The following is a 144179-nucleotide window of genomic DNA, read 5'->3' as shown; positions in this document are numbered from 1 at the left end:
ACAACAACAACAAAGCCTACCTGCATAATGAAGCAAAAGCGTGGAGAGTCTGAACGCAAAACAGTCAGGTTGCTCCTCTTTGCTCTCATCTCTCATTGTGTTGTTGATTTTATTTTGATTATATATTTTGTGGTTTTATATTTTGATTTTATTCTGTGAACTGCCCTGAGACCTCGGAGTATAGGACAGTATATAAATGATGATGATGATGATGATGATGACGCCGATGATGTTGATGGTGCAGCGACAGCCAACATGACATCCTCCAGATATCATTGAACTACACCTGTAATCATCCCCGACCATTGACCATGCTGGCTGGAGCTGATGGGAGTTGAAGTCCAACTTCAGGAGAAAACAATGTTGGCTACCCCGACGTAAAGTGCCAAAGAAGTGAAGAGAATCACAGAATCATACAATTTTAGAGTTGGAAGGGACCCCAAGGCTCATCTACTCCAACCCCCTGCAATGCAGGAATCTCAACAAAAGCATCCATGACAAATGGCCATCCAACCTCTGCTTAAAAACTTCCAAGGAAGGAGAGTCCACCACCTCTCCTGGGAGTCTGTTCCACTGCTGAACTACTCTTACTGTCCAAAAGTTTTTCCTGGTGTTTATTCGGAAGCTCCTTTCTTGTAACTTGAAGCCATTGGTTTGAGTCCTACTCGTCATTGTAATTGTACTCAATATTGATCCAGAGCTGATTGCAGTGTATAGTTAGCAGTGTAACAACTTAAACATGTTGCTAGATTCGGGGGGGGGGATAGATCAGAGGCAATTAATATTTCATCCAGCAGAGCTTTACTGCTACTGAAGGCAAATAAGCATAATGGTCACAAACACAATACACTCAGGATTGCCACAGTCCATAAGAAATCCAGTTGCAGCAGACTTAACTTAAATGTACAATAACTTATAATAAGTCTAAACCTTAACACTAAGCATACTATGTACTGAACACCAAACCAGAAGGGAGAGAGACAGAAAGAAAAAGTGAAACCCAGGCTCCTTCTGGCCTACTTTTATAGTCAGCATGACCTTTGCAGAAAGATATAAGAGAACCAGTTTAAGCCAGCTGCACTCAGCTTTTTCTGGAGGAATAACCCAAATATTGTGAACCTTCTGCTTGTTTCATTCACACAGAGAAGCTTCCAGAAGCTTCCAGAACCCTCTTGAATTAATTAGAATAGTAAAGATCTCTACACATCAGATCATTACTTCCTGCACTAAGAAATGCAAACTGACACTACTCCCCAGAGCAGGAGAAAACAAGCTTGCTCTATCTTCCATGTCACAGCCCTTAAGATATTTGAAGACAGCTATCGTATCTCCTCTCAGTCTCCTCTTTTACAGGCTAAACATACCCAGCTCCTTCAACTGTTCCACATGCTTGGTTTCTGGACCATACCTTAAGGACCACCATCAGAGTTGTCCAAAGTGCCTGGGGCTGGCACAATATTGTCTGCATGGAAACATGGAGCAAACTGTGGCAGGTAGTTTCAGGAATGAGCCAGCTCCAAGCGAAGATTTACAGCCAACTGCAGAAAGCAGCCAGGAACAGAGAGGCTTAGATGTTAGTCAGGCAGGGGAGAGCTGGCAGCTGCAGACTTCAGCTCTTCCTGACCTTAATGAACTGGCTGATAAGGCAGTAGCTGAAAGCAGGCAGGAACACAGCCAAAGCTCTCAGGAAGCACAAATAGGCATGAATAGACTCAGCCGCTCAGCACAGGAAGAGGTGGGAGCTGATCCACTAAGTCCGAAGAGTCGGCGGATGGGAGGGCTGCTAGATAAGAAGCAAAACAAGAACATAAGGCTCGTAAGTTCAATATCTTCTGTCAACGCTGGAAGGAGTCTTCAGAAGGGTCATCTTGAGTAATGGTGCCGGAGGCTTTGTCAGAGCCGTCCGGAGCTATCTGTTTGTTTTTGCAATAAATCCTCCTTTTAATTACCTACGCTTACTGTGTTATCAAGCTGGAAACCTGGACTCCTGACAGGTAGTCATAGAAGAGTTGGAAAGGAGCATGAGGATCATCTAGTCCAACAACCTACAATACAGGAATCTTTTGGTCCAATGTGGGGCTCGAACCAATGACCCTGAGATTAAGAGTCTTATGCTCTGACAACTGAGTAGAGCTGATCAGCATCTAAAATACATCACAGAATAAGACTGCCCATGAAATTGATTTTTTTTTTTTTTTACACCTATGTTTCTTGCAGGCAAATCTTGGACAAGGTGGAGATTTTCTATGAGATGCTGACCGCCGCCTGATTAATTTTGAGATGTCTTTCTGAAATACAGCAACCTTCAAATGTCTGCGCAGTTTTTAAGCTGTCCTTAATTTAAGAGCTAGACTAAACCAATTATCGCGAACATCAAACAGTGTGCAGGAATCTATTCATTAAGCACTTTTCCTTCTTTTGTAAAGTGACTCCTGGCTTTATTAGCATAGAGTCTCGCTTTAATTGGGCACTAATGATGGTGCCTTTGCCCAGGAATATTCGCTGCTGCTATCTTGGGGGCAAGTAAACATCTAAATAGGGCTAGAATCTCAGGTTAATGGACTCATTATTAAAAGGATAAACAATTACAGTGTCAGGGACTCCCTTAAATCAGCCTTGGGAGCTTTACATTTCCAAATATATCAGAACAAAGCCAGTGCAATTAACATACGTTTACATATTATTATTATTTTTAAAATGAAATACCACTGCTTTGCTATGACTTTCTCACAATGACCTCTAAAATCCATGTTGCAAATTTCACAAAGATGCATTATTTATTTCCAACAACACTCAGCTTCATTTTTTTTACAGGAAACGTTGTCCTAAGAAACACCTCTAGTGAATACAATCCACTTTTAAGTGCTCAATGCCAACAGACCAGCGGCCTTCCATGAAGGTTGCTCAAACAAGCTTCTTAACATATTTAATTAAGACACAAGACATCTCTGGATGCCAATTTTCACAGTGACTTCCATAATCACTTAACAATGATTAAGAGTGCCGCTGCATTTTTATTTGAATACGAGAAGATTCTGGGTAGCGGAGAGAAAAAGACAAACATCTTTATTTCTCCATCTTGAGATCATAAACACCTTTATTTCTCAATCTTGAAGTCTATCCCGGGGACTTTCCCTGTTTTCCTTGGATGACTTGTTTCCATGTTTTCAAACTCAAGATTATTCTCCAGTCATTGCTATCCTCTTGATATGATATGGGGATGATCCCAAGCTCAGTGACAGAGTACTGTTACAAGCATTGGTTGCTTCCTCCTCTCTCTGCTGAGCAATAGTAATAATAACAATTTATTATTTATACCCTGCCCATCTGACTCGGGTGGCTTCCAACTGAATATTAAAAACACAATATAGCATCAAACATTAACAACTTCCCTAAACAGAAAGAGAAGTGGCTGAATTGCAACTAATCACCAAACTTAAAACTATGGAGAAACCTGGTTTGAACAAAGACATTGGATTCTTATCTCATTATACATAACAAAGCTATCTTTAGCCATCTCACCCCTTGCCTTTCCCTGCAAGACTAATTGCAGCCGTTAAGAGCTGTCAACAGGTTTTCCACACCTATCAGCTGATCACCCATTCCCACCACCCTTCTGAGTAATACCTCTCCCCATTCCCTCACTATATTTAAGGATCTGGTGACTTCTGTTTCAGTGTATCTGAAGAAGTGTGCATGCACACGAAAGCTCATACCAAGAACAAACTCAGTTGGTCTCTAAGGTGCTACTGGAAAGAATTTCCTATTTTGTTTCCTATTTTGTTTCCCTAAACAGGGCCGCCTTCAGATGTCTTCTAAAAGTAAGATAGTTGTTTCTTTCCTTGACATCTGCTGGGAGGGTGTTCCACAGGGCAGGTGCCACTACCAAGATGGCCCTTTACCTGGTTCCCTGTAACTTGGCTTCTCGCAACGACGGAACCACCAGAAGGCCCTCAGCACTGGACCTCAGTGTCCGGGCAGAAGGATAGGGGTGGAGACGCTCCTTCAGGTTTACTGGACCGAGGCCGTTTAGGGCTTTAAAGGTTAGCACCAACACTTTGAATTGTGCTCGGAAACTTACTGGGAGCCAATGTAGGTCTTTCAAGACCGGTGTTATAAGGTCTCGGCGGCCACTCCCAGTCACCAGTCTAGTTGCTGCATTCTGGATTAATTGCAGTTTCCGAGTCACCTTCAAAGATAGCCCCACGTGGAGTGCATTGCAGTAGTCCAAGCGAGAGATAACTAGAGCGTGCACCAATTTAGCAAGACAGTCTGTGGGCAGGTAGGGTCTCAGCCTGCATACCTAATGGAGCTGGTAGACAGCTGCCCTGGACACAGAATTAACCTGCGCCTCCATGGACAGTTGTGAGTCCAAAATGACTCCCAGGCTGCGCAACTGGTCCTTCGGGGCACAGTTACCTCATTCAGGACCAGGGAGTCCTCCACACCAGCCCTCCCCATGTTCCCCAAGAACAGGACTTCTGTCTTGTCAGTGGCAAAAGCCTGTAGGGCTCCAGGTCTGTGGTCCTTTAGAGAACTGAGACACAGCATTAAATGGGTCTTACGCCTGATCCAGCAGGACTCAGGTGCTGATTTGCTTGTTGATGCAGAACAACATTTCGCTCAAGAGAAAGGTTGAAAGTCTTCCTCCACTTTGCTTTGCTCTGGAGTTATGATTGAGAGAGACACACTGGTACTAGGAGAAAAGGGGCAACCACAACGAGACCTATGTGGCACAGTTTACCCCCCCAAATGTTTACACTAACTCCTCTGCGTTTCCAGTTATTAGAATTCAGCACTGTCTCCAAGGCCTTCATTTGATCTCCACTGCCTTTCTGAAACAGATATCCAGTTCTAGGACGGATGTTAGGAATCGCATCATATTTTCCACTGGGCTGACTTCTTGTGGGAACGTAAAGGTATAGGAAAGGTGTGTCTGGTGAAAGAAATTGGACTGAGATGAGCTTCAGCTCAATCGTCATACGGCATTAGTTTCGACCAAAGCAGGTAGAATTACGTCACTTTCAGAGACCTTTTGGATTACTGCAAATTTACCGTTCGCCTGTTTTCGCATGCTTAAAAAAATTCTCTTTATATATCCCAGCCTGTGATGCCCTGAAGCATTACACTTTAGCAAATGCAATCCCTGGAGGTATATCTGTTAACACAAAATAGATCCTTAATACTTTAGCACAGCAGGGCTTGTCTACCTGCACAAATCACTTAATAAATCCCGCTGAGCAAATTAATGGAGTGCAGCGTTCTATCCTACCGTGAACCCAACCCATGCAATGTAGGAAGAGCCCTGCTGGATCGTTTTAAAAGCCTATCTATCCCAACACCTCCTTTCCATTCGGTGGCCAACCAGATGCCTCTGTGAGGCCCACAAGCAGATTGTGAAGGCAGTAACCCTCCCCTGGTGTTGTTCCCCAACATTTGGTGTTCAGAGGCAGCATTCTCAAGGGAATATAGCCAACATGAACAATCATGGATAGACTTATGATCCACCATGGATTTGTCCGAACCCCTTCAAAAGATGTCCAAAATGGCAGCTGTCAACCCATCACGTGGTAGCTAATTCCATAGATGAACTAGTATGTGTGAAGAAATCTTTCCTTCTGTCCCTCCTGTAGATCAAATGTGTTTGAGAAAGGTAAAAGGTAAAGGTAAAGGACCCCTGGACTGTTAAGCCCAGTCAAAGGGGACTATGGAGTTGCGGCGCTCATCTCTGCTCTCAGGCCAAGGGAGCCGGCGTTTGTCTACAGACAGCTTTCCGGTTCATGTGGCCAGCATGACTAAAATGCTACTGGCACAACGGAACACCATGACAGAAACCAGAGCACATGGAAACACAATTTACCTCCCCTCCGCAGCAGTACTTACAGGTGAAACTCGAAAAATTAGAATATCGTGGAAAAGTCCATTTATGTAAGCAATTGTTTTCATTAGCTACTGGAGTTTAATATATGAAATAGACTCATGACATGTAAAGCGAGATATGTCAAGCCTTTGTTTGTTATAATTGCGATGATTATGGCATACAGCTGATGAAGTACAGACAGGATTGAATCTAATGCAGCAGTTTTATGAATGGAACAGATTCACACTTATTACGTAAGATTTTCCCTCCCCCGTCAGTCCATCCACCCTCTAAATCTGCTCCAGAGTGTTGAGGGAGCTTTCCAGAGAAGATTGGGGGGGGGGGGGTCCACAGGAGCAGCCTTGTAGACAACTTTGTTTGGTTTGGCTGCCACATTTCTAGGTGGGACATACCTCTTCCATACAGACTTTACTGTACGCTTGTGAAACATGAAGCACTTATAAATGCCATCGCCAACTCCTTGAAAGATTCCATCAACGGTGTCTCAGAATTTTTTTTACACATCACTGGGGAAGACAGACAAACTAATGCCAGTGTACTGGAAGAAGCAAAGATCACCAGTGTCGAAGCAATGATTCTTCAACATCAAGTTCGTTGGACTGGTCATGCTGTATGGATGCCTGATTATCGTCTTTCAAAGCAACTACTCTATTACAAACTTAAAAATGGAAAGTGTAATGCCAGTGGACAACCACAAAGGTTTACTTAAAGATGCTCTCTCAAGGCAATTTTAAAAAAATGTCATATAAACACCAAAAATTGGGAAACACTGGCCTGCGAGTGTTTTATGTACAGGTCAAGTTAGCAGGAATTAATTATGTGGCATATTTGCTGTTTGTTTCATTAGAAAAATGGGTGTTAAGGAGACATTGAACAAGGTGCAAAACAACCTGTTATGTTATGTTATGTTATGTTATGTTATGTTATGTTATGTTATGTTATGTTATGTTATGTTATGACTATGACATTAAAAGCTAGTGCGGATCCTGTTTTCTAAAAAAAAAAAAAAGCATTTATCACAACACCAATAAAAAAAATAGAAACAGGGTAAGAGCATACAGTATTACAATGCAACATTTCAATTTACGGAGAATGATGCTGAGAACAATATGCATAGCTTCTTTGTTGAAGTCGGTGAGATAGAGTCCTTAATGTCGTACAATATTTACTGGATAATAGACTTCCTTTAGTAATGCTTGATAAACAGGCAAGAAAGCATCCTGAAAGGGAGACTCACAATATAGCTTTTCAGCAAAAAAGCACCCAATTCTGCTCTGCTCATCATAACAACTGCAGAATAAACAAGCTTAACTCTTAACTGCAGTCAAACGAACAGGCTTCTTTATTTCTGGCTGGGTAGAGAACACAACTGAAAAGGAAAAGCAGAGCAAAGGAAAGGAAAGGATATCCCAAAATTCAGATCACAGATCACAGTTCTGCTGATGGTTCCATGTGCTTTCTGATGTCATAAGTGACTGCCTAAGATAAATGTATGTACTCAAAAATAGGTGTGGAGCCATCAGCAGGACAATGGACCATGGGTCTCGTTCAGTCCACCCTTCCTTCAGTATCTGATATCTCTAGGGCCCTCTAGAGTAGAGTTACAATACAATACAAGTTACAGGTGGGTAGCCGTGTTGGTCTGCCATAGTCGAGACAAAATAGGAAATTCTTTCCAGTAGCACCTTAGAGACCAACTGAGTTTGTTCTTGGTATGAGCTTTCGTGTGCATGCACATTTCTTCAGATACACGAAAGCTCATACCAAGAACAAACTCAGTTGGTCTCTAAGAATTTCCTATTTTGTCTCAAGTGTATCTGAAGAAGTGTGCATGCACACGAAAGCTCATACCAAGAACAAACTCAGTTGGTCTCTAAGGTGCTACTGGAAAGAATTTCCTATTTTGTCTCAATACAATACAAATACCTTCATTGGCATTACAAGTTAAAACATATCAAATCACTGGGATAAATTTAAAAGGGACAGGAGTGAGGCTGTCAAGGGTCACAAGGCACTCGATTGTTCTGCTTCACCTTGTCTATTCTCTAGAGGGATGATTCATCAAGAACCCTTTCGGGTAAAATGGAGATTAAAAAGAAAGCCGCTAAGGCAGTGACATCCTTCTCCCTATCCGCTAGGAGGAACCTCGTTTGGCTTTCTCTGGGAGCCGTGGGTCGCAGGTCCAACATCTTGCTCAGCATCTGTTTGCGGAGTCTGCTGTGCAAAGGGCAGTCCAAAAGAATATGGTCCAGTGAACCTGGTACTCCCTGGTTAGAGGTACACAGGTGGGCCTGATAAGGAATTTGTGAGTATCTACCTGTGGTCACTCCGGAGAGGAAAGCATTTAGTCTTGTGAGCATAAAAGCTCCTCGTTGGGAAGGAAGTAGGCTAGAGTTTGTTGGCGGGTGTGTTCTGCAATAAGTAATTGATGCACTTATAGTGTGTTGGTGGTAGATTTATAGGTTTTAAAAAAAGGTAAGGGAGCAGAGCATATTTCTGCATTGCAAGGTTTTGGAATAGATGATCCATGGGGTCCTTTTCAACTCTATGATTCTAACACCACTCAATGAAATACAACTCCCATTAAGGTAAAGGTAAAAGACCCCTGGACCGTTAAGTCCAGTCAAAGGTGACTATGGGGTTGCGGTGCTTATCTCGCTTTCAGGCTGAGGGAGCGTTTGTCCACAGACAGCTTTCCGGGCCATGCGGCCAGCATGACTAAACCGCTTCTGGCACAAGAGAACACCCTGGCGGAAATCAGAGCGCATGGAAACGCTGTTTACCTTCCCGTCGGCGCAATACCTATTTATCTGGCATGCTTTCAAACTGCAAGGTTGGCGGGAGCTGGGACAGAGCAAAGGGAGCTCACCACATCATGGGGATCGAACTGCCGGCCTTCTGATCGGCAAGCCCAAGAGGCTCAGTGGTTTAGACCACAGTGCTACCTGTGTCCCTGGTAGATTTATACAGGATTGTCAACACAGTATCCCACGTTACTGGTGGTTCTGCAATGCTTTCCTGAATATTAAAGCATTACTGCCATCTAGAGGTGAACTTGTTCACCACAGCAAAGCAACAGTGGAGCAAAGTCAACAAGAAACCCAGGGCATTTGCTGCATGAAAAGTTGCAGGATCTCTGCAGGAAGCTGTGGGAGGGACATGTGCCGAGTGGAAATGAAGCAGAACCTCTGCAGGCATGAACAGTATGGATAGCGGGGTTGTGGCGGCGCTGTGGGTTAAACCACAGAGTCTAGGGCTTGCTGATCAGAAGGTCGGCGGTTTGAATCCCTGCGATGGCGTGAGCTCCCGTTGCTTGGTCCCAGCTCCTGCTCACCTAGCAGTTCGAAAGCACGTCAAAGTGCAAGTAGATAAATAGGGACCACTCCAGCGGGAAGGTAAATGGCATTTCCGTGCACTGCTCTGGTTCGCCAGAAGCGTCTTTGTCATGCTGGCCACATGACCCGGAAGCTGTCTGCGGACAAACGCCGGCTCCCTTGGCCTATAGAGCGAGATGAGCGCAACAACCCCAGAGTCATCCGCGACTGGACCTGATGGTCAGGGGTCCCTTTACCTTCACCTTTTACCATACTGTTATTGTGAGCACAAATCCTCATAAATGCCTGATTTAAAGAACATGTGCCATCCAAGTAGATAGCTCAGTTGGTTAGGGCATGGTGTTGATAATGCCTTTGGTGAAGGCTGTTCTCCAACTGGAGCACTTGCCAGCCAGTGTTTCCCAATTGTTAGTGTTTATACTACATTTTTAAAGATTTGCCTTGAGAGTGTCTTTAAACCTCTTTGTTGACCACCAGCACTACGCTTTCCATTTTAAAATTCGGAATACAGTAGTTGTTTTGGAAGACGATAATCAGGCATCCGCACAACATGACCAGTCCAACGAAGTTGATGTTGAAGAATCATTGCTTCAACACTGGTGATCTTCGCTTCTTCCAGTACACTGGCATTAGTTCGCCTGTCTTCCCCAGTGATGTGTAAAAAAAATTTGGAGACACCGTTGATGGAATCTTTCACTCGAACTCAGGACAAAAGGGGAAAACTTGCTAAGAGGAAGGCACGCTTGGCAAACCCTCACAATGATTGACTCTTGCCCGGAAACCTATGTCCCCACTGTGGAAGGACATGTGGATCCAGAATTGGCCTCCACAGTCACTTACGGACTCACTGTTAAAACTGTGTTTATGGAATGACAATCTTACTCGGCTATGAGTGATAGAAGAAGAAGAAGAAGAAGAAGAAGAAGAAGAAGAAGAAGAAGAAGAAGAAGAAGAAGAAGAAGAAGAAGAAGAAGAAGAAGAAGAAGAAGAAGATAACACCAAGGTTGCAGGTCCGATACCCATATAGAAGACCTATGTAATCCTGCATTGCAAGGGGTTGGACTAGATGATCCTAAGGCTTCCTTCCAACTCTTTGATTCTATGGGGGTAGGCCCTCTTTCACAACATTTGTTCTGATGTCCTAGTAGTCCTATTTTGGTTTCAAATGCCTCCTTTGGCGTCCATTAGTTTGATTTCTCTGATGATTTTGGGAGGTTGGTCAACTTTGGACCGAGACAGCTGATCTCATTCAGAATCTGAATTCTGAAGCCAGTGTTTCCCAACCTTTTTTTGGCCATGCCCCACCTAAGCATCTCTAAAATCCTGATGCGCCCCCACCCGTTGAAATATAATTCTTATCATTCAAAAAGTGAACTCCTATTCATGTGGAGGAAGCCTAAAAGGCCGTTAACTGTTAATAACTCATTCTCGATTTGCCCCCCTTAAAAACCAAATTGCCCCTCTGTGGGGTGTGTGCCCCACATTGGGAACCACGCCCATAAGTGGTCTACATGAAGCTGAATCGCTTAAGCGGTGTCCATATAGACACCTCAGAGTCTTTTGATCCAAACAGGGTGCTTGCGTGGGTGATAGAAACACCGAGGCTCTAAGGCTAGAAGTTAAGGAACATATAATTCACCCTTACGAAGATGAGGATTCCCTAGATACAGCTGGGGATCATTTCCGAAAGGAGGTATTTTACAGCAAAACCAACACCGAGTTTTGTGGCACCTTAACGGATCACAAATGAACGATGGCACGAGTTGACAGCAAAAGCTATGTATGAATATGTGTCTGAGTGTGAGCTCCAAGATTTCATTTCTTTTAACGAGGAAGCACTTGAGATTTGAATTGTCTGCATAATATTTGCATACTGGAGGCAGCCATACTCTTTGAATAGGTAGCACCGTCGTTAATCCTGCACCAGGCACCAGGAGATTGACTCAAGGATGCTTCAAGTTCACAGCTCTTCCTACCTCTTTCGAAATTATTATTTTTTCCTCTTTTTTTAGTTTTCATATTAATTTTTCCATTTTGAGGCTTCCATATTGAGTTTTCAGTTTTTGAACGTTTCGATACTCAAACGGTGTTCCAAAACGGATTACGTTTGAAAACCGAGGTTCCACTGTAAAACATTAAACATTTTTTTATTTGCTTAAATAAACTTCCCCATACGAGATTGCCTTTAGACAGCTCGGGGGTTGGATAGCTCTATACCCTCTGACATTTCTCCAGTGAAAATAGGGACATCCTAAGGGAAAGTGGGACATTCCAGGATCAAATCAGAAACCGGGGTGGCTTCTGAAAATCAGGGACTGTCCCTGGGGAAAATGGACACTTAAAGGGTTCACACTGTATGTTTCCATAATGCCTGAAACTAGTGATAACCTCATATTTATTCACCATACTCGCAGGAGTTGATGCTCAGTGCATGGCTTGAAAGAACAGAAAACCAGAACTTTGCTGAAGTTAAGAAGGTCCAGATCTGGTAAGTGTCTGGATGGGAGACCCTCCTCATGTATGGAAGGAAAGTGGGATATAAATGCAAGAAAATTAATAAAGATGTCCTTAGAGGAACAGAAAGAAGCTAAGAGAGATTCATTGTTGTTGTTGTTGTTTAGTCATTTAGTTGTGTCCGCCTCTTCGTGACCCCATGGACCAGAGCACGCCAGGCACTCCTGTCTTCTACTGCCTCCCACAGTTTGGTCAAACTCATGTTAGTAGCTTTGAGAACACTGTCCAACCATCTCATCCTCTGTCGTCCCCTTCTCTTGTGCCCTCAATCTTTCCCAACATCAAGGTCTTTTCCAGGGAGTCTTCTCTTCTCATGAGATGGCCAAAGTATTGGAGCCTCAGCTTCAGGATCTGTCTTTCCAGTGAGCACTCAGAGCTGATTTCCTTCAGAATGGATAGGTTTGATCTTCTTTCAGTCCATGGGACTCTCAAAAGTCTCCTCCAGCACCATAATTCAAAAGCATCCATTCTTTGGCGATCAGCCTTCTTTATGGTCCAGCTCTCACTTCCATACATCACTACTGGGAAAACCATAGCTTTAACTATACGGACCTTTGTAGAGAGATTCTACTTATATATAAATTCTAGTAAATTTTCTGTTTCACAATTTAAAATATTCTTTTTACATCCTTAACATATCAATGACTTCCCTTCTTCTCTTTCCATGGTTCATTTTACATATCATAAATCCCTGCGTGTTTTACAAAAACTATATCATTCAGTATTCCGTGGTCACATCCATCAAAATTTGTTTACACGGTTGAATTTATGCTGCCTGCGTTTTCAGCTGTATACAATTATTTCCCATCTATTCAATAAACATTTTCCAATAAACGTATGTTCTTCTTGTTCTCTTATTCTGTATGTTAAGTCTGCGAGTTGTGCATATTCTGTCAACTTAAGTTGCCATTCTTCTTTGGTTTGGACCTCGCTCATTTTCCATTTTGGGGCTAACAAAACACGGGCTGCCATAGTGGCATACATAGGTAAAGGTAAAGGTACCCCTGACCGTTAGGTCCAGTCGCGGACGATTCTGGGGTTGCGGTGCTCATCTTGCTTTATTGGCTGAGGGAGCCAGCGTACAGCTTCCGGGTCATGTGGCCAGCATGACAAAGCCGCTTCTGGCAAACCACAGCAGCGCCCGGAAACGCCGTTTACCTTCCCACCGGAGCGGTACCTATTTATCTACTTGCACTTTGACATGCTTTCGAACTGCTAGGTGGGCAGGAGGTGGGACCCAGCAACGGAAGCTCACCCCGTTGCGGGGATTCGAACCGCCGACCTTCCGATCGGCAAGCCCTAGGCTCAGTGGTTTAGACCACAGCGCCACCCTAGTGGCATACATAAATAACGTGTTGTTGTTTTTACACCTGGGAATTTCAGTCTGAATTATCCCCAGCAGAAAGGACTCTGGTTTTGGGGGGGACGTACACTGAAAGAGATTCTATCCCAAACTGAGATTGCGCTTACTACAATCTAAACTCAGATATCCAACAAATTTCAGTCTCCACATACACAGCCCTCAGATGTCTCAAATAAGTGGACTGCTGTGGTCTTTCGATCTGATGCTGCCATCTAGTGGAAACTCTTCATGCAATTCGTGAAATGATTTTACTCCTATGGCTCGGTGATAAAGGGACAGATCCTGTACTACACTTTGTGTGTTGCGCTTGATTCAATTGAGGAATGCGGGAGGCAGACTCACTTCCTTAATGAAGCCTTAAGAAAGGTGTAAGGATGCTAGGAACTCCCCAAACACCAGAGAAATCTTAATACTTTATAATACCACCAAATAAATACCACCCCCCGAAAAACATTAATAAAGCCTCTAATAAATATTTTACAGCTGCGATCATTCCCAGTCACAAGGAACATTTTTATAGTTTAATTTAATTTAATGGTTTGTAAATTTACACATAAAAATTTAATTAAATCTTTTTGGTGGGGACTTGATTGGAGAAAGGGGGTGCTGTCTCGATAGACAACAACCCACTAATTCAGAGCAATAATTCTGGGGTGCTTCTCTCCCCCCCCCCCCGGTAGTAATGTACAGTTATTTGAAAGGCTGTAATGTGTTTTATTTTACGAAGAAGTTTATTTGAAAATCAAGTTAATGGGTATCGCCCGCTAGGAAGTTCCCCTCTGCAAGCCCCCACTGAAACCCACAGCTCCTATTTCCCCAGGAAGTGCATCTAGCAGCCCTTTTCAGTCAATGATATTCCCAGTCTTGAAAATTGGAGGTTGATTTCCAAAAAGCAGCTGGGACAGTCTCTCCCAATGCACTGTGGTTCTTCTACAACGGTTTGCGACATTCAGCATATGTCCAGAAGCAACATTTACATCTTTATTGACCTTTTCCAGCCCAGAATCGGAGGTGTGTGTCTTCTGGGACGCATTCCTCGATGGGTCACATGACCCGAGCCTTGCTTTTGCCCTGGAAAAAGCATGTTTTTTGCAGGGGGGCCAACAGCGCTAGAGATCACAGCACCCAAAATGCCCTCCAAGGTCCCACGCAAAAAGCGGGGTGTCCCTTTTTACCCCAAGGCACTTGGAAGTCATGTTCCTAGTGGCAAGGGCTTGAGATGGAAGAAGAGGGTCTGAAAGTTAGAGAGGGTCTTGTGTAGGGGTCAGCAACCCTTTTTCAGCCATGGGCCGGTCCACCGTCCCTCAGACCTTGTGGGCAGCCGGACTATATTTTTTTAAAAATATATGAACGAATTTCTATGCCCCACAGATAACCCAGAGGTGCATTTTAAATAAAAGCACACATTCTACTCATGTAAAAACGCGCTGATTCCCGGACCATCAGCGGGCCGGATTTAGAAGGCGATTGGGCCACATCCAGCCCCTGGGCCTTAGGTTACCTACCCCTGGTCTAGTGAATCATATAGCAGGCCTGACTGGTGGTAGCTTCATGCCCTATTTGGCCAGGTTTGGCTTATTCTTGCACTGCAAAGGAAAAATGGGTCACCTGACATCACAGTTGCATCAGGTGGGTGGAGGCCTATCTACCTATTTAGTCTAGTTCCCTTCTTGATGCTGAAAACCCAGAGCTGGACCGTTCCTAGTCACCCAGCCTCTCCCTGAAGATAATCAGAGAGAAAGCCCATCACCCCTTGGGGTAACTGGTTACACACCCACACCCACACTCACAGAGTGCTTTTTTCTAAAATAAAATAAAATAAAATAAAATAAGTTTAGGGGTACTCCCATTTTGACTCAAGAAAACCACCATTTTATAGTTCAAATGGGGGAAAATAAATACAGTAAATGGATGAAAGTACAAAGATTCACAAAATGCTTCCCCCTCCAGAAAAAAGCACTGTAGATTAGATAGGTAGGTAGGTAGGTAGGTAGGTAGATAGATAGATAGATAGATAGATAGATAGATAGATAGATAGATAGATAGATAGATAGATGATAGACAGACAGATGATAGATAGATAGATAGATAGATAGATAGATAGATAGATAGATAGATACCGGTAAGCTAAACAAGCTATAGTTTAGGGCCCCACTCTCTTGGGGGGCCCCCAAAAAAATAAAGGGGAAAAACTGGATGTACATTTTCAAAATATAAGATAAAAATAAATAAATAAAACCTACAGCAACAGTGTTTTGTGTTGCGTAGGTTCCTATGATGTAAGTAATGGGCCCCCAATCATTTTAAGTTAGAGCTTAATAATTATTTCACTGTTAATATACTTCTTAATTGTATTTCAGTTCAACAATTACTTTGATAAAATACATATTTTGTTATGTGCAAATGGCTTTAGATACCTATTAGGTCCATAAAATACCATGTAGCATATATTTAACACAAAAAAAACAGCGACGATTTGTTGTTGACAAAGGACATATAAAGGACCCCATTACCTTCAGCAGCCAAGGGCCTCATCAAACCTAAATCTGGCCCTGCTCATATATCTGAGTTTCTAACACTGCGGGAATCCCTTTGCTGGCCAGATGTTTTGAACGGCATCTCCCATCGGCCGAGCTTGCTGGGGCAAATGGGAGCTATAGCATCTGTAGGGTACCAGGCTGGCGAAGGCCATCATTAGCATGGCACCTACGCAACCTCGCCTTCCTCCCTTTGCCACGGCATTTCAAAAACTCCTCTGAAAGCTTCTCCTTCCTTTGGTCTGATCTCTGGGGCTTGGCTCCCTTCTCAGGCAATCAGATCTTCGCCAGAGAAGGGCCCATCTGGAGGATGCAGGTTCATTATGCAGACAGCTGCCAGAGCCGCACTCCCCGCTCTGTCATCAACTATCAAGAAGTCTATTTTATCTGCAAGATAAAAAGCCAGGAGTATTGTTTCATGTTCCCTCGGCCTTGGCCGCCTGGGCAGCTCCTTCCTTGTACAATTAAGAACACAGCTTTGGAAGGAGACCTTGAGGATGGTGAAGCACTCGAAGAAAGGGACCCTTAATCGCTATCGACATTATTAGCGCGGGTTACAGGAAAGGGGACACAACGTCACGGTTTGAAAGCTCTTCCACCCTGAAAGGCGCCAAATCTGTGGAGCGAAACAACAACCGCCCCGCAGTACAAAAGAGCATCTTCTGCAGCAAACAGCATACGGAAACCGGGAAGAATAAGGCACTAGAATGCAAAGAGAAGGGAGGTAGGGTTTTATTTCCTCAAGTTTCCGGCCATCAACAGAACTGAATGGAGATTTTTTTAGGGTGAACCCTCTGCCTACACAGACTTAGGCACTGTTGCTTCATACATTTAAATCACCTCAGGGTGCCATTTGCCCTGAGGCAGCTTGCTGCAGACCCTCCAAATGTCCCTGTTTTCCAGGGACAGTCCCAGATTTACAGAAGCCACTGGGTTTCTGATTTGATCCCAGAATTTCCTGCTTTTCATTAGAACATCCCTATTTTCATCAGAGAAAGGTTGGAGGGTATGGAATTATCTGACCCCCCCCCCCAAGCCAAAGAGATAAGTAACTAGAGAACCTTTAGAAGACATCTGAAGGCAGCCCTCTACAGGGAAGTTTTTAAATGTTTAATGTTTTATTGTGTTTTTATATATGTTGGAAGCCACCCAGAGTGGCTGGCGCAATCCAGTCAGACAGGCAGTGTATTATTATTATTATTATTATTATTATTATTATTATTATTATTATTAATGTCCCATTTTCATTGGAGAAATGTTGGAGGGTATGGCACTGGTGACTCAATTCACACATCTAGCATGACAAAAATAATTTGCCTCGTCTTAATCTGCAAACAATAGCATGGAACATATTGAAATGTAAGTCAGCAGTTTCACACTACATTTCCTTTCTTCAGGTATGGCCACTTTAAGGTCACTTACAGAGTATCCTGGGAAGTTGAAGAGTTTCCCCAATCATCTTTAAATATAGCCATTTCCAATGTCAGATTTGTGTCCATTTATTATTTCTCACGTGGGACGTGGGTGGCGCTGTGGGTTAAACCACAGAGCCTAGGGCTTGCTGATCAGAAGGTTGGCAGTTCGAATCCCCGCGATGGGGTGAGCTCCCGTTGCTCGGTCCCAGCTCCTGCCCACCTAGCAGTTCGAAAGCACGTCAAAGTGCAAATAGATAAATAGGTACCACTCCGGCGGGAAGGTAAACAACGTTTCCGTGCGCTGCTCTGGTTCGCCAGAAATGGCTTTGTCATGCTAGCCACATGACCCGGAAGCTGTACTCCAGCTCCCTCGGCCAGTAACGCGAGATGAGCGCCGCAACGCCAGAGTCGGACACGACTGGACCTAATGGTCAGGGGTCCTTTTACCTTTACCTATTATTTTTCACAGAAACGGGCTGTTTGCTGCCTGCGACATTCCTAAGGCAACATTCATGAATTCGTATCAATCCTTGTTTCTTTCCTAAAATGCTATGTGTTTCTTGGTTTGCTTGCTTGCTTGTTTTTCACAGTTGTCATTGCCAGTTGACAACTTGCTACCGCCATCTTTCATTTGCTCAATCAGTCATGCATTCATTATAGAGAGCCATCGGTGTACAGCGGACTTTAGATAACAACCTAAGCGAAATAAGAAATAAAAAAAATGACAGGTTCCTGTTCTCAGGAATGTGTTAGGGAAATGACAGGTAATTTCTCCAGAAAGACTCGGAGATGGTTGGATGAGATGACTCGTCCTCATTTGCCCTCCTCCAGCCAACAAATATTAAAAATCCAGTTTGGGGCTATAGGTTTCACGCCCTTTACCAAGAGCAACCCGAATCCATTGCTAAGGTATTGGGATAATTTAGAGAGAGCATCACTAAAAAGATGCAAAGCCCATAAAAATGCGAGATGGAAAACTTTTATTTTTGTTATTTTTGTTGATACATTACTTGGTATCTTCTGATCCTATCTTGGAAATTCCTGGAGAAAGTCATTCTTGACTGACTGGCAGAATACTCCAAGTAGTTTGTCACCAAAGAGGTCATATCATTTGCTTATTTGTCTGTGTCCTGAATTCCAGTTTGGACCCACAGTAAGCCGAGTAGTTTGAAACCCGCACCTAGGCTGGGCAAAGTGTACACAAGGGCAGATACCATACCCTCCAACATTTCTCCAATTAAAATAGGGAGGTCCCGTTCCAAAATTGATAATTTTACTATTTATACCCCACACATCATACTGGGTTGTCCCAGCCACTCTGTGCGGCTTCCAACATACATAAAAACATAATAAAATATTAAACATTTTTAAAAAAAATTCCCTATGCAGGATTACCTTTAGACAGCTTGGGTGTCAGATAACTCCATTCCCTCCAAAATTTCTCCAATGAAAATAGAGACATCCTAAGGAAAAGTGGGACATTCTGGAATCAAATCAGAAACCAGAATGTCTTCTCTAAATCAGGTGTCCCTGGAAAATAGGGACGCTTGGAAGATCTGCAGTGCTGCCTGTGCCCTAGTTTTTTTGTGAGGTGCCACATTTAAAATGTCTCCCCGTTGTTGTTTTTACACCGTTGCTTTTTTACACCATTGTACTTCAAAAACACAGATGAAACTCAGCTTGTTCATTCACTCCTGTCCTAGCCTCCCCCCTCACCCGCCGGAGGTGCACACACTATAAATGCCACAATACCTGCCAAGTCTATAGTCATTTCTACGGGCAATGCTAAATGGGCAGTTTTTGTTTTGGCACTGCATGCTGTTTGTTAAAATAAATCTAAAAAGACATGAAGATCACACAGACCTAGTCCCGCAAGTGCGCTTACACATATGCATAGCCAGGTGGCTAATGTTGCCTCCTGGCCAAAAACAAGACCTCAAGGATTTTCTCCTTAACTCCAGACAGGTGGCACTGCTCATTGTTGAGATCCATAGTGTCTGTTTACCAAAAATACTGACATGCATTTCGGATGAAATGATGGACTTTTTGGCATGCAAGGAAACCCGTCTTGGACTGAAGGCTGTCTCGTTTGCGTTTAAAAAAATGAAGGGGTGTGTAATAAGAATCTGGATGGAAGGTCCTGAAGACTAAAAAAAACAAAAAAACATGTTCCGTTCCTTAATTTTCCCCACAAGAAATTCTGGTTGGATCTACACACGTATAGAAAAACGCTGCGAAAATGCTTTTCTAAAAAAAGTTTTGAAAAACAGATTGGATTTGGCGTTGCTCACTCTCGCCATCTAGTTTCCCATGTGTACATTGCACTTTACAACGCATTTAAAAAGTTTTATTTACAGCTGTATAACTGAGTTCCCAGTATGCTTTCACCACAGTGATGTGTGTATTACCAAATGCTTGTTTACAAAGCTATTGTACTACCAATCTTACTGTATGCTTGTGAAACATGGACCACTTATAAATGCCATCTCCAACTCCTCTAAAGATTCCATCAATGGTGTCTCTGAAAATTTTTACACTTCACTTGGGAAGACTAATGCCAGTGTGCTGGAAGAAGCAAGGATCACCAGTGTAGAAGCAATGATTGCATGTCAAGGACCTGATCCCTCCCCTGGTGAAAACAAGACACAGGACACCATATGGAAGGTTTAAAATGTGCAAATGAAAGGCCACAACTTTATTGGTTACGGATGTAGAGCGGTATTGGCTTAGGCATTGGATCTAACCGAATATATCCAACTCCAGTACGTCGTGCTGGCAGTCCGGGAAGGGTTAACCACAGATGGGTGAGCCCCTGCTGCTGCACATCAGATAGGGACTCACCCTGCGATCACCGGTATGGGGCGTGCCTGGGGCCCTCACCTTCCACGGCTCCGGACAGTGGCCACGCCCCACCGAACTCCTTTACCGAAGTACCCTTCAGCCTCTTGGGGGGAGGTGATGGCCCAACCTCCCCCCCCCCCACCTTACAACCTTCCCTAAAATCCAATGCCTAACCGCCAAACCAAAAGTTGTGACGAATTGCTACGAGGTAGGCGAAAACCACCAGGCGGAGCCAATTTGCCAAGTGGGAAAACTCCTACCAGGCCCCTCAACGGTGACCAACCGCAGTCCATAGCAAGGTCAAAGAACCTGCCTAAACTAACAGGGGGGTGGGCAGGGGGGGAAAACGCAACCGAAGGGAGCAGGAAAGGTGAGAGACCGAGCCCTGGATGTGCCCTGCTTAAATGCAGCAGGCACGCCCAAGCCAACCATGCCAGTTGGCCGGTCGGCTGGACACCGCACCCAGGGCTCGACCAATTAGTGCCAGGGGATGACCCCATCCCCTGCGCACGTGCATGGCTCGTGTTGCCTGCAACTCCCCCTCCTTCCTATGGGCGGAAGGGGCATTCTTCAACATCAACTTTGTTGGACCAGTCATGTTGTGCGGATGTCTGATCATCGTCTTCCAAAGGAACTACTCTATTCCGAACTTAAAAATGGAAAGCGTATTGCTGGTGGTCAACAAAAGAGGTTTAAAGACTCTCTCAAGGCAAATCTTTAAAAAAATCACCGACAATTTCCAGTCAGGATTCAGGCCTCATCATGGGACTGAAACCTGAAGTGTGCATGCACATGAAAGCTCATACCAATAACAAACTTAGTTGGCCTCTAAGGTACTACTGGAAGGAATTCCCCCCCCCCCCCGACTACGGCAGACCAACACGGCTAACTACCTGTAACTAGAAGTAAGGGAGTCCAATAGACATTGGGGAACAAATATCACAATTAGAGAGAGACCTGTAGGAATGTAATGTAAAAGTGCTGTCTAAATATTGTTGGAATGCAAGACAAAGGATGAGCAAGTAAAATCTTCAATAGATATCAGTCATAATATAGACATGGAAGCATGGGAACGATTGTAGAATATGGATATAAAATTTACAGCAAGCTATGGTTTAAGAGAAAATTGTATGAAAATGTTATATAGATGGTATCTAACACCAAGTAAACAGGCAAAAATGTATAAATCTAAATCAAATAAGTGTTGGAAATGTAAAGAGAAAGAAGGTTCCCTTTATCATATGTGGTGGTCTTGCAGTAAGGTCAAGGCTTTCTGGGAAATATTATACAATGAAATGAAAAAGATGTTCAAAATAATGCTTGTAAAATTAAAATAAACCAAAAGCCTTTCACCTAGGAATTATAGGAACAAAACTACCTAAATTGTACAGAAAGAGGGGGAAGAAAGACAAGTTTTAAAATGTCAAAATGATTGTAAAATCAGTGAAATGTATATATCTGAAAAGTATAAAATAAAAAATAAAAAATAGGGTGCTTTCACCATCGTAAGTACAATGAGTAGCTCAGCTCAAATTTGGGAAGCAATCCTAGCTCCCTGATCCCAAGCCAGTCAGAGCCTCCTCTGTAAATGTAAAGGTAACGGACCCCTGGACATTTAAGTCCAGTCAAAGGCGACTCTTGGGTTGCAGTGCTCATCTCGCTTTTCAGGCTGAGGGAGCTGGCGTTTGTCCACAGACAGCTTTCCCGGTCATGTGGCCAGCATGACTAAACCATGCAACGGGATACCGCGACGGAAACCAGAGCGCACGGAAACACCGTTTACCTTCCCACCGCAGCGGTACCTATTTATCTACTTCCACTGGTGTGCTTTTGAAGTGGTAGGTTGGCAGGAGCTGGGACAGAGCAACGGGAGCTCACCCCGTCGCGGGGATTCGAACCACTGACCTTCTGATCGGCAAGCCCAAGAGGCTCAGCGGTTTAGACCACAGCGGCACCCCAGCCCCCAGCCCTGCCTTGCACAGTAGCTGGGGAGGCATTAACTGTACCAGCCTAGAGCTGGCGTGATCAGGCCCGATGCTGTCAAATGACAGCAATTGGGCCAGCTGAAGATCCAATGGATCTTGGGACCAGCACAATCCCACCCCTGGACAGAACCACTTCTCCTTCTCCCTGCCTCCAGTTGAGTGGCTATAAAGAAGAGTTTCACACCAGTTGAATGATATCTCACGCTGCTGAAGAGAGATGTCTGCCCAATTGGACCAGCAGCCCATCACAGAGGGGGCTTGGATTGCTCTCTTAACATGCTTTAATTACTACTTGGGCATCAGGAGGAGGAAAACAATTTATAAAAAAAACTATTATTCACGGTAGGCAGGCAGAACATATCAGATCTACTCACGACAGTTAAATGAACTGCATATTTTAAAGAAAACCAGTTTGAAAAGCTGATGGCAAAATTACATTGCCGGCACAACTGACAGAAATAATGACTTTTACTCTCCTATCCAGGTATTGTCAAATGTCTATGAACCATTTATAAGTAATATTTTCAACGTGTTGCTTTTTTTTTTAATGCACATTAATAGAAAAATTACATGAAAAAGCCATCATTGATAAGTGGGGAAATGATTTTAAACTTCCATGCCCCAGCCGTCGAGAGGCTGCTGAACCCTGGTACTCTGCTAAGCACAAAAGTGGAAAGAGATTAAATTTTAGTAAAAATTGATGGGAAAGCTGCCATTGTAAATGGAAAATCCAACTCTCTCCTGTAGGTTTTTTTTTTAAATAAAAAATTCATTGTCTTAGCATCCAGGTTGGTCTTTTCCAGTGCACAGAATGTGTACGTTTATTCTGTTAAAAGACCACTAAGCAGACTGTAAAAATGATCCACTGCCAAACTCCTTGTTTCATCATGTTAAAAAGTAGTAACGCTCTCTTATTTTCCCCCATTTTTTTTTTCTTTTTCATTTTTGAGCTTCCGCTGTTTTAGACCAAGGGATTAATCAAGCGACAGCATTAAATTAGCATAATGGTCTTTAAGGGGTTTTAGCACTTCGCATTGATGGATTACGTGTTCGTTTAGTGCAAATAGCCAGATGCCTAAGGAGAATTGTGACAGGTTTATTTTCTTGCAGGGGGGAAAACTTTCCCTTTTTAGCAGGAGCTCAGTTGTCCAGTGCAAAGCGCGTTGCTGTTTTTTTGTGTTTTTTTTTAAGGATCCCCAATGTAAGAGTTACCTTTTACTGTGGCAGAATGCCATTAAATGGATGTAAAACCTGGGAAGTTAAAAGGCTTAGATTTACTGAGGAAGCTTTACAGTAGGTGAATATTTTGCTTTTAGAAAGTAGAATTCATGGGAGATGGCGGTTCTGTAGTGCTAGCCTTCTTTTCAGTCCGCAACTAGAGCGCTTCTGAACATGTGGCGAAACCCGAAAGTATATACTTCCGGGTTTGCCGTGTTCGCAACCCGAAAAGCCGCAACGTGAAGCAAATGCAACAAGAGGTATGACCGTATTCACTCAGCGATGGTCCCAAAATTTCCATCTATATGACCTTTCAGATCAGGCACCCCCAAACTCAGCCCTCCAGATGTTTTGGGACTACAATTCCCATCATCACTGACCACAGGACCTGTTAGCTAGGGATGCTGGGAGTTGTAGTCCTGAAACATCTGGAGGGCTGAGTTTGGGGATGCCTGCTTCAGATGGTTCTTGGACTCCCAACTTCCCTCAATTCCAGCCTATCTGGCTAATGGAGTTGAAGTCCTCACCTAGAATTGCAATCCTATTTTCACCCTGACACTGTGCCCACCCTCAGCCACATGGCCTTTCAACTAATCCCCTCCATATTGATGTGCTCGCAGATGCGTAATTATCTGATATGTCAAGGTTTGGTACCACATTGGGAGCCTCAAAGAGTAGACCAGGCTCCCTCCTTTAGACCAACACCTTCCAATTAATGGAGAGCAGAGCTACTGTGCTCCTCCCTGCCTGTGTGCCCTCTTCAGGCACATGAAGATCTTAATTTCTTGAAAGAGGTGATTTTTATGAACCAAGACAAGGTGCATCTTACATGAAGCCTTCACGCTGCATTTACCCTGCCTTTCTCAGGGGGTTGGACTGGATGGCCCTTGTGGTCTCTTCCAACTCTATGATTCTATGATTCTCCAATGGAACTTACAAAGCTCGTGTCCACAGGACTTCCCAGTAAGCCTTAACCTTACTGCAAGACTACCACATATGATAAAAGGAACCTTCTTTCTCTTTACATTTCCAACACTTATTTGATTTGGATTTATACATTTTTGCCAGTTTACTCGGTGTTAAGAGAAAGCACCCTAACTTTCTAGCAGGTCTTCTATAAGCTTAAAGAAGTTCGAAGCACACATTCACACAGGCCAGAAGTCACTACACTGTACAACCTCTCTTTCCTGACAGGTCAAAGGGATCAACTCTCACCTTTGTGACCCATGTTTCTGTTCTTTAAGCCACATTCCATCATCTCCAGCACTTTCAACAAACTCTCAAATGTTGCAATTGTATTGGAACTCCTGCAAATGGCAACCCAAAAATTATACAAGGTACTTGCAGATCTGGAAGTTGCACAATGAAGTAACTATTGATTAAAAAAATTGCCCAGTAACTAAATTTGTTCTGAAGAAGTGTGCATGCGCACGAAAGATTATACCCAGAACAAACTTAGTTGGTCTCTAAGGTGCTACTGGACAAAAAAAATTATTTTGACGGCGTCATACCAACATGTCTACCTACCTGAATCTGGAACTATTGATGTTAAGATAAATTTCCAATGAAGACCTCTTTTGGTTATGTGACATGCCCTATGTATACTGCCGTTTATAGCATGACTAGTGAAAGATCAAATGTGCAAAAGCACAGGAGCTATTTTTTTGTCCAGCGGTGACATCAGTTTACGTAGTTTTGCAGTCCTCACATTCAAGCTACCGCAACTTCAATTTCCTTTGGTCTGGTCAGACATTACGTTAAGTGTCCCTGCAGAGTTCTCCTGGCAACTGTTCTTGTAACACAAACACAGAGAAGTTAAACTTTCGAGATCCCAGAAGTGCTCCTTAGCGATCACAAATATTGCTGCATCTGAGATCTGTGAGCGGTTAGGTGGCTCAAAATGCAGCTTGGTGCAAAACTGGATCCTTTGTATGGCATCTGCAGTGATCTCTGTTGTGAGAAAGGGGTTAGGCAATTCTGGCTCTCATGTAGACATTCTAAGGGGCCAAATGCATGACAAAAGTTATCACTTGAGAAAGGAAGTTTATTTCAAGCTTCTAAGGGGAATATTACAAACCATAGATAATAAAAAACATTAGAAACTATTCCAAAATTGGTTGTAGCTTTAAAATAAAAATCCAAGCAGGTTTTACAATGAAGAACGCTATTCAATGAAATTGTTTAAAAAGACTTTAAAAGTATTGGCTTTGCCATCTTTGCTAACCCATTTTAAAAAAAAGAAGCTGGGCATAAATATTTCGTGCATTCATATGCATTATTTGGTGTTGCATATTATATATCTTGGTACAGCATTTAAGTTATCACTGAAGAGTCCACCGCAGTGCACTTATAAATAGTGTAGTCATTATAAATCACATTGAAAACATACTTGCCATTTCCATTGTTACAAATTCAGTATTCCAGTGAACATAGAAATAAAGTAGCTACAACAATCAATAGTTTTACTTTATTTTTTAATATAAAAGTTATTACTCGAAACCCACCCTATCATTTTTCCTTCCCTAAATGTAATGCTTTAATTCTTCGAAATAAAAATAAAGTACTAATTCTATATACATCACATGTACCATACAAAAATGTATCCAAAGTTTCTATTGCTACCAAAGTGTTCTAAAATTAAAAGTTACATAAATCCCCTCATTGAAAGAAAGATTACAAGTTACAAAAAAGGTCAAATTACACACAACCCATCAAGTTATTTTGTACAACCATTTCCAAGACAGCTTTTTCTCCCAAAGCAAATTGTCTTATGTGCCTATATAAAAATGTATATCAATATACTTTCTCATTTATTTCTCTTTATAAAGCAAAGTAATACATTTTCTATAATAAATATAACACAGGGAGGCACATAAAATCCAGGGGAGATAGATGAGATATGGTTTGCAAGAAATAATGTACTCACAGGCTTTAAGCCGGTTGTATGTAAAACACAAATAATTTCTAAAGTGATATTTTGGGCAACAATGGAGTGTTTTTTTGGTGAGTTTTCAAGTGATGTACATAGCATAATTTTTTACTTCTGTTGTCTTTCTCACAAAGTACCCTCCAAAATAATGTAATTTCTTCTCTTAAAATACACATTTGCTGTTGTAAATTTACATCTTAACTATGTGGTACTTTGTGCAAAGATTAATTTATTTATGCAAAATCAAACATTCAGAGGTCTTGTTAAAAAGCTACAGATCACATACAAGTTTCATAAGCAGCACCATATCATAATATATGATTTAGCCAAATCTATCGGATGTTATTTACTTCAAGAAACACCTAGCACCTTAAACTGGAAGGTGGTGCTGAAGTTTTTTTTTTTAATAAAAAAAAATGCAGAGAGAAATGGAAATGACAATCTATCCCTTTCCCAGCCAAAATAAAAGAAATAAAAAGATACGTCTAAAATCAGAATAAGTTAAGAGTTGAATATACATATATGTACACTTTATGAACACTATGAACAAGATATTTTAGTGGAAAAATCCTCCAAACAGCAACACAATGATAAAAAAAAATCTTTAAATCAATATGGCAATGGTGATTCAGAGGATCTGCTGCAGAACTCTGCCACTGGATCAATGATTACGAAGTTGTATCTTCAATACATTCTTGTAGACGAAGAAGTTAATTTGTAGATCTCTATACAGGGTGGATTTTTGTGTGTGCGCCTTGGCTGCACCTATGTTAGTCAATATCACTGAAGTCACTGACTGGTTCTCCGTGGACTCTACTGAGATGGTTCATAGCACGATCAAAAGCGACCCTTACGGCTTTGCGAATACTTGAGTTCCGGCCTTCCATCATTTTTAACTTGTCTATTGTTTCATCAATCCCAAGCGGAATCATTTTGGATTTTGGAAGCCATTGCCTGGAAGAGGATGAGAAGTCAACATCTCAGATACTTATCACCATTTTGGAAAATTAAAAATACCCTGGTTCTCGTGCAATTTTTGTATTATTTTAAGTTGTCCTTTCCACTCAAAACAATGCTCACAGCAGTTTACAACAGACCATTAAAATCAACTTCTATTAAAAATTGCAAGGATAACTGTTGGAAATAGAAGAAACCTACACTTACAGATTAATTGGAATATTGAAAAGCTAAAAAGGCACGGTGGAACAAAAATGTTTGAGTCCAATGTTTAAAACCATACATTACCACCAGCCCCAAGTGGTCTTCAAACAGGGAAGTAAACCAAAATTTCATACAAATCTCATAATGGACAAATTCTCTAAGGTAGTGATTTTAAAACTGTGGTCCATGGGAAAGATGTGCAGCAGTCAAGAACATCTGTATTAGGCCTGCACTTTATTTTTCAGACAACCAAGGCCATTTCAATGAGGACCATATTATCAGGCTAACAATATTACTTTTTACAAACACGACACTGGTATGAGATGGCACTTTCATCATTTCTCATCCTAAGGTCTAAATGCACCATCAGGATGGATAATGAACAGGATCAGACAAAGATTACACCAGAGTCTGCAGAGGATAAATTCATATGCAACACTAAGCCAAGTTAGGGCTACATGTGAATGATAGAGGCAGCTTTGCTTCTCCTCCACTCCTGCCACATGGTTAATAATTTATACCCCGCCCATCTGGCTGGGTTTCCCCAGCCACTCTGGGCGGCTCCCAACAGAATATTAAAAACACGATAAAACATCAAACATTAAAAGCTTCCTCACTTCTCACAGGGAAGAAACTGCCAGAAGGCCCTTGGAGTTGGACTTCAGGTATACTGGGCTGAGTTCTGTTTGAGGCTTTAAAGGTCACCACCAACACTTTGAATTGTGCTCAGAAATGTACAGGGAGCCAATGTAGGTCTTTCAAGACCAGTGTTATACGGTCTTGGCGGCCACTCCCAGTCAATAGTCTAGCTGCCGCATTGTGGATTAATTGTAGTTTCAGGGTCATCTTGAAAGGTAGCCCCATGTAGAGAGCATTGCAGCAGTCCAAGCGTGAGATAACTAGAGCATGCACCACTCTGGCGAGACAGTCTGTGGGCAGGTAGGGTATCAGCCTGCGTACCAGATGTAGTTTTACATTTAAAGCCCAGATAACACTAAGTCAAACCATGGCTTTAACTCACAGCAGGACCAGAGGAGCAAAATGGTTGCAATTTTCACTCCATGCACTCAGTGCGTACTTGTTCAAACATGGCTTGTCTTTGTGGTATGTGCAAAGAAGTCCCTTGTTTACGACTGGACGTCACAATAAATCATAGTTCATCATGGCAGGAACATGCCTGCACAAATCTTGTGCTTGCACGCTCCCCCCTATTTTCCTCTGGTGCTGCTATTGAGAAGTTCTGAAGCTTTCAATTCAGTTTCTCATTCACTGTTGCTGATCATTACATCTGAACCTGAAAAAAAACATGGTTACTCTCAAGTATGGTTTACAGCAAGCCAACTTCAAACCATGAATCATGAAGGTGACTTGTTTCAAAGTTCAAGTTAAGCTTAGCTTTTGTGCTGGAAGAGGGTAAGGCTTCCGCCTTTAAGCCCAAGGCTAGCATAGCCTTATTCCTTTCAAAATAAACTATGGTTTGTCATGATGTCTAAACACAGTTACTATAGGAGGAATCAGGTTTTTCAGAAGCTGGAGCTTTTATGCGTCCTAAAATTATTTGGATCACGCAAGTAACATTTTTTTTCTCTTGCAAAATTCCATTTCTGAGCAAATAAGGAGCTGTGGAACCCATTTTTTTCACATTTTCAGTTGCCCTTACAGTTAAAATATACAGGACTTTTTCATTTGAGAAAGAAGTTACGTACCAGCTCCTTTTATTGTCAAAAAATAAAACCAAGAAAAGCTTCTCATCCGATTTGGTCTGCATTTGTTCTCCAATTTTCAACACATCAAGGGGTGGCACTGGTATTGTAACACCATTGTGATGACCAGCAACACGAGGCATTTTAGGGTCAATTATCTATAAAATGGAGGGGAAAGGATAATAATTTAGTAACTGTTCTTAAAGATTTTATTGTATATTAGACAGCTATTTACTAACGTAAATCTCAAACCAATGTACACAAAATTAAACTCAATTCACAGGAGCCATGCTCTTAATAATGTGGTAACTTCCCATACGGTTCCCACATGATCAAGCCCCAGGCTGCTACAGCAAGAATAACTAATTTGTGGTCCTCCAGAGGTTGCTGAATTCCAACTCCTGTCAATTCCAGCCAGCCTACTCAACAATCAGGGATGATGTGAGTTTGAATCCAGCTATCTCTTAAGGGCTACAGGCGAGCCAGCCCTGTGCTACAGTAACCTCTTTGAAATAACTGTGTGCAATATTTACCCATTAAGTTATGATTATTATGGTTATGTATTAAATTCATATACCACCCTTTAACCGAAGATCACAGGCCAGTTAATAGCATAACACTACAGAATGGAAACACAAAATAAATGTAACAACCACCACCACCAATAACTCCCTCTCATAAACACACCTGAAAGACCAGATTGTTTAATTAGTCAAAGACCTGGTTATAGAGGAACATTTTTGCCTGGCGCCTAAAGATATGTAGCGAAGGCACCAGGAGAACCTCTCTGGAAAGAGCATTCCACAGAGAGCCATGGCAGAAAAGGCCCATTTTCGTGTTGCCACCCTCCAGACCTCTTGTGGAGGAAGCACGTGAAGAAGGGCCTTGGATGATGATCCGAAGACCTGGTTTGGACCTTCAGGTAAAAGATAAAAAGGTAAAGGACCCCTGGACGGTTAAGCCCAGTCAAAGGCGACTATGGGGTTGCGGCACTCATCTCACTTTTCAGGTCGAGGGAGCCAGCATTTGTCCACAGAGAGCTTTCCAGGTCATGTAGCCAGCATGACTAAACCACTTCTGGCGCAACGGGACACCATGACAGAAGCCAGAGAGCACGGAAACACCCTTTACTTTTCCGCCACAGTGGTACCTATTTATCTACTTGCACTGATGTGCTTTCGAACTGCTAGGTTAGCAGGAGCTGGGACAGAACAACGGGAGCTCACCCCTTGGTGTGGATTTGAACCGCCAACTTTCCGATCAGAAAGCCTAAGAGGCTCAGTGGTTTGGACCACAGAGCAATACTGAGCCATTTAAGGCTTTGTAGGCCTAAACCAGCACTTTGAATTGGGCCTGGCAACTAATTGGCCAGTGTAGTCAGGCCAGGATCGGTGTGATATGTTCAAACTATCTTGCCCCATTGAGCAATGTGGCCGCCATTCTACACCAGCTGAAGTTTCCAAACCACCTTCAGAAGCAGACACATGTATAATGCATTGTAGTAATCTATACTGGAGATTGCCAAAGCATAGGCAGCAGAAGCTAAGCTATCCCTGTCCAGATAGGGGCACAGCTGGGCCACCAGTCAAAGCTGAGGGAAGGAACTTTGCACCACCGAGGCCACCTGAGCCTCAAGTGACAGCAGTGGATCCAGGAGTACCCCCAAGCTATGTACCCACTCCTTCAGAGGGTATGTGACCCCATCAAGAGCAGGCAACTTCCCATTCATCCAGTCTAGGGAACCATCCACTAACAGTGTCTTAGTCTTATCTGGATTGAGCTCCAGTTTGTTGGCTCTCATCCAGTCCCATTACTGAGGAAAGACACTGGTCCAGCACTTCCACTGCCTCACCTGCAGATGCAGAGGAGCAGTAGAGCTGTGTGTCATCAGCATATTGCTGACAACATAGTCCCAAATTGTGGATAACCCCACTCAGTGGTTTCATGTCGATGCTCAACAGCATGGGGGATAAAACTGAACCCACACTGACGACTCCACAGAGCTGGAGAGCACTCCCCTGTAGGGAAGCATCACTCTCTTGGAAACGGCTAAGGAGGACCAAGCAGTGCTGCCCACCCTAACTTGGATACAGTGATCGATGGTATCAAAAGCCGCTGAGCAGTCAAGGAGAAATAACTGGAACGCATTTCCCCATTCTCCTGATAGAGGTCATCATAAAGGGCGACCAAAACCATTTCTGTACCAAAACCAGGCATAAACGCTTATTGAAATGGATCTAAGATTTCCAGTATCAATTTATTCCAACTTGGTACAGAAAACCAGGTTTGCTTGTTGTTGTTTTTAAAAAAAATAAACGTATTGGAGAGTTGACATCTCCAAACATGGATATGAAGGGACATACATACATATGTGTGTATATGTGTGTCCCTTCATATCCATGTTTGGAGATGTCAACTCTCCAATGCTTTTTTTAAATAAACAAACAAAAAGCAAACCTGGTTTTCTGTTCCAAGTTGGAATAAATTGATATTAATGAGTATACTTCTAACATGAGCCAACATGACACTTACATGGAAACTGATTCTGAAAGCGTCAGAATATGACAACTACCACTTGCCATTTCATGAACTCAAAATGCATCCCATAATAAATTCTGCAACTGGAATAAAAAAGGTACGTTACTTCTAGTCACCTCTAATATAAATGACAAATAACTCACCAGTGCTGGATAGGAAGGATACCCACTGCATTTGGCCCACACAACTTTTAGAGGCTCAAGGACAGAATTGGAAGCATCCGTTGAAATCCACATGCTGCTGTGCCCAACTTCTAAAGGGGAAAAAGAGAGAGAGAGTAAATCAATAACGGCTAGAGTTGATGCAATGGTTGACACACTGAAAAGGTAAACTTTGAGTAGGGCATTAGCATGAAGCAGCTCCGATGTTGTTTGGGCAATTGTAACCAGCTGTTACATCTTTGCTCTTCTACTTGCTCAAGTCTTTGGTGTGGTGATAACCAGTCCATACCACATAGGTTTGGGAACAATACATTCCATGCAGAAAAGCGGCTATGTTGTCAACATCAATGTTGGAGGTGGCTCAATATAGTTACACATTGTTCATAGGCTGGTGGGGAGAACAGAGTAACATATTGACCGGTTTAACCAGTTAATATTATGCATGCAAGAGCCACAGATACGTTGAGATAAGATAATTTGTTGGCTGCGGCCTTTTAAGACTCTCGAGTGATCATTTCCACAAATTGATACTGGCAGTTCTGTGATTCTGATCTCCTGTTCTTTAGTGTAGACTTGAAGAAGAAAAATCAAATGGTAAGTCAACTAACTTTTAGTCACAGTAGAACCACTGAAATTAAGTTTAAGCCATGAACTTCAATAGGTCAACTCGGAGTAAAGGTTAGTTGAATAATAATGAAGCTTTTTACTATGAAACTCCTATACCCTGTTCACAAAAATCAGCATTCCTGCAAAGGACAGTAATTAGTTTTACATGGCATGGAAACAAGTAGGACTGAAATCACATCAGTTGTAAGGCCAGTCATGGTCCCACGTTAAGTCGGTTGAATCACATTCTGGAACTATAATAAGGAATCTGGAAATGGGGATGCAAGTTCTATGGCTTGATTAGGAACTTGACAGGGTAGAAAAGTCCATACTGAATTTGAGGTAGAAAAGCTATAAAATGGCTTGTTTTGAATGAGAAAAGTATTTGATGAACGACTAGCACTTTTAAACCATTTTTTTCTACCCATAGACATTGCTGGGGTTTCGTTTTATTTATATAAGGCATTTATTCCCCAACCCTTTTGCCAAAAAGACTCTTAAAGCAGCTTACAAAAAATTATAATTAGATGGTCCTTGCCCTCAGACTTGCAATTAAAAGGAGAGTGGAAGCGGGTGGGCTTTTTGGAAATATTTTTGTTTGTACTGCATCTTTTGCAAAACCTTTTTCTGCAATAGATCAAGGGGAATGCCTAAAAATAAAATAAAATAAATGCATTTTCTCGTCCAGTTTGCCTAAACTCGCACGAATGAGGAAATTTATGCACGTGCTCAGTATGAACTGGCGTTGCCCGGCAACAGCTTGAAAGGCAGCCCATTTTATGAGTCAGAGAAGTCTGCAAGTAAAGAAGGCTCTCCCACCACCCTGCCATTCTGTGCACACAGCAAACCCAACGTTCAAAAGAAGATCAACAGGAAGTGTGAGTGAAATTTGGTCAAATTATACCCCACCTCAGTTACATTCTATATGCCAGATTCCACACTGACACAACACATGGTTTTAATTTTTCAAAAGAATAGTTTATAAAGTGAACCAATGTAGGGCAAGGGTTAGTTTGATGGTTAAGGAATCCTCATCAGCCATGAAGGCTAAGGTACCACAGGGTTTTTGCAAGGATGAAATGGAAGTGGCAGAACTATGTACACTACCTCAAGCTCCTTGGAGGAAAGGAGGCATAGAAAATTATTTCAAGTTTATATGGTGGAACCTTGGCTCTCGAACGCCTTGGTACTCGAACATTTCGGCTCCTTAATGCCAAAAACCCAGAAGTAAGTGTTCCGGTTTTAAAATGTTTTTTCGGAAGCCGAACGTCCGATGCAGTTTTCAGCTATTGTTTCCGGGGCGCCTGCGCCAATCAGAAGCTGCACCTTGGCTTTCGAATGTTTCGGTAGTCGAACGTAATTCCAGAATGGATTATGTTCGAGAACCAAGGTACCACTGTAATATTAAATTACCAATACACAGTTCTCCTTTCCACCGTTATAACTAGAAATGGAGGCAGGTGTATGTTGTGTTTTAATCGTATCAAATGACTAGACTTCTCGACAACTCAGTTCCACGCAGGCTCTTCGGGAGCATCTCAGCTAAGTCTAACAGACTTGAGGCACTTACAGACTAAACTCCAGAAAAGCTGAAATATGGTTCAGGGTATAATGATGGTATAAGTTTATGCCCAGGATCTTGTTCCACACAGTGTTGTGAATTATACACAGAGTTTCTGAGCAGGTAATTTATTAAGAGGCCAAAGCACTCAAATATAGTACTATACCTATAAGCAGAAGTTTAAAACGGACAATGGCCATTTTGTGGCGGAAGGCAAACCCTGGTTGTGTGTGTCTGTGTGCGTGTCAACTCCTCCCCCCCCCCACTTAAACAGTCCCTTCCAACTCTTATCATTTGTGCCAGTTGTGTAGTTGTAACATGGAAGGGTAACTTCGGTTGCATGTTAGCTTCAGCTGCATAGACCCCACATGTCTATTCCAGTGAACAGACAAATCTGGGAGTTAGGCTGATCCCTCCACAACGGAAAGCCTTTGAGGAGAGAGGTTATTACTCCTCTATTGCTATCCATACCAGGTCGCTCAACCTTTGCTACTGTGTCCTTTCTTCTAGCAGATCAAGATAATCGGGCGACAGCAAAAACTGCAAAAAATTTAGCAGGGGCAATTAGAATAAGATCTATTATTTGATCACTGATGTAAACCTCCAGAATGTATTTTGTATAGTTAAGTTTTTACCTCTATCTTCAGTACACTGTATTTTATTTTATTGCTACGGCTAGTGGCTGATGCAAATAAAGGTTTCTTCTGATTCTGAACTGCAAGCCATTCTGCTCCAAGGTGGCGGCGAAGCTTGAACTAACCACAGCATGGATCCCGTACCATACTGCCTCAATAATGTGTCTTGTTCTCAGCTGCGATTTCCTGGCATTTTGGAGCAGAGTCAACATGGAAAGCCCTGAACACAACATGCAAACTAAGAGTTCTTTGTTAATTGAATTTATTTGTTTAGTGACACCAGTGTGTTAAGGCAATATATTAACAGGGAAAATATAGTGCTCGAAGGGCTTACAGTTTATGTTAGATGGACAAGAAGTAACGAGGGCATGAACAAGAGACAACAGCTGAGGGAAAGCAGATGAGGTGAAGCGAGGATGGTGCAGGAAAGGCAATGCTAACCAAGCCTTGAGGTGGAGATGTGCTAAAGGGAATGGTTAAACAGTCATAAGGGACCAACTGCTATAATCACAAAGAGCAGAGCACAAGACAAGGAAAGAGGAGTTTAAAGGTGTAATGGGTGTTCAAAGCAGATCAATTTTAACGATGAATTTAAAAAAGGGTGCATAGGAGGAAAATATGGGTGGGAGAAGGTTTGTGTTTGTTATGTTCAACCTCAAAATGTCTGAGGCAGAGGAAATCAGAGATCGATTAGAAGGAGACACATCGGGGGTAGGTTGGAAAACCTAATAGGTAAAGTCTCACATTCATCTGGCCACAGAATTAGATGTCCTGGGAAGGCATCACCCTTCATTACTAGAGAGCAGGCAGGAGGAAACGCCAGATATTTGTTTTTATAAATACATAGCGTAAATGTATCAGTTACCAGCCGCAATTCTTGCTGCTTTTGCGTAGTTTCCATTTTCAATGCATGATATCAACTCACTTCGGTCTTCTAACGTGTGTCTTCGTATAAGCGCTGGTTTGCCTTTCCCACATTTTGGCAGGCTGAAACTAGAAACGTTTGAAGTGTCAGAAAACATCATAACAACAACAACAACAACAACAAGAAGAAGAAGAACAACAACAACAACAACAACAGCTTGCAGAAACACATGCACAACAACAGCAGCAGCAGCAGCTTGCAGAAACACATGAATCGTTATACTTCTTTACAAGGTTTCATGAACATGGCAATTTATATACCAGAAGTCTCTCACCCCAGTAATTAATATTACAGTGGTACCTTGCAAGACGAATGCCTCGCTAGACGAAAAACTCGCTAGACGAAAGGCATTCGCTAACGAAAGGGTGACTCGCAAGACGAATTTTCCTATGGCTGCGACTCGCAAAACGAAAACATTTTGAGTCTTTTCGTAAAGCCGCACTTCCGACCGTGATTTGCAAGACAAAATGTCTGCTATACGACAGCACTCGCGGAAAGAATTAATTTCGTCTTACGAGGCACCACTGTACTGTTGGACTGCCCACTTCTGAAATCCAGTGAAGATTCTTAGTTGAGGAAGGGAAATGGGGATTTTTACCACTTCCCTCACTGTTCCAGAGGGTCCTGCAAACCTCCAGAGAATATTTTCAAGAGGCACAGGGAAAATGACAAATTGTAGTACCTCTGCTTATGGGAAGTCTAGATCCAAATAATTATATTTTGAACCTTTGGGCTAATAACACCACATTTTTTACCTTGAATTACACAACAGGCTGTTACTTGAGGATATACTAGACTCTGATGCACAACGGCGACGAGGTTCAACTTTTCTCCCTGGAGTATCATTTAACTCCGACTCTTTACTGCCATCTCCAAAACCATTCGAAAGACCTGGCAGGTTAACAAGAGAAAAATACACATAATTTGGAAGTGGATTGTATTTTCATACATGTTTCAATATATACTTATGTGCATGTTTTAGTACCTCTGTTAAAAGAGCTGTAACATGTGCAAGAGGAACGAGATTAAACGTTAAATAGTTAAGAGAAACATGCAGAATGTGTAGACATCAGTGAAGATAGACGAGGTAAAATGAAGGGACTGATACTTGTTGCAAGATATATCAAAGTGCCGCTCCTAAAGTAATGCATGCAGAATGAAGTCTACGCAAACATACAAAAGACAGGTCTACATTTTCATTAAATATCTAAAAATTAAAAGAATGTGAGTTAATACAGTACTTAAAAACATCTGAGTTGCAAGTGACAGCAAACTCATTCTATTCCTCAAATGGTCAGAAGAAAATGGAGAATGGCTCTCTCCAACCTCCCAGCATCGCGAGGACCAGTCTGGTATCAAAGAGGCGACTGCTTACTTTCAACAGAGCTCTAGAAAATGCTAACACTGTCTGCACATATTCAAAACAAAATAAAATAAAAAATAAAATAAAATAAATTCCTTCCAGTAGCACCTTAGAGACCAACTAAGTTTGTTCTTGGTATGAGCTTTCGTGTGCATGCACACTTCTTCAGATACACTGAAACAGAAGTCACCAGACCCTTATACATAGTGAGAGAGTGGGGAGGGGTATTACTCAGAAGGGTGGTGGGAATGGGTGATTGGCTGATAGGTGTGGTAAACCTGTTGATGACTGTTAATGACTGCAATTGGTGACTTCTGTTTCAGTGTATCTGAAGAAGTGTGCATGCACACGAAAGCTCATACCAAGAACAAACTTAGTTGGTCTCTAAGGTGCTACTGGAAGGAATTTTTTTATTTTTTTATTTTATTTTGTTTTGACTATGGCAGACCAGCATGGCTACGTACCTGTAACTGCACATATTCAGTTTAGGATTCAAAACCTATGCACAGAAGCCTAACACAGCACTAAACTAGTCTAAAACAGCTTATCTGCCAAGTTTAAAATTTGATCTTCTCTTGTTTTAGAAACAGGAATGGTAGTGTCTCATATAGGAACAATAAATAAAACTGAAAGATGCTTCAATTGACCATGAATGAAAATTGTACGCAAGATTCAACAGATGCATAAAATATGTTGAGGACACACAGGTAACTCGCAACTTACGTACATTTTTACACTGCTGAAGACTGACTGGTTGAAATCCCATTAATTAAGAGCATGGAAGGCAGAAAGCTTTTTGTGCAGGGTTTCCCTGGGGCAAAAACAGCTTTTAAGCTCTCTGCCTGGCTCTGGGAGCCTCTTGCGAGATCTCAGAAGACTCCTGTGAGCCCAATAAGCAAGTCTGAGAGCTTAAAAGCTCTCTGCCTTGCTTGGGGGGGGGGGGGATGAGATCTGCTTGGTACACTGGCTACAGAAGGTAAGATGGCTTGCATGGAGGCATGGTTCCGCCAGTACACAAACACCTGTGGTGAACACGCAACACTAAAATTATGTTTCCTTGGAGTGTTTTAAATAACATGTTTCCAATCTTTCATTTTTCAAAAAACGAAACCTGCTCGAAGAAATAACTTTTCCTAAAACTGGTACCGTGTGATGAACAAGTCAGACACTAGTCGATCCAACAAGAAATGAACCTGCAGCAAAACAATCTGAAGACAACCAACTGCAATACAGAATGTAGGCAAATTTGCATTACAATTTCCCTATACCCACATACACTCCTTCTTGTCGTTCAGTTAGTCACTCTGCATTTTTACACCAGAATATACGGTTACAGAGAAATCAAAATGAGAAGCAGTCAACAAAAGCTTGTGTCGTGTCAGCTTTGACGGTTTCACGAAGCTTCCTTGTTTCATAACTGTTTTATATACGCATTTTACAAGGTGGAGGTGCATAGGCAAAGATTACAGCATTACTGACATTGTGCACAAATCTTACTGAAAAACTACTGTTAAGAAGAGCAGTTATAGGGCTGAAGCCCCATGCAAGTAAGATCTTCATCCTCCTCCAAAACTGGACAACATGAATTGGGGGGGGGGCAGGAATGCTAAATATAAGCTATATGTAAATGCAATAATATTTTCAAGTAATATGTACACACAACAGGGCTTGTAAGGGCCAGCATCATTTCTAGGAGACCAGAGGATCAAATGCTTAGAATTGAAACCAGTGTAATATTGCGTGCTGATCTGTTTTGTGAGCCAAATAGCAAAATGCAAACTGGAAAGACAATTTAAAACTTTTGTACACACACTTCTATATGAGCAGTTCAAGCACAGAAGTTCAAATACCATATCCAACCAAAGTCCATTCCTTACATCCCCACACTATTTCACAACTAAAGTGCTAATAAATTGCAGAAATATGTGTAAAACATACAGGGCTGGTTCAAGCATGACACAAAAATGTAGTCTAGCATTACAAAAATGAGCTGCAGCACGTCTTGCAGCTGTAAGCTAAACTATAGTTGTTATTGTTGTTGTTATTATTATTATAAAAAGCTTCCAGACTTCTCTTAGCCACTCTAGAGAAAAGCAAGGGGGAAGCACTCCAAGGTTTATTTGTGTAATGCTAAACCACAATCCACCATTAAATCCAAACACAGCCATAGAAGTATACAAAAAAGTAAATGATAATTTAGCAAGAACAGGGTGGAATCTACACATATAAAAATGCTGTGAAAATGTTTTTTCTTTAAAAAAAACTTTTTGAAAAATATATTGAATTTGCCATAGCTCACCATTGTCATCTAGTGTCACATTTGTATATTTCACTTTACAACACACACAAAACGTGTTATTTGCAGCACTATAGCTGAGTCCCAGGTGTTGCCAGAAACATATATAGTTGCATAAAACATTTTGGGCTGGCCTAACACAAACAATTTACCAAAAATAGAGAGTAACGAGGAAGAAGCACTTGGTAGCTGGATACTATCAATATCTCAAGCAATTTTAGAGACTCTGTTGGAGCAATGGTAAAATAGCTGAATCTGTTTTCATTTTCTTCTGCATTTGGAATGCTCTGTCAGATCCACACTGAAGTTTTCTGGAACCATTAGTACTCCACGGGAAGTTAACAAACCTATACAATGATCATTCTGTGTTTCTAAGTTTTCATTGGTTGTCCAAGTAACATTTTCCTAAGAACACACCATTCTATGCTACAGCTATTTTGAGTACATTCAGAAGAAAAGCAATGTTAGTCTGTTTCACAAGGAAGAGTGTGGCATTCTAGATGTTAACTGCCTATGAAATTTCATTGTTCATAGTCCATTTCAGATCCTTTGCACTTCTGATGAACAAGCTCTTGCCTACACAAGCTCATGCTGCAAGAAGCTAGTTAAGGGACAACAGAACAATTTCTAAGTAGTAAAGAACTCTTTGACTACTATTGATGAAGATGTTCTATATAACAACATGTACTTAAGATTTTCATACTGTGGAAGGAAAACCTTCCTTGCAAAAAATATCATTTTTAAATAGGTGAAGAGAGAAAGAGAGAATATATGAATTACTACTTGAGTGTAAGTTGAAGCAGATAAGCAACTGTCACAGTAGAAGTTACAACTACAACTACTCCTTGCTGTAACACAACTAACCATTTCATGGAAACACAGGATACACAAAACACTTAAAAAATCTATTTCATTATTTTGAAACTGAAGTTATACCCAATCTGTAAATACGGAGTCAAACTTATTGTGTCAAGAGTGTTTAAAATTTATGTAAAAAAGAAGCAGACCCGTGTCTACCAGATAAGAATTCTTGACTGGTCTCTGAAAAAAGTCAATGCAGTAGAAAGCAATCAGCTATGAAGAAATAGAAGGAAAAGGGCAGGATTTTATTTTTTTTTAATGAGGAATACTAAGTTTGGAAAGTAAACATAAGATACTGCATTTAGGAATTCAAAATCCCTTTGGTTTAGGAAGTTACAAAACACTTGCCTAATTCCCTCTCTGTATAGCGCAGGATTATAGGGACATGGGTGGCGCTGTGGGTTTAACCACAGAGCCTAGGGCTTGCCGGTCTGAAGGCCGGCAGTTCGAATCCCCACAACGGGGTGAGCTCCCGTTGCTCGGTCCCTACTCCTGCCAACCTAGCAGTTTGAAAGCACGTCAAAGTGCAAGTAGATAAATAAGTACCACTCCGGCGGGGAGGTAAACAGTGTTTCCGTGTGCTGCTCTGGTTCGCCAGAAGCGGCTTAGTCATGCTGGCCACATGACACGGAAGCTGTACGCCGGCTCCCTCGGCCAGTAAAGTGAGATGAGCGCCGCAACCCCAGAGTCGTCCGCGACTAGACCTAATGGTCAGGGGTCCCTTTACCTATAACGCAGGATTGGGCTTGCTGATCTAGGCAGTAATTGAGGGTGTCGGCTGACAAGTATTTTCAATAATCAATGAATGACACCACTATATAGACCCTTTTTGCTACCCAGTGCTAGTGCAAAATCATGTTCAATTACTATAGAGCCCTGTATTTTCTGCAACAAAATAAAGATGGAGAGAAATGTAGTTATTATATTTGGTGAATGTATTATGGAGTCTCTATCCTGGTCAAGGGAAGATTAGATTGGCTTGCAGAGGAATGGCGATGGAAAGGAACATTCTTAACCAATCAACCCACAAGGAGCATGTTTGAGGTAAGACTTCTGGGGATTGGTAAAACTGCGACCAATTTATGTCACATAAGATTGCAACATACAACTTCATAACTTACGGAGATGGGGAAATATACTGAATGAAGAGCATAGGTTCATATATATCAAAGACTTCCTCCAACAGGGTTCAAGATATTGATTTTGTTTTAAGGATGGCTGGTGTCTCCAACATGATCCAAAATAATTACTTGAAATGTAATTGTCTTTCTGCGTTCCAAAATGATCATTACATTGAATTCCAGTCCGTGTTCAGGATAATAGAAAATAATTAGGATCCAAATAGATAAATACTCAGCATATTAGTTAATATGAGAACCTGGAAGACAGTGAAAAAGCCATTTAGTCTCACTGAAAGGGAAAAGAGCTTTAATTAAATAAGCCCTCCTCCCAGCAGTATCCAGAGTAAGATTAGCAAAAACTATGCAAACTATCAATGTCTTCTACTAGTCATATTTAATGTAATATCTGAAAGTGGAAGACTGAAATATTCTCCACTTTGAATCAACTGTTCATTACGGAAAGCAGTAGCAGCAGAGAGCTTAGGGGCATTTTTAATAAGAGATACCATGAAAAGGGGCTGCATTTTTGCATAAATTCATTCCAATGAAAGAATCTGACAGATTAATTTTCCACCTATTTCTATATTTGGAGCATCAGTACATCTAAAGATGCTTCAACAGTATAGTAAGACATTAGCAGACAAAGCCCAAGAAAGTATCTTGTACATGTGAATTTAGGTGGCGTATTGCGATTTGCGAGTTAGCAGAAGCATATGCTAAGGGTCACAAGATGCCACTGAACTGGTTTTCAGCACTCAGGATTTTTTTAAAAGAGAATCGTAGGCTTAGGGTGAAGTAACTACTAAATTGTTTATTCCAAATTTTGCTTTTACCGTGTAGTTAAGCAGTTCAAAGAAAACAATATACACTGCAGTTAATTGCTGGATCCTAAGAATTCTATGCAGCATTTTAGAAATGTTTCCAGCTACTGTCAATTGTTCCATAAATAAGAAAACAGACCAGAGGGCATCATCAAGTTCCACAATTTCAGAAGTAAACTGAGGTTATTCTTTCCAAAACACTCTCACAATATTTCCTTAATAATTACATAACACATACAATTAAAGAAAGGATCTTACTTTTCCACATTAGAGATATAGCTATAGAATTGTCCTGCTTACATTATCAGTAAAGTACTGGAAACATCATTTTCAATATTTCTAACAAAAACAGGGTAAGATATTCTAGGATAGTTGATAGTCTATTAGTTTTTTCCTGCCAATTTTATACTTAAGTTAAACTCGAGTTTTGATCAACAGTTATGAGAACACTTAGAAAGAGCTTTTTTCTGCTAACAGATATCAAAGACTGCATGAACACTAGGGATCTAGAAAGACAGCTTTATGGAAGTTTTCTTAATAAGGCCAGCAGCAAGTCATTTGCACCCGCAATACACATTAGAAGAGTCTTGTAAGATGATTATTTGAAATAGTGTTGACACTCTGAAACAGCTTTATTTGACAAAAAAAACATACTGCACTGTGCCATCCTTCTACTCAAAGCACAACAGTATTTACAAAAGGTCTATTATAAAGTGCAAAGAAGAAACACTTGCCAATTACCTAATACTGCCTGAATATTTTAAGGGTTTACGAAGCTGGTTTAAAAAGAAGTTCTACATAAGAGAGGTGGGACAGAAACATACACAAATAATAATAATAAAGCTTTATAGCATTTTCTTCTTCTTTCCCTCAATTCAGCTGATACTATCAGGGGGAAAATTACTTCTGGTTTAGGATTATAAACTCACCCTGCTTTCTAGATTTTGTAGCTATTTAAAATAGGTGATATAAAACATTTGCCAGGAAACATATATTAGTTATTTGCCTATCCATTTTTTTAAATAAAAAAAAATCAACAGAAAAAAATGGAATTCTTATAAAAGGGGGATACCAACACTTTTCTCCCCCTGCTGCCTCTCAACTTTAGGGGCACTTTTGCTCTTTCATGTGTAGTAGTGAGGCGGGTGGGGGGAAAACAGCACTATGTGTATTCACGTGTTCATTGTGAAACTGCAACGGCACAATTGAAACTTCTCAGGAAAGCGTGAGGAGGCTGGGCAGGGAAGAGGAAGGAAGAGAGAAACGCACGGTTCCAATGGTAGGAAGGAAAGGGCATGATTCCTCGGATGTTGTCTTCGCAACCCAAGTTCCAGGCAACTGAGTCCAGGGATCAACAAGGCTTCTCGGGAACAAGACACCAATCGCTACCCTCAAGTCTAATTTCTGTTGCAGTTTTTGAGCAGGTAAGAAATAGCAGAAGTTCCTACCAAGCAAATCGTGACACTTCCACTATTTCTTAGTGCCGGCCCCCTTACCTCCACACAAATGCCTACCCTCCCAGGTCTTCTGTGAATGCCAGACGATGCAGGAGAGGGGATTGGTAGCAATTACATATGATAGCCGGCAAGTAAGCCAAGGAATGTTTGTGAACCACTGGCTGACGGTCTTGTGCCCTTCGGGACTTTGCTATAACCTCAGTAAAAAAGAGAAAATGTGTTCAGTAGGAAGATTCTGGACAAATATGGAGAAAGTGGAGGGGGGGCCTCCGCTATGAATTCATAATGAGCTGCAAGAAACAAACTAGCAAGTGGCACACTCTTGTTTTTGAAGTTCCTTAGGCGTGTAGAGGCATAATGCAATACAATGAGAACAAACAGACACAGGTAAACTTTGTTCAGATGGCATTCTAGACACAAGGAAAAATGAGCTCCACTTGTAAAATATTGACTTTAAAGCTAAATCAAGCAGCTACTAGATCAGGCTTCCTCAACCTCGGCACTCCAGATGTTTTTGGCCTACAACTCCCATCATCCCTAGCTAGCAGGACCAGTGGTCAGGGATGGTGGGAATTGAAGGCTCAAAATATCTGGAGGGCTGAGGTTGAGGAAGCCTGTACTAGATGCTACTACTTGCTAAAACAAGTCAGGCTAAGAACATGCTTCCGGTGGATATTCAGGTAAATGGGGTATGTATGTATGTATGTGTATAAATGAATAAGTAAATAAACACACATGGAAACATACAGAGGCACCAACTACAAATGACATTTCTCTCTCTGCACCAAATGCTAGTCAACACAGTTTGATTTGATATTTCCAGAAACTGCAATGAGAAATGGTGGGGGTGGAAACTCAAATATAGACTTTGTGAGTAAAAACAGTGCATGTGATAGTTGGGGCAGCCCATAAAACAGTTAGTCCTGTGACACATTCCCCAATGAGATGCAAAGCACAACTGTATGCATCCAGAACTAGTTAGCTGCACCTAAGTTGCACCGAGTTCTATGGGATCTAAGTTCCATTTCCTTCAACTGGACCCAAGTAAGACTAACTTGCTCTGGATTTAAACCCATATTTTATACCTGCAGTATTCTCTGAACAATTAATACCTGAAAACGTATGCCAACCGCAGCCTCTTCAACTGAACTCCTGGCCACAGAAAAGAAAAAAAATATGGAAGCAGAACAGTAGAGAGGAAAGCAATCTTGTTAGCTAATTTAGAGAGATAATTAGCTGAAGTCAACAAGTTTACTGAATGGGTGACTTATCCCGAAAATCTGGTTTGCTACTACAGGTATTAGAAACACAGCGCTCAACAGAACAGCTCTTTACTGTGAATCAGGTCTGATGGCTTGAACCACTAAAATAAACACCATTCACCAAGCTACTTTGTGCTTTTGCTGTTTCATGCAAAAAGTAAAAGTGTAAATCACCACTATTTTCTACATTGCCAACAAAAAATGTCAGGCAATTATGCTTAAAACAACAAGCTGCTCAAATGCTTGAAACGTTGACATTAACAGCAGCATGTCACAATCAAGTGTGTTTGTGTATTTTGTATCGCCAAACTGATCCTTTTAAAATGATACACATTTTCAATGACACAGTGCAGATACAACATTCCCTCTGGTCTGACCATGGTTAAGAGATTGGCCGTGTGTTACAGACTCAAAAATCGTCCTTTCCTGCTCCCGCACAATCTTTGTCACAGGAAGAAAGGAGATGGACAGGAAAACCATGTGGTTTGCCACGCCAGGCTAGCACAGCAAACAGGTCCAGATTGTAACTTACCAACAGCAAGGCTGCCTTTTTCATTCAGTGAATCCTTTGCTGGTTCAGCCCCACTTCCTCCCTGCCTTCCCAGACACCCAACATGGGGGGGGGGGGGCTTTATACTAGATACTACCAGTAACAGCTTCCATATAACCACTGTTCAGGCACGTGAATAAAGAAGAGCTCCGCAGGGGCTCCGCTTCCTGCCAGCAAAGCCCAGGCACAGTTGGGTAGGGGGGAACACCACTTCTTCATCCAAACCCTGGCCAGGGTGGCAGAGTAGGGATTTGGTTTGCTTTGTAAGAACCTATCACTCAAAAAATAATAATTCATAACACTAATAAAACTTTATTAATCTCATCCATAACTTTAAGGATTTGCTTTGAGGTGTCTTTTTTGAAACACACACAAACTGTAACATAGGACTGGATCCAAAGGGGCACTCCCGGTGCTAGAGCACTAAAAGAAAACCGTGACGCTTAATCCTGGCAAGCAACATACACAGCTGCTTGGATCCAACGCATAAAACTGGGGGGGACAGGACTACATTTTATACTCAATACAGGGCTGCTTCTGGGAATGGCACAACAGAGCTATTTGGGGGGATTCCAATTTAAGAAAATGGGGGGAGATGGCCCCCATGTATAAGACGCCCCCCAATTTTGGACATTACTTTTTAGGGGGGAAACCTAGTCTTATACATGGAAAAATACAGTAATTCCTAAAGTTGACCTTTAACAGAATCGATCTATATTATTCTCATGATTAGACACAAAGGTACCCATATAAAAGCTGGCTAACTAGGCTGCAAGCGTTAAAATTCATTAGTGGAGAAGGGTTGAAGGAAGATCTAACATTCAATTTAATTTAAAAGAAGAGCAGATCACAGCAGTAAAGAAAAAGAAAAACAACCACCCCTGAATATGAAGTTAGACAACATGGATAAAACAAATTAATCAGATGTCAGAAGATAACAGGCGTCTAAAAATAAAGGTGTACATTTATATTGTCAATTTAATGCGGGCTTTTTAAATCAAAGGAATCAATAATTATTTATCCATGTTATCTTTGAAAAGAATATGGAAGCAAATGTTTACCTGTATCCAAACGCTTTACAGGGGACTCATCATCCACCTCAGAATCTCCACAAGCACTCCTTGATCTTTTCCTGGGCTGCAGTAGTGTCTCCAACCTTGGAAGGACTACAGACAAAAAGGTTTTGGTCCCTAGCTGTGGAGAAGTTGGCTGGGTTTCAGTGTTCTTTGCAGACTTTGGGGGGCTTACACTTTTCGATTTGCAGAAGAGAACAGAAGTACGTCTGTTTACATCAGTTGATGACTCAGCTACTGCAGAAACGGTCGACTCACTGAGATTACTGTCAAGTAAGTGTTCTGGAGTGTGTCCATTTATTTCTTTCTGAATGGAAGTACTATACAATTCATTGTCAAATTTTACTCTTTTGTAAAGTTTATTCTGCTCTGGATTGAGTTCTACAGGTTTGAGGGTTGGTGGCTCTGAATTAGTCTCCGAGTTTGAAGGAAGAGGTAATGCATCTGATGGTTCAAGTTTAGGGGGAGATTTATCTCCTGAAAAAATTAATAAAGTTGGGTTTTTGAAAACTGATAGTTATAAGAGCTACTACATAAAACTTAGTATCAAATATGTAGCCCGCAATAATTATTGTTGTTTGATACAAAGTATAACACATAAACTTTAAACCAACTGTCCTAGTTAGTGCCTGGATTTAGGGGAATATGGTAAGTGTGGAAAAGACTGGCTCTAATCTTCAATGTATTTATTTCCTAGCAAGTCCCACTGGAACCAAAGGATTCACTCTTGCATTGTGGATTGAATCTTAAGAGTTCCAATTTATGCCAAAGTTTTAAGCCTCTAAAGTACTATTACCTTTCAAATTGCATAGCGTTTCATGACGTAAGCCGTTTATAAAAGTACTTAAAATGCAGTAAGCTGAATAATATATCCACCTTACCTGTTTAAACTTTTTCAGTTAAGTTTTTTTTAACTTTTGTAGTCTGAGAATTAATAGGGGGCTTTGAAAGCTTTTCTAAATTAATATATTATTAAGAATTGCAAAACAGCTTAGATTAACAGTTACCAGCTTCAATTCAGTAAAACTTGCACTTCTATCTTAATGGCAAAAACCCGATAGGAAATATCATAGGTTGGATCCAGACTTAAGTCATGCTTACAATGAACCCAACCCTAAGGATGACATTCGGCAGTGTACCTGACTGATCAGTGGACTGCTTACATGACATTGAATTTCACCCACTGACTATTTGGAGGATTTTTTTTTTAATAAAAAAAACCATTCCTTCTACCGATTCATCTTTCCCCTCACTATTTAGTTTAGCATCATTCTGACAACTGCCTTAAGGGTGCATCAGGAGCAATTTCCAATACAACATCAGGGAAAGAAACCAGCCGTTAATGAAAATATGAAGGCCCACTGCAACAAATGCAACATTCTATGTAATGCAAAAACTGGATAATCACTTGGAAACAGATAGGTGTAACAGTAAGCTTCTTTAGGCATATTAGATTATTCTCACCTCTTCAATCTACTCTTATTTTTCCCATTCCTATATGCTCCCTTTTAAACTGGATTATAGTGATTTCTAGCTTATCTGGAAAACAACTTATTTTACTGCTGCAAGAAACTGAGCAAGGATGCACAAATATGGATTTTCTGAAATCTCTTTATCCCTATGCAATCCTGCCAGCATCACTCTGATCTTATACATGTTTACTCAAAAGCAATTATTTGTAATTCATTTATTGTAGGATTAAGGTACTCTTGGAATCTGAGCAGAAAACATGAGAATAAAACCTTTTTTTTAAAAAAAAAACCACCTCTGATTACAGTATATACTAACCAAATTAAGTTTAGATTCCTAAATTGTATTTAGAACCTACGATAGTATACAGAAGTGCAGGGCTTTTGATAACACTAAGTAATTTCTTATCCCCTTTCACTCAAAGACTGTGGAAATTTCTATCAACCTTTTATTAATATTGGCTTAAATTAATAGATCTTACCTTCTTCGCCTTCTTGTTCTAATACTGCATTTTCTTCTTCAAAACTTCCAATACCTGATTCAATCTGAGAGGGCTGATGATGTTGCTGGCTTATCTTGATGCGAATCATGTTAATTTCTTTCTTTAAAAGCTTTGCTCGCTTACTCCTAGAACCACTGGATTTCATTGCACAGGTGAGATCAAGTTTTTCTAGTAACTCTTTCAGCTGCTCTTCCAAAGACATGTGCACTCGGTTAGCAGGATTCAGCAACCTATCCACTGAAGTTAAAAACATAGGCATTTGAACAGTGCTTTCCCCCGCTATAGCATTAAGAGCACAGCTAAAACAGTGCGACACTGGTGCAGCAGAAACACTTCATAAATTGTAGGTTTCTGTTCTCCCACTGCAGCTGGTATTGTCCCAACAGCAGATTTCACTAAAATCATTAAAACATCCCTAGGAAATCTCCAGGATTTCTCGTTCCTCATGCAAAGCAGATGTTCCAAAGTACAGTCGTACCTTGGTTCTGGAACTGAATCTGTTCTGGAAGTCCGTTCGACTTCAAAAACCATGGGGCGGCTTCTGATTGGCTGCAGGAGCTTCCTGCACTCAATTGGAAGCTGCAGAAGCAGCAGTCGGATGTTTGGGTTCCAAAGAACGTTTGCAAACTGGGACACTCAATTCTGGGTTTGCGGCATTCGGGCGCTAATACGTACAAGCACCTAGGCATTCGACAACCAAGGTGCGACTGTACTAACTTTGCATGCCAAAGGACCCAGGTTTAATCACTGGCATCTCCACTTGAAAAGACCCTCAATAGCAGGGCTGGGCAAAACCAACGCCTGAAACCCGAGAGCTACATCTAATCACAATGAATAATACTGAGCAAAATGAGCCAATGGTATGATTCAAGATGACAGTGTCAAATATTCAATGCTAAGACTGTCCTGGCAGCTCACAAGCTCTATTGATGATCTCATTCACTTTCCACATCCAGCCCCTCTGCAACATGAACTGAACATGAGTTTTATGTTCTGAAGGGCAGAAAAATGCCTTTATGAGTTATTCTACCAAACCTACTAATGTGTTTAGTCATCCAATCTGAAACGAATTATACATGTAAGCCTGTATACAGAATTTCCCTCCCTGTGAATTTCTCCACAGATTTAGCGACTCAAATTTACCTTGCACAGGTCATGAAACAGCACTGATACATTTGCTTTCTGCTATTCTTCCACTCTGCATTCCAGGGATTTGTAAAGACTGCTGCACTAGGAGTATGTGTTTTTGGATTGCTAAAAACTCCTTTACCATCCCTGAAATCTCATATGAATGTGTAAGAAGTGCTTTTTCTCAAATCTCACAGAATAATAATAAATGGATTACTATTGCACTACTGCTAGTTTACATACATGCCTTTGAAGCAAGGAAGAAGCCTACCACAGATTTAATTAACTCTCTCAATATATACATTAAAAATTGCTTCTGTGCATGCAGAAGCTGAAATCAAGATTCCTTTCTTTTCCTAGGAGGCCAGAATGATAATTATGATACAGGCAGGAATATAAATCTTATCAGGGTAGGAGTGAGTGGATGGGGAAATTATGCAAATTAATGGTAGAAACAGGAAGCTGTGGCAAAAGCAAATAGTACATGTTCTAGAAATTCACTATAAACAGGAAGACGAACATAACAGGCACTGTCAGTCAATCTGTGGAAGGAATCCAGAATGAAATGAGGAAAGTCCATTAACTCCTAGTTTAACCTTCCATGTGAAAATATTTTGCCTTCTTTCTATTCTAAATGATTTTTTTATTTTGCTTTATTATGCTCTTACAAGTCTTTTTTACTGCCCAACACTTTTTTTCCTATTACAACAGCTACATTCCAGAAGCACAGTCCACAAAACATGCAAATAAACAATAGGATTTCAGTATTTACTTTCCTAAGAGCAGTCCTCCCGTTTGAAATCACAAAATTATCTTTAATCTCACAAGATAAAAACAATTTGTGATAGGGCTTTCTACATTACAGCAATCCCCACGATGCCGCAAGTGCAGGCAATCCTTGCCATATCCCTAAAGCGCCTCACTTTGGTAGCAATTGCATATAATGCTAAGCCATGAAACTTCATTTATGAAACCACACTGCATAAGCTGCCTAACTTCACTCCTTTGTTCCTGGGAAAACCAATCACAAAGGTCCTAGCTTTTGTGTTTCGAACCTGAGATCATGGGGTTTTTTTGTTTTTGTTTTTTAAAAAAAACCGATAATGGCTAAACCAACAACAAACCATCATTTAAAGCTGGCTATAAATTGTGGCTTGTACTTAACGTTACATGCTGCGTTTGGACATAACATTAAACTTTCCACTTCATAGTTTCTTTCCATTTGTGAAAGGAGAGGAGTGACATAGGAATGCTTGGGTTGCACGCAGCTCATGCACAGTACATTTTAAGAAACCACGTTTCAGGGCTTAGTGCTATAGGCAAAGATGACCTTTGTGTGAGAAACACACCTTGCTTCAAGAATTCTGAACAGGAACTGACCAACTCAATAACCTGAAAATATTATATCAGCGTTCATTCTGATGCATCCTTACCATCTTCCCAGGTAAAAGGTGGAGGAGATTCAAGTTTAGGCCGTTCAGGTAAGTGCATTCCAGTTTCGTTATTATACCCAATTGCCTCCGCATCTCTTCTAGCTTGTCGCAGAACAATACCTCCTTGATCTCTTAACCGCACAGCAGCTCTATAGAATATTGTATCTTTTGCATTGTATTTCATACAGTTTTCAATGATAAGGTTAAAATCTTCTTCAAACTCGTTGAGATTTTTATAAGCTTGGGCATCCAACCGTTTTCTCATAGTAGAAAAATCCATGGGATGTTTAATATGATCCAAATAATCTGGAACCTGCAAGTACATTTAAAAAAAAATTATTCTTTGCTCTTTGATGCAGAAATCTAAATATACTATATACTATACCATATTAACAGAAGGCAAAAATATACTATAGTTTATTAACAGAAGGCAAAAATTACTTACTTTCTTCCTAAAAATATTGAATCAATGAGATACAATGAAATGTATAAATGTTTATGTTTGTTACCTTGATAATTTGAAGCTTTGCACTTTCCAAACCACTGTTCCCTTAATTTACTTTTAAAGGCAACCTTTATTTTAAAGTGACCTGGGCACAGACAAATTAATTTTAATATTTAAGCTAGAAAATAATCTAAAGTACTCTTCTTTGTATGATTAAATGCTATCATCTGATTGAAGAATCAAATATTAGGGCTGGATTGAACTAAACAGTTGCACTAGCAAGAGCAGAAATCCTTGCACTAACAAATATTGGATTCCTTCTTTAATGTTTAATTTTAACAAAATAATTATTTTTATATTGTATGCTTTCACAAAACCTAGAAAATGAAGGTAGTAACATTTTATTGTCTGAAATTAAAGTATTTTATCCGTGTGCAAGTCTGGCGATATCAGAAAATTCTTTCTCTACCAGGTTCCACATCCTGCAGTGCATTTCCATGCTGATGGCAGAGGGGGACTTTCCTCCACTGGCAACTCCCTCGATTTCTATGCCGAGTGCAGAGGATGAATGGAGTCATCTGTCCATCCTCAGCCAGGTTACTCACTCGCCTGCATGAAATTCCATGACACCTATGGCTACCAAGCTAGGGCGTCAATACAAAACTGATCAATTGTATCAGAAATATTAAAGTTTCACCTCTTTAAGATTCACTGGTTGAGCAAATATGCGAGCAGAATCCTTTTCCTGTAGCTGGTCTAGAACTGACCGCAGTAGTACAGTAAATGGAGTTAGCTGAAGTTCCATGGCAACCTGTTCCACTTTGATCTATGCAATGGAAGAGAAACAGAGTCCATTTCATTCATGGATATGATTGCAGACTGCAATTATGAAAAACTGAATTTATCAATCCTAAGCAACTTTACTCAGAAATAAATTCCAACAAGTTTAATGGTGCTTACTCCGAGGTAAGGTAACACAGGACTGCAGTTTAATGTTACATGTGATGTATGTTCAATGTGCAGTAACACAGGAAGCAAATTGATTTCCCTGTATCTGGCAATGTTTACAGCTTAATTACAAAACCGTGTGTGCTTTTGGCAATACAACTAACATAGAGGCATAGGTAACGTTCAAGAGGAGAGTATACCAATGAAAACACGACACATAATCATGGTGCTCTTTCAAAGCTTGGAGCTTTCCCAGTTACGCCACGCTTCCAAGGTGCTCTAAGGCTGTTCCAAGTTGCACTGAAACATGCGCAAAGAACACCTACAGAGAAAGAAAGGGATCTTAAGACTGAGTCGTATTAGGAAATGTTGAAGGAGTTGGGTATGCTTAGCTTGGAGAAGAGACTTTTAAAAAAACAACATGACAGCCACAGTCAAATATTTGAAGATGGTGATCACATAAGTAACAGCAAATTTGTTTTTTGTTGCTCCAGAAGGCAGGACCCAAAAACAATGGGTTCAAATGACAGGGGGGGAGGGGGGGGACAGAATTAAACTAAACAACTTTCTGACAATGCAAGCTGCTTGACAGCAGAACAAAGAGTCTTGGCAGGTGGACTCTCATTCATTAAAGTGTTTTCATGCTGGATGGCCAGCCATCAGGGATGCAGTGCTATGAGCAAGCACAGTACAACTGCACGGAATCTCTGATCCCCAAAGCAATAAGATTGGGAAGAAGGTAGGATTCATGCACATTCACTTTGTGGGCACCCTAAGTGTTTCAGAAATGGCGCATGACACACGCTTAAGAACCCCCTGGAGATTAGACTTTGAGAAAGGGTTCTTCCTTGACAGTACACTGTGCTTCGGAGATGTCCTCCGCATAGTGTGATGTCAGATACAAGGGGATCTCACCCATCCCTCATTATGAGAAGAGCAGGTTTCTGGTAACCATAAATTCTGGCGGCTACCAAGGCCTTCCAAGATTTGTGGGTCCCAGAGTGTGTATCCTTTGAATCAATCCTGACTCGGCAACGTTTCCCTTCAAAATCCTAATAAATGAAATTACTCATATACCTGTTCTCTTTTTAACTTTTCTCGTTTTCGTATAAGTTCTATCAGCAGCCGTGCTCTCTCCAGATCATGACGGAGCCTTTGCCAGTACTTCAACTTCTCCTTTAAGGCTTGTGTTTCTTCATCATCTTCCCTCTTACGAAAGAAAAGTAATAGTTTCTATGTTATTCTGCTCTTAACTCTACAGCTAACAGTAGCTTCTAGCAAGCATTTCAAGAATAATTTTGAGTCCAACTAGGCAGTGAAGTTACTTACGATTCCAGATATACTATTTTTCTCTGGTAGAACAAAGATAGGAATTAAAATCTCATATTCGTTTTAAGTTAATACACAATTATACTGTCCTAGCTACCTATGCCATAGATTATCAATTCAAATCACACGAGCAGTTTAAATATGCTGGAAATTACAGAAGATACATACCTGTTGTGTGTTTCTTTGTGACTGCAAACTAGACTGCAGTCTTCTCAATAAAGGGACACCATTTCTGGACAACCTTTTAAGTAACCAGTAACTATGTACTCTTTCAACAAATTGCTTCTTTCGCTGAATAGCCACCTGATTCATAATTTTATTTAATCTAAAGCATAGGGGGAAAACGAACATATTATTTTTTGTAACTCAGCACTGTGTATTTTATGAGAATACTTCTGAATCAGAAATGTTGTTTTGAAATGATACCAACATTTACATGGGCTGGTATAAAAAGAACTTCAGGAAAGCCAGGTGTGTGTCCCCCCCCCCCTTTATTTTGGATGACACACCTATGTTACATCACAAACTTGTTTTGGAATTCCCCTTGATTTCAAAGTTTTACCATGCACTGGGGGTAGGGGACTGCTCTCCAAGAAACACTAACTGAAAATTCTTTTATGTACTTTGAGCTAGTCACACTTTTAGAACCAGGGTATTATAAACAGTTACATAAATCTTTAAAAACCTGATATAGCTAGAATGTTATTTCCACCTGTTATTTCCTAGTGGAATGTTTCACAATAAAGACCAAAAAAGAAAAGAAAGAGCCTGAACTACACACATACCCTAAGACCTTTGACAAATCAAAACATATTCATTGAAACTTTCTTTGATTAAATTATTTAACTGTTTTGCTACTGAAGTTGTGTAGTGAAGCCTGGGAAGCAAGTTATAGTATCACATGTCCACACACATACCTATTAAGTCACACTTGACTGTGTAATACTAAAAAAAGAATCAACTCTCTTTCAATTAACCTGGTTGCCTAGAGATAATTCTCAACTGATATAAGATCCAGGCAAGTCGCCATTTACAAGTTTGATGTATCTGACAGCTATATTTCTATTACTATGCCAGCTGTGTTTGCTTCATCTAAGTACCATCTTATTTCCACTAGTTTTTCTTCTTCTTCATGGCATGCCAATCTGGATAATAGGGGATTGCATTAGGAATGTTGAGATAGAAATAACCTTCTAGTAATTAGCTAAAATATTTTTTGGGGGAAAACAAATTTACAGTTGAGTGCTAAAACTGTTATTAGAAACAATTCTCCTTACACTTCTGCATGTAACTTCACTAATTTTATTCAAGGGATATACAAAGATATTAGAACCACATATAGCATCCAAAGAAGTGCACATGCACACATACAAGGGTTTTTTGGCCACCCAGCCTAATGTAGCCCTCACTCACTCTCTCCAAGTACCTATTCCACTGTTCCTGAAGGTTGGGAACCATCAAAAGTAAATTTAAATTCAGAATTAGGAGCTATAAATCAAAAGCAAGTTTGACAACCCTTCCAACCTCCCTGAGTACAACCAGACTTGGATCTGGGCCACAGGTCTGTATGTGTAATTATTTCATAGGCAGTAGTACACTATGAAAAGCACAGGGAAAAGGGAAATATTTAACACTTCCTAACATCAGATAAAATACAGAGATTAGACCAAATAGTATGCTCAGTAGTTTTCTGGGTTGAGGCAAATATGTCCCAAGATATTACACCTGTCAGGGTTGCCTTTAAAAATCAATTTCCCAAAATGAACAATTATATGAAATAGTAGAAGTATGCAGCACCCAACCTTCCATGTCCAATGTGGGTATCACACCACACAGTAAGTACCCTGGGCTCCTCTGGGGACGAATGCAGGATATAAATTTAAAATATAAAGAAGCAATATGTGGCCAATAAGGTTAATTTCTAAAATTGATAAGTTCCACAAAATTATTTAAATATATATGTGATTTTTGTGTTTAACCCGTATGAATATTTAGAGGTTGACACCATCATACATACAGGAAGTCACTCTTGAATGGCCCCCAGATTCACAAACCCAACTCCACTAACACAGCATAGCTGAAAAAAACAGGGAACCTCAGGAAATAAAATAAAATCTAATTGCTAATTGAGGATGTAGGACGGGGTAGGCAACCCCTTTTCCAGGGCTGCATTCCAGTGGTGGACAGAAACAGAGACGATGATGGGTGGAACTAAAAACATTGACTAGATTAATGTGAGAATCAAGACCATTCTGTGCAAGTCTACTCAGAAGAAAGTCTCAAATAAGCATGCAGAGGATTTTTGATTTTTTTTTTAGAACAGATTAATAGCTGTTGTTTTGGAAAGCAAGTAAAAGTAATTCTTTTGATACTAGTGGGTCACACAAAAAGCAAAAGCCTATCCATTTGTTGTCAGACATCCATTTCCTCAATCCATACAAGCAGGGGAATTTATTTTCTTTAGAGAAACAAACATAAATTTAAATTAAACAAAATACTGTCACTTCCAGTTGCTCTGAAGCTACATAAGGAGGGGAAGAACAATTTGAAAAGCAAAGAAAAGTAGAAAATGTATGAGTAGAGAAGAAATGTTGATGGGATGGGGAAATGTGGCAGCTTCAAGAGACACTGAAAATGAGGTCAAGGGCTACAGACTGTCCACCTGTGATCTAGGCAAATAATTTAAAGGTTTCCTGTTCAAGTTAAGTGAACTCAAACCACAGCAATGATGACTCTGAAAGCTATCCTCTCTTCTACAGATATACTGTTATTGAGTAAGAACATTAAAAATTTCTATTAACTTATTTCTCAAATAGTGCCATAAAAGTATTGCAGGTTTCATTCCCTATCAATAAGCTGACAACTAAAATGAAATTAAAATAAAGCAAATTTAACTTTAACGTACCATTAAGGTAAATAAAGCATTGACTTTTAATGTTTTTCTTACCTCTGAGGAGGGATACATGGAGCAGATACTGCAGGCATAACTGTACAGGGTTCAGTCGGTGTTTTCTTTGACTTTTTAGCCTTTTTTCTGACTTTTGATGTAGACCTTGTTTTGGCAGAGCCCTCTTTTCTATAGAGGCCGTTTTTCATTTCAGCTTCTCCATAAATGTTCAGAGGTCTCCGAATGGAACCTGGTGGTGTATGTACATCACAATATGCAGTCTTTTTTACTGAGAATGTCGTGCCACTACCAGTTAATTCTTTCACTGGTTCCATTTTCATATACAAACCAGCTTTTTGAGCACATGTAACATGGAATGCTGTGTAGCAGTTTGCTTTGTGGCACTGAATACAGGCACCAACACCTTTCTGTTTACAGAGGTAGCATGTTAACTTCCATCGGGCAGGGGGAATGTTCTTAACTCCATCTATTGGCTCAATAAAAACTGTATTGGCAAATCCAACTTCCGGAATCCAAAGAGCACAAACAACATGTCCCCATCGATCATCATCTGTCTTTTTAAAGGCACCTCCTTTGTTTGGACACAGTACACAGTCTACAGGCCGTGAACGGGACTGTAGACACTGTCTGCAGAGCCACTGGCCCTCAGGTATATATGGCACCCCATAACACTCCTGATGCACTGCTAAGTTACACATATCACAAAAAAGAATTACATTGCTGTTCTGACACTCTCCATCCATGCAAATACAACAAACTGCATCTTCATCAATTAAAGACTGATGCTCACCCTGTTTCTGAGTCTCACAATAAGATTCTTTTTCAAAGCGGTCCATAAGAAATTCAAACATGTTTTGCGATACAACTGAGAATCCATCACTCTTTCGCTTTTCGTTGATTATTTCTAGCCACGCATAATCTTCTTCATCCATATCATACTCCACTTCATTATCAAGCTCTTCCGAAGACTTTTCAATAAATTTATAGTACGTTGGAGGCCTCCGGGGTGCAGAAGGTGGACTGTACTCAACAATATGCACTTTGGGTTCTGGAAGAGTACTTGCTGTAGACGGGATGCCATGCGCACTCGGAGACGTTTCATTTTTCTTTTTGACTTTGTTATTTCTATGCCTCTTTGTTCTCAGAAAGATTGGTGGCCTTTCACTATTTTCTTTATTGCTGTTACATTCACTTAATTCTTGGGCTGTAAGATCATCTTCTAATATAATTTCCAGAGGTTCAAAGATACTGATCCTGTGCAATCGCCCTTCAATTTCTATTTCTACCATCCTTTGAGCCTGAGCATAGGTCAAAGTTTCTCTAGTAGGGGAGTGTTTAATACTGCATGGAGAAGAAGAGTGCCTTGCTGAAGATACTCGATGACATCTTCCTTTCCTCCTCATTTGGTACTGATTACCTAAAATTAGAAGCATGATTGTAAGATGAAATTGTGTATTTTAATATGAAAACAGGTAAGACAAAAGAAGAAACATTTTTTTACCTACTAGGTGGTTTCTATGATAAAAATTAAACATAGTATCTAGAAGGCATTTAAAAACTATGAAACAAAATACTTTCATAAGACCACAGTAAGAACTCCACACATTTTTGTAATTTAAGAACTCTTAACAATTCATTTTATAAAACATCCTTGCAGTTAAACAGATGTGTGTTCTGTCATTAAGTCAGCCTTCCCCAACCTTAGCTACCCAGATGTTGTTGTACTACAACTCCCATCATCCCTAACTACTGACCACAATGGCTAGAAGTGATGAAGATGGTAGTTTAACACTATTCTGAGGAAACAGAGTTGTAGCATGATCTAGTTGCATGATATATTTACTGGATTACTGGTCACTGCTATTCAAAATGAGTTGGATCCAGAGAACTATGATTGAAAATCTGCTTGTACAATAGGGCTTTCCTGACTACAACCACCCCAAAGCTGTTTCTGAGGGTTGAGAGCCCTTGTCTAATGGCTTGGGATGAGAAACAGGGAGTTGCAGCAGGGCAGGTAAATTCAGAATAATTTGGCAATGTTTCAGAAGCATTTTTCTACTCACACAAGACACAAACAAGCCCATTTCTTAAAAGTAAATAGTAGTTTTTCACTTATTATTATTCCATTTATGTGTTGCATTTTTTGCCTCAGGTAGGAAAAAGTCATTTTTATAAAACATTAAAACCAGAATGAAAAGAAAAACGTTAAAACATCCCATCCCCTCTAAAAGTCTCTATACTGTTAAAAGTCAAAGGCTTGGATGAAGAGGAATGTTTTCACCTGACACCCGAAGATATTTAGTGATGGTACCAGAAGAGCCTCCCTGGTGAGAGCATTGCTTAAATCCTATGCACTTACTTAGGAGTAAGAGCTATTAAAGTCGATGTAAAAATTGTGCTGTTGAAAATGCATGCGTAACACATTTTGCCTGATATTAAATAAAAGGGAAAAAAGACTAACAGCATGTGGTATGCAGTATGTTCATTAGTAACTTGAATAGAAGATCAGTCAGCCTGTCTACAGTCCAGTTTACATGTCATTTTAAAACATAGTTTAAAATAAACTATGGTATAAAGTGATCAAACAGTGTGTTGGAGCATGTTGATCGAAAGACTGTGCTTTGTTTTTGCCTTCAGCACACTGGAGAAGAAATTGGAGGGTGGCTTCAATTTATGTACAAACCAGTGATTGTCATTTGCTCGAACTTGCAAACACACCACACACAGTAAGCCAAGAACAAATCTTTGCATCCTGTTCATTAGGGCTGGGCTTTCAACACTGTGATATATCACCAGCTAAACAATGCAATGTACTGATATATCACAATGTCTGAAATAAGGATGGAGCTATGTAGAGGCATTGGATGGCTTCACGGTTTTTCCTGCATTGTGATTTTTGTATAGCACACAAGCACACCCATCACGATTTGCAAAATATTGCAAGGTCAAAAATTACGAAACTGGTATCACAATATGGACTTCAAACAGGTTTTGAACGATATATCGCCCAGCCCTAACACACATCATGATTCATGATATATTGCCAGGTTAAAAATGATAAAACCAGTATCATTATATGGACTTCAAAACTGTTTGGGACGATATATCGCCCAGACATACTGCTCATGGCTTGTGTGGGAGGAGGGAAACAAACCATTACTTCTGATTCATGCATAATGGAAAGTTAGCTTCTGGTTTGCTTTCCTCCAGCTAAGGACTGGCAGAAGCAAAGGGAGAACAAAGCACTTGTGCTTTCAGAAGTGTGCAGAATGAGAACCAGTCCTCCAAACAATAGCAAGCTTTGATTGCAGATTTGTTTATTGGAAAGATTAATGATTCATTGGGCATGCTACTTCCTAATTTCACTATATATATTTGAAATAGTGAGCCACTCCTTAATTTACATTCAAACAACTATTCATCATTCACAGGTGTAACATAGCATAGCATAAACCAAAACAGGTACGCTTCACTGACAGAGAGTCCTAGGAACAGGCAGAAAAAACCTTCTGCTTGTAATGATTGGGACTGCTAATATTTGCAGCATTTCACAGCATGGTGAATCCTGAAGGGTCCTGTGACTTCCAAAAGCAAGGAGGCAGAATGGAGAAAAGTAAGTGTGTGTGTGTCTGTGTGTGTGTGTGTGTGTGTGTGTTTGAATGACAGAGTGAGAGATAGTACACCTGCAATGAAAGGAGCCAGGAAGCTCCAATGCATTTGCAGAATACTGTGCATAGCCTTTTGGAACAAACACTTTAACATTATTTGGAATGTTTATTTTGCACTTATTTGTTTTATTTAGATGGATTATCCTAAAGACAGAAATTGAATTATACCAGAGCTTGACATTTTGGTGCAAGGAACGGAATGGTGGCAATAAAATACAGCCTGTAAATGAAGGCATCTGAGGCTGTCATTGAAGAGGTGATACCTATACAAGATAACGTTCCATCAGTTACAAGTAATCCCTGGGGCCTCCCACCACCACCACCACCAGTGTGAAAGAAAAAAATCAACTTGTTTTTAATACAGGGTGGCCTGAAATATTTTTTAAATGAACCTCTGCAAAAATGCATCAAAGAAATGTGAAGGGAGCATCAGATGCTGATTTCTATGAAGGATTTGAAAGCAGCCCTGTTTAGGGAAGCTTTTTAATGTTTAATAAATTATTGTATTTTAACATTCTTTTGGAAGCCGCCCAGAGTGGCTGGGGAAACCCAGTCAGATGGGCGGGGTATAAATAATAAATTATTATTATTAATTATTATAGCAACTAACTGACAGGTGTCAACAAATACTTAACACTTTTTTATTCTCCTTAGCTCCACAGTATTGAGGATTGCAGTCTACTCTTCTATCAAGCAAAATGGGCCTCTAATTATGAAAAATGACTTGTACAAGGTCTTTCATGCAGTGGCTCCTCACTGACTCCTTCGAACTGCAGCCCACAGAGTTCTCCAAAGCCAAGTAACATGGGATTGCACATGGAAGGCTACAGTGAGAAAGGGGTCTCTCCCCACACCAACTGTTTGGAACAGATTTTAGGGGTAAAGAAACAACTCTGTTGCACAAGTAGCCTAATTTTTCTCATGTTCTGGATCTAAGCCAGCACGTGAAATCCACATAATTAAATCCAATGTTGAATTTGTAGATATTTTTGTTCATCTAAAATATATACATAATTCATGTTTGTGACCTATATTAACTATCAACAAAGATTGTTTTCATAATGTTCTTATTTTTCTTATGTAGAATAGGAACCATTTTACCTGATGTTATATGATTTCACTTGTGTTTATGGTTGCATAGCTTTTAATACATACTGTCTGTAAACTATACAGAGGATGGTATATTTTGTCTACATATCTCTTTTACTTGCCTCTGAGAAAGGACAGTTTTCATAATGAGATATAGCAAGACTTTCAGGTTCTGGGTTAAAGCAGACACTGACACAATTTGTAGTTATGAACCAACAAATGTTGTGATGCAGTGTAAATGAGCCCATAAAAAAATCATTTGGAGAAAACTTGGAGGAACATAATTATGAATGATATGCTTGGGAAGAAGTGGGACATTGGTTCCTTCCCCTTTAGTGTATTGCTTGACTTGCTCATCAGTAGAAAAATGATATTTAAATGGCTCTGTCTTGCAATAGGGTCAGAAATTTGCTGGAAAGTGCTGATGTTTAATACAGTACATAAATGCAAGTATGAGGCAGCACCCATGAGGGTTCCAATGTGCTTCTAATGGGGAACAGGGCAAGAAAGAAAAAAGAAGAGTTACCAGTATGTTGTGAAAATTCACATGCCAAAATGTGAAGGAAAGGAAATACAGTGAGTTGATCTCAAAACAAAAGGAGCAAAATCAAACCTTGGCCATTTCTGTAAACTGCCCTGTTTACAAACAGTGTAGGCAGAAATTTATTGTTCTGTTTACAGCAATTATCTTTCATTCAATAAATAAGCTCTGTCAAATTATCAGCTGAACAAGTATTCACTTAAGGCAGATTTTCAAGATGTTTTGATTACAACTCCCATCAGAACTAGGCAGCATGGCCAACGGTCCAAAATATCTGGAGGACAAAAGGTTGGAGAAGACTTTCTCACAGCATCAGATTCTCTCCCCACAACACTAACCTTCACTGCCACAGGATCAATTTTAGTCTTTCTACCAGGAACAAAACAAAACTATGACTACTAGACAATAAAACAAAGTATTATCTGGATAGCCTCAGTGCTATTTTCCAGACTAAACTACAGCACAATCAACAATGAGTTAGCTTCTTTGAACATGGACCACAATAAGTGGTCAACTCGTTTTAATCAGTAAAAAAACTGTGGCTAGCCTTGATTATTTTGAGCCATACAACCATTCAACGTTACTAAGGAAAGCTTTGCTCCCCGAGGATTAGAATAATTTCATGCAGTTAGTAAAAGTGTATTAAATTAAATATAATTTTTTCAACCATTATCTAAGTTCACTCAATTCCTCTGGGAGGTTTGATAAAAAGCTAATTATTTCATTTCAGTACGTAAATGCACAAGAGGGTGTGCATCAAGTGCACTGAAGGGCCTATGCCACCTACACAAGATCACATATGCCTACTCCAGACTGTATTTAATTTTAAGTGTCCACGTCACCGATAGCTCATGTGGATTCACATATCCACCTTAAAAGCACGAGAGGTAAAAATCCTTCTTTGTATGTACGCTTACACAGAATACCCCACATGAACATGGCAACGGTCCTGTATTTCCATGTCCTTCAGCTCAGTATATGAACACTCAGTGAACTAGGCTGTTATAGGAAATATTGGTCTGTGTACAACTCTCATACCCACAATATAGTCAAGGAACATGAGTTTGTGGTTTTGGAAGCACTCATCTGTGAGTGGGCTATAGCAGGACAGAAATACTATGGGTATACCTTGCATTCATGGATGCTACAGCCACAACAGGAAGGTCCATGCACCCAGATGACAAGTATGCCAATGGAGTTAAAGTTGTTAAGTGTTACTAGTATTTGTTAATCTTGAGCACAGCACCCTATCTCCCTTTTTCCCACTGTTCCCCCATGGACTACAAAACTAGAACAGACACTTAAAGGAATTCATTCCTTAAAAAAACTTTCTCAACCATTTTATGGACACAGGCCCCAAGTCATGCACTCCTTCACATGCAGAATGATTCTTAGGTCACAATCTTTTTCTGTTATTACCCAATAACTGGTTGTGTTTGTGGTTTATTTGAGCTTAGACTAATTTCTAAAGCTTCTTATGCGGCCTTATAAAAAGAACTGAAGCACAGAACAAAATAGCATTTATAAAGTTATCACTGCAAAACTTAGCTTTGATATATTACTTTAGAAAACTGTGCAGACTGCAAAACATGTATCAGAAAGCAATTCAACAGGCAACAGCTGCTTAAAAAAAAAAGTAGTAATAGAAGACTACTGGACAGTAATCATCATTTTCTCTTCCAGTAACCACAGCTGTTAGTAAGAAAAGAATAGGGTAGCTGTGCAATGATATCTGAAGACATAAAGTAAGCAACACTCAACAAATGTCTGCACTGGGGAAAACATTTTACACATATTCATGGGTAATGCATGGCACCAACTCTATTTAATAAACATTTGTGTCAATGCCCTCCCTTCACATGACAGTTCTCCCACTTCCCCCAGGTTACAGAGGATGAATATTCCTTATTTTCAATTTGTGTTGACATTTTTTCCACAATAAGCACGTTTGGGAAGTGCAAATATTCCCACTAAATCTTTAATCTTTACTGAGGGGCAAGAAAGAGGAACAGAAGCTACATGAACTTTGTGAAATTGCAGTATTTTAATAGCTAGTTCAAGCATCTATTCAAACCATCAAAATTGGCAATCTTATGAAACAGCCACTCAGACCTGTTCTGGTAGCTTGCAACTCATCTCCCACCTCCCCCGCTTTTTTTTTTTTTTTTTTTTTACTGGTTCCAGACTGAAGAGCTGCATGAAATCCAATGTCACATTTCAATTTTTGTAACAGAAAGAGGGCTATGTTTGTGTGTGTACATAATGGGGAGCATTTCTAAGCTTTTTATGGAGAGCTATTACGACATGAGGGACCCAGGTGGCGCTGTGGGTTAAACCACAGAGTCTAGGGCTTGCTGATCAGAAGGTTGGCGGTTCGAATCCCTGCCACGGGGTGAGCTCCCGTTGCTCGGTCCCAGCTCCTGCCCACCTAGCAGTTCGAAAGCACATCAAAGTGCAAGTAGATAAATAGGGACCGCTCCAGCGGGAAGGTAAACGGCGTTTCCGTGCGCTGCTCTGGTTCACCAGAAGCGGCTTTGTCATGCTGGCCACATGACCCGGAAGCTGTCTGCGGACAAACGCCGGCTCCCTCGGCCTATAGAGCGAGATGAGCGCCGCAACCCCAGAGTCGGACACGACTGGACCTGGTGGTCAGGGGTCCCTTTACCTTTTTATTACGACATGATCCTATGGCTTTCCAGTTCAATGGGATTTACCCATCACATTTAATCAGAATGAATCCTTAAAGAGAACCAACTGACTTAACAACCTTGTGAGGTAGGCCACTACTTCGCTCATTTTAATATCGGCTCTCGTATCCAGACATTTTTAGTTCCAAGCAAATTTTTAAAATACCCAAGCTGTGTTTACACTACAGAACTATTTGACAGCCATCATTCATTTCAAAATCTCATGCATTATATAAAAACTAAACTAAAACTGTGGAAGAAATTATCATGCTAAACTACAACTATTTCCCCTAGGATTTTAAAAAGAAGAAAAACCACAGAAAAAGTCAGAACCATGCAAGTTCTTTACAGAGTGTATTCCTCTATCATAAACTAGATAAAATCTAGTTACAGGTAGGTAGCCGTGTTGGTCTGCCATAGTCAAAACAAGATACAGTAAAATAAAAAAAATTCCTTCCAGTAGCACCTTAGAGACCAACTAAGTTTGTTCTTGCATGCACACGAAAGCTCATACCAAGAACAAACTTAGTTGGTCTCTAAGGTGCTACTGGAAGGAATTTTTTATTTTATTTTGTTTTAGATAAAATCTAGTTCAGAGAGAGAGAATGAATTCCATGTCTAGATGAATGACAGAAAGAAATGGTTATGTGCAAACAACTATCTGGCTTTTAGAAGACATCTGAAAGCAGCCCTGTTTAGGGAAGTTTTTAATGTTTGATATTTTATCGTGTTTTTGATATTCTGTTTGGAGGTGCCCAGATAGATGGGTGGGGTATAAATAATAATAATAATCATCATCATTATCCGAAGTTCAGCAACAGCCAAAGCGTCTTAAAAGTGACATTTTATCACCAGACCACATAACCAAAATAAAGCCTTCCTCAAGAAGCATACTGTCTGCGAGGCTTGTACAGTACTATAGTCAGGGTTTGCCCTATCTGCAGTTCCCTTGGGAACGCAAAATAATAAATCACACGTCCATTTGCGGAGCGTCTGACATCATCTATTGCTACAGAAAGGGAGATGAAAGCCGCTTCCGAGTTAAAAGGCCCTGGTCCCTGGGAGGTAACGCTCCTCTTACAAACTGCGGAACCCAGTCCACTGAACCCGGCCGGGCCAGCTCCCAGCTGGGAGTTACAACAGAAAGGCGACGGGAAGGTGGGGGGTGGGGAAAGTTGCGCTTCGCCCCGAAAGCGAAAGCGAACTCCCCAGGAAGTAACCCTTTCCTCCCCGAAGGGAAAGAGGCGAAACAGGAAGACTCGATAGCTTTAGGGAGAACTTGCGGGAGGCGCGGGCCACCCTCCCTTTCCCAAATCCAACCTCCCCCCTCGGTTCCGCGGAATGGTTGCGCCCAGCACGAGATTTCCGTGCAACCCCGCCGCCGCCGCCGCCGCCGCCGCCCACCCCCTTTCCCGAACGTCGCCTTTTCCCCGCCCGGCCGCGACATCAACAACAGCGGGCGCCCCTCCCGCTGGCGCGCCGATGGTTCCTTCCCCTCCCCCACCGCCCCTCCCCTCTCGCCGAGTGGTTCCTCCCACGCCAGGCCCGGCGCCTTATCCTTTGCCAGGCCCTACCTCTCCCCGCCGGGCCTGCCTCGCTTTTCCTTCCCACCCCCACCTCCCACCCCCCGCCCCGGACAATACTCGGGCCGCAAACATGGCGCCCGCCCGCCCGCCCAGCCGTGAGGTGGGTGGTGGTGCGGCGGGTGCGGTTTGACGGACCGCGGGCGCTCACCTGAGGGAGCTGGCCGACCCCTCCCTTGGCTGCGAGACTCCGGGGCTAATGGCGGCTCCCTCAGCTTGCTAACGCCGAGCGGCTGTGAGGAGATTGAGGGAGGGGCCTCGTCGTCCGCGCTGTCCCGGCCGCCTTTGGGCTCCCGGTGGCGGCGGCGGTTGCTGTCTCCGGCTGCCGCGACGCATTCGGGGGCGGAGGGCCGGCTGCGGGTTGGTCGCCGAGGCTCCCGTGGCCGAGAACCTTCCCCTCCTCCTCCTCCCCCCTTCGGCACAAACAATGCGGCGGCTTCACCACAGCGCTCGCGCCGGCGGGGGAGGGGAGGGAGGGAGGGAGGGAGGCGGGGGAGGAGCAGCAGCAGCAGCAGCAGCGGGACGCGAGGGCGCCAGGCACCTCCCAGCCCCGCGGACGACGACGACGTGCGTTCTGGGGGCGGGGCCCCGGAGGCCACGCCCCCGCCCGCCGCCGTAATCGTCATCCGCCCGCCGTCAACCAATCCTCGCGACGCGCTTGGGAGCGAGGTGGGCGGGGCTGAGAACGCGTCGGGTTTGTTTAAGATCGCAGGCTGCTGCTGCTGCTGCTGCTGCCGGGTTCAGGGATGGACGAGGCGGAGGGGAACTGAGCACGAGGCCCTTTCTCGGGCGATCTTCCGCGGCATGGCGTTTTCTCCTTGCGTGCGGAGCCAGGTGCGAGGCGAAGATTTCGTAGGATCGGCTGGCTAGTTATGGGGAGTCGTGACGCGTCAAGTTCTTTGCCACTCGAGATCCCACTGTCTTTGGGAACATTAAACAGACCCAGCCTCTTGCACCTTCATTTTCTTTGACGCAGAGGACTTTAAAACCAGGATTCGCCTCCCAGCTGGGGCCCGCCTTCACTGACATACTTTCGGCACTCCGTGAAAGCCCATCTTTCCAGGTTTTCATGGATGGAATACCTGTACTGAATGGTATAGGGTTTGTTTGTTTGTTTTTGTAAAATAATGCAGGGATTTGTGATACGTGAAATGGAAAGAGAAGAACGGAAGTCATTGATCTCTTAAGGACATAACTATCTGACTTTTGGAAGACATCTGAAGGCAGCCCTGTTTAGGGAAGTTTCTAATGTATGATGTTTTAACCTATTTTTAATATTCTGCTGGGAGCTGCCCAGAGTGGCTGGGGAAAGCCAACCAGATGGGCGGAGTATAAATACCCCCCAAAAATAGTCCTGCCCACCACATGGTCTAAGGCAGGCATAGGCAACCTTCGGCTCTCCAGATGTTTTGGCCTACAACTCCCATGATCCCTAGCTAACAGGACCAGTGGTCAGGGGTGATGGGAATTGTAGTCCAAAACATCTGGAGAGCCGAAGGTTGCCTATGCCTGGTCTAAGGGATGGTGGATAGGCCCATGGCTGAAAAAAGTTGCTGACCCCTGGCTTAGATAATATATATATAGTGCATATATGTTCTACAGTGGTACCTCGGTTTACAAACTTAATCCGTTCTGGACGTTGGTTCTTAAACCAAAACAGTTCTTAAACTGAGGTGCACTCTCCCTAATGAGGCCTTCCGCTGCTGGTGCCCTTCCACCATTCAGATTCCGTTCTTAGACCAAGGTAAAGTTCTCAAACCGGGACACTACTTCCAGTTTTGCGGAGTTTGTAAACCGGACTGTTCTAATACTGAGTAAGTACTGTACCACTATTTTGTTAGTGTGGTGCCAAAGCTTTTCACCGTTGTGTGTCTTTTGTATTCCGGTACTTGTTATGAATTGCATATGCTTTTGTATGATTGTGGCAATATTTTAATGTATTTTCTTTGTGCTTGCGTTTTTAAATATTAAATAGTCACTTGGAGACCTCTGTGACAAGTCTAGCCAGCCAGCATGGACTATGATCAAGAATGATGGGAGTCATAATGCAACATCACGAGGGTCACAAATCTCCACCCCTGCCTTAAGACAGTGGTTGTCTCGGCATAGCCTACCTCACAAGGTTGTTAGATATGTTTATATATAAAAGGAGGAGGTACACTATTACTATTATTTCATGTAATAATCACTTCCCACGAGGTATGCCAAAGCTATTTACAATATAGTAAAAATATTGAAAAACATTATTATGAAAGTTAAAACAATTACATGTATAAAAAGAACGTAAAAACCATGTACATATAAAAGTTTAAAACAGCAGCAGCAAATACATCAAATCAAATGCAGATACCAACTGAAATGAAGTTCTCCATTTAGAAGGCTTGTTGAAAAGCTGGTGTCAAAAAGACAAAGGAAACTGTATTGGGGATATGACGGGAGGGAACTCCAAACTACCTGCTGCCTCACTAAAGTTCCAATTCTGACATGCAGAATGGACTTTCTGATAGGATTACATTCTATGGGAGAGGGCATTTTGCAGATGCTATGGTTGATCAGGTCTGTAGGGGATGAGATTACTTTTAAGAAGATTGAGACAATCTACCAGGATACAAATTAAGTAATAAAAACAAAAGCAATCAGTGGGGTGAATTATATGAATTTATGCTGGGATAGATTACATCTACCCTGTATAGCTACACTTGTAGCTTGTAGATCATAGTGAAAGTACATGAAACTACTGTATTACTTTTCATTGGGTGGTGAAAAAATGCTTTTAATTATATAATAAATAAATAAATTGCTATTAATACTCCACCCATCTGGCTGGGTTTCCCCAGGCACTCTGGGCAGCTTCCAACAGAATATTAAAAAGTTAAGTAAAAAAATTAGTTTACTACATTGAGTCTGTCAATGTAGCATTGTCACATGTTCTGTTAGTAATATAAACATTTGAATTCTTTATATGTTACTGAGAATATTTTCTGTTTCCACTGGCAACTTCTCCATAGTATTAGGATTTAATACTGATACATTGTTATTTGAGGGTTGCCCTTTGGCTCCTTAGATGTTGGACTCCCAATTCCCATCAGTCTTGGCCAATATTGTCAAGGATGGTTACAGCTGTAGTGCAATAATATTCTGCAGGGCTCAAGGTTCCCGTATCCCTATATAGCAAGCTTTATGGCAATAGTATGTGAGCACCCCTATTTATCTGCCATGTGACAAGTATCTGCATGAAACCAAGACTCAAACTGAATTAAGTAATGCTCAGGACTGTCACACAATAAAGGAATAAAGGTGGGTGAAGTAGAACTTTAGAACCCACACTAAGATGCAATTCCAACATGTGATGCAAACACCCATCAATCAACAATCTTAAATAAAAGTTTGGAAACAAATGGCCTGAAGTTAGTTTGTAGCAAAGATGCCCAACATATGCATAGCGTGATAATACAAATACAGTAAAAAAGAAGCTGAATTCTGTCTATAGTATGTTAATTTTAGGGAAAGGCCAGCTGTCCTTGTTCTCAAGGGATTATGGCAAAAGTACTAAACTATTTCATTCCCTTATCTGTAATTACAGCATTCTAGTACTTTTAGTTACACTTTTTAAGAATTACTTTCTGTATAAAGGGTAACATTCATAGAAATATACTCAAGTATTCAAAATACAGCTCACACTACATATTTGAGGCCTGCATTACAACAGCCTTTATTTACAAGCCTTTTTAAATAAGCCCTCAGCTAGTGATAAAATTATTTAAGTTAAATAAATGAATGATTCAAATCTGTCATCCGTGTTGTTTTTTAATCTTCCTCTGACCTTCAAGTTCCTCCATATCATTGCATTATAAGCCAGTTTCCTTCTGCTGGAGAACTAAAAACAGCTTTCCCTATCATCAGCTTTATTTGCAACTTAAAGCTGCATCCACACACTTCTTTACTATGAGCAAAGTATGTTGCTGAATGGTGTACTTAACAATCAACTCTCCTTTTAATTTTTCATTGAAAGGATTAAATATAACTTCATTTAGATACAGCAGGGAAAAATCAAGTGTAGGTAGGACCGGTGCTTCCCCCCCTAACCAGGGGATACTCAAGGGTACTCAGTATGGCACCTTTTTGTTGTTAAAAAGTGTGCTACCTACCGTAACAACTTCATTGTGGAGCACAATGAATAAATAAGCGGAGTACTGTATTTTTTTCTAGAAAAAAAGCACTGTGCAGAACTAAAACGTAAAGGTAAAATCTAAAGCAAACAGTAGGGTTTTCTTCATTAAGGCCAGCTACCATGTAACAAAATAGTGAGCACATTTTAAAGTTAAGAACTGGTAATTTAAGACACACACAGAGAAGATGAAAAATAAAAAAAGATACAGGGCATGACAAAAGCCCCAATGTTTCATATCCCAAACTATGTTTTTTCTTTATTCAGGTAGGAAGCTGTGTTGATCTGACACAGTCAATATATATATATATCTGTCCAGTAGCACATTAAAGACTAACTAAGTTAGTTCTTGGTATAAGCTTATACCACAAAAGCTTATACCAAGAACAAACTTAGTTGGTCTCCAAGGTGCTACTGGACCCCCCCCCCCGTTTTTCCTTCCCACTCCCCATTTTGTGTGTGTTTAATAACTACGGTAGCCTGAGAGTTCTAGTTTTGCCTTATTTATATTTTGGGAGAGAAAGGGATTTCCCCCCCTCCCTTGACACAGAAAGGCTTACTATTAACAGTTTGAAAAAATCTGCAATACAAATGATGGAAAATAGAGTAGAGCCTAACCATATCAATTAAGACTCATTTCATAATGTGCTTGTTTAATATGTTCAGGTGGTGGGCTTTACCTAGTTACAGAAAATCACTGTAAAACCAAAATGAATATATATATATAGAAGCTATTGTATGAGTTATCTTGCCTAGTGTTCCCATCACAGCTTTATCTCCCTAATTTACAGAAGTTTATTACAATTGCTTTCAGAAACGACACCCAATTTCCACAGACTATCTGGACCTAATTAATCAACAGCTTTTAAGACTTGAGACAGACAAAATTGCTCCACACATACAACTGTATTCTAAAGAGATCCTTCTCACACAAAAGAGCTGTGCGATGTTTTCTCTTGGTGTAGTCCAAAGTCATACAACTGGTCTAGCAACTAGGTGAGGTAAATTTCTGTTATGTAAGGTTTTAAAAGTACAACAGCTGGGAAAAGTTTAGACTGAGAGTGGTGGTACTGGTAAATCTCTTACAAAATCTTTTGCATGCTAAACAGGCAAATGTTGAATCAACAAAACCCATAATCTGGTAATTGCATGGGTGAATCCAGTCTGATGGTATGTGTATTTAGCCAGCATACAAATGCCTCTTCAGGATGCTAAATATAAGTAGGTATTGGTTAGTGTCAGAACATGTGGTCTTGCCTGCGAGACAAACTCAGATTTAACTGGTATCTCTAGCCAAAGGTTTTCATCTATTAAAACTAGAAAAAAACCCACTCTGCTCAAAAGCTGCTATCTGTCAAAGCAATAAGTGCTATGCTAAATGGACCAATCTAATTTGCTTTAAGGGTAATAATAATAATAATAATAATAATAATAATAATTTATTATTATTTGTACCCCACCCATCTGGCTGGGTCTCCCCAGCCACTCTGGGCGGCTTCCAACAAATATTAAAATACATTAAACTATCACAGATTAAAAAATAATATGACCCGGAAAGCTATCTGTGGACGAACACCGGCTCCCACGGCCTGAAAAGCGAGGTGAGTGCCACACCCCATAGTCGCCTTTGACTGGATTGAGAGTCCCATGCACTGCAAGAAGACCAAACCTATCCATTCTGAAGGAAATCAGCCCTGAGTGCTGACTGGAAGGACAGATCCTGAAGCTGAGGTTCCAATACTTTGGCCACCTCAGGAGAAGAGAAGACTCCCTGGAAAACACCCTGGTGTTGGGAAAGATGGAGGGCACAAGGAGAAGGGGATGGCAGAGGATGAGATGGTTGGATAGTGTTCTCAAAGCTACCAACATGAGTCTGACCAAACTGCTTGAGGCAGTGGAAGACAGTAGTGCCTGGCATGCTCTGGTTCATGGGGTCACGAAGAGTCGGACATGACTAAATGACTAAACAACAAACTTACCTCCCGGTGTAGTGATGGTACTCTTTCCCCACCACTACCACCATTCCTATTCCCTTACACAAACAAAACATAATGCTATAAGGGTACTCTTGTGCTCATAGAATAAATTCTGGAATACCAGTCTTTGTGCAATTCTTAACGAATTCTACTGTACATCACGTCTCCAAACACATCCACAGGCTGAAGTCACACATGCAGACTAATATCCAGGCGTAAGCAAGTACAGGAATACATGTGCATAGGACTGTAGTCTTACATGGAAGATCTGTGTAAATCACCTTTATATGATTAATTGTAATATTTAAGATCCAAAGAGTTTCATTTCATTCTGGGTGCAAAGTATAAATTATGTATTAAACTTGCTATACCTCCATGTCAGCTCACAGAACAAGCATTGTCAAAGAGAGGGCACACCTAATATTTATGGTGCTCAGGTGCGCCTTTAATAATTGGATAGCAGCAAGTGTTTGGGATGCAACAGGGTGAGCTCCCGTTGCTCGGTCCCAGCTCCTGCCCACCTAGCAGTTCGAAAGCACATCAAAGTGCAAGTAGATAAATAGGTACCACTCCAGCAGGAAGGTAAACGGCATTTCCGTGTGCTGCTCTGGTTCACCAGAAGCGGCTTAGTCATGCTGGCCACATGACCTGGAAGCTGTACGCCGGCTCCCTCGGCCAGTAACACGAGATTAGCGCCGCAACCCCAGAGTTGGACACGACTGGACCTAATGGTCAGGGTTCCCTTTACCTAGGCTGCAAGGTTATAGCACCACAGGGCTTGAAAAATCTGCATCTGCAAGCACGTCTTTCCTTTCCATGCATTCAAGATGCCCCACCTTCTACTGCATCCAGTCCTCCTTCACCACTTCTGCCTTATACAGCTCAAACAGTGCCATAACACCTCAGCTTACAGTGCAATTATATGCATGTCTACTCAGAAGTAAACCCAGCAAACAGCTGTTACAGAGTTTTATTTACTTTCTTCCAAGAAAGTGTGCACAGGGCAGAAAGCGTTCACGACATGAACCAAGTGACCGAGAAACACAACCTACACCTTTTTTCAGCCCCACAACTACCATTCAGCTGTCATGAGTCACAGACTGAATAAAAGCGAGAAAAGAAACCAAGCCGAGGGGTTCCCGCAGGAAATTTCCCTTTTCTGAAGTTAACAACGGTAGCGAAACAAGTCAACCTAAACGGCTGTAGGAAGGACTCAGCTGACGACTTCTGGGGGGGAAAAGAAATCACTCCTGTTCAAAAGAGGAAATCCTGGCGCTCACGTGCCTTCCAAGACTCCGATATCTACGAAGCTGTCAAGGCTGCAATCGTATGCAAAAATTACTCGGGCAGCGAGATCTACGGTGCTGGTCGAAAGTTTCCAGTTATAAAGTAAAATAAACCCCACCCTTCCGCCTTCGTACATAAAAGAGCTTAATGCGTTGGGAGCTTCTCGCAGCACCGGAGTTCCGAATTACCACTGGGGAAAAGCGAACGACAGAGGTCAGCCGCGAAGCATGAGGAAACCTAGCCAGATGAGCAGAGTATAAATAATTATTACTAATAAAGATTACTATTATTATATACCCTCTGAGTCGAGCGACATTTCCTCCCGGGTGAAAACATGCCTACCGGGAGCCCTGGCCGCCGACGAAGCGCTTCTTTTCCGCCCCACCCCGTCTGTCTGTCTCGGGCGGGGGAGCGCAGAACTCGCACTCAGGCCCCTTCGGTTGGCTTTCTCACCCTCACGGCAGTGAGAAAGGAAAACCACCAGCAGCACCCCAGGCAACATCCGCAACTGGGCCGTGATATATTAGTCTATTATTTATTTATTTATTTATTTATTTATTTATTTACACACACCCCACTCTGGGCGGCTTCCCACCGAATATTAAAAGCAAGATAAAACATCAAATATTAAAGACTTCCGATCTGACTGGCTCCCCCACCCCACCCCCAACACAACATCCACCGTTGGCGGCCATTTTGTCCGCCTTAGCGAGGCGCGCGTCGCTCTCCCGATGACGCGCCGCGCCACGCGCGACGACGCTCCGCTCCCGGCCGTCGGCTCCCCTCCGTCTTGGCCCCGCCTCCCCTTCCCTCCCCCACCCGCCGCGCGTGGCACATGCGCAGTGCGCGGCGTGGTCGGCGGAGCCGGGTTTGTGTGTGTGTGTGGAGGGAGGGAAGGAGCGAAGGAAGGAAGGAGGGGAGTCGGCGTCGTGTTCGGCGTCGCGGCGGCAGCGGGCGAGGCGAGACAAAGCGGCCGGGGAGGCGGGCCCGCGTCGAGTCGCTCCGCGCGGGAGAAAGACGCGCCTGGGCGAAGGAGGTGAGCGCTGCTCCGTGTGTGTGTGTGTGCGTGTATCTAGAGATAGATATGTGTGTCTGTGTGGGAAAGCGAAGCGCCTGTCTCCCTCAGCCTCCCCACCCCCCAACCTCGCGCGGACTCCTTTCGGCCGGCGAGGGACGCCTCCTGGCCCGTCTGAATCCTTCCGCTGGGACCAGGCCCACCACCTCAGGAGAGGGACACGGCGCGAGGAGGGGGGGGGGCGCCTTTCAGAGGCCGGCACCCCCCTCAGAAAAAGAAAAAAAAAGCGTGCGCCGGCCTTATTGTCTGTGAGGAGACCCTGAGGGGAAGAGAGAGAGAAACTCCATTCACACACTTAATTCATTCCTGGGCCTTGAGGAACAACCCCCCCTCCCAACAGCAACGCCTTATGTCCTTCCACTCTCCCCCCCCCCCTCACAGTGCCGGATGAGGAAGGGTTTCACCCCCACCCCCCGAACGAGCTGGGCCGCCGCGCGTCCCTTCCTGGAGCGTGGCTTTGTCTGCCCCCCGGTTCGGTTCCTCTCTCAAACCTTTCCCTCCCCCCAGCAACAACCACCACCACCACCCGCTTTCCGAGTTCTCCTTCCCCTGGGAAACGCCCGTGTTGTGTGTCACCCCCCAACCCCAAATTTTATCAATTTGATCCATTGGGGTCTTCGGCCTCCCCACGATAAATTATTTCAGACACACACACGCACACCCGAAGTTGATGGGCATTGCCATTCAAATCGACCCATGGAATCAATTCATTTTTGAATGCTTCTCAGGTTTACACATTTCACTAATTGTACCGTCATTTTAACATTTCTATGCTTGGCTTCCTTCCCCCTCTTTCTGCTGTTGCTTACATTTATTTTTAATATCTTCTGCATATCCAAATGAACTTAATTTGCTCATTTGTTCATTTACTTTAAATATATACTCTTATGAAGCTGCAGGCTATTACAATAATCCTGCCAGATCCATGGGATCAATTATGTGGGGCGGGGCTTACCTGGCTGCCCCCCTCCCCCAATATTTTATTCAAGTTGGCACACACACACACTGAACCAATGCAATGGTCCTCTTTGCCCCTATGTTTTTTTTGGGGGGGGGGCTGGACTGGACACACACTTCGTGGGTGGTCCCAGAGTGCTCTTCCTCCACCCTCCACTTACTGGAAGAGGAGATAGGTGGGCTGACAACACACCTTTTCTGACAGCAAGCTTTGCTCCCCCCCTGCCCACTTTGCAAGCAGTCCCCCCCCCCAGTGACAAATGAGGGACCCTTGTGCAGAGTCTAACCACAAAAGGTGCTAAGCTCTATTGGGCTAATCCTCTTAGCTTCCCAGGCAGAGGGGGAGGCACTTCCAGGGATTGTTTCTACTGTAGGGATGGCAAATTTAAGGCCACTTCCAGCTCTCTAGCAAATATATCTGCATCTGTGCAGTCATCACAGACCTAGAGCATTCAGCCTCTGGGGTTGTGGTTTGAGACTGGTTTCTTAAGGTCTAAGCACTACTTCACAAGTGTTGGTTGAGGGACCCTGTAATTTATTAAATCACCCTGATGAGAGTAATCAGAGTGTTAATAGCCATTCTGACCTTACAATTCAATCCATGGCATCTCCAGTTACAAGTATCTCAGATATCAGGGGTGGGAGAGACCTCCGCTTGAGACCTTGGAAAGTGGCTGCTTGTCAACATAGGCAGTGGATCAATGGACTGAATTAGGGATCAATGATCTGGCAGCATTACACAAGTTTTTAATGCATGCACATGCACACTAAAGGACAATTCAATCCCCACTTCAGCCCCCTCATGGAGGTTGTCATAGACCACTTCCCAATGGCAGCTCCATGGTTTAAACTTATATGTCATCCCAAATGCATGAGGTTTCTTCATGCAACATCTTGTATCCCATACAGCCACTAACAATTGCCTGGATTTGTGTATGTTTTAGCCAGATCGTGGACTAGGGAATTTTTTAAATATTTGTTTGCTGTTTGGACAGTCGTAACAGGAAAGTGTTTTTTGCAACCTTCATGTTTCATTTAAACTTGTCCTAGGAGAAATTGAGTAGGTGAGGGAATCTTATCGATCCAGTTTGTGTTAAAAAACAACACTGCTGGAAGAAGAAAAATCTTTACTTACTAATTTCTTTCTTACTAAAGTTGTTGGTCTTAGGGATTCAAAACAAAAATCTATAACAATAGCAGTTGTGTTCGGTTTGATTTTCATCTACTAGTAGGTTTAGCCTCATAATAAACCTCCCAGACTTGAGTCTATGGTCTAGAAGTCAGGTTCAACTTGTTTCCTGATAAAGCTGTGGAACTGCTTAATGATTTGGCTTAATAAATAAGAGACTAGTATAAACTGTCCCTCAAACTGAATTATTTACTGTGGTGGGAGGACCTTGGCATTTTGAACTACAAACCATTTTCCATTTTAATCATAATTTAAAATAAAGGAGGAATAACCTGATAGTTCTCCTTTTCCTTTCTTATATGCCATATCATTGCACTTTTGCACAGGATGCAAAGTTTGCAAGCTTGATACGCTTTGTATATCGTGTGTGAAGCATTAAAGTCTCATTTCTTTCAATCTCATAAGTGATACTTAAATGCCTGTGTTTCTAATGTCTGTATTATGCAGATATCATGCTTTTGAATGCATATATAATGTGCAAGTATTTCAGCTCTTTTAAGTGATTTAGAAAGATGCCCAATGCTATTTGTTAAGGAAAAAAGTATAATGGCTCATATACTGGGACCTACAGCTGTTGGATTCCAACTCCCATCAATCCCAGCCAGCATCAGTGATTGGCCGGGGAGATGGAAGCTGTAGTCCAACATCTGGTGACTCCTTCCTCTAATATCAGAAGCAGAACCATAGAAGTCTGAAAAGCTGTCTTATGGAGGCAAACTAAGGCCCGGAGGCCAGATTCGGCCCAATCGCCTTCTAAATCTGGCCCGCAGACGGTCTGGGAATCAGTGTGTTTTTACATGAGTAGAATGTGTGATTTTATTTAAAATACATCTCTGGGTTATTTGAGGGGGATAGGAATGCAATCACCCCCCCCCCCAAAAAAAAAAAGTAGTCCGGCCCCCCACAATGTCTGAGGAACAGTGGACTGGCCCCCTGCTGGAAAAGTTTGCTGACCCCTGTAGTAGTAGCTGCAATTGAAATATGGCTTCCTTGCGAGTAGTCTTGGTGAGAAACTGGAATTCTGTCCTGTGGCTCATCAGTGTACAGTATATGCATCCTGTGTGAATGCTTTCTTGAATCAGGCAATTTAAAAAATATTCTTTTATTTATTTTTTAGATTTTGGAATACATGAAATATAAAAATACAAGTAGAAAAACAATTATTATATTCTTTGCTTCCATTTAAGAGTATGTAGAATTGTAGCCTAAATTTGAAATGTAACACTAGTTAATTGTAACTAAATCAAGTCCCATTTTTAGCATCCCCCCCAGAAGTAAATCTCATTTTGTTCAATGGAGCTTCCATGTAAATAACTGTGAAAATGATTGTAATCTTAGCTTGACTGGTAAGAGCCCTTAATCTCAGGGTCGTGGGTCGAGCCCCACATTGTGGGAAAGATTTCTGCCTTGCAGGGGGATAGACTAGATGACCCATTTGCACCTTCTAGCTCTACAATTCTATGATTCTGTGACTCCAGCTGGATGGAGTGCATTTTAGCAATTTCAGAATAATTACCACTGCTGCTTCAGGTTTTCTATTCGGAATAATCCAAACAGACCCCCTTTCCACCCTCAGTAACAGCATACTAGGGTGTTGAGGAGTAACCACCCAGATTAGTGTTGCATATAATTAGCAATTTGTTAACATTTTCAAAATAGGAACTTCAGCGGATTATCCATGTACTTAGGTCGGCCTTGTATGTAACAACTTGTCTTGTAGCCCTAGATGACCAGGAATTCAGTGCAAACAAGTTCATATGGGCTGACCTTCCTCCTAAACCAGGGGTCTGCAACCTTTAAGACACAAAGAGCCACTTGGACCCGTTTCCAAAGGAAAAAAAAAAACCTGGGAGCCGCAAAACCATTGCGACATTTAAAACAAATATAACGCTGCATATATTGTTTCTTACCTTAATGCAATAATAATAAATAACGTATAGGAGCCAATGCAAAGTATAATTAGTAAAAACAACAAGAATAAGTTCTTACTTTTTTGCATTGACTCAGGGGCGTACCCAGGATCAAAACTGGGGGGGGGGGGGGCAAGCCATGGTCCTTCAGGTTGTGACATTTCAGCACGGAAAGGCGAATGAAACCAAAATTTTAGGGAAATTATATATAATTATAGCAGTGCTTTATTACAGTAGTTATTACAATTATTTGCTTGGTTTTTTAAAATTTTTATTCTAGTTACATGTCTTATACCAGGGGTGGCCAACTCCCAAGAAACTGTGATCTACTTTCAGCAGTGATCTACCCCCGTTTTCTGGGGTTCAGCTCAAAGTTGTTTTGGGGGGGTGGTGGGTGGGAGAGAGGGCTTCCCCCTCTAAGATAGGTTGGCAAGCGAACTAAGAAAGAAAGAAAAAGGGGGGTGGGAATGGAAAAGTGGGGTGGAAAAATATAAATTGGGGGTGTGGTGGGTGGGAGAGAGGGCTTCCCCCTCTAAGATAGGTTGGCAAGCGAATTAATAAAGAAAGAAAAAGGGGGGTGGGAATGGAAAAGTGGGGTGGAAAAATATAAATTGGGGGTGTGGTGGGTGGGAGAGAGGGCTTCCCCCTCTAAGATAGGTTGGCAAGCGAACTAAGAAAGAAAGAAAAAGGGGGGTGGGAATGGAAAAGTGGGGTGGAAAAATATAAATTGGGGGTGGGGTGGGTGGGAGAGAGGGCTTCCCCCTCTAAGATAGGTTGGCAAGCGAATTAATAAAGAAAGAAAAAGGGGGGTGGGAATGGAAAAGTGGGGTGGAAAAATATAAATTGGGGGTGGGGTGGGGTGGGGAGAATATCTATTAAAAATATGTAGTAGTTTAAAAAATAAAAATAAAGGGGGGAAATCTTTTTCTTCTTTTTCCTTTTTTTGAAAACAAAAACAAAAGGGGAAGAGAAAAGAAAAAGGGGGGATAGAGGGAGAAAAGGGTAATAATAAAAATTCAAATAGAGTGGCTGCAGCAGCTGTGGGGGGTGTTTGTTTATTTTCGTTTGTTTGTTTGTTTGTTTGTTTTAAAAATGGGATTTCTCCCCTTGGATTAAAAAAGGAGGGGAGGAAAAAAAAAGAGGGGGGGTGGGAGAGCAAGGCAAAAGCCAAAAAGCAAAAAACAGGTTTTTTTGGGGGGGGAATCGCGCCAGGCTCTGCAGCGCGCCGGCCTCGGGGCTCCGGCCCCCGAGCCGCCCTTGGGGCCATCGTTGAGCATGTACACCGCCCGCAGCGAGCGCTGGCGAAGCACCGGTTGGCGGAGGTTTCAGAAGCAGCCCGGACGTTTTCGCCGCCGCCGCCCGGCCTTCCTGTTGCACAGCGGCGCAGGAAGGCTCCGAGTCCCGGCCGGGCCCCCGGGCGCCCCCCGGATCCCGCTGCCAAAGAGGCGCCGGACGGCGAGGCGGAGCAGCAAAGCCAGGCGGAGGCGGCAGCAGCACCATCCGGCGACCGACGCCGGGAAGGTCCCCCGCCCGCCCGCCTCTCTGGGGAGCGGGGAAGGCGCAACGGAGCCAAGCCCCACAAGGACACCCCAGCCGCCCGCCGGGCCCGACACTCCAAGGAGGGAAGCGGGCAGGCGCGGCGGGTCAGGAGGATGGCGCGGCAGGCGCAGCCCAGGCGGGCCAGGAGCGCAGCGCAGTGCCCCCACCACTCCGCGCCACCTCTGCGCCCCAGGCAGCCGCCCCGGAGCCGAAGGAGGAGCGCCTGTTGCGCGCTCACAGTGGCGGGCCACGGCGGGGACTGCCCCGCTCCGCTCCACCAACTGCGCTGCCGCCGTCGCACCAGGCCCCGCCCCCCACGCCTCCCCCCGGCTGCCCCCTCCCTCCCTCTCTCTCTCCCCCCTGCAAACCGCCCCTCCATCGCTGGCAGGGCTGGCGCGTCTTCCCTCCGGCCGAGGAGTTCTCAGGCGCAGTGCCCCCACCACTCCGCGCCACCTCCGCGCCCCAGGCAGCCGCCCCGGAGCCGCGGCAGGGCCACGAAAGAGCCGCATGCGGCTCCAGAGCCGCAGGTTCCCTACCCCCGTCCTAAACCAACATGGAAATGCAGCTGGCTGGAGAGGACAGCTGGATCATTGTCCTTTTTTCACCAGTTCCCTTGGCAGAAGGCTTTTTTGGCTAATCGGCTAGTGTTTCCATATTGGTTGCTCCTTTGTAGCCAGCATAGAAACACAGGTTAGCCATTTAATATTTATTTACTAATTTGCAGGGTAGTAGCATAATCCTGTGCATGTCTAGTCAGAAATAAGTCACTTTTGAGTTCAATAGGCCTTACTTCTAGCTAAACGTTTATAGGATTGCACCCTAACATTTGTGTACTAATTTGCAAGGCTGACATATGTTGATAGAAAAAGTCACAGTTGTAAAGGACTAAAAGCCCCTTCATCCATTGCCTCATGGACTTATACTAAAACCCTGGGTAATGTTATTATCTGTGGTGGGCTTAGACACTCTCCTTTAATTTACAGAGACCACAGATTGAAAAAAGTGTTGATTAAAAAATAATAATATTGCATTTTTATATTTTACACCTATTTTAGCACCTTCAACATCTCATCTACTCAAATTTCATTATTTCAATCTTCCAAGTTTCTATATTTTGCCTGATAAAAGAATATTTCTTTACATCCCTGTAATTTTTGCAGAACGGGATAGTGTAGGCCACTTCTTCTTCTTTAGTGATCACTCACAGCTGAGGAAGATTGTCTTCCATAAACACGGTTTTAACAGTGAGTCCTTAAGTGACTGTAGAGGTCAATTCTGGATCCACACATCCTTCCACATTGGGGACATAGGTTTCCGGGTGGGAGTTGATCACGGTGAGGGTTTGCCAAGCGTGCGTTTCTCCCTTTCGTCCTGTGTTCGAGCGTCTTCAAAGCCCATGACACCTTTGGTAAAGGCTGTTCTCCAATTGGAGCACTCGCAGGCCAGTGTTTCCCAGTTGTCAGTGTTTATACTACATTTTTAAAGATTTGCCTTGAGAGAGTCTTTGAACCACACCCATAGTAGTTATATGAGTTGCTTTTCAGATTGGCTTTGGATATAGCGGTACATACTTGTGTTTGAAATCTGGAAGTGCAATATTTGTTGATGACAAAAATATCCTGACCAGTTTAGAAACTATGAACTATGGGATGATATATAGCCTCCAGTATATATGCTCTTTTCCTGTCCGCCTTAAAAAAAAAAAATCCCACAAGAAAACAAAAACAAAAATTGCTGGAGCAGTCTCTGGTTTCCAGTTGTGTACCTGTTTCCATTCTGGATCTATGCAGCTCCATGCTTCATTGTGTTAATTTATAAATGATCTTTTAAACATTGCATTATTGTCACAAAACAGGACAGTTGTTGTGTGCTGTTGTAAGATCTTGCTCACATACTATATTTGTCTGATATCCAACATTAGTCATATTTGGAGTAAACTCATTTGAATCAATGCATTTACATTTTAAGTAACTTGACATGGCAGTGGTGAAGGACGCATATTGAAAGTTACAAAAATAAGATGTGAGTATGGTTTGATGCACTAGAAGTGACTATATGCAAAAAGTGGGTATCTTTTGCACACATAGGTCAAAAACAAAGGGCAAGGATTTAGGTCTCTCTTCTTTTCTTTCTCCCTCTTTCCTTCCCCTCCAGATCTGGAGATTGTCTCTGAAATGAAGCCAGGGGAAGACAATAGGCCAAATAGGTGAGTGGCCTGTCAACCATATTTATTTTCATTGACTTGCTACATTTATTTTTAAAAATTGTGTCCATCCTTCCCATATGTGCAGCTCTCAAAGGGGATAATGCTGATAAAACCAAGTAATAATACATAGTATCATTAGAAATAAAACTTCTAACAGCATCATTCAAATACAAAAGCAGAAAAACCAGAAACAAATCTCAATAAGAGAACCAAACTGCCTATCACCACAGAGGACAAAGGCATGTGGAAATAAGTGTCTAGTCTGGTTTCTAAAGACAGGGAGGAAGAACAGTGGCTGGATATTCTGAGGCGAAGAATTTCATAAACTAGGTGTCATCATTGTGGGTGCTTTTCTTACGTATCCACCTGCTGTTCTTCAAGAAATAGTGGGAAATAGAGCAGGGGCTCTAAAGAATGTGGGTTGGGTTCATAGGGGTAGAGATTGTCTTAAAATATCCTGTGCCTAAAGTATTTTTAAAAATCAAAGCCAGCATTTTAAAATGGACTTGAGCAGGTTGACATCAAGTGAAGAATGATGTAATCAAAGCATTGAGTTGCTAGCAGGCTGCTTTAGATCCTTTTGTCAAATTTTCCATGAAAGTTAATTATCAGAATAAGTAACAGTGGAAGTGAAGCTGCTATGCTACTAATAATTTAGCATGGTTCTTCAATAATTTTTGGTGTGCCAGTGTGCAATGATACTTTGACGTCCAACTATATTAGGTGGTTTCTAAATGCTTCACCATTTCAGTTGGAGCTTCTTTCTTAACTTGAAGGTAATTAAATTGCTCAGTTTTTGAATTCAAATAATTGCTAATAATCTGAGTGATGCATACCGGTAGTTCAGATGCTGCAATCAGCCATGGCTTGTTGTGAGGAAGAGTGCATTACAGTAGACCTCTGTGTTCCCTTCTTCCTTTACCTGTATCAAGGGGGTGGGGAATTTTAATACTTCAGGTGCAGTTTGAAAAACAAACCACATTTTCATGTTTTGTTCAATTATGGGAAATTAGTTTGTGCTCAGATAAAACAGGAAGTTACAAAGTTTTGAACCTCATTCACTGCACACGAAGGAAGAGGTTTGTCATTAGGTCTGAATTGGGTCATACTATCATTATTAAGAGAATGATGCCTGGATTAAAAAAAATCATTAAACATACACAAAAGTAGTTAATGCAGAATAATGAGGAAAATATAAAATGAGTGTTATTTGTCTTTGTACAGGGCTTCAGAGAATGCGGACATCTTTCTTCAATAAATCAAAGAAACTGAAAAATTCCAAGTTTATTTATCCACATGGGCTTAATGAGAAGGATGAAGCCTACAAGGTAGGTGGAAAATTACATAATGCGCCAAACATTTTCAGATTACTATGAATTACTACAAATTTGGGAGGTAAATTGAAACTTATTGTTTCAAATAAAAAGGGATGCATTTAGGAAATTGCAATTTAGAGGTTTTTATTGGTCTTATCTTAGCCTCTTGCTTGTTGAGGGGAAGGAATTCTGCACAGTTTCCTCCTTTAGTAGTGAGTGCCTGCCTGCTATGAACCACCACTCTTTACTCTCCATGCGTGCTAAATTCTATGGGAGTCAGCATTGTGAAAAAGCAGATGAAATGAAATATAAGAAGCTAGGGATTTTGGCTTAAATGTGACATGATTTATGCTAGAAAGCAGACTGACTTAGCAAAAAAAAAAATCTTGAAGGTGGAGACTGTTCAGTTGCAATGTAAACCATGACATGGGCAGCCTGGCTTTTCCATGTGCTCCTGTCTCTAAATTTTCCTCTATGGTAATTATGGATAGCTCTGCTGATTGCACTTTTCCCAGTAATAAGTAAAATGTGGACTTTACAAATATCATTTTTTGAAGTGGTTGAGAGTAGAATTGAACAACTCCTGGATTTATCACAACAATTAAGTATTGGAACCTTCTTTAAAGAACATGCATATTTTACCAACTCTGTTTTCAGAACTTCAAACTATGTATGAAAAAAGGGGAATATCAAGGGGAAACAGCCCTTTTAATTAAATTTGTTCATTCTTGGCTGATATCACAATGAAAAAAAAATTAAAAGAGGCAAGATTTGATAGGAACTTACCTGTCTTGCCATTTTACCCTCTCAGACAAATGATGAATGTTTTGTGGCTAATTAAAACCTCATTAAATGTTATTAAGTATTTTTATTATAAGATCTAACACCTACTCATTTAAGTTAATATTGAAATTAACAGTTGGGTCAGCATAGATGTCACTTCTTTTTTGATAGTTGCTATGGACTAGTAGCAATGGAATACACTCCCATGAGTTGATAGTTTTGGCTCGTAAATTAGACTGTGTTCATTTTAAATAGATAGAAATTCTGGAATCTTTGAGAGATGCAGTTAAAAAAACCCACAGAGTAGATCACAGTCCAAAGACATACCCTATAGCTTTAGGGTTAAGCTTGTGGAACTAGACTAAAATACAGTACATGAAAAGTCCCCCCCTTCCTGTGGTGCTTCTCCTCTTTTGTTTCTTGTCTGTTTGCCTTATTTTATTAGAATAAACTAAGTTACTATGTTAGTGTCCATGTCTCTGCTTAGATAGGGAGAACCCTGAGTATTATAGCAGGGAAACTAGGGAAACTGTAAACTAGATGTCCAGTGTAGTCTCAGCACCAAATTAACCTGCCATGTCCATTCGCACACATGCCTCCCTCAAGAACTTACTAAAGGGGAAGCAGGAGTTGGGGCTGTTTCCATCACCTTAAATAATGGAGTGAGAGCAACGGTGGAAGTAATGAAAGTGGAAATGGTAGCATAACTTAGCAGCCAGCTTTCTGTGACTTAGACTTTTTAACTCCTGGGCCTGCACAAAGGCAAATTTACTGAAACTAAAATGATCTAGGCCTGAATGGGAGAATGCTTGGAAATCCTATGTATTCTTCCTTGTGCCCTACTGAAGAAGGGGAAGATATATGTAACAAATAATAAACAAATTTTGGATGGGAGAGAAGCAGAAAATAGATGGATTATCTTTACAGCAACCACAAAGTGACTCCACCTATTTCTCCATTCCTTCCCACACAGACAAAGTAAGATAACCATGTAAGTAATAAAATGTACAACAATGGCCTATTCCCTTTGTTCAGCTGACATGTAGATTTTTCAAAGAGTTTATCTGACATCTGTATGTCATAAGCCTATTCTGCTTCTCACTCATCATGGATTTGAGTTATGTGTTGAATAAGAGTTCTCGCTTATTTTTTCTACAACATTTAAGCTTAGATAGTTTTAAGTAGAGACTGTTAATTGGGTGACAGACAAATAATGGCTGGGACCAAAAAAAAAAGGTGTGACTAAGGTGTTTTCACCTTTCTTTTCTCAAAGTTTCCATATATAATGTATGCCAAAATGCTTTTGAACAGGATGGTACCTGCAGAGACAGCTTGCGAAATGTTAAAGAGTGCTCACCAAAAAGGCAGGGTTGATAACAGTTCATATCTGACATGATTAAGCTCTTGGATACATCTAAACTAGCTGTTTGGGTTCTGGCTGTTACATATACTTTCTGCAAATTTATTTTCATATATACTCTGCATACAGACATTTTGTGGAATTAAGTTTCTTCCAAAATGTGTGTGTGCTCTTTTCTCTTAATTTATAAGAGCAGTGATGTTAAATGGCAAAACGTTGAGGTAAATAAATAAGCAATCATTCATTTTAAGCATATGAAGTATTTTAAGCATATGAAGTAAGCTCGGTTGAATTGATGCAGTTCTTTTTTATTTTATTGAATTGATGCAGTTCTTTTTTATTTTATTTTCTAGATGATGTGAGCGGATTGAAATTTGAAAAGAATATATGATTTTTAGAGGAAGAAACTCAACATGATTCTAATGATCCTCTCATTAGGTTTTTTCTTATAACATGAAACATTTTGCAGCATCGCTCATCAAAATAACACATGACCTGGAAATCTCAAGATCCCGGGGGAGAAATGAGATTATGTGCATTAAACCACATGCTCTTTCATAAGTTTGTGTAATATACATTTCTTATCAAACTACAAATACAAACTTATGTTCCACATCCATCCTTTTGTATGACTTAAGAGATACAATTTAAACCCAATTCTAAGTATTCACTAAGTTATGAAGAAGCAGCAGAAATAACTGAGGTCAATCATGGATACAAATAGGTCAGATTCTCCACAAATTGATGATAATTTTATGATGGATAAAATCAACAGTTTAAAAGTGGAACCAGAAGATGATAGTAATTTTGCTTTAGAAACAATAGATATAAAAACTGAGCAAGAGGACTTGAGACAGACAGATAGCAGTGATGAACAAGATGATAGAGAAAAGAATTTCATCCATAACAATTCAGGCAAATATATCTCTGCAGAAAATGAAGATGATTATGGATCTCTGTTTTCTCAGTACAGCAGCACCCTTTATGATGTAGCAATGGAAGCTGTCACACAGAGCCTTCTTTCAAGCAGAAATATAAGCTCCCGAAAAAAGTCTCCTGCTTGGAACCATTTCTTCATATCTCCTAGAGACAGCACTAAAGCAATATGTATGTACTGTATGAAAGAATTTAGTAGGGGCAAAAATGAAAAAGACCTAAGTACAAGTTGTCTCATGAGGCATGTGAGGAGAGCTCATCCCACTGTGCTCATTCAGGAAAATGGAAATATGGCGTCTATCTCTTCCTTTTCTTCACCTACATTATTAATCCCACCACAGCCTGCCGATGTTGGAGATTTAACTAGTGTGCTAGCTCCCATAAAATTAGTTAAGAAAACTGTTTCCAAGATTCCATCCCCAGATCAAATAACTGAGGATTCTGTTCCTGTAGTTTCTACTGAAGAGATGCCTTCAGACATGTTACATCTTGAAAAGAGCAATAAAGAAGGCAGTGGTGGATTGTGTCAACCCTTTCCCAACAACCAATGTGAAGAAACGGTGGAAAATGTAGCAGAGAAAACGGTCCAGGTTCCTAAGAGTACATCTGGGTCCAGAAGAAGGTCTGCCGTCTGGAAACATTTCTATTTATCTCCTTTAGATAATTCAAAAGCTGTTTGCATCCACTGTATGAATGAATTCAGTAGAGGGAAGAATGGGAAAGATCTTGGAACCAGTTGCTTAATACGACACATGTGGAGAGCCCATCGTTCTATTGTTCTACAAGAGAATGGAGGTGGTTCAAGCATACCCCCTCTGTATTCTGCTTCTCCAACTTTGTTGCAACCTATACTGCCTTCAGATGGTGATCCAAACTCTGGGTCATCTCCTGCAAAAGTAGCTAAAGAACCAACATCTATATGTTCTTCTCCGGACAGAATGGCAGAAGAAAACAATTCTTCTCTTCCTTTGGGGGATACCCTTATGGAGGACTCCTCGTTGTTGTCGTCATCTGAAGATATAGGTGAAGCTTCTTTAGTTTCTTCCCCTGAGAAAAGCCCTTTGATATTTGAACACGGCTCTGTTTTTCATCAAAATAAACGAATGATGCGAAAGCTGAAGTCGGAAGTATGGCATCATTTTTCTTTGTCTCCAGGCGACAGTCTAAAAGTTGTGTGTAGACACTGCAATTGCATTATAAATCGCGGGAAAAAGGGTGATGTAGGCACAAGTTGTTTGACGAGACATTTATACAGACGTCACCCTGAAGTCGTTGGGATCCAGAAGAGCTTTATAGATGTGAGTTTAGCAAATTCTCCTTATGCTACCTTGGCTTCTGCAGAGTGTTCATCGTCAAAATTGACTGACTTACCCACAATGGTTTCTAATGAGAGACAAGTCATATTTCCTGTCAGTAGCAAAAAGACCTCAAAACTGTGGAATCATTTTTCAATTTGTTCTGCTGATTCAACTAAAGTAATATGTATGCACTGTGGACGTACAATAAGTCGAGGGAAAAAGCCAACCAATCTAGGTACAAGTTGCCTTTTAAGACATTTACAACGGTTTCATAACAATGTCCTAAAACCAGATGCCTCCGAGCCAGTATTGTCCTCTTCTGCAAATAGTCACGTGCCACTGAGCACTGATATGTTGGGGTCGTCATCTTTCGATGAAACCAATGACAAGTTTTCTGACACTCACCCTGTTGCCAAAAAAATTACCAGTCTTGTAGCAGAAATGATTGCACTTGACCTTCAGCCATATTCTTTTGTAGACAACATTGGCTTTAATCGACTGCTTGAATTCTTGCAGCCTCAGTATTCGTTACCTTCGCCATCTTATTTTTCTCGTACTGCAATTCCTGATATGTATGATAGCGTGAAAGAAATAATCGTTTCACATCTGAAAGAAGCTGAAAGCGGAGTAGTCCATTTTACATCAGGAATATGGATGAGCAACCAGACTCGAGAATATCTTACCCTTACTGCTCACTGGGTAACGTTTGAATCTAGGGTTCGACCACAGTGTGAAGATTACCATTGCTCCGCTCTTTTAAATGTATCGCAGATTGATTGCGACTACAACGGCATCAGCATTCAGAAGCAGCTAGAATATTGGTGGGAAGCCTGGATTGCATCAATTGGGCTTCAGGTTGGGATTACTGTTACAGATAATCAGACTATAGGAAAGACTTTAAACGAAGGGGAGCATTCAAGTGTGCAGTGCTTTGGTCACACGGTTAACCTCATAGTAACCGAAGCTATTAAAAGCCAGAGAATGGTTCAGAACCTGCTTAGTATTGCAAGAAAGATCTGTGAACGGGTTCATCGGTCAGCGAAAGCAAGGGAGAAACTGGCAGATCTGCAGAAGGAGTATCACTTGCCGCAGCACCAGCTGATCCAAGACGTTCCATCAAAGTGGAACACGTCCTTCCATATGCTTGAACGCCTAATTGAACAGAAAAGAGCAATTGATGAAATGTCCGTAGAGTGCAGCTTCAGGGAGTTAATAAGCTGTGATCAGTGGAAAGTAATGCAGTCTGTCTGTCACGCACTTAAACCGTTTGAAGTGGCAAGCCGAGAGATGAGTACACACATGTCCACTCTAAGTCAAGTAATTCCAATGATTCATATACTCAACCGGAAAATTGAGCTGCTGTTTGAAGAAACGATGGGCATCGATACCATGCTAAAGTCCTTAAAGGAAGCTATGGTGAGTAGACTGTCCTCCACACTTCATGATCCACGGTATATTTTTGCTACACTTTTGGACCCTCGTTATAAAGCTTCCTTATTCACCGAAGAGGAGGCGGAGCAGTATAAACAGGACTTAATCAGGGAGCTGGAAATACTAAACGCTACCTCAGATGATGAGAAACCTGTTTCCAATGGCTGTGGTACAGGTTCATCATCTAAAAACTCTTACGGGGACAATAATCTTTGGTCACTTATGGAAGACATGAAAAAAGCAAAAGCTCCAAAAGAAAAGGCCAAGTTGCCAGAAGAGATGGTGCTTTTGTACTTAGAGGAAGAAGTACTTGAGCATAACTGTGATCCCCTAACTTACTGGAACTTTAAGAAATCATCTTGGCCAGTACTGTCAAAGTTAGCAGTTCGATTCCTCGGTTGTCCTCCAAGCATTGTCCCATCCGAGAGATTGTTCAGTACATCCAATGAAAACATCAGCTTTAGTCAGTCAAGGCTAGCAATGGAACACTTTGAGAAACTTATATTTTTGAAAGTAAATCTTCCTTTGATATACTTCCAGTATTGAACAAGCTGCCAGTCTAAAAAAAATTGTTGCTCACTGGGTAATTACTGTATTTGTAACTTGGATTGTTAAATTGCTCCAGAAGGGGCCATGTATGACATCTTAATCATTGACTGTAGTTCCAAATTCTAGTTTTATTTTTAAGCTTTCTATATGTCTACATGTGCCTTATTAATAGTCCTTCAGGCCAGATATTGTATATATGTGGGTTTTTTTTAAGTTCATATTAGAATTTAGACATGTCTTCGTCCTGATAATACAAAATTATGTTGGTTTTAATTGAGAATTGTAAATGAAGTTTTAAAACAGTTTGAATAGAATGGCAAAGAAAGAGATGTAAACAGTTCTATTATGTAGTTTTTTATTCAATTATGTAAAAACCATAAACCAGGTACTGTATATTAGTTGAAATTTGCTTTAATTACACAAAACATTTTGTAGCTGTCAGAAGAAAGCTGTACATAAAGGTGGAATTGAAGCCATCTTTCTATTTAGCAGGTTTTAACTGCAGGCCTAATGTACTTAAAGGGTAATGATGATATTCAAGTGTGATGTATGTGTACTAAGGGTGGCTATTGAATTAGTATTTGACTAAATTAAATTTAGAGGTATTACAGAACATCAGTTATACAGTAATCTATAATCTTGCCATTCAGTGGTCCCTATTCAGGTTTTTTTTTTACACTGTAACTGAATTAGAGCTTGAGTATTTATAAGGTCTTTGGGATGTTTATTTTCATTTTTTTCCAATTAATGTTTGTTATTTAATACAGTTTATTGAAAGGTAAAATATAAAGAGTAGGTATTATGCTAAAGCCTTTAAAATTGAGTACAACAAGACATCCGATATTTCTTGGTGTAAAAATTAAGTCTTGGTTTCCCATGTAATTGAAAAATGTGCATGACATCCTCTTGCATTCCTGTTAAAAGAATATGATTCTCTATGAATATAACCCTTACAGTTTGGTGCCCAGCCTAGAATACTATATAGTAGATCTGACCCATAATTGACAGTGTCCATCAGGCAAATAAAATATTGTAGAACCCTTTAAACCTCTAACTGAGGTAAGAATAGCCAGCATTTTAATTGTAAACAGTATGGTCTCAACTTTTTTTTAATATTAAGATTTGTTTCCCCATTTTTTTGTGCATTGATGAAATTCTTTAGGGGAAATGAATTGACTATGACCTTTAGGAAAGATGTAGTTTTGTTAAAATACTGTACCTCTGCCTAATTTTTGCATTTACTATGTTTTAGTGTATTTATAAATGGTGAACTCAGTTTCTGAAATTAAACCTCTTATTTGCAATTTTTAGAGTGAGTTAAATTACCGGTACCCTATTTTCTCTTTAGAGCGCAGTGAGGATTTCTGGTGGAAAAGTACTTTTAGGAAAATGCAGAAGTATAGCAAGTGCACGGGGTTACATTAAATAAGAATTGGGGAGGGCACTTCTGCAATCTTTCAGTCAAAATTTTCTTACTTTCTTGTATTTTCTTTGGTCTCCGTTGGATTCCATTACCTAAACTACCAGTTGTAGAAAATGATGTATGTGACCTAGCAGTTGCATTTAGAACATAGAGTGATAAGTACTGGTTAGAGATGTCAGTCTGCAAACACACATTAGAACACAATGCTGAAGAGCTGCTTAACTTAAAAAACAAAGCCAAAACATTTTGCCATGCAATATTTTGTTTATTCCATTCTATTCTAAATGCACAATATTTAGAAACACTATATAGACTAGAATGGAATCAATTTATGGAAAAAAATTATTTAGGAAAATGCATTGAAAACACTTCACTATAACAGATGCAGGACAACACCCAAGGCAGATGAGGGTTTCATTTTCATACAGGTCTAAATTATGGCTGGTTTTGCCTAACTACAGGTTGTTTAAATGTATGGGCCCAGCCCAGTAACCACGGTTTGTTTTCTCCCAACGAATTTATTATTATAACATATTCAAGTTCTTACCTGCCCTTCACTTCAAGGTCCCAGGGTGGGTTACAACAATATGAAAATACTAGATTGTAAATTGTTTTACTTGATTTTTAATCAGAAGAATACAATGGGTCCTAAAAACAATACTCTCTGGAGTCAAAGGCCAGGGTAGAGAGGTGTTTTCTTCAGCATATGATAAGGTACCAGATCCTGTAACCTTCCTTAACTGGTTTGTTTGAGCGCTCCACCCCAGACGTCCACCAAGCTACAAAGACATGAGCAGCTAGAAAACCAACCAAGATTTGGAGAAACAAGCCAACGCTTCTTTGATCTGTGGTTGAATAAACCATGGCTAACCATGGCTTTCGGGACATGGGTGGCGCTGTGGGTTAAACCACAGAACCTCTTGGGCTTGCCAATCAGAAGGTCGGCGGTTCGAATCCCCATGACTGGGTGAGTTCCCGTTGTTTGGTCCCAGCTCCTGCCCGCCTAGCAGTTCGAAAGCACATCAAAGTGCAAGTAGATAAATAGGTACCGGTATCTGGTGTGAAGGTAAATGGCGTTTCTGTGCACTGCTCTGGTTTGCCAGAAGTGGCTTGGTCATGCTGGCCACATGACCTGAATGCTATCTGCGGACAAAGGCCGGCTCCCTCGGCCAGTAAAGCGAGATGAACGCCGCAACCCCAGAGTCGTTTGCGACTGGACCTAATGGTCAGGGGTAAGTTACCTTTACCTTTAACCATGGCTTTCAGGGTGTAAAATTATTGCAACTGTAGGAAAAGCATCAAACTGCTGGTGACCCAATATCAACTTGAAGTGAGCTCAATGGCTTGCACATTTCTGCTGGTATTTCTGACTTTGAATGGTATTGGGAAGGCTGCTGTCTTAACGAAAACAAAAATTGAGAACACAGTCTTGATCCTGGCCTTCAGGCTTGAATAATGTGATTCATATTACTGGAGTTTTGTTTACGAACGAATAGATACTACTTATTCTATTCTGTCATAATTATTGACTTATAACATCTGTATTTAAAATACTGTTTATTGAAAATAGAGTGGGGTACAGGAATGCACATTGGGAGTAAATCCATCAAAGGTAAGCAGTGATGGACCCACATTTAACCAGTGACATGTTTCATTTGGATTTGGGCTAATAAGGTTGCAAAAAATAGTGGTGATAGGGGATGAACTGCTGGACCTTCTTGGCAAATGGAAGACATAGCAAGATACCTGGGGCCAAATGGGATCCGTCCAAAAGTTCATTAATATCCAAGGGGGGATCCAGGATATCGGGACAGCTTAACATCTGTTATGGGTAGATTATGGAGTTTTCAGGAGCAGTCGGGAACATTGACTCTCAAAATGGGGACAAAGTGACAGTATAGCAGCCAGGGCTTTAACCACATTGATGGTCCTACATTGAGACGTGTCAGGCAGGATCAGATGCACCCTTGGGAGAAGGCAAGCGATATTTACAGAAGTCTACCATTTGCCATTGGGACTCAGCCCTGGGAATCATTTAACGTTCCTAACTTCGGGAGGGGGGGTAACTGTCCGTACATCTCATGGACTCAACAGATGTTCGAACGCAAGCCAAAAATATGTGGCCATTAATAAGCTCTTATCCAGGGGTCAGCAACCTAAGGCCCATGGGCTGGAAGCGGCCTGCAGAGGTCATTTGAGCGGCCCACGAGTCGCCTCTGAAATTACCAGTAGTTACCCACTCATGAGCTGGGCCTCGCTTCTGTGGCGCTCGAAATCATGTCTGCGCAGGCGCCGAAAATCACGGGCACATGTGTGATCCAGCCCATGGAGGGATCTCAACGGGACTAATCAGGCCTAGGCACAATAAACCTTGCCGACCCCTGCTCTTATCTTTGGTCTCAACTAGTGACTGCACTTAGTTGGAGCACAAGGTGTAGGGTTACCCCCCCCCCAGCAGTAGAGACTGGCATTTGTTTAAAAGGAGTTGTTCCAATTGTTGTTTAAAAGGAGTTAATCCAATAGGTGTGTTTATTAGCAAGACTACAGTACCTGATATTCATGTTACAGTGCTGGCTGTAGGCTGTTAAGATAGCACATAATGCTGCTTCAAGTGGGTTACTACCTCACCTGCCCTTAGTGAAACCAGCTGCTGCTGAATACCTGAATAAATCACACACCAAGGAAGAACTACTGCGCTCTTCTCTTTGATGCAGAATAAAATTGATCAAATATGTGGCAGAGGAACTGCAGGACAGTGGGTGAACTGGTTTTGCAGGTTGGCATTTGATGCATCTAGATAAATTTGCACCCTGCTCATGCTGTGCTAAGGCTACGCCCAAAATTATGAACCTGGGTGCTTAGCTCTCTTTGAATGAAAATAAAGTTCGTATGCATAATTTAAAGAAGCATCTTAAAGAATGCTTAAAGAATACAGAAATACTGGTTTCAGGCTATTGGTACAATTGTGAAGTTGACCCGAAACCCATTCCTTTCCATGCGGTGCTGTATTGTGGTCACACTGAAAATGTGCTGCAATCGCTAATCTGCTTCAGTTAAAAGTTCCCACTGTATTTGTGTACCACTTGAAAAGCACCACATTTTAAAAATTAAAACAAGCAAGGAAATTTGGCTTCGCCGCAACGACGGATTAATAAGGCTTTGCATTTTGCAGCCGGAATTCTCAAAATGAGTTACAATGATTAAAACACACACAAAAAGATTCTCCCCAGCTCAGTTGAGGAGAGCATGGTGCAAATAACGCCAAGGTTACAGGTTCAATCTCTATATGGGACAGCTGCATACTCCTGAATGGCAGGGGGTCGGACCAGATGATCCTCAGGGTCCCAACTGTATGGTTTGATGCTTCTGTGGTGCTGTGGGTTAAACCACAGAGCCTAGGGCTAGCTGATCAGAAGGTCAGCGGTTCGGATCCCCGCGACGGGGTGAGCTCCCGTTGCTCAGTCCCAGCTCCTGCCAACCTAGCAGTTCGAAAGCACGTCAAAGTGCAAGTAGATAAATAGGTACCACTCCGGCGGGAAGGTAAACGGCGTTTCCGTGCGCTGCTCTGGTTCACCAGAAGTGGCTTTGTCATGCTGGCCACATGACCCGGAAGCTGTACGCCGACTCCCTCGGCCAGTAACGCAAGATGAGCGCTGCAACCCCAGAGTCGGACATGACTGGACCTAATGGTCAGGGGTCCCTTTAACTTTTTATTTTACTCCTAATTTACGTTTGGATAGCTCTCATTAGCACCTTGAAGGTGTTAGCTTGATTTTTTCATTGTGATATGTTAATTAAACTGTCACCTGCTTGCAAAAAGACTAGGGAGCTAGTTCAGAAATGTTACTGGTAGCAGGATACAGGGAATGTGTTCACACTGGACTTGTATTTGGGCCCAGCACATAAGGCTGTCGTGTTTGAATTGTGCCTTTGCACTTCCAGTAGGTAAAAGCATCAATCACAGTCACATCACAGAATTTATTATACAACCTGCATGTTGGATTTCTTGCACACACAGGCTATTCAAATGTGACGCCTAGATGTGTCCACCCAGAAAAACAGGCACTTTGGGCAAAACTTTCCCACACTGTGTAGCCAATCAGATTGTCGGAGCAAGCCCAGAACAAATTTAAATTTTAGATGCTGTAGTCCCTTACAACAAAGGTTTTTACCTAGCAGTCGGTTGCAGAAGGTGGGGGACGGGGGACACACAGTTTTTTTTACCTTTCACATTTACGTAAACGCACAAGAAATAACAAAAACACGACACACCTGTCAGATGTTTCAAAGTGTGCATTACATCTTTGTGGGACACACAATAAACAACCGTCGGCATGATTTTATTTATTTATTTTGTATCGGGTTCCAGTTGCGTGGAAATACATATATAGCTGGTGCCATATCTATTGACATATAAATGCACGTCTATGCGATCCTCTCGCAAGAAAGGGGAGCAGGGCGGGTTCTCTCAAGTCTTCCACAGCCACTGCGTTCCAGTTTGCAACTGGCGCAACAGCGCTTCTCTGGCAAACGTACGCGGCGCTTGTTTGCAAAGTTACGTTCCGGCCGACGTGGGGAACTTTTCCAGCAATACTAATTTGGATTTCAAGTTCAAAGAAACGGGAGGCAGCGCAGTAAAATTCAATCCGATCCCACTGGTCCCGTGTATGTGCGCCAGCACTCTGTGCGTCTTCTTGTAATGTGACAAGTGAACAGGGTTCATCTCCATAAGTATATGTGTGTATGAAAACATGAGTGGGTCACCTGGCATGAGGTCTTCCCGTTTGTCATACCTGTTAAGCAATAAGAAACTGCTATTAGTTTTTTTCTTTTCAAAAGTAAGACCATTGCTGCAGTCTGGAAATAAGCAAGGCATAGAAGCAGGAGCGTAATAAAGATTATTATTATTATTATTATTATTATTATTATTATTATTATTCACACGCTGTCCCCTTTTCTTTTTTGTTTCTATTCATTCTTATATTTTATACTTATATTTTAAAGATTCTTTTTTAATTTTAATTTTATTTTAACAAAGTAATAAAGGTAAAGGAATCCCTGACCATTAGGTCCAGTCGTGTCCGACTCTGGGGTTGCGGCGCTCATCTTGCGTTACTGGCCGAGGGAGCCGGCGTACAGCTTCCGGGTCATGTGGCCAGCATGAAAAAGCCACTGATGGCGAACCAGAGCAGCGCACAGAAACGCCGTTTACCTTCCCGCCAGAGCGGTACCAATTTATCTACTTGCACTTTGACGTGCTTTCGAACTGCTAGGTGGGCAGGAGCAGGGACCGAGCAGCGGGAGCTCACCCTGTTGCGGGATTCGAACCGCTGACCTTCTGATCAGCAAGCCCTAGGCTCTGTGGTTTAACCCACAGCACCACCCACATCCCGTTAACAAAGTAATCATCATAAGTAAATAAGAATAAGAATGTGCACCCCACCACCAAGACCATTCCATTGTAACTCTCCAACCTCCCAAAATTTCAACACCTCTTGCGATGGTTTGACCCATTTCCGTTTTTACAGTACACATTGTACAAAAACCCTCTATATCTCATCAAAATCATTTCTCCTGCATATTCCCCGTCTTACCTGAATGACATGTTAATTTATCATTAATAGTTATATCCCACACCTCTTCATGCCATTCTTCTATTTTATATTCTACTTGTCCCTTCTACCTCCTAGCTATCATAATTCGTGCAGCTGTCAATAAATTTGTGAGCAAGTCCTTCTTAGGAAGTTAGAAAGACACTCTTTCCCACTTCCTCTTTCAGCTCTATGTGCTTTTCAAAGCTCAGGTTAATTCTACTGGATCCGACCTCCATGGCCCACAGCACTCGCTCAAAAAACTCGAATTGCGTCTGCAGGCACAATAAAAGGTTGCTGGCCCAGGGCTACCGCAGCAACGATACCTGCACTATACCCAACTTTAAAAATTGTGCGTGCCACACAGCTTGTGATGCTGGACTTGTAATTCGCGTGAGTCTCTGCTGTCGTGGTCAGGAATGATAACAATGCTAGGCAACAACATCTGGAGGGCAACGTTCAAAATTTGCCAGACGCATTTTGTGGCCAAGTGAAGATGCCCGGGCACCAAGATGGTGCATGACGTCTCCACCATCTGGAGGTGGGGGATCCTTGGATCTTGACTGTTTTCGGCACCGTGTACCGTAGAATTCTACCCGTGATATTTCATCTGCACCATCAGAATGAAGCAGCCCTGGTGGTCCTCAACTCCCATCTCCCTGAGATGCAGCAGAAGGACACTATGGTCCACAGTATCAACAGCTGCCAAGAGATCCAACTGAACGAGCAAAGTCGTTCTCCCTCCATCTCCTTCCTGACAAATATCCTCCACCCGGGAGTGCCAAGGCAGTTTGAGTGCCATGACCAGGCCTGAAGCCAGGCTGGAATGGATCCCAATAATCAGTTTCCTCCAAGCATGCATGAAGAAAACCGATGGCTGATGCCAAGAGTGGCGGGGAGTGCAGTTAATAACGCGCATGGGTGTCTTGTGATGTCTGTGCCGACGGATCTGTGCCGGCTTCGCCAGCCTCTGCTCCTTGGTCTGCAAAGGCTCATGAGTTGCTTCTAGAGTGCTCACAACGCCCTGCCCAATTTCAGGGGGGGGGGAATGGTTGAGACTGTTCCAGAGTTGAAGAATTAGGGTTGTGGTGGGGCTCCAGATCCACATTCATTCTCTCTCTCTCTCTCTCCCTCTCTCCCTCTCCCTCTCCCTCTTTCTTGCATATAACTTTTATTAAATTTTCTGTTTTACTCATTTTAACATCCTTAAATTATAAATGACTTCCTTTCTTCTCTTTCCACGGTTCATTTTATATATCATAAATCCTTGCATATTTTACAGAAACTATACCATTCAGCATTCCATTATAACATCCATCAAAACTTATTTACACTGTTGAATTTATCTTAATGCTGCCAGCATTTTCAGCTGTACACAGTTATTCCCCATATATTCAATAATCGTTTTCCAACCTTCTATAAACATATGATCTTCCTGTTCTCATGTTCTATGTGTTAGGTCCGCAAGCTGCACATATTCCATCAGTTTAAGTTGCCACTCTGGTTGGGACCTTGCTCATTTTCCATTTTGGGGCTAACAAAACACAGGCCGCAGTAGTGGCATACATAAATTAAAAAAATTGACACCTGGGAATTTCAGTCTGAATTATCCCCAACAGAAAGGACTGGATTTTTTTTTGGGGGGGGGGGAGTACTTTTAAACATTTTTTCCAATTCATTATGGATCATTTCCCAATATTCTTTTGCCCTTTTACAAGTCCACCACATATGAAAGAACATTCCCTCCACCTCTTTGCATCTCCAGGACTTATCTGATTCAGTCTTCATAAATCTTAGCAAGCCTACTCGGAGTTAAATACCACCCGTAAATCATTTTCAAGCAGTTCTCCTTCAAAGAATAACAGCATGTTATTCAAGAGCCACATTGTCGTAAGGTCAACCTTCAAATGCACAACTCCCCATCCTTTTTCCAGAGAGGTATCATCGTTCAAGGTCACATTCCAGTCCCTCAAAAATGACTACAGAAGGGGGCAGAGCACAGTCTGAGAGACAGATTAGTCTAGGCAGTTTGCTCAGGAGAAGATAGGTCTGGGGACCACAACTCCTGGGCCATATATAGAACAGTGTGGAAAGAAACATGGGAGGTTATCTATGATGTTCTAGGGAGCAAGGAAGATTTTTTTTTTATTTAAAAAAATGCCAAACTTGGGCATTTTTTTTAAAATAGGCTATTTTGCCTATCCCATTGCCCTACTGTTTTGTAAGTGAATAGCAAAGATACTTATCTGCACAATCATTTCATTAAAAAAACAAAGGATCGTGGCAGCTGTTGCAGAAAGGGGAGGTGCAAGGTCAGACCTGCAGACACTGAAATCCGTCGCTATCTACCCCAAAGCATAGATGTCACGCTATCTATCTAGCATAGATGTCACGAATACCCGGATAAAATTGTGTAGGACAAAGTGGGCGTAGGTCGGAATGGCACATTGAAACACGACCGGAATGGGCTGCCAACCAGCAGTGGAAGGAGCTACACCAAGACTAGCCCCCGATAGGGAGCATCAAGACTTTTCCATGGGGCTGAAGCGGCAACAGGGCACAACTGCCCAACTTGTAGCGATGGCAGAATGCCTGTGTTCATCGAGTAAATGCAGCCCTGCCCACTATTCCAAATGCAAAAAAAGCTGCACGTCTTATTCACCTCCCCAAATCCAAATCAACAACATGTACCCTGTTTCTCATAAAATAAGACATAGCCATAAAATAAGCCATAGCAGGATTTCTATGCATTTGCGAAATATAAGCCGTTCCCCAAAAATAAGCCATACCCCGAAAATAAGCCATAGTGACGTGGTACCTCCCATTAAAACAGCCTGGAGAGGCGTGGCTATGCAGCGTACCGATGCGACACGGTTAAAATAAGACATCCCTTGAAAATAAGCCATACTGTGTTTTGTTGAGCGAAAAAAAATATAAGACGGTGTCTTATTTTAGGAGAAACACGGTACTTCCCTTTGCTATTAACAATGCCCCAGAGAGAGGCATTAAAATTGATACAAGTTTCTTTGGGGATGCTTCAGGCGATTTAGCTGCATTTCCCAGACAGAACGGTGCACATAAAATACTGGTCCAGTAAACATCTCATTAAGTCTTCCTCATTTGCAAACTGTGTCTACGGCCAAGATGTAAAGAGCGTTTGATGTCTTTATTATTTTTAAAATAAAATAAAAACTGGAACCTGCTTTTAATGCCAAATCAGAGTTGAGGTTTGTGAATAACAAATAGGACCAACTCCCTTCCATCAGTCTCGGTCTATCCCAAAGCATCTGAGATTAGGACAGTGATTTCAAGTTCAGCGGATGGGATTCCTACGCAGTATTGAGCCCTGCCTTATTTTAGACACAATGCCTTATGGTCAATGGAGGCTGCTCCTTTATTCACACCAACCTTGGAGTCTAAACCACTGAGCCTCTTGGGCTTGCCGATCGGAAGGTTGGCGGTTCGAATCCCTGCAATGGGGTGAGGTCCCGTTGCTCTGTCCCAGCTCCTGCCAACCTAGCAGTTCAAAAGCACACCAGTGCAAGAAGATAAATAGGTACCGCTGCGGCAGGAAGGTAAACGCCGTTTCTGTGCGCTCTGGCTCCCGTCATGGTGCTCCATTGCGCCAGAAGTGGTTTAGTCATGCTGGCTGCATGACCTGGAAAGCTGGACTTAATCGTGTACACACACACATTTCATCTTCATAACAACCCAGTGAGGTGCAAAAAGGAAAAGGAACCCTGGACGGTTAAGTCCAGTCAAAGGCGACTATGGGGTTCCGGTGCTCATCTCGCTTTCAGGCCAAGGGAGCCAGCGTTTGTCCTCAAACAGCATGACTAAAGCGCTTCTGACGCAACGGGACACTGTGATGGAAGGCAGAGCTCACGGAAACGCCATTTAGCTTCCCCGCTGCAGCAGTACCCATTTATCTACTTGCACTGGCGTGCTTTCGAACTGCTAGGTTGGCAGGAGCTGGGAAAGAGCAACAAGAGCTCACCCCGTTGTCCGGATTTGAACCGCTGACCTTCTGATCGGCAAGCCCAAGGGGCTCAGTGGTTTGGACCACAGCGCCACCAGCATCCCAGGTTAGGCTAAGAGATGGCGACTGGCCTAAGGTCACCCAGAGAGCTTCGATGTCTGATTGGAGATTTGGACCCTGCTCTCCCAAGGGCCTAGTCTGACGCTCTAACCGTTACGCCACCCTGGCCCTTCTTACGAACCGCACAGAAGGCCACACAAACTTCTGTAGCAGACCACTGCGATGTCTCTTCCTTGCTTGCAATGGGTGACAAATTGTTCTGACCGTTCCCCTACTTTTTCACCCTCGTGCATCAGCTCTGCAACGCTTGTTTGGCTTCCTCTGGAAGGGTAGGCTGCACACAGACACCCGGGGAGCTAAGGGAAGAGCCAGGCTGGCTGGCTCCAGTTAATCGCACCCATTAATGCCTTCGGCCCTGTGCCGCAGCTCAGCCTATCTGAACTACAGGATCTGTAGCCCAAAACATCTAGGAGGCTCCAGGCTGGCGAAGGTCCGGCAGAAAAGAACACCAACAGGGCAGTCTGCTCCTTGGAATAACCTGCCTCCATCCCTGACTATGCAGAGCAAGTCTTGTGCCAAACAGTGCCGACTTTTTTGTTTGAGGAACCTCGCCCGTCACTGGGCAGATGCTCCCGCCCTCATAAATTGTGTTGCATTTGCCAGCTGCACGTAATCTAAGCCAGCTGCTAATTGAAACAGTAAGTATGGGATGCTTGCAGGAGAGAACCAAACACCTGGCCAGCTCCTCGAGTGATACTTTGCCCCCCGGCTACCGAAGAAGCTGTCATTAAGACGCAAGCTCTGCCAAACCCTATTATTCAGCCCTGTCCTTTCATCCTGGTTTTGCCAAGATGATAGAGAGCATGCCTTGCATTAGCATGTCTGTCAAGCTGATTTGCCGCCAGTCACGGGAGGAAGACAATCAGCCGCCAGCCATTTTTCTTGAGGCAGATTTGAGGCACGGCGATGAAAAGGTAGCTCAGGTGGCCTATATGAGTCACTGAGTTTATGTAGGTGCTCAGAGCTCCTGCCGAAGGGCCGAGGCTTCTCCCTCACATCTTAATCGTGTTGACATCCATTTAATTGAATTTAGGCAGTTCTGAAGGCGAAGCACTCCCCAGTTTGGGAAAAAAGATTTGCCTAGATTTCCATTAATGGGAAGTGGGAAAATTCCTTTGCGAACTCTGGCAATATAGTAAGCCCACAATTTGCTCAGGGGTTATGTTCTGGAGGTTGCGTCAAAAGCCAAAACCGCATCTAGAATAGAATCCTGGTTCTTATTCTTATTGAGAAGAATAAGAAATCAAGATAACTTAACAAAAGAATGGAAATGGTTTATTGAATATTTACAGATAAATTATAAATACTGTATATTCTGGCGTATAATCCAGGAAAATCTTCTCAAAAGTCAGGGGTCGTCTTATACGCCGGGTGGAGAATCTGTGGTTGAGTATATCTCAAACTCTATATTTTAACTGGAAAAGTTGGGGGTCGTCTTATACGCCCAGTCGTCTTATACGCCGGAAAATACGGTAGATAAAAATATTGGTAAGGATTACTGTAATAACCTGCACTTTTGTAAGAGTATATATTTAAAGAAGATGAATAAATGAGTAAATGAAGTTAATTTAGATATGCAGAAGATATGAAAAACAAATTTAAGGAAGCACAGAAAGAGGCGGAAGGAAGTCAAGTTTTGAAATGATTGTAAAATTAGTGAAATGTATAAAATTAGTGAAATGTATAAACTTGAAAAGCATAAATAAAAAACAGTTTAATAATAATAATAATGACTAGAATCCTAGAATTGTAGAAGAGCTGGAAGGGACCCCAGGGGTCATCTAGTCCAACCCCCTACAATGCAGGAATCTCACTTGTTGTGCAACAGCTTCTAGAGAGCCAAAACAAGCAATACATGAAAATAAGACTTGGAAATAAGACTCCAGGCCCACTGGGTTCAATGGCGGGTGGGACTGTCAAAGTCATTTTTTCTTTTTTTAAAAATTGCCATGCATGCAAAGCTGAATATGCATGTTACATGTGCATAAATTGTGGGGTTACTATAATCTACTAAACTAGTTGGGGGGTACAGTCTTACCTTGGAAGTCGAATGGAATCCGTTCCAGACGTCCGTTCGATTTCCAAAAGGTTTGGAAACCAAACTGCAGCTTCGGAAGCTGCGTCAGAAGTTTGACTTCCAAAAGAACGTTCGAAAACCGGAACGCTCACTTCCAGGTTTGTGGTGTTCGGGAGCGAAAACGTCCGAGTACCAAGGCGTTTGGGATCCAAGGCATGACTGTATTTGCGTATGTCATATGCCCAACATGTATGAAATCATTGCTTTTGCACTTTTATATGAAGTGATAACTGAATCTTAATGATTTTTATTTGTGGTGTGTATTGCTAGAGCAGTCAAGTACAACATTCCTTGTTTCCTAGAATGGATGCGCAGGAGACTCTGGCTCCAAACAGGGAAGACTTCCTGTCGTACCTGTTCGGAGCCACCTCCTCCTGCAACCAGGTAGATGGGCATGACCCTAGCTGACGCAAATAAAGTTTGGGCATGCAGCCATCTTCCCTTTTCTCCCTCTTCTCTTTTTGACCTTCTTTACAGCTCCTGGCTCTTAGCCAGCACACAGTCCATCCTTTACAAAGGATAGAGCCCACAGGTTGCAAGACTTGCCCAATTTTTGAAATGTTATAGAGAAAAAGCAATTTTTGAAAGTATATATTGAGGAACAGCTTTATTTTCAAGGATGTCAGTGTCACGTTCTCAATTCTTAACATATCAACTCTGGTTTATTGGAGAAATGGATGAGGGAAGTCAAATATTAGTATATACATTAGCTCTTTTTCAGTTTGAATAGAATGACGAGTAAACTTTACATATTTGAATATATAATTTTTTATCTTAATTGTACTTTCCCCCCTTTTTTCCTTTTTTTTAAGAGAAAAGATTATGATTGAATGATGTATGTATAATTTATCTGATTTTGTCTTGATAGTTTGGCTATATGTTGATGCTGGTGGATGTTGTTAAAAACTCAATAAAAAGATTTTTAAAAACTGTGTCTTCATGAATTGAAGTTGTTAATATTGCAGCTGTTGTATGAGAGATTTATGACCGGAATGTAATTGAAATTAATAAGATTTTGGAAAACAGGAAATGGAAAATGAGCGAGGTCCCAACTAAAGAAGAATGGCAACTTAAAACTGATGGAATATGTGCAGCTTGAGGATCTAACATATAGAATAAGAGAACGAGAAGAACATACATTTAAAGAAGATAGGAAAAGGTTTGTTGAATATATGGGGAGAAATTGTGTACACCTGAAAATATTGGCAGCATTAAGATAAATTCAACAGTGTAAATAAGTTTTGATGGATGTAATAATGGAATACAAAATGGCCTGGTTTATTTAAAATATGCAGGAATTTATGTTACATAAAATGAACCATGGAAAGAGAAGGGAAGTCATTGATATTTTAAGGTTGGTTAAATGAATATTCTAAATTGTAAAACAGAAAATTTAATTTATATATATATATATATAGAGAGAGAGAGAGAAATTAGTAAGATTTTGGAACACAGAAATAAAGAAAATCATAAAATCTAGCACGCGGGGCCCCCACTTTATCCAAATTATATAATTTGGCATTTGAACAACTGGTATTAATAATTGCATTATAAATTGGTACTGTTATAATAAGGCTATTGCTGGACCGTAATGGAAAACGAATAAAAATTATTATTATTTCAAAAAAAACTTACTTCCAATGCGAATTGACTTCTAAAAACCGAGACACTCCGGTCTGCGCTGCAGCTGCATCGATATGGACGGAAACATCTGAGGAGAGAATGATACAGAGCTTCTAAATAAATAGATTAAAACAGAAATGCTTGAAAGGAAGGAGTAAAACTTAATCTACACTGGGGTTTCCGGTTTCCTCTCACATCCAAGCTTTCTTTATTTCTTCAACCTATTTTTTGTTATTTGGGGGGGGGGCTTTATTGTCGCCGCTGTTAAGCTGGCGGTGACCAACATGCTGCGCCCCGAAATGTTGTTGGACCCTAACTCCCATCATCTATAACCATTAGCTGTGCAGTCTGGGAAAGACGGATCAGCGATATCTAGTGAGCACCTCACTGGATGAGCAACTGAGAGCCAGGATTTTTTGCTGACCTGCTACAAAGATCTGCTTCTCAATCTACCTGCCGCCCAGGGAATTTAAACCAGTGAATTAGTATGTGGCTACTTAACCTTTCCCTCAGCCACTGGCCACATTTTAAGCATGCATTTTAAGGACTATGATGTCACCCCCCTCACTATGATGTCATTCCCCTCCCAGAGCTGCAGTCCTCACGAGTTCCTAGTGAAGAGGGATTTTTTAAAACCACTTTTGGGAACTGTAGCTCCGGGAGAGCAACAGTGGTCTCCTAACAACTCTCGGCACCTTTAAAAAACGACAGCTCCCAGAATTCTTTGGGGGAAGCCGTGACCTCAAAGTGGTATCTTGGCCTGGGCAAAGCATTGATATATCGCCCAGGGCCGGTTTGAGGGCCAGAGTGTGATGGCGTCTTTGCCCGGCGGTATATCGCAGGTGAAACTGCTGCCACTCCCGAGTCAGGAGAGGCAGCACCCTTCACCCACGATATGCCACCGAGGAACAAGCTGCAAGGTGCCAGAGTTGACGGAGCTCATTTTTCCCTCAGTGTGCCGTGTTGGGAGGGACTCGCTCCGATGTGTGCAGAGGAACAAGTGCCTCGGGTCGGGCCCCACAAGGCACTGGTGTGAATTTGCAGTCGCTCCCGCTGAGGGATCAGAGGTGGTCTCACTGCATTGTGACAGGCTTTGGGGAATCGGCTTCTTCCTCCATGGCCGTAAATGAGCCGATCAAACGAAAGAGAATTCTTACCAGTTAGTTTCTTTAATAAACACAGGGAAGGACAAAAGAAAGCATTTAACCAGAATGGCGGTGCTCCCAATTAAAGTCACTCCCTGCACCATCCCAATTAATGTACATCACTCCTACATCTTGTAATCTGAGCTTGGAGCCTCTGTGTTTTCTTTTCTGACACTTTCTGTGCTCTCCGGGACTTTGGGGAAGGGGGGTGGATGCTATCCAGAGACTGTGAATCTTTTAACACTCTCTCTCTCCTACTGTTTCTTCCGCTAGCTGTACCCCATCCAGTATTTCCCAGCTTCTGCCTTCTGAACTATGACCTTCTGCAAACCACTCTTCTAATTCTATACTGTCCTGGGAAGATTCAGGATCAGGGGGAAGAGCGTGGCTCCCACCATTCTTCCTCAGTGCAGCCCTCCTCAACACGGTCCCCGACACATTGCCTCACAGGGCCAGATCCGACACAGCTCGTTTCTCCCTCGGTTTTTCAACATCACGATCCATCGCCGTATTGCGACGTTTGGCTGGCGATACATCACAGTGTTGAAAACCTGGCACCGCCGAGCCGCAGTGGCATCGTGGTGTTTTGGACGTATGCAGTGAACATAGGATGGCCGCTTCTCCGTTCCGAGCTGCCTCCTCAAAGCAGCTTCCCAAAGCCAAGCTAAGCATCTGCAAATGAACAAATGATGCCCCACTGACTGTCACGGGACCCGAGCCCAAAAGTCTCTTCCTTAAGTTTCATCTTGGCTTCACGCACCTGCTGTTGGAGACACCAACTGGTGCAGTTTCTGCATGGCGACTCCTCCAGGGTAATTGAAGTGGGAAACATACAGCGATACTCCCGAGTAGACAGCATTAGCTAGAAGGTGTACTGCAACAAAGAGAGATGCCAACTTATACAACCAAGACTTCTTGTAGTTGTTTAGACTGCAAAGGAGAAAAGGAGACGAGACTTAGCGGCAGATCTTGTCTTTGCGTAATATATCCAACTCAAATGCAGTCGTACCTTGGAAGTCTTGGCTCCGGAACAAATTGGTTCCCAAATGATCAAAACCCGGAAGTGTGTGTTCTGGTTTGCGAATGTTCTTTGGAACTCGGACGCCCGACGGGGCTTCTGATTGGCTGCAGGGACTTCCTGCAGCCAATCAGAAGCCACACTTTGATTTCCGAACATATTGGAAGCCGAACGGACTTCCGGAAGGGATTCCGTTCAGCTTCAAAGGTACGACTGAATAGGGCGAAAAAACCCATGTTAGGGGTGCTGATCTTGTCTTCCCGTAATATATCCAACTGAAATACAGGGAAAAAACCCACACGTTGTGGTGGTTCAGTGAGTAAATAGAAAGGATGTGAATGGCTTTTGGCCAACATAAATTCACACATTTTTCTTCCTTCAGGTCAATTTTACCTTGTTAGGTAGAAGAAGAGTTTGGCTTTGATAGCCCACTTTTCACTACCCGAAGGAGTCTCAAAGCGGCTAACATTCTCCTTTCCCTTCCTCCCCCACAACAAACACTCTGTGAGGTGAGTGGGGCTGAGAGACTTCAGAGAAGTGTGACTAGCCCAAGGTCACCCAGCAGCTGCATGTGGAGGAGCGGAGACACGAACCCGGTTCCCCAGATTACGAGTCTACCACTCTTAACCACTACACCACACTGGCTCTCACAGGTGAGCTGTGATGGAAGGAGGCAACTCAAAGTGATTCTAAAACTGGTAAGTAATACATTACCAATAAAACAAAAGATGAAAGGATTAAAATAATAATAATCTTAACTTACATTCGTGAGCAGCCTTTGGCAGCCACAATATTGAAGATTGGGAAAGTGTATATAATAAACCGCAGTTCTTTGTGTGGGAGAAAGGAATACAGAAAAATGAAGCCAAGTGTGGGTAGAAGTAATATTCGAGTTCTTCTATCTCCTGCACCTAGCGGTATGAATATAATACTGCAACCCAGGGCACGAGGCATGGCTGAATAAAAATACCACAAGAAAGGAGAAGTCTACAAAAAAGAGTTAAGGATTTTTTTCCTTATTATTATTCTATTCTATTCTATGTTACGTAATGTGATTATATGTAAAATCAATAAAAATCAGAGAGAAAGAGAGAGAGAGAGAGAGAGAGAGAGAGAGAAACTCACAGGGCATCAGCTGGGATGATCATGCCAGCTCAGAATACCTGATTTCCCTGATGCTGTACCACACATTAAAGGATACTCCCCAGTTGGAACTTTTATTTAAAACGGTGTTATACCAAAGCACTTTCCCCTCGGGCCACAGAAGCTGCCTCCACAACACGGAATCCAAGGCTACGGTGAGTCCTAAAAAAAAAAAAAAAGCAAAATCCCAAAGTAAAAAGTGAAACGGAAAACACTTTTTCTTTTCTTTTCTTAGTTTGAAGCAAAGGATTTGCTTCCCAGATAAAGACATAAAACACCATCTGAATTACAGTTGAATAAAAACCCTTCACTCTGGGTTGAAGTCGCAGGCAGGATTTGAAATATAAGCAGCAGATTAAATGGAAGAATTAATGATATGGGGGCTTAGATCATAGCTGTCAACTTTTTCCCTTTTCTTGCGAGGAATCCTATTCGGAATAAGGGAATTTCCCTTTTTTTAAAAAGGGAAAAGTTGACAGCTATGGCTTAGATATTAAGTTTTAAAACAGCTAATAAAAAGGAGTAGTAAAAATAAACATCAGGAAAGGAGGGGGTTGGAAGTCTAGAAGATGTTATGCACCGTATGTATAAAAAAACTTTATGATGGTAAGTGATTTGAAATATCTTTGGAGACTACAGTGATACCTCTGGTTGCAAACACGATCTGTTCCGGGGTATCGTCCGCACCCTGAAAAGTCTGCAACCAGAGCGGGGCTTCTGGGCATGTCCGCATGTGCACAGTAAACACTTCCGAGTTTGACACGTTCTTAACCCGAAAAAACGCAACATGAAACATTCGCAAGACTGTATACTGTACAGTGGTACCTCTAGATGCGAACAGGATCCATTTGAGAGCCCCGTTGGCATCCTGAGCTGTCCGCAACCCGCAGCGCCGCTTCTGGGCATGCGCGGGTTGCGATTTGGCGCGTCTGCGCATGACGTCACTGCGCGCATCTGCGCACGCGCGACCCGCAGAACCTGGAAGTAATTCATTCCGTTACTTCCGGGTTCGGCGCGTTCGTAAACCGTGCCGTTCGCAACCCGCAGCGAACGCGACATGAGGTACGACTGTACATATAAATATAAAAAGCTATTTGATGCTAGGTGTTTAAGACTTAAGTTTTTAGAAATGGGTTATTTCTTCACTGGTCCAAATGTGCTTTTTAATTGTTAAATATTTCTAGGCCATCGTTGCTTTTTAGCTTCAATCTTTCAAAGCAAACAATTCTCCCGAGGCAGTTTCCTTTATCGTTATAAAGCAACAACACAATTTCAGTAAAATACTTCAGAACAGTAATTAGAAAGGTCTCCGAGTCCAGTCAAGCAATCCGTAAAATTAATGAAGCCATTTCAGAACGCTGTTCAAAACCAGAAATAAAAATAGCTACTAATGACCCACAGCCAGCCCCAGGACTTCACAGAAATGCATCGACGCTAAAAGCAATGGGAAAGAAAAATGGGTCTTCAAAAAAAAAAAAGACTTACCTAGCCAGAGAGCCCCTGCAGGAATGCTATAGGAAAGCATTTTCACAAAGGAGAGCCTTTTATTAAATAGGGTTATCAAAAGCATAAGACCCAGGAATATGCAGAGCTCAGATCTGAAGACAATAATGGCCAAAGCCGAGAAACAGATGAACAAGCGGTGTTTTTGCTGAATCCAGAACGTAACTGCCAATAGAACTGGTTGACAAAGAAACAAAAGAATCTGTCAAAGTGTGACCAGATTTGGGGTTCCATTTTAAAAATAACATCATTTTCATTAAATTTTCTGTTTTCCAATTTAAACAACCAATTCATTTAAATAACCTAAAAATATCAATTTCTTCTCTTTCCATGGTTAATTTTGCATACAACCAGGGGCTTAGCAAGGGGTCCGGGGGGGGGGGCGGGCAGCACCCTGCTAGGCCCCGCCCCTGGGCTTAAAATAATAATAATAATATATATATTAAAAATTAGGCTATTTTCGGCACTGCCAGGGTGGAGCCGCAGGGGCGGCCAGCGAGAAGGGGTGTCACGCCCCCTCGCTGGCCGCCCCTGCAGCTCCGCCCCTGGCAGCGCCGAAAATAGTCCCCCCCTTCCAGTGGCGGAGCTTGGCACGGAGGCAAGAGGCGTGCCAGCGAGGAAGGGTGCCATCCCCTCCTCGCTGGTCCGCTCCTTGCTTCTATGCCAAGCTCCGCCGCTGGCTGGCTTGCAGAGCCAGGGCATGGAGAGGAGCGGGCCAGCGAGGAGGGACACCCCTCCACGCTGGCCCGTCCCTCTCCCTGCCCCGACTTGTGCTCCGCCAAGGGAGCCCGGGCGGCGGCTTAGGGTGTCTCTATGGGCTGCAGAGACTCCTGAATCCGCCGCCCGGCACCCCTTCGTGCGGCGGGGCGTCGCGTGCGTCATGACGCACGCACGCACCACAATGCCCTGCCCCCAGGGGTTCCTCTTGGCTTCCCGCCCCGGGCAGCCAAGGGGCTAGAAACACCCCTCTATACAACCCTCCCCTAACAAAATCTCAACAATTCCTAGCAATGACAATGGGTAGATCACAGCCGGTCTTTTTATACTGTGAGTAGATCGCAGTCTCTTGGAAGTTGGACGTGCCTGAAATAGACCGTTCAGTATTCCATTATTACATTCATCAAAACTTTTTTACACTGCTGAATTTATCTTAACGCTGCCCACCTTTTCAAATGTACACAATTCCCCCCCACCAAATATATTCAATAAACATTTTCCAATCTTCTCTAAACATACGTTCATCTTGTTCTCTTATTGTAAGTTCCGCAAGCTGCGCATATTCCATCAGCTTAAGTCGCCATTCGTCTTTGCTTGGGACCTCGCTCGTTTTCCATTCTGGATTAACTACTGATCAAGCGGCAAGTTATTTCAGTCTAAAGGCAACGGCGGGTAAAATTGCTTACCGATGGGTAGTGCAAACACGTTGGGGAGCGTTCGAGTGCAGTAGAACATCAGGTGGAATTGCGTCGCAGTTATGAGACAGAACATCATGGAGACGGTCGGACCAAACTGCTTTCTGACTTCTTTGTGCAACCGCCACAAGGCATAAATCACGCATAGCCCCAGGCTTCCTCGGACTTGCATGGAAATAAAACAAGGAGCGGGGGAATACGTTATCTGTAGTAGAAATGGAAGAATCGATTTTACTACTACTACTACTACTACTACTAATAATAATAATAATAATAATAATTTATTGACAAGTTTTCAATTTTTTTCAGAGTTTCCGGTTATAAAGGAATAAAGAGATACAAAGAAAAAGAAAGGAGAAAAATAAAAAGGCACAAAAATGTTCATGGGGGGGGGGAATATATTAATATATATGAAAAATAATCTAATCCATAAATATAAAATTGATATTATTATCCTAATACTTATGTAAATATTAATAGCTGCTGCATTTTGTATGACTCATTCAAAGTTTCCATTTATAAACAAATAAAGTGATACAAAGAAACAGAAAACAGAGGAAAAAACATTCAATGGGGAATGGGGGGGGGGGGGGAACAGTCAATGAATATATATGAAAAATACCCTAACCCATAAATATAAATTTGATATTACAGTGGTACCTCATTCCAAATATTGTCATATTTATCCGAGTCTGCGTCTGTAAGCAGCCCGTTCATAAGTTGCAAGTGTTCTCATATTGTCGATCCACTTATTGTTGTTGAACTACAACTCCCAGCAGCTCCAGTCAGTATGGACAAGGCTAAGGGATGATGGGAGGTGTAGTCCAGGAACATGGTTTCCTCATCCACAGTTTTCAGACTATTACAGAGGGGGGCCCCCCACACCTGAAAAGGGCCTTTCTTGACTTGAGCAACAGGTCTCATACCTATCAGCTGGGAGTAAAACTTAGACATTTGCAGCAGCGACAGCACACAGACGGCTGGGCTGGAAAGCAGCGCAACAAACAACGGGCCAAGGAACGTCCTCGGGACGACGCCAGGAAATTCGTGGTGATCATACTGTCATTTAAAAACAAAGAGGCTATGGAGAGGCAGCCAACAAACATTGCAAATAACAAATATATGACCCACAAAACAGAAAGCGCAAATATTCTGTGGCAATTGTAGTTCTAAATTCGGTGGGTCACCATAAACGGGGATGCGCTCTCCAAAGTATTTGCTCCAGAGAAGCCTTGCTGGTATTTGTGGAGGTACTTAAAAAGACGAGTAGTATAACCCTGAAGCAGCAATTTGCCTAATACAGCACACTTCCCCATGAGATCCCTCCGGAAGGATTACCGTACTTTTCAGCGTATAAGACTGTTTTCCCCCTAAGAAATCATGCTAAAAAGTTGTGGCCATCTTATACATGGTCAGTGCACGGGGTGGACGTTTGATTGGTTGCTGCCGCGGCTGTCAGCAGCTATTGTGCGTGTTATTGGTTGCTGCGTCAATGGGTGGTGTTGATTGGCCGACGCTGCCTCAGTTGGGCAGGCGATTTGCAGATTCTGCCGGCGAGGGGACAGACGCGAGTCTGATTTAGCGACGCGTGTGGGTGAGGAATTTTCGGCATTCCCCCCTTAAAAAAACTCCAACAACTCTGTGCAACCTTCCGCAAAAAAGCCCAACAACTTTGGGCAATGCTTCCTTTAAAAAAAGCTCAACAACTTTGTACCACCTCCCCCATTTACATAAATTTTAGTCCCCCAAAATAGGGGGGTCTTATACATGGGGGTGTCTTATAGATGGAAAAGTACGGCATATAAAATATTGGTGAGGCACCCACGCCCTCCAAGTGTTGCTAGACTCCAATTCCCATCTATACATATGTGGGGATCAGACTTGTACTGAATTCAATCCAAATATTTTGGCTTAGCAGGTGTGGATCGGCCTTCACATCGTCATCCGCGCAGTGATTCAAATAATAATAAATTGATAAAACATTTCCCTCTCTAGTGGGGCATAAATATGGCTTCTTCTTTTTTCATCCATGCCTCTGGTCATGGGATGAGAATTAAGTGCTTAATCTCAAATCTCACCCCCCCCCAAAAAAAAATAATGGTGCTCCTCTTTCGACTCCCTCAAGCAATGGGTGTTTGTTTCCATTCTACCACGTCCATCGAAACCCAGAGGCTAAAGACAGAAGGCGTTAAAACCTGTGCTTGGTTGCGTGAGGCCTGCCCTTTCGTCCCATGAACCTAGCAACTCAGCAGGACACCAGTCGTAAACGGAGGAAGGTTTCGGAAGCAGGACCCTCCCCAAGGACCATCCCGTTCACCTTGTCGAAGTCCAGCTTGTGGCAAAGGATGTCGTGGATGGCCTGAAGATTGAAGCTCTCTTCCACTTTTGCAAACGGGCAGACAGCTAGGTGCACGAAGGCCACGGCGATGATCAACAGCAACAGAAGCTGCTGTCCTCCCGAAGGTCTCTTCTCTGCCATGCTGGATACAAAACATCCACCTGCGCATGATTATAGTGCGAGATTGAAAGTGAGAGAAGACATGAAAATGATGTACTGGTGGTATTTGACTCCTAGTAAGTTAGCAAAATGGTGCTGGAGGAGACTCTTGAGAGTCCCATGGACTGCAAGAAGATCAAACCTATCCATTCTCAAAGAAATCAGCCCTGAATGCTCATTAGAAGGACAGATCCTGAAGTTGAGGCTCCAGTACTTTGGCCACCTCATGAGAAGAGAAGACTCCCTAGAAAAGACCCTGATGTTGGGAAAGATGGAGGGCACAAGGAGAAGGGGACGACAGAGGATGAGATGGTTGGACAGTGTTCTCGAAGCTACTAACATGAGTTTGGCCAAACTGCAAGAGGTAGTGAAGGATAGGCGTGCCTGGCGTGCTCTGGTCCATGGGGTCACGAAGAGTCGGACACGACTGAACGACTGAACAACAACAAAAGTTAGCAAAAAATGGGATGCAGGTGGCGCTGTGGTCTAAACCACTGAGCCTAGGGCTTGCCGATCAGAAGGTCGGCGGTTCGAATCCCCGCGATGGGGTGAGCTCCCGTTGCTCGGTCCCAGCTCCTGCCAACCTAGCAGTTCGAAAGCACCCCAAAAAGTGCAAGTAGATAAATAGGTACCGCTCCAGCGGGAAGGTAAACGGTGTTTCCGTGCACTGCTCTGGTTCACCAGAAGCGGCTTAGTCCTGCTGGCCACATGACCCGGAAGCTGTACGCCAGCTCCCTCAGCCAATAAAGTGAGATGAGCGCCACAACCCCAGAGTCGTCCGCGACTGGACCTAATGGTCAAGGGTCCCTTTACATTTACATTAAGTTAGCAAAAGTGTATAAGACAGGTACAAATACCTGGTGGAAATGAAAACAAAAAGAAGGCACCTTCTACCATATGTGGTGGTCGTGTAAGGTAATAAAAGCATTCTGGAAAATGATCTATAATGAATTGAAAAAAAATGTTTGAAATAACCTTTATTAAAAAAACAAAAAACAACCCAGAAGACTTTTTATTAAGAATTGTAGGTATCAACACCCCAAAGGAGCAGAAAAGACTTTTTATGTATGCGATAACAGCACAGATGCTAGTAGCCCAGAGATTGATTGGGGGGGGGGGGAGAGAGAGTCCCGACCAGAAGAATGGCAAACCAAGCTGTTGGACTACACCAAAATGGGAAAACTGACCAAAAAGCTCAGTAACCAATAAGGCAAAAAATTCAAGAAAGAATGGGGGGAAATTGTAATTTAGTTAGGAGGCCACTGTAAGCAGATGAAAACATTAGCAGGATTCTAATAACACTTATAATGTAACAAACATTATGGACAATAAGGAGAGATATAAATTATGGATTATGAAATACAGTGGTACCTCGGGTTGCGGACACGATCTGTTTCAGGGTACCGTTCGAACCCCGAAAAGTCTGCACCCTGAGCGGCGATATTGCGCATGGGCGGAAGGGCGACCTGCACAGAATGCTTCTGTGCATGCGCAGACCACGCGGAGTGCTTCTGCGCGTGCCGCGAAAGCCGGAAGTAAACACTTCTGGGTTTGCCGCGTTCGTAACCTGCGCCATTCGCAAGCCGCAGCGAACGCAACACGAGGTACGGCTGTAATGTGCAGTTGAAAAGGTTGACAATAGGACCCATGGAGGGGATGGGGGAGGGAAGTCTGGCGATTCAGAGAAATCTCTAAATCTGGATATGTATTTGGTATGGTTATAACTCTACACTTGTAAAATCAAATAAAAATTATTTCAAAAAAGAGAGAAAGTTAAAAGACAAATCAGCATCTCTCTGCAGAGCCAAACACCGCAGGCACAAAGAATAACCATGATGCTGGTTTGGGCACCAAGCTGTTCTAAACCAGCACAGCTTCACATTGCAAGCATGTTGAGCTTATCCATTTCTCTTCCCTCTCTAATTATCTGGCTAGAAGGTATTGTTATGAGTTTGTGGGTGCTAGACCCCCAAAATACCTTGGTCCAGTAGGTGTTGGAATTCAATTGTGGAAAACGTTACACTATAAGCCAGGTCAGTTGCCTTGTGGGGTGTTTTTTTTTTTTGGAATGAATTTCATTAAAGAAAAAAAACAGAACTTAATGTCCAATATCCTCTCCTCCCCCCCCCCCCGCCAAACTAAAACACTTATCTATGTATCTTATCAAAGGAAAAAAGAGAAGAGTAAGAAAGAAGGAAAAGAAAGGGTAGAGAGAAGAGAATAGTAATACTGTAATAAAAAAAAAATAGGAAAATGTGGTACTTCTTGCTTAGAACATGGCACAAAGTCAAAGAATTTCACAGTGCCTTTGCCACAAGTGCTATTAGAACAAATACACCCAAAAACAACATTCTGACCCCTTGCTCAACACAAATTTTCCCTAACAAGCAACACAGAAGATGCTTAGTTCACACTGAGTATTTCACTGTGTGTTACCGGTAATTCCTTTTTTCTTTTTTGAAGGATCATTAATTCAGCCAAAGTGTTTGTTGTTGTTGTTGTTCTTAAACGGCAGCGGATAAGGGGGGGGGCGGAATATGAAATACAACAGTGGTTCTCTTAACAGGGCACACGGCCTTGTCAAACAGCCGTCTCAAAAACAAAGCCAGGAAAAATCAATGTGCATCGATTTTTACTGGAGTGTTTCGTTGATTGCCTTGTTTTGCTTTTTGCCCTTACCGAGTCCTAATGGTCCAATGCCAACCAGCTGGCCAGGGATTGAGTGCAAGATGGATTTGTACAGTTCACCCCGTCTTTCCCTATGGCAGTTGGTTATCAACCAGTGTGCCGTGGGGTGCCTCTACCGCATGCCTATTTTTATAGATCTCTATCCCTTTCTGACCATTTTCCTAAGCCGGTGGCTTTCAACAAGTGCGCACTGGCACCCTGGGGTGCCTTGAATGATGGTCAGGGGTGCCAAGGGCAACACTGGCCTCTCTGTTCCTCTTTCCTTCCCTCTCTCCTCCGATGCCCTGTTTGTTGCAGCAGCCCTGGCTACAAGCTCCGCAGGCGAATTGTGCCTCTGGGGCTGGACGGGGGGTGCTGGTTACCAGGAGGTGAGGTGGCCTCGCAGTAAGCAAGCAAGCGGACAAGGGAGCCCAGCCAGCCAGTTCACCAGCCCCTGCTGTTGGGAATGGACAGGCAAGTCCCAAGCCCCTGTGGGGCAGTGTGAGGAGGCACCTCTTTGGGGGGCAGCTCACAGACCAGGGGGCAGTGGCTGCCCAGAGGCCTTCCAAGGAGAGGAGGCTGAGGGAACAGTCCACAAGGGAGGGTGTTCGAAAAAGGGTGAGGGGCTGCCAACTCTGCAGGCAAGGGGTGACATAACTGGGCTCCTGAGCCCCACAGGGGTGCCGCAGGTCAAGGGAGCTGTGGACCCCAAAATGTTGTAAACCTCTTTCCTACAAAGATGCACTCAGCAAAACATGGGCATCTGCACTGTGGCAAGGTGAAAGCAGACAACTGGAGGAAGCCGACTAACTCTTGTCACACTGGCGGGTTCCTGCTGACGAGACACCTTTGCTAGAGATCCACCATTCTACAGTGGAGGCTGGGAGGGTGTCAAACGGCACTGATTACAGCAAACAGTGTAATAAATACATATTTAGGGTAAATCAATAAAGGGGAGAACCAATCGGGAGGAAGAAGGGGTTGATGTTTTGCAGCTCAAATCCAATCATTATTGGTTTCTATTGATTTATTACTTTGTTTGTTGCTCATACAGTGGTACCTATGGTTGCGAACACGATCCGTTTCGGGGTGCCGTTCGCACCCCGAAAAGTCCACAACCAGAGCGGTGCTTCTGCACATGTGTAAACCGCGCAGAACGCTTCTGCGCATGCGGCAAAACCCGGAAGTATCACTTCCAGGTTTGCTGCAGTCTTAACCCAAAAAAACGCAACATGAAGCGTTCACAAGAAGAGGTATGACTGTATAGGATTTTTTCTTAATGTTTGATGCTATGTTTTTTTATGTATGTTTGTAAACTGCCCAGTGTCTGGGGAAGCCCAGCAAGATGGGCAGAATATAAATTTAAAAGTTATTGTTGTTGTTAGTTATCTGCACCATGTACTCAGCACATAACCTTGGGCAAGCTAACTGCCTCCATTGTCACAAACATCTGGAAAAGCAGAATTACTGTATAGGCACTATAGGATATCTGCCTCCCTTATACAAGACAGGGGACATTTAGCGTGTCTGTACCTTCTGTACCCCCCCCCCCAAAAAAAAAACCTGGCTACATCCATATTGCCTTTCTTGCAGGGGCATTTACGGGACAGAGATGCGACTTCCTTGCCTCCCTGGCGAAGCACGCGTTATGATGTTGCAAACATGCCACCACACCACACTCTGGATTAAGGCATTTTTCGATTGCAACTAGCACCGTTGCGACAAATCAACGACGTCCAAAGAATCCGATTTAATTTTATTGATTGACTGCATTTGTATACCCAGAGGTCGCAGGGGGGTGCACAGAATAAAATCAAAATATAAAACCACAAAACACATACATCGAAATGGAAGCAGCAGCCCAATTAGCCAGCCACACACACCCCAAAACGCCACCTTTTAAAAGGGCATCGGATATCTGATCCGACTCTTCTCCCGGTTTACTTCCGCTTCTGTTCCACCACCACCCAAAAAAAACCCAACACATTTTAAAAGGGTATCGGATCTTTGTTCCAACTCTTCTCCCGGTTTATTTCCGCTTCTGCTCTCCACCCCTCCCTCCTTCCCTTCGAGATCAAGCCTGCCAAGCCCATCCGACGGATGAGAAATCCTGCCAGATCCGGACTAAGGAGGAAACTGGACTTACCCGCAAGGCACCCACGTGGCCTCTCCAGGAAAGGGCAGCCCGCGGAGCACGTGATCCGTTTCAGAGGCGGGGCCGAACGTGCCAGCTGACCTAAGCGCCTACGGAAATAAGGGCGCCATGCTCGCATCCCGGCCATCTTAGAGACTGGCAAATGAAAAGCGCCTGCAATGGGTCCCTTCGATAGGGCGCGTTTAAGCGCTTGAATCGAGCAAGCGGGAAGGGAACCTGAGGATCATCTAGTCCAACCCCGTGCAATGCAGGAAGAGGCATCTGTCCCATAGGGGGACAGTTTTCACAACCTGAAAGTTGTGGAGCTTTTTAAAAAATTATTCTAAGGGATCCAAAGCTCTTGAGCTTTTTTTTCTTCCTTTTTTTCTTTTTACTAAAAGCCGGAAGAATTTGGGGCTTTTGGAGCTTTTTCAGGTCATTTTCGGAGGCGATTTCCAGGACGTATGGCAGCACTTGGTCTTGGCATTATCAGCATCGCACTCTAACGCACTGAGCTACCCAGGCTATGGAGACGTTAACCTCTTTAACAAAAAACAAACATGTTTATGCCCGCCATGATAACTCACAGGATTGTAAGTGTTGCATGGGGTACCCGGAGGGCCATCCAGTCCAACCCCCTGCAATGCAGTAATCTAATAGGATGGCGATAGAGCCAGATGCTGGAGAAGGTCAGTTTAGACAGCTTGCTTCCTGCGTCCCCTGGCAAATCATCGCAAATCAACTGCTAAGTAGAGGTTAGAAGGCTTGGGCGCACCGTGTGCTTTTCCCTTAGCGTTTAATTAAAACAAATTAAATTAATAATAGACATTAATAATTAATAATAAATATTAATAATAAGACTAAATAATAATAGTAAAAATAACTAATTTACTAACACAAACGCTCTCTTTACACCTATTTCTTATATTTTGGTGGTTAGACATACCGCTGCCCAACCAAGCTCGAAATTCCGTTTCGTTTTCTAGGGCTGAATCTCACCCACTCGCCCCCCCCCACCCCAAGAAAAATCCCCGATGGGGGGGGAAGGGATCTAAAGCAGGAACCCCCAAACTCGGCCCTCCAGCTGTTTTGGGACTACAACTCCCATCATCCCTAGCCAAGAGGATCAGTGGTCAGGGATGGTGGGAATTGTAGACCTAAAGCAGTTGGAGGGCCGAGTTTGGGGGGTGCCTGACAAAGGAACCCAGAATATCCAAGTCACGCGCTCGTCTTGATATTTTTAACTCTACGGCCCGGCCCGTGCGTTTTCCCTTTCATCCCCGCCTCCCCCGCTTCCCTCCCGCCTCGTCTTCTACACGTGGGGCTTTCTCCTTACGCCTCTCGGAGCGTGGCGGGCGCCGATTGGACCACGTCGCCGGGCGCGAGGTAGCGTCTGCGCGCGCGTCGGGATTGGCCGGGCCCGAGGCGCGGGATGCCGGTTGCCCCCCGTAAGACGCGCGTGTCCCGCTGGCGCGGGCGAGGGGAGGAGGCTCGCGGGCGGCTATGGGGCGCCTTCCGTCGGGAGAGGCGCGCGGAGGAGCTCCGCCGAGGTGGCTCAGCGGCGCCCTCGGGGCCTTCCTTTTCCTCGCCCTCGCGGCGGCGGGGGAGAAGGAGCACCGGGTCCGTCAGGCCTGCGACACCTGCCGCGGAATCACGGAGCGCTTCAGCCAGGTGAGGGATGCCGGCGCCGCGGCTCCGTCCTCAGCCTCCTCCTTTCCCCCCCTTCAACATCGCCGGATTTACGTATAAATTAAACAATCTATAGCTTAGGGCCCCACTCTCTTGGGGGGGGGGCAAAAAATTAAAGGAAAAAAACACTGGGTTTACATTTCCAAAATACAAGATAAAAACAAATAAAATAAAACCAACATACGTATCTATAGCCAATAGCTGTCAACTTTTTTCCTTTTTTAAAAAGGGAAATTCCCTTATTCCGAATAGGATTCCTCTCAAGAAAAGGGAAAAGTTGACAGCTATGTCTATAGCTTAGGGCCCCATTCTCTTGGGGGGGGGGGGAACTGGATGTACATTTCCAAAATATAAGATAAAAAACAAAATAAAACCTACATACAGTTAGAGCTTAATTATTATTATATACTTCTTCTTAATTGTATTTCAGTTCAACAATTACTTTAATAAAATACATATTTTGTTATGTGCAAATGGCTATTACGTCCATAAATTACCATATAGCATATATTCAGCACACACAAAAAACAGCGACAATTTGTTGTTGACAAAGGACAGCTGGACATATAAAGGTCCCCATTGCTCTCAGTAGCTTAGGGTCTCATCAAACCTAAATCTGGCCCTGTCCCTCTACATCTTAATTCAGATTCAGTTGTGACAGGTGAAGGGCCGCCTCTTTGGCGTGCCTTCTCTCCCCCTTTCTCTTACCCCATCTTCCTACCTCTAGCCTCCCTTTCCCCCCTACCTTGACATTTTAATTTTTTAATAAAAGCTTTTATTTAATAATAATAATATAATTTGTTATTCCTACCCCACCCATCTGGCTGGGTTTCCTCAGCCACTCTGGGCGGCTTTCAACAGAACATTAAAAACAGAATAAAACTTCAAGCATTAAAAACTTCCCTAAACAGTTACAATTTTACAATTTCAAGTAAGCATTTTACAAACTTTAAAATAGCCAGTGACTTCCCTTCTTCTCTTTAAGTGGCATCGTGTCTTTATGTAGATATTTATGCGGATCAAAGCTGAATTCTAAAAAGGGGCGGGGAGAATAATCAGCATCATATCTGTGTGTGTGTGTATGTATGTAGATAAGTATGTAGATCCAAGCCGAATTCTAAAGGGGGGAAAAAGAATAACCAGCATTGTGTCTGTGTATGTATGTATTTAGATACGTATGTAGACCCTTGGTTTGGGTACGGAAAGGTAGGATATGGTAGGCAATCCTGAAAACTCTGAGGGCAACTGAAATGATCTAGGGCAGCCATTCTCAACCTTGGGTCCCCAGATGTTTTGAGACTACAATTCCCATCATCCCTGACCACTGGTCCTGCTACCTAGGGATGATGGGAGTTGTAGGCCAAAAACATCTGGGGACCCAAGATTGAGAAAGGCTGATCTAGAGGGACAGAGGAAGCATCCTTGCAAGGAAAGGTTGAAGCAATGTGAGACTTCTTAATTTGGGGGAAAGGTGAGGTCAGGGAAAACTCTGATGCTTGTGGAAACAGCAGTGGAAACATTTCAAAACACTGCCCCGAAAAAGCTCAACAATTTGGTGGGTTTCCTTTAAAAATAAAAAAGCTCCAGGTCAATGAAATTAGAGGGTTTTGCTGCAAGTGTGTACAAAATCTAATAATGTGTGAACAAAACCTGGTGAAGGATCAACAATAGCATTGTAGTTTCCTTACTCCTTAGCGTACCTTCCAGCCAGGTAGAATAATAACAGGGAATAAATGAGCTCTTGCTGTTCAGTCGTTTTCATTAGTAATTCCTGGCTGTTTCCAAAAGTGCAAGCAGATTAATCAATTTTTTAAAAAGGGGGCGGGGAGGAAGACTCTAGTGAAGAACACACTTAATAAAAATCTCCCTTGATCTCACCTTTTCCCCAAATTAAGAAGGTCCCACATTGCTTCCACCTTTCCTCTCAGGGCTGTTTCCTCCGTCCCCCTGGATAATTTCAGTTGCCCTCTGCGTTTTCAGCATTGCCTATCATGTCATAGGGGTATAAATAATAAAATTATTATTATTATTTATTACTAGGTTCTAAAACACCAATAAAAAAGCCATAGGATGCTGCCTTGTAATGATCCAGACCACTGGTTTATCTAGCTTAGTATTGTCTATACTGTCTGGCAGCAGTGCCCTGGAGTTTCAGAAAAGGGTATCTTATCAGCCGCCCACTGTACTGCCCACTGTGTGGAGCTTCTTAAGGGCATCCAGTTTTGAAGGAATTCACTGGTCTCTGAGAGTCTTAGGTGGTATGTTTAGTTTTTTAAAAACACTGTTATGGTGATCACATACTAATCCAAAGTATGTCTGGTTTTGCAATTGCTCTAGCAAATGAGATAGTCTCAAAATACTCTGTTTTTCAGGGTCTAACTGACACTGCAAAAAAGAACTTTGGAGGTGGCAATACAGCTTGGGAAGAAAAGACCCTGTCAAAGTATGAGTCCAGGTATGGTATGTGTATCTTTCTTTTCAATGAGTTCATATCCTTGTCTGGACCGGATGAAATAGTCTATGTCAGCAGGGGACATTTTTCTGAGAGCAAAGTTAGCATGCTGATATTGTAAGAATGTCGCATTGTGACACATTTGATACTTTAGTCAAGCTCCATAATCTTGTTGTTGTTTAGTTGTGTCCGTCTCTTTGTGACCCCACAGACCAGCGCATGTCAGGCACTCCTGTCTTCTCCATAATCTTAGTTTTGAACATATTGGTACCCTGCTGTTACTAGGTCATAATCGCACAAATGTCTTAGGTGTTGAAAAAAGTCTCTGGCCTAATTTCAGCATACATCTCCACTGACATTCCCCCTCCTCCCTGCTTCTGTGCATTTTCTCCTTTTTGGCTATCTCTAACCATACTTTGCCATAACATCTGAAATGGGCAAAACAACAAGAACAACCGAATTGTGTCCAAACGTTGCAGAACATTGTTTTGAAGGCTTACAACATATATAAAAACACAACAAGCATCAAACGTTAAGAACAAAATATCCTATATGAGCAACAAACAAACAAATAAATAAATAGAAACCAATAATAACAATAACAATAATAAACAGTTTACAGTTATACCCAAATTTAAATAACTGCCAGCTCCAACTAAACATTTAACTAACATCAACCCAACAAAAACAAAACAGAGGAACCAAAATTAAAAAGGTAAAGGGGCCCCTGACCATCAGGTCCAGTCGTGTCCGACTCTGGGGTTGCGGCGCTCATCTCGCTCTGTAGGCTGAGGGAGCCGGCGTTTGTCCACAGAGAGCTTCCGGGTCATGTGGCCAGCATGACAAAGCCAATTCTGGCAAACCAGAGCAGCGCACGGAAACGCTGTTTACCTTCCTGCTGGAGCGATCCCTATTTATCTACTTGCACTTTGACGTGCTTTCGAACTGCTAGGTGGGCAGGAGCTGGGACTGAGCAATGGGAGCTCACCCCATGGCAGGGATTTGAACCACCGACCTTCTGATCAGCAAGCCCTAGTCTGTGGTATAACCCACAGTGCCACCTGGGTCCCAAAATTAGAACTGTCTAAAACATTTTAGCCAATTGCCCCAACCCAAGAATATCTTGGTTAATGCTAACCATAGTTTTCCTAATTCGGATATCACAGCAAACTAGATAGAGCAAACCAGGAATGGGAGAACTGAAGGGGAGGACTACACAAACATAGAGAACAGTCTTCCTGCTTTGACTTTCTACACAAATCCACTGAATTCCTGGAACACAGCTTAGATTGCTTCGGCTGTTGTTCAAAGGCAGTGGTTCAGTGTAGTTGCAGTTCTGTGGACCAACACTAAGGCAGGGACGAAGGAGAGAAAGGAACCTTTATAGCAGAGGTGGGATGCTTGTGACCTTCCAGACTCCCCAAAGTCGTAGCCAGGATGGTCAACAATCGGGGATGAACAGTTACAGCCCAACAACATTCAGTGGATCACAGGTTCTGCATCCCTGCTGTGGGCCCCGAGCACAGTTTCTTTGCAGGGGAAATACAAGTTGCTTCAAAGTGTTTGATCCAGGCCAGAGGGGATGTAGTTGGGAGCAGCAGTGGGGCAGGAAAAGAAGGGAGAACATGGGCTTACTCTTGCGTAGCCTCAGGCTTCCTGAAGCGTCATTGCAAGGATTCAGAAGCTCCTTGTTTGAGAGTTTCCAGGTTCTCTTTCAACACATACTCTGATATGAATGCTTATCTCTCCCTTTGGCATTTGCTAAGTATATTTCACAATTAAGTATTCTATAATTAAACCTGTAAAGGCACAGCTTTCTTTGCTCTTGACCTTGCTGGGTGTATTTTGAGCTTCCTGATGATTGCAAATGCTGCACAAAAAATGCTTCAGATTAATAATAATAATAATAATAATAATAATAATAATAATTTGCTATTTATACCCTGCCCATCTGGCTGGGCTTCCCCAGCCACTCTGGGTGGCCCCCAACAGAAAAATAAATAAATAAATAAATAAATAAATAAACAAACAGTAATAAAAGATAAAACATTAAAAACTTCCCTAAACAGGGCTGCCTTCAGGTGTCTTCTAAAAATCAGATAGTTTGAGTCTGAGTAGTAACGGATTGCTTTGCTGTTCTGCACCAGTAAGGTATCATAAGACAACTTTGGTTAAATGTATCACTTCTACCCTGAGCAAAAGTTGGACTTTAATTTTGGAATGTTTACAGCCGATGGAATAACAGAAACGAATAGTGGCTCTAATATTCTTGACCCCTTTTTTATAGAAATGTGTTTTCATTTGTTAAGTTAGTGCCAAATTAGAACTCAGCAAAATAAATTGTTGTTTTTTTCCCCATGCAGTGAAATTCGTCTTGTGGAAATAATAGAGAACCTCTGTGACAGTAGTAACTTTGAATGCAACAACATGGTAGAAGAGCATGAAGAACATATAGAAACCTGGTGGTTCAAATGGTAAGAAAGAAAAAAGGCAATATTTTTTGTTGTGTTACATTCAGGATTGGATTCAAGAGAGGTGTAAATTAAAGACTGGATATAAACTTCCTGGAAAGCAATCTTAAATGCATTATTCACAAATTTTCAACCTGTGTCTTGATAAAACCAGCTTCTTATATATTGTTAGCTTAGTAACTACTTATTTTACCAGATTCGCTATAATATTTATTATTATTATTATTAACAATAATAATACCCCACCCATCTGGCTGGGTTTCCCCAGCCACTCTGGGTGGCTCCCAACAGAATTAAAAGCTCAATAGAACATCAAACATTAAAAACTTTCCTAAACAGGGCTGCCTTCAGACGTCTTCTAAAAGTCAGATAGTTGTTTATTTTCTTGACATCTGATGGGGGGGCTTTCCACAGGGTGAGTGCCACCACCGAGAAGGCCCTCTGCCTGGTTCCCTGCAACCTCACTTCTTGCAGTGAGGAAACTGCCAGAAGGAGCTGGACCTCAGTGTCCAGGTTGAACAATGGGGGTGGAGACTCTCCTTCAGGTATACTGGGCCAAGGCTGCTAGTCCTAAGTATATGCAAGGCTTGGTATTGCATCAGGGTTTGTTTTCTCTCACAGTGATGATTTCAAAATACTTAAAAGCACTTTCGAAATCGTGCACACTAGTTGAGGTCCTAATGGGCTTGGTGCTCTTGTTTTTCCACCTTAGCTAAAGCACAAGCAGATCAGGGTTTTATTCTGCAGACATCGAGCCAAACAGGTGGGTCACAACTGGTGACATTAGAGAAGTGCAAATTGAAGTAAGTGGGGAAACCATTCTGAGCTACATTTCTTTATTGATTTATCAATCTGGGAGTTAGGGGAAGCATGTAAAGCAGATGGCTTGTTGTGTCAAGTTGCTGCATCCATAACAAGTGAACCAGTCTGAGCTTTTGCATGGCCAACGTTGATGGTTGCCAGTCTCTGTTGAGATAGCTTAGTAACTTGCAAGAAGAACCTCACGCTTGAGTATCTTGTGAAAGCATGGTATGGGCTTGTCTAGTAACCTTTAGGTTACCATTAATGTTGCCTATTAGTGCTGCTGTAATGCACATGATAACATTCTAGAGCATTACTTTGTAGGATTCCATAAGGTTCTTAATAATTCTGGATCCCATCTGCTCCATTTGCCACTAAAGAAGATAGTTTATCTAACTACCAGCCCTGACAGCTCTACCAGGAATCAGAAGGGCAAGTTGTTCCTCCTTTTATAGCATCACTTAGCTTTAAAGACTACAAACCGGCATTCTACCTTCAGTTAAACCTGCACAATTTAACATTTTGTTCAGAGACTTTTATAAAACGCATACCTGCTTAACAATTTTGTGGTGGGTCCTTAGGATTCAAGTTAGAATTCAACTTGGTTCTTTTGAACTCAATGGGTTGATGAGTCAGTAAGGAATTTCTGAAAAGCACACATAATCATAAAGTAGTTTTGGTTCATCTTTTATGATAATCCAAACCCTTTACCTCTTCCTTTATGTCCAGATTATCATAAATGATGCGGGAGGAATTGATTGATAATAGGACCCACAAAGGGGAGGATGGAAGTCCAAGAGATTCCTTGGAATCTGGTTTTTATAATTTATGTTTGATATATCTTTGTAAAATGTTAAGGTGAAAAACCAAATAAATAAATTAAAATAAATAAATAAAGTAGTGTTGGTTCAGAACAGGGAGGTAGTCTGACTGTGCTTAATACAGTTTGGGTGTTGCACACGCATTCTTTCATATGCTAGAGTGTGTTGTGAATGTTATTTAAGCAATAAATCTAGAAAATTGTGTGCTTATAATGGTAACCAATGGCTAATAATAATTATTATTATTTATTTATACCCTGTCCACCTGGCCATTTTTGATGATGAAGTTATATTAACTTGCAGTTATTGTTCTTTGATAACATAGCATTCCTACAAATGAATGATCAGCCGCAAGCACAGCATTTGGCAGATTTTTATTTTATTTTTTTAAAAGCTTTGTTACATTTAAGGACAAGCCAGACACATCTCAAAATGTTCAAGGCATCCTTTATAGGAGTAAGAGAGAGATCCTTACTTCTGTCCATTCATCACTGCAAGATAACTGTAGCCATATGAATTTAATGTCACGAGGGAGGCTATTTGTGACTATTTCTTAACCCACAAACATGAAACATAAAATGAGACTTGCACAGAGGGTTGTATCCAGCTGAGTCATACTAAGAGTAGACCCACTGAAATCCGTTTATTTTAATCAGTGTTTTCTCAGGTGTGATTTAGTCAGATACACCCCAAAATGCTTAATCTTTTCTTTCCCTTCTCTTTTTGCAAAGGTGTGAATCATTACTGTTCACTTTGATACTAGAATTCACTTAACTACTATTATTCACTGTAGCTCTTCACAGGGAATTGGCACTCAGCCAACCAAGCAGGATTTAAGCACCTCTCATCAACTGATGAGTTCAATACCAACCACTTCCTGAATCTGGCAACCCCAGCCACCTGTGAAATTTGGCCCAATGATGAGGATCTGACCTGTGAAATCTGGCCCAATGATGAGGTTCTGGCCATGGAATTTGGCTCAATGATCAGGATTTGGCCCACGAAGCCAAAAAAGTTTCCACACCCTTGATCTACACTGGCCAGCAGCAGATCTCCAGGATTTAAGTCAGGGGATATTCCTAGCCCTCTCTTAAGATGCCAGAGCTTGAACCTGGGAATTTCTGCTTGCGAAGCGGATGCTGTGTCCTGAGCCCTTCTCCCTCAGACAAACTGCACCCTGGGGGTAAAGATGACTGTTCACATTGGCAAAATACCCAGTGCTACATAGGAATGCCACCCTAGGAATATTTGCAATAGTGGTGAACTTAACATAGCGTCTTGGAACCTCTGACGGCTCGGGCAAAACCAGTAGTGTATTGGACGTAAGTGAGACAAAGCTGACCAAAGCAGGCTGCCACTTTTAACTCTCTCCTTCCATCACAGGATTTTTGTTTTTATTTGAAAACACGCCAGACTGTTTGGCGGCTGATGTATCAAATTGAAGGTTGCAAATGCTGAAGGTTGAGGCGATAAAGCTGCAGGCTGACCCCAGCCCATGAAACCATTTTCACCACACTCTTCCAAAATCCAGTGCCTCCTCTTATCTTGAAAAGTACCACTTCTCCTGCAGAGAACAGGGCTCAGTTTTAGAAGGGCTTTTCTCCCCATAGCAGGGGAATGAGGAGGTTTGCTCTCTGGCTGAGTGTTTTCCTACCTGTAGTGTGTGTCTTACTTGCCTAGCTATGTTTGGACTATATATGTTTGTGTGTTGGATTTGCAATTCTACAATGGCCAACCCAATGGTTAGGTACCTCTGTCTTAAAAGGTGTCTGTCTGGTTTTTTGTTTTGTTTTTGCAGACACCCTTAGTTGCCCTCTCCACCCTGGGCAGGCCGGTTCTAAACACCAAGAGGGACAGGGAAACCTCTCGTATTTCTATTGTGACACCAGTTGGTGTCTCTCGACCTCCACTATAAACTTGGGAGCCAAGTTTCTTATCATGAAAGATGCTACCAGGTGAAAAAGTACCAGATCATAACGGACAATCTAATTTTGCTGGCTATGCAAATTTATTGCACACTGTACCTGCTTCCCCATCTAAACTCTCCATGACAGTTTTAATTGGCATTCTCTAGAACGTTGATTTCAGTCAGTTCAGACCAATGATAATAATGTTTGACTCATACAATTGGATGTGAACAGAACTCTTACCTTCTGTTCAAGAAATACATTTTTGTTTTGTTTGTATTTACAGGAAGAAGAAATCCCCTGATTTGTTTAAGTGGCTTTGTATAGAAACAATAGAAGTTTGCTGTCCTGCTGGAACACATGGTCCAGACTGTGTTGGTAATTAAACGACAATAATAAAATACTGGAGTATCTTTAATCATACACAGAAGCTTTAATTTAGTTCCAGCCTTTGACTATCATTGATTAGTGCGATTCAAAATACAATAGAAGGTCTCAGGTTCAATAGCCGGCATCTCCAGGTAAGGCTGGGAGACCCTCCCTGCCCGAAACACAGGAGAGCAGATGCTGGTCAGTGCAGGCAGTACTGAGCTAGATGGACCAACGGTCTGACTTGGTATAAAGCAGTTTCCTGAGTTCCTACAGCTATGTCTGGAGATGTGATGGTAGAAGAAGAAAGATGCTTCTGTGAGCTGCGGTTCTACCAGCAAACATAGGGAAGGTGCCTAGTAGGCCATTTTATTTTTTCAGTCTCGGTGATACTGATATAAAAGGGAAAGCAAAAAATGGCTACAACGGGGGGGGGGGGCTGTTGCCGAGGAGGGAGCGGTTACAGCCAGTTTAGAAGTGTGGAAATGTTGTGTATGACAAACATGTGCTTTGGGTTATTGGCTCACAGGAGTGGATGGGCTACTGGGGGCCTTTGTTGGGTCAGTAGCAAGACAGTTCATAGAGAATGTGGCATCTCAAAAACCAACAAGTTACCATATATACTCGTGTATAAGCTGACTTTTTCAGCACATTTTTAATGCTAAAAAAGCCCCCCTCGGCTTATACTCGAGTGAGGGTTGCTCCTTCCTCCTCCTCCGCCTTTGCCGCATTTCCCACCCTAGGCTTATACTCGAGTCAATAATAAGTTTTCCCAGTTTTTTGTGGTAAAATTAGGTGGGTCGGCTTATACTCAAGTATATACGGTGTATTGTGGCATAGGCTGTTAATTGCTAGGGGAGTCTGCATAAGGGCACAATTCGTTGAAAATGTTGAGCTGAGCTGAAAGATCCACAGAAAGTTTGGCACCGTTCAGAGGGGTTTGGAGAGGCAAAAAAGCAAGGCATTTTGGGAGGGGGTGGGAGAAAAATCACAACATGTTCAGGCCACAGAGGGCTCACTGTAGTAGTGTTAGCTGCAGAGGCTTTTCATCCCTCCTGCCATTTTAGATTCTTCTTCTTCTTCTTCTTCTTCTTCTTCTTCTTCTTCTTCTGGTTGCTGTGGTGCTCCTCCTAAGCAGCTCACCACCCATTTTGGGGGGGCAACTTGCAAATGGGCCTTCCAAAGTAGGGACAGAATATTTTCAGCACAGCTTTAGTTAGAAGCAAAGGGGAAAAGCTTTTTGTGAAGAGGCTTGTGAATGTTGATCAAGAGGCTGCAGTGAGAGAAGTGGCAGTGGGAGAAAATATTGTTGGGCTTCGTTTACGTGAAATTCTTAAACTTGCTGTTTTTGTGTTAATTTAAGCTTGCCGCGGGGGATCAGAAAGACCTTGCCACGGAAATGGCAACTGTGCTGGAGACGGCACCCGAGGGGGCGATGGATCCTGCCGCTGTAAAAGGGAATACCAAGGAGAATTTTGTTTGGACTGCTCTGACGGCTACTACAACTCTCACCGAAACGACACACATTCTGTTTGTACAGGTATGCCTACATGCTTACATTTAAAGCCTTTATAACGGTCCGGAGAACCGTAATTGCTTCCGCACAACAAAGGGGACTTGGGACTGGAGTTTCTCCAGGAACATTTTGCTTTGTTGTGCGAGAAGCTGTTTGTGAGCTGGCATGGGAAAAGAAAAGTCAGAAGTCCCGTTAGATATAACACGGAACCGTGGGCATGCCCAATTGCTTGCAGTATTTCAGGTAGTGCCTTTTACGGTTAAATTGTCGCTAAATATTTCTGAACTTTCTATATTTCAATCCAGGAGTGGTCCATGAGGAGGGTCGGTGCCATACTGCTGGAGCCACTGCTGCTTACTAGCAGAAGGAAGGGCAAGCTGGCAAGGGAGGTTGTTGCTAGCCAGGCACAACTGTTAGTCTAGCTCTCTCCCACTGATGTGTCTTCACAGCACCGTCCCCAGTAAGTGGCACCACCTCTCTCCTCACTGACTGCTCCCGATCCGCATCCCAAATTAGCTAGCACAGTCCATGGAAAGAAGATAAGGTCCCTAGGAGAGAAGAATGGCAGATCAAGTTGATGGACTATGTTGTCAACCCTCCCTGTTATTCCCCACTGCTATTTACATAGCTGTCAACCCTCCCTGCTGTTTCCCAATGCTATAAAATGGGAATTTCCTGCAAAAAAAGGGAAATGTTGACAGCTATGGACTGCCAAAGTGACAAGAATGACTGGAAGAATCAGAAATCAGGAAGGCCAAAATTTTAATAAGGAATGGGGGAAATTTATAATCTATCTGAAAAACCATTGTAAACAGCTAAAATCATTAGCGGGATTGGAATAACACTTGTAGTTTTGTGGTGAATACAGGTAAACCTCTACTCACGACCACATGTGCACAGGCGCTTTCGGAGGCAGCCTGCTTCTCCGCATGTGCAGACGGTGGCAGCCGCTTCTGCACAGGTGCGAATCGCAGCAAATCCGGTGTTTACTTCCAGGTTTGCTGCAGTCGCGACTTGGAATGGGCCTAAGTAGAGCGGGACATAAATAGAGGTTCTACTGCAGTGGAGATGCAAACGATTTGGATTATTATAAAAGATGCAAGAGGAAATGATTAAGAATAGGACCCACAAAGGGGAGGAGGGAAGTCCAGGTGATTCCTTGGAATCTTGTCTTTATGTTGTATGTTTGTGATTGTAAAATTTTAATTTGAAAAACCAAATAAATAAATTCATAAGAAAGAGCAAGCACAGTCCTATAATTGTCTACTCAGAAGTAAGCCTTGTTGAATTCAAGTAAGTGAGAATAGGATTGTAGGCATAATCTCACTTTGTTCCGTCAAAGCCAACCTGTTTTGCTAAAGTGGAAGAAGAAACCCGTCCTGCGTGTCTTGTTGATCAGAACCCAAAAACAGTGGAGTCATTATTTGGGTGATAACCTGATAGCCTTTTTCAGTTTGCATGCTCACTACTTGTTCCACTGCTTTTATAAGGTAGTGCTTTATGTAACTTTGTAACGTTCTCATTTTACCGCGTTAATTAAATAATATGCCAGGATGTGCAAACATTTCACGAGCCAATTCTCATGCAATTATTTGCGTTATCAACGCCTCTGAAGTAACCCTAGAATCAGTTTAATTATAAAACGTAAACCTAGATTCAGTTTTAAATGTGCTCGCCAGGATCTGAAATGAAGTCTTGAGTCTTTCTCTGTCTTCACAGCTTGTCATGATTCGTGTAAAACGTGCAGTGGGGCAACAAACACAGACTGTAAGGAATGTAAAGAAGGTTGGACCAGAAATGAAGACGCCTGTGTGGGTTAGTAAGACATCCAATAGAAACTGAAGTGTTCAGTTTAGAGAAGACCCTAAGACCTAATATATAATATATAACATGTTTATAATCATACACATGTAGATACTTGTTTTTGTGCCATTTCTCTTCCCCCCCCCCCCCGGCATCTTAACTGAAAGTTAAAAAGTACATACAGTCGTACCTTGGAAGCCGAACGCCTTGGCACTCGAACGTTTTGGTTCCCGAATGCCGCAAACCCAGAAGTGAGTATGTTCCGGTTTGCAAATGTTCTTTTGGAATCCGAACATTCGGCGTGGCTTCTGCGGCTTCTCATTGGCTGCAGGAGCTTCCTGCAGCCACTTGGAAGCCACACCTCGGTTTCAGAACGTTTTGGAAGTTGAACAGACTTCCGGGATGGCTTCCGTTCGGCTTCCAAGGTACGACTGTAATTATACATGCACTAAATATGGTGAGACATAAATAAAAGAGAAAAAGAAGAAGAGAATCGGCACCCATGTAGAAGAGAAAGTAAAGGGCCTTTTCTCAAGCAGAGATCCATTTACATAGAATCAGCTGCTGGGTTGCAGAACACTGTTTTTATCTAAACAAGTTTGGAGCTGGGAGGACTTCTCTGATCCAGGCTTACAGCTTTTGGTTTCAGTTTGCTTTTTAACTAGTTGGCCCACTAAATTATTGGTGGACCCTCCTGATTTTGTTACATATGAAGGAGAAGATGACAGAAGACTGTTGATTCCTGATGTGCCTTTTGTTTAATTGAATCATTTCAAGGCTGTTCCTGCCACCTCTCCGTCGAATGCCAAAATACAGCATTTCCAATCAAAAGCAGTTGGGGGAAAAAAAATCTATCGACAAATTCAAATAACGATCAGCCGTTCACCAAGAATGGCATAGTATAAATGCAAGGGTAAGGGTACGGTTAAATAGCGCAACCCCCACTTAACTGCATAACAAAAACAGAAAGCAAGTGCAAAGTCAACAAACGAAAAAGCTAAACCACGCCTTGCTACTACCAGTCTCCTTTGTGAAGCTTGGTTTGGATCCGAGTGAGGAATTTTTGGCTCCACAGAATTTGGCAGATGGAACGGAAAGGAAAATCACATCAATCCAAAGCCATTTGGAAAACGGGTTTATCATAGAATTGCAGTGTTGGAAGCCCCCATGCCCAGGGTCATCAAATCCACCCCCCTGCAATGCAGGAGTCTTTTGCCCAACATGGGTCTCGACCCTGAGATTAATAGTAGTGCTCTACCAACTCGTGACTTTAAAAGATACATTTTTCGTGAAGCAATGCATGCCATTGTAGGGGTTGGAATGGGTCACGTGCGAGGGTAAGAAGCTCGTGGTTTTCCTCTTACTCATCCTCTGATTTCCTGCATTCCTTTCTAGCCTGTGCAAGTCACAGTCTCCAAACAATTTGATGAGGCTGAAGTGGGAAAGAATCAGCAGCCCTCCCCTAAATGCATAATAAGCGCTTTCTGTTCATGAACAGATCTCTTTGGAACCAGACATTCCCCCCCCCAACCCCTTTGAAGCATTCTGTTCATATGGGAACGCTAACTTTCCAAATTTATGTTCACCTTTGCAGATGTGGATGAATGTGCCGTAGAAGAGTCTCCGTGCAGCACGGACCAATTCTGCTTAAACACAGAGGGCTCTTTCTCCTGCAAAGGTTTCCTTTCCATATATCTATATATTTAACCTTAACTTGCAGCAGGCTTGAGTATATAAGAGCTGAAACAAATGTCAGATTTGTTGCGTGAAAACCATTGATAGATCTTTATGTTTAATTTCACGTGTGGAGATAGAGAGCTTGTTTCGCTTCCTTTGGCATAAACAGATGTATATACTTTCTGGGTTTGGTGCATCTCAAATGGGATGCTTGCTTTGGCTTCCCCACCGCCACCCAAAATCGTGAATCTTAGTGTTTGTCCCCAAGTAGAAAACTGCACAGAGAAATATAACACGTGAGCTACATGGATACACTATGCTGTGATTCTGTGGCTCCAGGAGGTGTCCCTGCAATTGCAGGAACCCTAGTAAAGTAATTATGTAGCAACACTTCTCACATTTAATTTCTGCAGATAGAATTTGATGCCACACTAAAGTGATAGCACCCACATTTCCACTTGCCAGGCAGAACCATTTCCCCTCTCTTCTTGCCCCGCATGCTGCTCTGGGGGTTCCCTTGACCCACCTCCAGAGCGGTCAGAATGTGTCTTCATGGATATTGCCATCACCAGGGAGAGGGAAAGAATGCAGCTAGAAAGCGATCCTTAGTAAATAATTTTGAGAGAAAGGAAAAGGCACCCAAATAGGGGATAATGATATGAACAGGGCAGGATAGAAGATAATGAGATCTCAAAAGGGAAGCAAGGAGTTAAATATATTAGTTTAATTGTGACAATTTTTCCATTGATGACTGTTGTCTTGGAAAATTAGCAGAAAGGTTTTTGTAACGTTGTTGCTTCTAACTTCATGTATATTTAGTTGGCTAGCAGTGTTAACAGAAAGCCGAAAGGTTAAACTCCAAAAATCTGGATATAAGAGCATTCGCATGGGTATTGTTCTTTCTAGGGCTTGCGTAGCTTTGCCTCAAGCCTGAGTGTAGCCGTTGTTGTCTTCCAAGTAATGTTACTGCTTGCCTAATTTGTTGCTTATTGGTTAGATTTCTTACTGTCCTTCGCAATCCCTTTGCAACAATATATTCATAGCATTCAAAACAAGCTTAAACGGGTTTATAAACTTATAAAAATAAGTTAAAGGATTCCGTACGCAAAGCAGCACAGTGTAGGTTAAACGCAGTAGGTGGGTCCGGCAAAAATTAGCTTCAGTTTGTTCTCTAAGCAAGTTTCCACCTTAGTTTACAGCAATTTAAAGACGTTCCATTTTATGTTTCAGCATGCGATCGGAGCTGCTTGGGATGCACAGGAGAAGGGACCAGCAAATGTAAAAACTGCGTACCTGGCTATGAAATGAAAGATGAAAATTGCACAGGTTAGATTTCTACTTTTGTATGAAAGTCAAGACACAACTCTAAAAGCCTGGGAGAACAAAAACAAAAGTATTTAACTGCCATCGAAAAGGCAAGAATGTGTGATTTCCAGGGAGGTGAATTTCATAAGTCATTTTAAGCAGATTCTATATGCTTGATTTTTTAATTCCTACAATTCAAACTAGGCCTGCAAAACACAAATACTCATATTTCTTTGTGTTTGTATGTGTGTTTATTGATACCAATAAACAACAGCTGGCTGTGCTTCAGTGATTACCGGCGTGGAAATTGCTTCGGTTTATATTCTGCGTAATCTTTGTCGCTGCTCGTATACATGAGCAAATAAAGTTAAAGAAATGGAACGTTTGTATTAGAACATTTACACCGAATTAAACTTTTCGCGATACTCTTTCCCTTTTTAAAATAGATGTAGATGAATGTACCTCGTCTGAAAAGGTGTGTGTAAGAGAAAACGAAGACTGCGTTAATACTGCAGGGGGTTACAAATGTGTCTGTTCCGAGGGTTTTCAAGATGAAGATGGCTCTTGCGTTGCAACGGTAAAAGGAGGTCAGTGGCTGTTTGTTACCGAACGTTTTGCGGGTAGTTGGTAGGGGAATGTAGCAAATCCAATGTTAATTGCACAACTGCTGCTGCATAAGTGTCTCAGCCTCCCTTGGATTTTCAGTCGCCGTTCTCCAACCAGATCTATCCTTTCTCATTTTGATTCCCAAGCACATTTTGCATCATTAGTCCAGTGTGATGTCGTGGACTAGGATTGGAAAAGCTAACTTCTAGGTCTTCACCCAGCCATGAATCTCACTGAGTGACCTTGGACCAGTTAATCCAACCACCTTCACTGGTGGAGGGGGTGTTTAAGAATAAAATGTGTTGGGTTGCATCACGCACACTTGCCCTGAGCTCCTTGAAGGAATTAGGATAAAAAAATATAGCAAATAAGTCCTCCCCATACACTTTTTTTTGTATAATATTTTAATTAAGTTTTTCTGTTTCACATTTTAGAATACTCATTTAAACAACCTTAAAATATCAATGACTTCCCTTCTCTTTCCATGGTTCATTTTACATATCATAAATCCCTGCGTATTTTGCTTAAACTAAACCATTCAGTATTCCATTGTTACATCCATCAAAACTTATTTACACTGTTGAATTTATCTTAATGCTTCCAACATTTTCCAAAGAGTAGTAGTAATAATAATTTATTATTTCTACCCCGCACATCTGGGCGGCTCCCAACAGAATATTAAAAACATGATCAGACATCCAAAAACTTCCCTAAACAGTACACAATTTTCACCCATATATTCAATAAACATTTTCCAATCTTCTTGCTCTCTTATTCTTCTTGCTCTCTTATTCTATGTTAAGTCTGCAAGCTGTGCATATTCCATCAATTTTAGTTGCCATCCTTTGGTTAGGACATCACTCGTTTTCCTTTTGGGGACTAACAAATCACTCCCCATATACTTCTTTTCTTTACATCTGATTTGAAAAGCCATTAATGGTTGGTCTTCATGGTCTAAAACATTGTCAAATTGAATGGCAATCCCCTTGTAGATTCTCAGCAGGGTCAAATTCTTGGCGCTGCTTAAAAAACCAAGGAAATTTGGTTGCCTTCTTTTAAAAAAAGGAATGGGCCAGATTTAGGGGGTGTGCATGCTGTGTTTCTTACCTGCACAGTCTTTTCAGCTCCCCCTTTCAGCAGAAGCCCCCCTCCCCAGTTGGAAGAGACCTTCTGGAGTGGTATCCTGTGAACTTGAAGGGGAGCCCCCAGCTGAGGGTTGCCCCAGCCACCCTGGGCAGCTTCTAGCAAATTATAAAACCACAATAAAACATCACACATTAAAAACCTCCCGATACAGGGCTGCCTTCAGATGTCTTCTGAAAGTCTGATAGTTGTCTATTTCCTTGACATCTGACAGGAGGGCATTCTGCAGGGCAGGCACCACTACCGAGAAGGCCCTCTGTCTGGTTCCTGCCTCTTACAAATAATGTTAACTGTATAGGGGTTTCGTTTTAACAAAGATGCATTACTTTTGACAGAAGAGGAGACCCCCGCAAATGTATCTTCGTCAGATGCCCATGAGGAGTTATGATCTACATTCCGAGACGACAGACATTGGTATCAAACCTTTAAGTTATTGGACCGAACAGCTGCTACCTGAGATGTAAATGGTATTAAATAACCTCAGGTCACCAGTACGATTTTCTCTGGAACTTCATGATGGATTTGCCCTTTCAACTGCATTTCTTTGTGAAACATAAACAACTGTCACTTTTTATACTGCTATTGAACTACCTTAGTAGACATTGTTGGAGATAGATACGTCTCTCCCCCCCCCCCCCCCGGTGTATTTGGTTAAAATGAACAACTTATTGCCAAGCCCTGCAAAACATTGTTCCTTGTGTAAAAGAAAACGAATTGACTAACTTAAGTACTTTTAGATCTGGATGGATTTTCTATGACCCGCTCTTGTCTTTTCTATAACCAGCAAAAGAAGATGCTGTTTAATGCGAAAGGCCCCTCTTGCAAATGAAAGCTGAATGTCAAGCACGGCATTCAATAAAGATTTATTTTGACTGCTTTGTATTTTGTGTGCCTTGCCTGTTAGCATCTGTTGCATGGGGGTGTGGGGGAATTGTTAGTTTATAGGTGAATTGACCTCTGCCTCAAGTCATTCTCCTGTAGAAATCAGCTGGTCTTTAAGTGAGAAGCCATCTTTCCCCATAACCCTTCACCAAAGGAAGATTGCTTTTCTTTGCCTTGCTGTACAGCAGGGGTAGGGAAACTTTTTCTCTCAAGAGCTGAAGTCTGTTCTTGGAGCCACATGGCAGAGGTGGGCGAGGCTAAAATTGGCAGAGCAACAAATGCAGATTTTACCGTTGCCCAGTAGGCCAGCTCCTGCAAACACTCGCTTAATCCTCCGTAACCATCTAGACAAAAGGTATTTCCAAGAGTGCAGGGACACTTGCTAACCCGACCAAAACGAGGTGCAAAGGCGGACCAGGGAAGGGTGAGGAGATGGCTCAGTTCAGTTCATGCAGAGGGCTTTGCAAGATTGAAAGAAAATGGCATTCAACTTAGATTCACGGACGGAGACGCTGCTTTTTGAAGTGGAGAAGAGAACTCTGTGACTGTTTAACTGCAAATGCACTGGACTGAATACTGGAGATACACCTAGTGGCTGCTGGTTGGCCGACAGCTTTTAAAATGCTGCTGTTAATGCAGACAGATTTAAAAGTAAAATACTGCAAGCTTCAGGGCACTTATGCAACTAGGTGGAGGGTTTGGGTGTGTTTCTCCTTTCTGAATGCTTGTGTTGTCCTTTGACTTCACCTGTGTTGATGTCATCATGAGCTCTAAGATATTTTCCAAAGAAAGGGAAAAGCTGGAAGGGGCGCAGTTATAATTTATTGCAAAAATATTAAAATCTTATTTGGGGAAGCTCTGGGTTTTTTTAAACTTTATATCCCCCCCCCCCAATGAAAAACAAAACAGAGAGCACATCATTATTCCTGGGATTTCTTCCCCTCTCACATGCAAGATGTAATCTAACATGGTGGCTTAAAAAATGCTGGCTGCTTCATAAATACTGTTTTTTCTCTTGAGCAAATTAGAGATAGATTAATTGATCAAAACAGTAAAACTCATATGATTAATTGATTCCGATAAGTTTAAACTTTTTTTGTTTTGTGAACCGCCCTGAGACCTCCGGGTATAGGGCAGTATATTAATAATAATAATAATAATAATAATAATAATAATAATAATAATAATAATATGCTGTATCATATACAAGGGATGGTAATTATAAACCTGAGCCCCTGCCTACATAACTAAGATGCCCTGAATAAGAGAGTCTCAAGTCATACTAGCATTAATATCAAACTGTGTGTTTAGCATGCCCAGGTATGTGACACATGGCCTAGGGCAAAGACTCCTGACTCCAGTGGTTTTAATCTCAAACTTTTCTCTGGACCACACTTTCAGAATTAAAATTTGCTCACGCCACACTGGATTTTTAATTGATAATAAATACATTGGAAAACAAAAAGAAAAAAACTCCTGGCCGTGCTTGATTTATAACGGAGAACACAGCTACTTTATAATATGATCATCCAGAAAGTCTAAAACAATGCAACTACATAACATGAATCATTCTGAAAATGTAATTGTAAACATGCCTCTTACATATATGTACCGTAAGTATAAACTCAGTGAGAAGTGTGAGCTTGCTTTGGCCAGGTAATCTCCTTTATATTAGGTCTAATTTGAGACATGCAAACGCTAATCTCATCAACACAAAGAAGCCATTCTTTTTGTTCTGATCTTTCATAATTGGTTGAAAATCTCTGTTCACAACAATACGTCATGGAGTAGTATAGAAGAAAAGCCAGTGTTTCTGGTTGTATATCCACATTTCATTGAAATGTTTAAATGTTTCTTTGATTGTCCTTGAATCTCCCCACTGCGCTAGCCATCCTTTTTCCTGCTACACCTTTTGAGGACCAATATAGACTAGCATTCAGCTGCAGAGACAGACATAGCTATACGTAGATTTGAGGGGATGCTGGTGGCGCTGTGATCTAAATCACTGAGCCTCTTAGGCTTGCCAATCAGAAGGTTGGTGGTTTGAATCCCCGCAACAGGGCGAGCTCCCGTTGCTCTGTCCCAGCTCCTGCCAACCTAGCAGTTTGAAAGCACACCAGTGCAAGCAGATAAATGGGTACCGCTGCAGCGGGAAGGTAAAGGGCGTTTCCGTGTGCTCTGGCTTATGTCACGGTGTCCCGTTGCGCCAGAAGCGGTTTAGTCATGCTGGCCACATGACCCGGACTCCCTCGGCCTGAAAGCAAGATGAGTGCCGCAACCCCATAGTCACCTTTGACTAGACTTAACCATCCAGGGGTCCTTTACCTTTACCTATAAGTTGATTTGATGTGGGTGGCTCTGTAGAACTAGGAAATTCATTCCTCTTTTATATGTAGCGAGCTTAGTCATATTACACAGCCTTTTTCAACCTCACTCCCCATGTGAAAATTGAAAAAAGCTGCCCCAAACTGAAAGCACCGTCCCATCTTTCTAAATGGACTGCAGTGCAGCACTTCAACACTTTCAGCCACGAGAGGGCACCCTTCATCTGTTGCTAGCATAACTCAATAATTGAATAGTCTGTGGGGAAACCAGCAATGTAGTTACTACAATGTAATAATATTAATGATGATGATGTGGAGGCTGAGAAGAGAGAGGATAGCCACCTTCAAATCTCTAGAGCAGGGGTCGCCAAACTTACCTGGCCTCGGGCCAGTTCCTCCAGCGCCGATCCCACGGAGGGCGGGGGAGCGCGCGCCCACATACTGAGAAGAGAGATAATATTCAAATATCTAAAGGATGGAGTAAGCTTGTTTTCTCCTGCTCTGGATGGTAGGACCCGAATGAATGGATTTGTTACAAGAAAGGAGATTCCGACTCGACGTCAGGAAGAACTTTCTGACAGGAATTGCTGTTCGACAGTGGGGTGGGCTCCCTCGGAAGGTGGTGGAATCTCCTTCCTTAGAGGTTTTTAAGCAGCGGTTGGATGACCATCTGTCATGGATGCTTTAGTTGTGCTTCCCGCATTGCAGGGGGTTGGATTAGATGAGCCTTGGAGTCCCCACTCTAAAATTGTATGCTTCTGTGATTACTAGGGATAATAGTAATAATAATAATAATAATAATAATAATAATAATAATAATATTTATACATACATACATACATACATACATACATACATACATACATACATACCCCACCCTTCCTGGTTCAGAAACCTGGGCTCAGGGTGGCTAACAACAAATTTAAAACACTTAATTGTAATGCAACATAAAAGCAGCATAAAATACAGTATAAAAGCACGAGTAGCATTGAAATTCAAAGTTCAAAAATCAAATTGGGGCAAATCCATCTAGTAAACATTACATAGTCACCAGGGCTAGCTGGCTAAATTAGTCCTACTTGAGCCAGCGAGGAGGCCAGGGGAGAATTAGCTGTGGGGTCCCAGAGCAGGTAATCTTCATAAAAAGGGGAGGGGGAAGAGAAGGGAAATAGAAGATCAAGCTGAGCTCAAATTAAAGGCCAGGTGGAATAGCTCTGTCTTACAGGCCCGTCGGAAGGAGGTTATGTCCTGTAGGGCCCTAGTCTCATGGGCCCTGAGCATTCCACCAGGTCGGAGAGATCACTGAAAAGGTCTTGGCCCTGGTGGAGGATGGTCTGACTTCCTTAGGGAGGGCCCGGGACCTCTAAACTATGGTTATTCATGGACCTTAAGGTCCTCTGCGGGGCATACCAGGAGAGGCGGTCCCGTAAATACGAGGGCCCTAGGCTTGGTACCCTGTTTGCTGGCTTCAAAGAAGGGTCACTGATGGAAGCAGGGTGTTTCGATAGAGAGACCTTTGGTCTGATCCAGCTAGGATCTTTTTCCAGTTGGGTAAAAGGACAGGGGACATCACACGGCAATGCACAACCATCCCATCACACACCACTGACTACTGTGGGTTGGCATTACTGGCAACCAAAGGTAAATGTGTTTCTGTATGGGCAAATGCGCACGCAGAAAAAAACTGGCTCTGTACAACCTGCGTGGGCACGAATGCCCCGGTATGGACACAACTTAAATGCCTGGAATGGGGTTTGAGACCAATATTCAGCAGGGCAGGTGGATGAGAGGAAGGGAGTCAGTTTGCAGGTTTGAATTTCGAAAGTGGTAGGAAGAGCTGTGAAATTGAAGCACCCTTGAGTCAATCTCCTGGTACCTGGTGCAGGATTAGTGACGGTGCTGCCTGTTAAAGAGTGTGGCTGCCTCCAGTATGCAAATATTACGAAGACAATTTAAACCCGAAACCGTGGATTCAAGTTACAAGAAAGGAGATTCCGACTGCACATCGATAGGAACTTTTTTTCCGAAAGCACATCAAAGTGCAAGTAGATAAATAGGTACCACTCCGGTGGGAACGTAAATGGCATTTCCATGCGCTGCTCCGGTTCACCAGAAGCGGCTTTGTCATGCTGGCCACATGACCCGGAAGCTGTACGCCGGCTTCCTCGACCAGTAAAGCGAGATGAGCGCCGCAACCCCAGAGTCATCCGCGACTGGACCTAATGGTCAGGCGTCCCTTTACCTTTAAAGAAATAATGCATACAAAACTCTGGGTCTAACAGTGGCTGAAACTGCTCACTGGTAAGGAGAAAATATACATGGGCAAGCTTTGTGTGTGTCTGTTAAATTTCAACTCTTATAACCTGTTTTGTGGAAGCGATGTGAAGGTTTAGTTTGCATAGACAGCTATTTAAAACATTGGCAAGTCCCTGTTACTCACTGTTTAAACAAAGCTGTCTCTTTCCAAACTCTATTGCTCTAAAAATAATGTGCTGTTTTCTTGGTACGCCATCAATCTTTGCCGTTTCGGAACTGCCTTTGGATGTTTGGAAGTTGTATCGTGTTATATAACAATGCGGTTCGCCCATCCGTTGTTGCTGTTGCACTAGAAATGCGCCTTAACATTTAGCAGTTAAATTTGTTTGTTTGTTTTGAAATAATTTTTATTTGATTTTACATGTGTAGAGTTACAACAATACAAAAAGCATATCCATATTTAGAGATTTCTCTGAATCTCTAGACTTCCCACCTTCCCCTCCAAGGGTCCTATTCAATAAACCTTTTCAACTGCATATTATTTCATCATATTTTATTTAACTTTTTTTTCTATACATAAATCCATGGTTTGTTGTAGGTCCATTTTATATTGCTCTGTCACATTTTTCTCCAAGGCCTTAGTTTCATTTTTATTTAACTTGAAACCTGCTACCTGGCCAAATTCCTGGATCCTCTCCGAGACTCTCAGTATGCTACTCTTTGAATATTCCACAGTAATCTTAAGGTCCTCTGCAAAAGCTTACAGTTTATATGTTTTAAAGGGTAAAGGGACCCCTGACCATTAGGTTCAGTCGCGGATGACTCTGGGGTTGCAGTGCTCACCTTGCTTTATTGGCCAAGGGAGCCGGCGTACAGCTTCCAGGTCATGTGGCCAGCATGACTAATCCACTTTACTTCCTACCATTATTCCTCTTACTGTCTCGTCTGATCTTATATTCCTCGCCAGTGTTTCTAACACTAAAATAAAAAATAACAGTGATGGGGGACACCCTTGTCTAGTTCCCTTCGTTATTTTGCATTTTTCAGTTATTGTGGATTATGAATGATGTTTAGCAGTTAATGATGGGTCCCCCATCAAATCTCAGCACCTTAACAAACATCTCCCGGAATTCATTGGGGGTAGCTATCGCTGTTCCCAGGGGCTCTTGCGTGGCCCTAGCCCCTGACCAGGAGGTATGGACAAAAGCATGGTGAGCCCCTGGATTCTTTTAACGGAATTCCCCCGCGCAGCAGCAGCATTGGAGGGGCAACCACAGCCAACCACTTCCCCTCCACCAACCAACGTAATAACCAATGCCTAACCGCCAACCTTACAAGTTGTGACTAATTGCTATGCAGTAGGCGAAAACCAAATGGCACCAGCCAATCATCCAGATGGAAAAATTCCTACCAGGCCCCTGCCCCAAAAGCAGATGACCCAATGACAGGCATAGCAAGGTCAACACAGAAGCCTAAGTTATAGGGAGGGTGGGTGGGTGATCCGATGCACGCAACGAAGAGGGGCTCACGCTGCGTGCCCAGTGAATATATAGCCTCTGGGCTGTCCATCAAACATTGCAACATAAAAATCTGCCCAACAACCCGCAGAACCCAATCACATGCCTTAGCCATCTATCCGATCCCACCCAGCAACAGAGGGGTGTCTTGTTGTCCCCCGTGGCAACACGTGCTCTCCATGAAGGAGAACTCGCTTTGGAAGCGTAATACTCAAAATAGAAGGGTGGCACTCAAAACGGAGCACGTTTGGCTTCTGAAAAAAGTTCGCAAACCAGAACACTTACTTCTGGGTTTGCAGTGTTTGGGTTCCAAGTTGTTTGAGTACCAAGGCGTTGGAGAACCGAGGTACCACTGCATGGGGCAGCTGCATATTTTTGCATTGCTTGTGGATGGATCCTCAGAATCTCTTCCAACTGTACGATTCTATAATTCTTCCCTCTTTAATGTGCCATTCCCCCCACCCCACCCTGTTGTTGTTTGAATT

At 42.3% G+C, this 144179-nt stretch overlaps 5 protein-coding genes across 12 annotated transcripts; 3 read left to right on the top strand and 2 right to left on the bottom strand.

Annotated features, from left to right (window-relative positions):
* Positions 1-25537: 25537 nt before the first annotated feature.
* Positions 25538-66328, bottom strand: BRD1 (bromodomain containing 1). Of its 6 annotated transcripts, none has more exons than XM_033162789.1 (13): positions 65995-66327; positions 56315-57692; positions 53536-53692; positions 53116-53247; positions 51788-51916; positions 50646-50958; positions 48064-48321; positions 46101-46589; positions 36064-36199; positions 35309-35376; positions 31564-31673; positions 28886-29040; positions 25538-26972 (listed from the first exon to the last, which is right to left on the bottom strand). In XM_033162789.1, exons 2-13 carry the CDS (start codon positions 57676-57678, stop codon positions 26789-26791), a joined length of 3495 nt encoding a protein of 1164 aa, XP_033018680.1. In that variant the 5' UTR covers positions 57679-57692; positions 65995-66327; the 3' UTR covers positions 25538-26788. The 6 variants fall into 6 exon arrangements, with proteins under 6 accessions (XP_033018680.1, XP_033018679.1, XP_033018683.1 ...); XM_033162788.1 differs by having other exon boundaries at positions 35249-35376; positions 65995-66326; XM_033162792.1 differs by having other exon boundaries at positions 35249-35376; positions 46101-46205; positions 65995-66326.
* A 7881-nt stretch (positions 66329-74209) lies between these two features.
* ZBED4 (zinc finger BED-type containing 4) lies at positions 74210-91133 on the top strand. Of its 2 annotated transcripts, none has more exons than XM_033161401.1 (4): positions 74210-74310; positions 82099-82150; positions 83375-83478; positions 85963-91133. In XM_033161401.1, the coding sequence occupies exon 4, from the start codon at positions 86320-86322 to the stop codon at positions 89818-89820; it is 3501 nt and encodes a 1166-aa protein (XP_033017292.1). In that variant the 5' UTR covers positions 74210-74310; positions 82099-82150; positions 83375-83478; positions 85963-86319; the 3' UTR covers positions 89821-91133. The 2 variants fall into 2 exon arrangements, with proteins under 2 accessions (XP_033017292.1, XP_033017293.1); XM_033161402.1 differs by lacking the exon at positions 74210-74310 and adding an exon at positions 80616-80634.
* A 4448-nt stretch (positions 91134-95581) lies between these two features.
* ALG12 (ALG12 alpha-1,6-mannosyltransferase) lies at positions 95582-118219 on the bottom strand. Its single transcript, XM_033162904.1, has 10 exons — positions 118168-118219; positions 113175-113356; positions 111784-111916; positions 110849-111022; positions 109428-109622; positions 108001-108104; positions 107563-107786; positions 106542-106711; positions 104649-104724; positions 95582-96039 (listed from the first exon to the last, which is right to left on the bottom strand). Exons 2-10 carry the CDS (start codon positions 113334-113336, stop codon positions 95802-95804), a joined length of 1476 nt encoding a protein of 491 aa, XP_033018795.1. The 5' UTR covers positions 113337-113356; positions 118168-118219; the 3' UTR covers positions 95582-95801.
* A 1424-nt stretch (positions 118220-119643) lies between these two features.
* On the top strand, positions 119644-137312 carry CRELD2 (cysteine rich with EGF like domains 2). Of its 2 annotated transcripts, none has more exons than XM_033162450.1 (10): positions 119644-119826; positions 122217-122299; positions 124660-124770; positions 128583-128674; positions 130029-130205; positions 131901-131996; positions 133579-133662; positions 134892-134987; positions 135413-135553; positions 137033-137312. In XM_033162450.1, the coding sequence occupies exons 1-10, from the start codon at positions 119659-119661 to the stop codon at positions 137101-137103; spliced, it is 1119 nt and encodes a 372-aa protein (XP_033018341.1). In that variant the 5' UTR covers positions 119644-119658; the 3' UTR covers positions 137104-137312. The 2 variants fall into 2 exon arrangements, with proteins under 2 accessions (XP_033018341.1, XP_033018342.1); XM_033162451.1 differs by having other exon boundaries at positions 137051-137310.
* Positions 137180-138142, top strand: LOC117054568 (neuropeptide-like protein C4orf48 homolog). Its single transcript, XM_033163526.1, is given in 3 exon segments — positions 137180-137206; positions 137315-137431; positions 138044-138142. Coding segments are annotated over 3 exon segments (243 nt in total).
* The last annotated feature ends 6037 nt before the right edge of the window (positions 138143-144179 follow it).

This window comes from Lacerta agilis, chromosome 10 (genome assembly GCF_009819535.1).
Source record: "Lacerta agilis isolate rLacAgi1 chromosome 10, rLacAgi1.pri, whole genome shotgun sequence".
Classification (NCBI taxonomy): domain Eukaryota; kingdom Metazoa; phylum Chordata; class Lepidosauria; order Squamata; family Lacertidae; genus Lacerta; species Lacerta agilis.
This window is presented reverse-complemented; position numbering and strand designations above follow the sequence as displayed.

Bases quoted from the DNA above. Each gene is read 5' to 3' on its own strand.
- BRD1 (XM_033162788.1), bottom strand. From the start codon at position 57,678: ATGAGGAGGAAAGGAAGATGTCATCGAGTATCTTCAGCAAGGCACTCT. The intron at 53,248-53,535 runs GTATGTATCTTC...TTCTTTCGTAAG, and splicing joins CACAAAGAAACACACAACAG to AGGGAAGATGATGAAGAAAC. The intron at 51,917-53,115 runs GTATATGAGTAA...TCCATTGCATAG, and splicing joins AAAAGTTAAAAAGAGAACAG to ATCAAAGTGGAACAGGTTGC.
- ZBED4 (XM_033161401.1), top strand. From the start codon at position 86,320: ATGGATACAAATAGGTCAGATTCTCCACAAATTGATGATAATTTTATG.
- ALG12 (XM_033162904.1), bottom strand. From the start codon at position 113,336: ATGGCAGAGAAGAGACCTTCGGGAGGACAGCAGCTTCTGTTGCTGTTG. The intron at 111,023-111,783 runs GTATGAGACCTG...TTTCCATGCAAG, and splicing joins GTTTTACTCCCAGCTGATAG to TCCGAGGAAGCCTGGGGCTA. The intron at 108,105-109,427 runs GTAAGTCTTTTT...TTTTTTTTTTAG, and splicing joins TGCAGGGGCTCTCTGGCTAG to GACTCACCGTAGCCTTGGAT.
- CRELD2 (XM_033162450.1), top strand. From the start codon at position 119,659: ATGGGGCGCCTTCCGTCGGGAGAGGCGCGCGGAGGAGCTCCGCCGAGG. The intron at 128,675-130,028 runs GTAATTAAACGA...TGTTAATTTAAG, and splicing joins ACATGGTCCAGACTGTGTTG to CTTGCCGCGGGGGATCAGAA. The intron at 133,663-134,891 runs GTTTCCTTTCCA...TTTATGTTTCAG, and splicing joins GGGCTCTTTCTCCTGCAAAG to CATGCGATCGGAGCTGCTTG.